Source organism: Pinus tabuliformis, chromosome 5_1 (genome assembly GCF_031772625.1).
Source record: "Pinus tabuliformis cultivar Carrire ecotype Pingquan chromosome 5_1, CPIR1, whole genome shotgun sequence".
Taxonomy (NCBI): domain Eukaryota; kingdom Viridiplantae; phylum Streptophyta; class Pinopsida; order Pinales; family Pinaceae; genus Pinus; species Pinus tabuliformis.
This window is the reverse complement of record NC_142305.1, coordinates 819,752,176-819,896,354: the sequence shown is the minus strand read 5'-3', so window position 1 is coordinate 819,896,354 and position 144,179 is coordinate 819,752,176. Positions and strand designations below refer to the sequence as shown.

Genomic DNA, 144,179 nt, shown 5'->3' with positions numbered 1-144,179 from the left:
CTAGCAAAAAATTATCAAAACGTGTAGTTTTTTAATTATGTTTATGTTAAAAATGGTTGTTTTTATGTCCATTGTTAATCAATATTGTTTTTTAGAAACAATTATTTCATGTGGATTGAAAAATTAATTAAGGATGTATAAATATGTAGAATATCGAAAATTCAAAATATCGACCTTCTAATTTAAAAATGCAAAACAATAAAAACCTCACTACAAAAAAATTAAAATTAAAATAAAAAACAAGAAAATATGAAGAAAACAACCACTTCAAAAATTATTAATTTTACAAAATAATTATTTACATTTCATACATTAGAAAATTTAAACTCAAAAAATAGGTCTTTTAAAAAAAGGGTTTGATGCATAATTACCACTTTTTTAAATCAACATGAAAATCACTACCATTCTAAAATGCAATGTACATAAAAAAAATTAAAGTGCCAAAAACTATGCTCTAAAAAAACGTGTGTTCTGCATCACCCCTTCTCAAAATCAGGTCACTTTTTTGCTATCTCTACGAAACGGGTAATAGTATCAGTTTCCGTTTCAAAGTTTACATTGTTTGTTTCATCCTGTGGACTAAAGTGGGTCTGCAAAGCCTTCTTCATGTCATTCCACGAAGTTATGTCATCAGCACTGCCATTGGCAATCTGATCCATCCTTCTTCACCACAACATCTTAGCATCTTTCGTCAGGAATTGAGCAGCTACTTTTACCTTAGTCTCCTCATCAAGTAATCCCAAGCGTTTCAAGTATTGCTCCATGTCCCATAGAAAGTTACCAAGAGTCTTCGCATTCCTTGTACGATCATAAGATTCTGGTTCCTTGACTTTCACGTGAGACACTCGTCCACCTGAGTTATCTCTCATGGCCTTCTTCAATACCGCGATTTCATCTCGAGCTTCGTCAATAGTTTGCTTCAAATCCAAGATTTTTGCCACACCTTGATCTCTTGCTTTCCCAATCTCCTTGACTTCCTCTTATAGTTGTGTATACTTCCATTCTGTATACTCATATCAGTCCTTGAGTTCATCGAATTCTTCCTTCATCTTCACATTGCCTTCTTGATCCTTCATGATCTCGGCCATCTTTGAAGTCCAATCAGAATCCAATTCCTCCACTCGTTCCAATACCCTGTTCATGAAAGCTTCACCTGCATTATGGCTAGACTCACCCGCTACAATCTGAGGGTCACCTGCCATCTCTGCCATCAACCTTCTTTGTGATCTAGTATAGACCATTCACCAGCTTCAATACCAATTGTCACCTTAGTGTAGTAGGATCAGCTCCTTATCCCTGTCAAGAAGTTTTACACTTCTCTTTTGCAAACTTGAATCGCCCTTCAGATTTCCCAATCATCAGCTCCGATTCCACCTGCAGTGGGATCTGCTTCTTGTCATAATTCACTAGGTCTTCATCATGATTCCCTGAATCAGCTCTGATACCAACTGTCACACCCCTACACTGGCGATACTCTTCCAACCACACTATAGCGAGTTTCGGCACCACCGACCACTTTCTTTTCACCAATACTTGCGATCGTCGACTACGCCTACTTTCAATACTTACTTAATTTTCTTTTTTACCAAATATTATGTTTTCCTTTATACACAGTGAAAACCATTAACATTCACCATAAACAGCATTAACCATAAATGTACAACAGTTATAAAGGGAGGGGCAACTCCCTATGATGAGTCTGCCTGAATAATCAATATATATAAGCTACAATCTTGGGAAACCCCAAATTTCCACTTAGCCAAATTTTACATTCACCCAGAAAACTCGGTTGCCCAGCGCGTCGGCACACCCCGGTTGCTGCACGAATTTCCCAACTCGTCGTTTACCCCTAAACACGTTCATTCAGCTGTCGTGTCGTTTTCCCAACTCCGGCGCCGCTACCCATGTCACTGTGCCAAATCACCCGGGCACTTCCGCACGCTGGCCGCACCTTCGTTCACAAACCAACACACCTGTCACACTTCGTTTCACCTCGCCGCACTTCACCACGTCGGGCACTCCCACCCACGGGTCGTCCTGCATGAGTCCGTTCAACCAACCGATCGTTCAACGCTTCGCTCGGCGGGCACACACATCGTTTCGCCCTACCCGAGACTTCCACCATTCACGCCTTCGATTTCACCGGTCGTGCGGGTTCATCAGCTTGTCGCCCTGCTCCACCGCAGAACCGAACTATGACTTTGCACTTCGCACTTGTTTGATGCTCAAGTGTGATGCCTCCAACCTCACCGTCGTTTGGTTATATATATGCTCCGCCCATTGTGTGGGGCGTTCGTTCAACCCACCACTCATAACACTTCGGTTCATAAACTTGTCGCCCCGTCCATCATTTATAATACGTCAGCCCACCCGTAATATGAGTGGCTGCCCATCCGTCGTGACTCTTCGCTGTTTAGCTCAAGTCGGCTCGTGGGCTCGAGCTACCCGCTTGCCAATTATAAGTCCACGGCCTTGGCTCGTCGCTACACCTGCTCGTCCGCTTGCTAACCGCAACTCGCCTCGCCCCCATGTCTCGCCCTTTGCCAGCTCGCCTGTTTCCTCCGTTCAGCTCGCCCGGTGGGCACGCTCGTGCCGTCCGACGGTCACAACAACCGTAGGGTGTTACACACCTCCTCATGTTGCCTCTGTCAACATGATCTGTCAAATCTGATATCTGGGTCATACCTGCGCTAGGTCTGGTTGATGCTTGGGGCGACGTCATGTCGCTTAGTCTCGCCAAAGTCAATTACGTGGAAATTTTTTCAGCTGCGAGCTCTGCATCCTTTGATTTTCATATCTCGAAGACCTCTATCAATATGTATTCTCAATCCCCCTGGCTTGGAACTTTGGAATCATCTGATCCCTTAGCCGAGACCTTCCTCGCCGATGAAGGTATCATGGAAATCATGTCTCTCGAGGAACCACCATGGATCGATACCCATCATCGCTCCTCATTCCTACGTTGCCCGACAGTCATGTCTACCACTTTCGAATAGCCCTCTTCTCTGTTGTTTATTGATGTGTCAATTCATCCTGACATAATCAAGATCTTTCAACTAAGGGCACCTTTAACCCTTCGTGGATTCAGGACCTTTCACCCTCCCCGAGTTTTCACCGATTGTCCTCTGACTCATAACCCTCCCTTGCTCAAGGGGCATGGGGGCAAAGCCTTATATGAGTTCCACTCCATTATTTGGCCGAGTCGATGCTTACTCGTCATCACAACGGTAAAACTTCGATGTTTATCTGTGTTGATTGATTACCCGAGTCCTAGCCTGGACTCTTACCTCAAAAAGTACTATGCTTAAGTCATCTTGCACGGTTACTTATGTATGTTAGTGTGTGATTCATTTCTGTACAACGTGGTTTTGTGTGAAAGTTTTCAAACAGCCCTCCTGTTTACTATGCTTTTCTTGCTTTGCAGATGTCTGCAATTCCTCACGTTGGTTTTGCCGATGGTGCTTGCCAAAGTACTCGGAACCTATCATCCGTGGCATGGGCTATCTACAACCCTAACGGTGAGTTGATTGACCTTCAAGGTATCTGCCTAGGTCGTACAACCAACAACATTGCTGAATACAATGCGGTCATCGAACTGTTATCAGAAGCCATCGCTCTGGGCATCAGAGAATTGGTTGTCAACCTAGATTCACAGCTCATCGTCCTTCAACTTAGTGGGAAATATTCCGTCAGGAACCCTCAAATATTACGAATGTATCTCTGTATCCATCTGTTGGAAAGACATTTTGATTATATTACATATCATCATATTCCTAGACGCATGAATACATTAACAGATGCATTAGCTAATTACGTGTTGGATAGACATTTGCGAAACATGTAAAAGATAAGACAAACCATTTGTACCATAATAGACAGGAAAATATAACATATATACATATGTGAGAATGTTTATACATTTAAAACCCCAAAAAATAATATGTATGTCCATACTAACATCGGCGGCTCACAGGCCCCGTACATCCGTGGCACGCAGGCCTCAAAAAATATGTGAGTACTGGACCTAGGAACTACTCAACATGGTGGTCATGATAGCACAAGACAGATCGTACCATGCGACTCAGCAATCGGTGGATCCGATCTGAGACTCCCACTGTGTGCCTTTGGTACCGTCGAGGCATGTCTCTTATTCGAGCATACTCTGGGATACCATGAGTCAACCCCTCAAGGTTCCTCAAAATCTCCTCCTCATTATTGCTCCCTTCCTGATAAGGGGTGACAGCATCAATAAGACAGGGATAGCGCCTGGCTATCAGGGACATCCCGGCTAGCCGCTCTAGTCCAACATTTGCATACACAAGAGAAATGTTATAAGCATGCATATATTAAAAACAATTAAAAAATATCAAAATCAAAAATTCAGTTTGGTTTTAACCTTCGTCATCAAAGTCCTCCCCATCTGGAAAGGGCATATCTAGGTCTCCATGGAAATCAGTGCTGTTGTATGGCCAGTCCTCCACGACGATTTTCTGTCATCGTAGCCACGAAAAGAATGTTGGTCGGTAGGACATCTACTGACCCCCAGTGATCCTGGGCATCAAACGACTCCAGCAGGCCATCCGTGGATCGCGTGGCACAGGAGGATCAACCTCAATCAACTGATACTGGAACAATGGCACTCGTTCTAGGAAAAAGGTCACAAGTACTGATCCGAAGCCAAATTGCTTCAAATTTCCCGCCTTGGCCTTGGAAAACCGACGCTTGATATTCATCTTCATGGCCTTTGCCCAGTTGAAGATCCTACGAGTTATGCAGTTAATAGCGTAAAGGAACTTCGACTTATTAGTCTCATGTTCCGCCTGGGACCCCGCCACTCTAATGATGGTCAACAGAAGCACCCTCAATGTCAAATCCCACACATTGGAAATCTTGATCTTTCCACTTTTGGATTTCAAGGCCTCAGGACAATGCACGGAAAGTAGGGAAGATATGCTTGCCCCGACCAGATGTGACCCATACAAATTCACTGGCTCACCTCTGCGAGACAGCCCAGTGAGGAAGTAGATGTTTGAAGTTGTCAACTCCAGCTCTTGGTCCCCAATGATAAAAATCTCACGATTGATGGTTCCCAATGACAAAAATCTCACGATTAATGTCCCAAAGGCTTATCAAATACCAAAGCAATTTGGGTTGGGCCCGCATCCCTGGTGTAAGGAAAAATTTGAGGAGCCCGCAAGCCCTCAAAGCCTCCAGGAAATTTGGATCATTCATTGCCTGGGTGTCCACATCTTCATGTTCTCTTTCCTTCCAATCCACCATTTTCAGCAATTTCTCTCCTGCAAAAGCCATTTATTTGAGTCAATCATCAATTTTGACACATAAAAATCAAATTTTAACAGTCAATTCTTGAGAAAATTTGTTTTTGCCCTATCCACGGCATCGGCGCGCCTATTTTAGAAACAATCACACTGGTCGGCGTGGATGGTTGTGCAAATAACCCTCGGTCGGCGTGATCCCGTGCCTGGAAATCGTGTCGACCGAGGGCGAAAAAATTTCTCAAAAACCTCCCTAAAAATCCAAAAAAATGGTTAAAAGCATAAATAAATAGCATGAAAATGGAGCTCAGGGCTTCGACTGTTACCTGGAACTAATGGCTCGTCGATTGACCTCTCGGATCTCCTGCAATCTGCTCCAAAAAAACTAGGGCAAAAGTGGGTAAAAAGTCTTCACTGCAAAGATAAAGTGGTAAATGGTAAAAATATATTTACTTTTCCCCTTTTTATTCATTTTTTCATGAAAATATCAAGTTTTGTAAATATTTTTAACCTATTTTGCCTCAAGGACTCGGTAATACACTTTGCCTTACTTGTGCAGTGATAGGTGATGGATGTTCAACGATGGCGATGAGTCATGTTTCAGCTCTTTTCTGACTCGTTAAACCCATGTGAAAATATCGTCAATTACTTTTCCCTTGTTGACTCGTTAAAGAGAATAAAAATTGGGGGGTCTGCTTTCAGCTCTTTTCCAATCCTTTAAAAACAAAAATATGGCCGAGCCCTTGTCATTTTGAACTCGTTAATGGATGTGAAACGTCATGCGCCCAGTATAAGTTTACCCCTTTTTTGGGCTGGGAGGCACTATTTACGAAAAAGGTACTCCTTGACTGAAATGGTCAAGCGGTTCTCTCAAGTATTGTTTTCTACCTTTTCAAGCTCGAGAGACACAAACGTACGAAAAGGGACCATGTGGAGTTTTCTTTTACGTGTCTTTTTCAAACTCTCTAAACATGAAAAAGATACTGAGTTACACCTTTGTCGGACTCGTTAAACTATTAAACGACATCGGATTCGTCACCATGACGAACACGAGCTTCTCCTTCCTAGGGCTCATTAAACTTACTAGGTCGGATTCATCCAAAGGATGAACTTACAGTGCAAGAATATGCTATCCCTTTCAAGCTTGTGATTAAAAAATAATTGGGGTACTCACCAGAAATGGTCGGGGAAAAATTTGGAAATCTATCGAGTCGTGTCGGCAACTCACTCTTGAACATGACACTCTTTGCTTCGTGTCGGGTTGGGACATCCTCCTTTACATTGTTGACCTTCCTGGGTTTGGTCCATTCATTTTTGCCTTCCATCTGATCTCTACTATGTCATCATGACCACCAATCCTATGGATCCAAAAGCTGCCAAACTTCCAGTTGTGTCGCCGATATGTTCAAGAGTTGTCCTTCTGTAGTTACACTTACCTCTGATTCTCTGTATCATCCAAAATCATTTTGCATCCTCTCGTCTCGCGTCGATGATGTGGGATTCATTATGGCCCTCCTTCGACACGGTCACTTTCCGTCAACATCAACTCATTATCCGGGAAGTTGATCGAGAGACTCCCTTCCAGTACCTTAGATCTTGCATGCCTTAATGGAAAGTTATTAGCACTCGATGACAAGTTCACATCATTGGATTTCAATTGAGTGATTTCGCGGGTGTTTGACTTCAGTTCCTGTATTCACATTCCGTGAATTGTGCTGATAGTACCTTGAGGTCCATTGTCATTATTGGTGGTTTCTCTCGCGCTTGTTAACAGTTTACATCATTGACTAGTAATCAAGTGACTTTCTAGCATGTTCAATGTCAACAAATCTATTCGCATGTTAGAATCTGTACTTTGATCGGGTCGTGTTGGAGTGCAAGACCTTGGACTCAGATCATGAAATTCTAGGTTGCGAAGTGGTGTGACATAGATTATGATGATGTGCATGTCTCTTTCAGATGGCTGGCTGCGACCAGACCATGAGTTATCATATGTGATCCTTCTCATTATTGGGTGGTTGTGACCATACCTTGGTTTCACTATGATCCTCTTTGACGGATGGTTGCGCCCATGCCTGGATCCATTTACATGATCATTCTCTGGACGGTTGCATCCATGCCACAATTCATGTATCATTTGACAGAGATCTCAGTTTATGTATATGTATATGTACTTGCTTGCAGGTTTTCCGATGGCAGACCGATTCCCCGCATTGATTTATAAAGCATTTCATCCCTCACTCCAGTTCGGCCTTCACACTTTAGGGGGCATCTGTTACACAACATTTTGTCACTATCCCTGTACTCCCTGTTCCTTGATCCTGGAGGACCTCTATAGTGAACCCTGCATGCTTTGCCTTCATGGAGAAACTCCCATTATGTCCCTCTTCATGAGAAGATCATTTCCCTTTTGCACCATTTCCCCTGAAACTTTTGTTTTTCCCAATTTATAGGACCAGTGCTAATGACCTTTGTCTCCCCCACGCCGGTGTATAGAGATTAGCACTATTCCCTGTGCCGATCAATATGACTGAGTTGTGTTCTAGTCACGCCGGTCCTGTTATGGAAAGTTTTTTAAATTAGAGCTGAATCTTCCATCTCTAGAAGCTTCGTAACGGAAGTCTGGTAAATGCTTTGGCCGGATGGGGTTGAGGATGACAGTTTGGGATCCTTTCCCCTATAATGATGGAACTGCGTTAAGGAATAAGTCCTTCTCCCATGATAAGAGGATCCATCTCCCATCCATATTTCCTATATAAACCTCCCTTCTTCCCAAGCACAAACTAGTGACTAGTGTGAAAATCAGAGTTAGAGTTTTGGCTAAGTGTAAATATACTAGACAAGCAAGCTATTACTAGTTGTAGCCATCTAGTTGTGTGAGGGAGAAGTGTGTTGGTTTGGAGTGAAGCCTAAATGGAAGAGTCTTTAAACTATAGTTGTTTGAAGCCATCATGAAGTGCTAGCAGAAGTGTGTGGGAACTTGGTCTTGTCAAAGGAAGACTGCAACGTCAAGACAAATGGTTGTAATATCTCTTTGATATTAATATATGCAACTATCAATTGATTTCCTACATGTTTTGTAATATTACATATTCGTGTCTTAATGCTTCTTGACTCATTAAGTAGGTTGAATTGCAATTTGTCTATTATTATGTTTGTGTGTTGTTGTTGTTTACTTGTTTTAGGAGCTTGAAGAAGGAAGTGAAATATTGCTCGAGCGAGCAAGCAAGGACATCATCAAGCAGGATAAGAGACCAAGAAATAGGCCCTCTTGATTGGTTCTAATCTAAGGAAATCTTCCATAGAATGTATCTGTTGTGGCTAGAACCATTATCAGGCTAGAGGAATTCGTTCGTGTCCACACTTATAATTTTACTTCACCACACTGCCTTTGCACATAATCCCATAAATGGTGATACTGGATATATATATATATGCTTGGATTGATTGTGAAATACAGGCTTCTTAGAGATCTTGATGAAACTTCAATTATGACAACATATCACAATGGGATCCATCATCTGACCAAACAGTCCAACAAGTATCTTTCTCATCTAGATTTCCTCACATGTTGCTTGACTTGCGGCCATGTATTCTACTTCTATTGAGCTTAGCGCCACAAATATTTTCTTAATGTTCTACCAAGAAACAATTGTAGACCCAACACTGAAAATTCCACCTGATGTACTCTTTTGGTCTGATGGACTCCCCGCCCAATCTGCATCTCTGAAGCCACACAACTTCACTCTCTCTATCTGTCTATAACATAGTCCAAACTGGATAATGCCTCTGAGGTATTGTAAAACATGCTTAGATGCCTTCCAAAATAACTTGGTTGGCCTAACCATGGCTTGTCTTAGTTGGTTCACTGCATAGCACATATCTAGTCGTGTGTTCACAAGATACATTAGTGAACACACTAGCTTCCGATAAATTGTAGCATCCACTTCCTTACCTGAAGTGGCATCCTCATTCCTCCAGTTGGTCTCTAAAGTGTCTCCATGGGTTTTCAACTCTCCATGTGGAATCTCTGTAGTATCTCATTTTCATACCTGCCTTGAGACACAAATAGTTCCCCATCACCTTTTCATACTTCCAACCCGAGGAAATAGTGCATGAGACCCATGTCCTTCATTTAAATTTCCTTTGCAAGGTCCTCCTTGCAAGATTTGATCAGCTACTCATCACTAGTTAAAATAAAATCATCAACATATAAGACAATAATGATTAATTTACCTTATACCAAGATATGATACAAGTTTGCATCTGCTTCACTTTTGGTGACGCCAAAACTAGTGAGATAGTTACCGGTCCTAGTGTACCAAGCACGGGGTTATTGTTTAAGATTGTACAATGCTCGCTTGATTCTGCACACATGAGACTCTCGATCAAATGTATCAAAACCTTTTGGTTGCTCAATGTACAGCTCCTCAATAACTCCATTGAGGAAATTTTTTTTACATCCAGCTAGTGCATCTTCCACCCCATCTGTGCAGCCAGTGCAAGAATTGATCTAATGGATGAGTACCTTGATACAGGAGCAAAGGTCTCCTCATATTCAATTCCCTCAACTTGAGAGTACCCCTTGGCCACAAATTTGGCCTTATACTTTTCTATGTTTTCATCTACTGCCTGCTTCACCTTGAAGATCCATCTCGAACCCACTACTGATTTATCTGTTGGTCTTGGGACCACTTCCCAAACACTGTTTTTTACAATGGATTCATATTCTTCCACCATTGCATCAACCCATACAGGTTTCTCTACTGATTCCTCGAAATAGGATCGATAAATCTCTACAAGATTAGTCATTAGAGCCATGTAGCCAGTGTACCGATCATGTGACCTTCTATTACTGTACAAATTTCAAGGAGCTCCCACATTCTCCCCCACATCCTTCAGAAGTTTATCAACTTCCCTGGTCCTTTTCCTACCTTCTCTGGATGGTTCTTCTTGAGTGGATGTCTCTACTCTCTGCTCCTCAATTTATTTTTTCTCCACAACTTCCTGACACTCCTCCTTTGAAGCTAAAATCTCCTCTTCTGGTGGGATCTCAAGCTCCCTCTCAAGAGAGCACCGCATCACTTTCTCCTCATCAAACTTTACATCCCTTCACACAATTGTCATTCTAAGGGATGGAAAGTACACACGATAGTTGTGTGGAGTTTCCTTGTAACCCACAAATACCCCCAAATCTATTTTTGGCTCAATCTTCTTCCTTAATTATTTGGAGACATGGAAGTAAATAGAGGCTCCAAAAATCTTGAAGTGCAAAGCATCCGACTTTCTCCCCAAGAAATCCTCCTCTGGCATAATCATACCCAAAATATGATGAGAACTTCGGTTCTACAAATAGACTGTTGCGTTGCATGTCTCAACCCACAAATGTAGAGGTAGGCCTTGGTAATGCACCATCACCCTTATTGCTCCCACAATTCTATGGTTCTTTCTCTCAGCCACCCCATTTTGTTGTGGGTTGTGGGGTGTTGTTAACTCTCATCAAATGTTTTCTTCTACACATTAAATTTTAAATTCATTCAACATGTACTCACTTCTATTATCGCTCCTTAGAGCATTCACCTTCTTGTCGGTTTCTTTCTAAACCAGTGCCTTGAATTCTATGGACTTGGATAATGTCTCATCTTTCTTCCGCATGAAGAAGATCTAGCACTTCCATGAAAAATCATCAATAAAAATGACAAAATATTTGTGTCTAGAAGTGGAGGTTGTCGAGAAAGGTCCACATACATCATAGTGGATCCTTTCTAAGACTGCATGTGCTTTGTTGTCCCGATGATGGAATGTGGATTTTTTGTACTTTCCCAGGTACATCCTGTGCATATATCTTGTTTCTCAAATGCTCCTTTGGCGAGGCCACTGGTTATTTGATACATAATCTTCAAGGCTCCATGATGCAAATGGCCAAGTCTTATGTGCTAAATTTCACCGACATCACGACCGTGCACTTTCTCTGCCTTACTGCTTAATGCAGCACAGTCTTCCACATCTTGCTTATACAGGTTCTTCACACGAACCCCAATTTGCTTCACTTGTCCCATGTCTATATGTCTTAGGAATGATTTTATTTTGTTGAAGATCACATGATAACCATGGTCTTCCAAAACTGCAATAAAGATGATATTTTTCTTGAGGCCCAGAACAAACATGACATCCCTGAGCCTGAGAGGGGAGCTTGACTCCCTCTTGAAGGTGACTATACCAATCTCAGTCGATTTGTACCTTCCATCATCCCCTAGCTCGATTTTCATTTACAAATATTTCTCCTCCAAGTCAGTAAAAAGGTCTCAACACCATGTCATGTGGAACGAGGCACCTAAGTCCAAGTACCACACGCTCTCCATCATTGTGTTGGTCATGCATGTGATAAGGGTAAATTCAAGCTCAAACTGTGAGGAAAATGATTCACCTGTTGCTCCTTCTGAGATCTTCTTTCTTTCCTTTTTGTGTGGACACTTCGTGGCATAATGCCCAAATTCATGACAATGGAAGCATTTAATTTTGGAAAAATATTTCTTCTTTCCCCCTTGGCCAGATTCTGGTTTGGTTTGAGATTTCTTCAATTTTGCTTTCTTTCCCTTTCCAACCAACGCAAATTTTTCTTCATCCTCTCCCTTGGAAGAAGTCACATCTCCGGTTTTCCGCCTTATTTCCTCCTGTACCAAATTGTACCTTAAGCGTTCCTAATTCGGTAGTTTCTCCCTCCTGTTCACTGAATCTTGATACCTATGCTAGTTCTTGGGAAGGCCCAAAACGGCTAGTCTTACCAAGTCATCCTCTAAAACACTAACACCAACTCCTGCAAACTCATCATGAATTTGTGTGAACATGCTCAGATACTGCAGGATAGTGTCATTTTTCAACATCTTGATATTTCCAAGTTTATCCTTGAGCTCCAGCTTCCTATGGTCATTGCTATTCTGGAACAGATCTGTTAATGCTTGCCACATTGCATAAGGATTTACTTTCCCATGGATATTGGTGACAATGTGGTCTCGTACTCCCTCCAATATTATTCTCCTCGCTTTGGCTACATTTTTCTTCCACTGAGCAAGATTTTGGGCTTCAAATTCCACTCGTTTTGCAACATCTCTCTTGATGTATTCTAGCGACCCATTTTCATTGAATATCACCTCCATGTGATGAAATTAGAGTTTCCTTCCTAGGCATACTCTAGCCTCAACCCGTTGAAGGTCATCTTCTCGACACCGAAGAGATCCTGCTACACTTAACTACAAATTCGAACCTCCTGAGAAACAACTTCGAAATTCATTCTCTAATGTGAATCTTTCTCTGATACCATGTAGAAATTATGGTGTAGATTTGCAACTGCTCATGAAGTTTAATCAAAATCACAAGACACAAACCTACTCTACTGCTCTAGGGAAGTTAATTTACAATTTAGAACAAAAATTTTAGACATGCAATAAGAAATAACACACATGCAGACAACATTTTTTACGGGGAAAGCAATCTGCTAAAAACACCTATGCTTGCTTGCATTAATATGATGAACATATATGTATTACAATTTCTTTGCTCAACTTGCAAGTGAATAACCTATTTCTCTGCTCACTGAGAATCTCTAACCTAGAATTAGTCAATTTCTTCTTTTGCTTGAGCCCCTATTTCCTTGCACAATTCCTCAAGATATTAGGCCCTTATTATTTAGGAATTTATACAAAATGGATTGTGCAATACCCAAGGTTGATCATCTGGCTACATGCAACACCTGTAAACTCAAGACTAGTCTACAACTGATGTTACATTGCATTGGAATCTCCACCATATCTGGGGAACTCAAATTATTTTCATACACTAGCTATTTTGGGTTGATTGATGAGTTAATTGGACGATCACTGAGTTTTAGTGAAGTTCCACTGCACAACTAACCTTCCACTTGTTCCTCCAACAGTTTGAACTAGTTTAACTGAAAACAACTTGAGATAACTAACCTTGATTGCTACAAATTAGTAATCACACATGCTTAACTAAACTCTAACTCCTCTAACTCGAATTTATTAAGTCAACTAGGTGACACAAGCTATGTCACACAAGTTAAATGCATCCAAGTTGTCTACTTATGTGGAAATTTGAATTTTCTCAATTTAATAAAGGCAAAATCAAATTGAGAATTTCTTGCTGCATTTTTCAACAAGATGATAGAATTTCTTATCATGGTAATTACTTGTGACTAATATGTATTATTTTCTTGTGTTTATTATTATTATTATTATTATTATTATTATTATTATTATTATTATTTTAGTTATGTCAAGCAATTGTGCATTAGAAAGACACCAGAAATTAGGTTCCAAGCCAATGAAAAACCACACAAGGGGGAACCCAACAACAATCCTTCTCTTATATAATTAGATCAAAATGACATATACAAGACCAGAACTATCACCAAAATCCAATTCCAACCCTCCTCCAAGTCACCTCATGTTGAGAAATCTATGGCAATAGGAATTAGATGGTTTCTCTTATAATGATAAATGCTTGAGGACTTTTTACTTTTCTTAATTAGGTTCTTCTTGTACTTGATTATTATTATGTGTTCTTCTTCATCAAACAACTATAAAACCATAAAGAAAAATGAGACAAAGGACACAAGATGTAGGCAATCAGCGAGGGCCAAAAGCTCTCCAAGCTTGAGATGAAAACCCAACAAATTCTTCTTCTTATAGAATCTTCAATTGATGAATTCCAAGACCTGGAACCTTGTCCAAGAACCCTTCTAAGACCAAGCCAATGCTCCTTCTTTGAGTATCTCCTATTCTAGCATTGTAATGTTCCTAAATAGGAAACGCAAGTGATAATAGAAATTATCCTATGTAGCAAAATACAAAAACGAAATATTCATTAAGCAACCACAGAAAAACTACAAATGAAGAACTTCTGAGCCATTTTATTATAATTTTGCAAGCCAAATACAATATATAGTGGAATGGTGCACCTGGGCTTATCTTAATGGATAATTAGGACCAAACCCAGGTAGGAAAATGGATGAGTTGAAGGTTGCCCAGCTGCTGCACAAATCTGCATTGTGCTGCCCAGAAAACAGTTGCACTACTAAAATTCGACTGGTTAGAAAGTGCACTAAAACCGCCCAGAAAATTGTGTGCTTTTAACCCGGACTCCTTGTCCAAAACCCAGAAAAACCCAAAAGGGAATTTGGTTGGTTTTGAATTTTTATTTTCGACCCCCTCAGAGCATCCCAAATATGGCTACCAAATCTGACCTGTTGTAAACTTCCTGCAAACTCCTCCAAAATGTTGGATTTACCCTTGCTATCCAACTCCCAACTACCCGGTTGACACTTAGCCAAGATCAGCTGCTCTCCAAACACCACGAATTTCTGTTGGTTCGCCTCTGCGTTGTCCCTCTGCTCATAAATGTGAATTGCTGGTAGTTAGCTCAGCTAGCTGCAAACTCTAGTGAAAATGCCTTGTCTATGCTTCCTACTCATCTCCCGGATCTCCCGACAAGAAATGAGTCCCCTGGTGATCTTTAATTCCCTTTGCACGTTTTCTGGTTGCCTAGAAATACACACTTCCCTCTCTCTGTGCTGGTGACTAATGTGTGTTGCTGCCCCTAACTCCTTGAATTCTCCTGTAGAATAGCCTCCCTAGGGCGGGCAAGAATGGTCCCCGAAAGTAGAGGTTGAATCTCCCACGTGAGAGATTCGTCGCTAAACAGCCAGTAGACTTGCTAAACAGCAAAGCATACAAGTGAGTGTTTGTTTGCAAATGTAGAAGATAATCCACAAAATGAGTCCATCCTCCTTTTATAATTTCTCCTCATTCCTATAGAATTTTTTTTAATATTATTTTATTGGTGGGGGGAATTTTCTACTAAGTCACTTTTGCCACCATTTAATAAAATAATAATTTGTCGTTATTCTCCGATAAAGTAGTGCTAGCCACCTTTCTCCAATAATATTTTCCCCTTTTTAATTAATATTACTAAAATTGGGTAAAATTCCTTAGTGACTCCCATGCTCACAAAATTGGGGATATTACAGTCCTCCCCGCCAAAAATTGCTTGTCCTCAAGCAATGCTCGAACAAGCACTCTCTCTCTGCTGACCAAACTGTCACTGCAAATAATACCGAGGTCCCAAATGTGCCACTGAGTCACCTTGAATCCCTACACCATCCTATCATAAATGAATCCCTCGATACCAGGGTCCCATGATAATCTCAAAAAGATGCCACCATGTCGACGCTGCGCCACTCTGATTACAACTAACTGCCCATCATGCACATATTGTATCCTCCTCTCCTGAAACCCAATAGTGAAATACTGACAAATGTCAAATACATCATGCCCATGCATCTCCATGATGCCAAAGCCTACCCATCCAAAGGTAACCCCAAACCTGTGCAGCAATAGGGAAAACCTACCTCTCCATACGATGAAGGCCTCCACAAACCCCCATGTGTCAACCGAAGAGTGAACTAGATCACTCTTTTCCATGACTTTGCTCATCATGAGATAGAGTGATATATCAACCAACTGAATCCCCGGATCCCATAGCCAGACCTATTGCGACATAGCTCTAAAAACTGTTGGAATCCATCCATGCCTCATCTCTAGTCCCTGCATGAAATCAATATATATGCTCCATATATCATGAACTAATTTAATGCATGCTAAACTGCCATGTTCTTGCCACTTCATATTACTGATGACCTCTGAAAACTGCAAGTGTCAAATAGCTACCCCCTGAATGCAACCAATAGATGGGTTTTTGATACTCACAATCGAATCAATGTATGTGGATCCATCCTGCTCCTGCCAACCATCACCACTAAGTCTGCCACCCACCCTCTCGATAATGTGCCAATACAATGTCTGGAGCCCGGACACCCACTGGAAAATTTCCTCAATCATACATGGTATCCTCTGCTCATGCAGGATCCCGACATGCCCTGTGGAAAGAGTGGCACATGTCTCCCCCATGACCAGCTCCCCAGGTGTAAGCTCAGTGATGAACGATATGCCACCCTTTCAGAATATCACCTCATCTCCCAACCTATGGTTGTCAACTCGCGCGCCAACCTTGCTCCTCCACTATAGAATATCTATCATTCCCTTGAGGTACTGAATCTTATAGCGTTGTCTCAAGAAAATCTCGCAAGTCTTGCTATCCACAATATGGGCCTGGATCGAACACAACAAGGCTCCCCTCAACTACACATGGTTCCAATGAGTGGAAGATGTGTGGGTTCCAATGAGTATGATCAAGAACCCATGTGGATGCTCCCGACCCATCCTGTGACTGATTTTCTCTCCCAACCTAGGTATGTCCACCCCAATGACATGCCTAACATCCTCGTCAAGGAATCTCCCTACTAGTAGCACTCCCTCTGTCTGCAGTGCAACCTCACACACTACTGCATATAACCATGTATCCTCGTGTCTCCTGGCATACAACTGCACCCAATCACACATCTCTATGCACCACCGGACCCTGCTACATGCTGCTACATCATCTTGGATCAACTGGTATCCCTCTTGTATTGATGTGTCTGTCACTCTATGAGGGAATGCATTAATATGTGAACCACTCCTCCTACACCATGATGCAACCCTACACACCACTGCACACCTTCGTGCTCCTCCGCATATTGTTGTGCACCGTTGCATACCCCTATACACCCCTGGATATCAAGGTCTAAGACTGAGTCCATAGGCATCCTCCTGCATCCTGTCAGGGTCACCATCTCTACTACCACTCTGTTGGTAAGACCTCCACGATGTGAGCTATATTTCATCATATGCCCAGATAGACCTAAGTGGCCTAAATCTTTACATGCTAACGTGAATAACACTACTGAGCCTATCCTCAGTAGCTTTGGTGTCCAATATACCGATGAGAGAGCACCATCTCCATACAATACCATGTCTGGTGGCCTGTTGATGCCACCTCCTCCTACCACCTCCTGCCAAAGTAGGCTAATCATCCTATAATGCCATGTATGCCCAACATGTCATGACAACTCATGAAATCTGCCTGCTCCTCTGCCAATCCATCATGTCACTAGTGTTATCAAGAACTCTAAAGGGGATATGAAAAGGTGTGTACACCCAACCACCGAGTCCATCACGTCGCTGCTACCATGACCTACTGACTCCACGATGTGATGGAGAATCCCACCTAGATCCCAACAACAGTCTGGCCCTCGAGCCCCTTTGGTAATCCATAACCTTCACGGAGTTGTGGCCATGGATGCATCTAACCTCCTGGCCAACTCTACCAGACACCAACTCAATATCTCTCGCCATCCAACCCTAAGGGAAGGATCGAGAGCATAAACTCCCGTACATGTAACTAACCCTCCATCCTGCCAAGGATGCACCTTGCACAACTCATGTCACCTCATCTCACCATCCTGGTCAACACATAATATATGACAAGGTGACTTTGCCTCTCCCTCTACAATGTGTAGTGGTAACCTACTAGTGCTACCAGCCTGTAATGTCTGAGTAGGGTTTCCCCATCATTCCAATGGGCACTCCAACTAAACCATTAGGGAACCCAATTGTTCCCCAACACGAGTCAGTTTGGCCACTAACTTAGCACAAACTGCTCTCATGCCCTCCAACTCCTCGTTCTGTTGTAGAATGGCCTCTCACACTATCGTGGCCTTCTTTCTCAACGCTAGAAGGCTAGCCCAGAACTAATGACACTGTGGAGGGTGGTTATCCTCTGTAAACTCGGTCACCGCTCTAGACCCCTCTGCCTCTTCTGGTACCTCCTCAATGACAAGTATGCCTCCAGGCACCTCATCAACCTGTTATGAGTGACCATCGTCTAGAAACTGGGTCATAGCACTGGGTACCTCATCAATTTTTTCCATCTCATCAATAGATGTCCTTCCAAGTCTATGCTTTACTCCCTCAACCGAGGTGTCAGCTGGAGCTACCAAAGAGGCCTCCAACAATGGTGACTCTTGCACCACATCGGGTATATCGATGTGCCCCTCACCATCATGTGTGGCCTCTTGCTCAACCCCCTCCTTGAACTTCTAACATCTAAATCCCGACCTCCACCAATAGAAATGCGTCCTGGTCTCATTCTCTAGCTTTCCTCGTCCTATCCACTCCCTTTGAGGGGGTCTAGTGTCCTTTTGGTCAAATATCTCCACGAGCCTCTGTGTGAACTCTTTGTAGGATGTGATGTGTACATGACCCAAAGGGATCAGCCTCAATACCACCATTCCATAGCATCTCCATCCAAGTGCAAAGTGGCATGTATAATAGCTTTTGCCCCCCTCATGGGGTTTATCCGGAAATATGTGTCCAATTCTTGTACCCATTTTCTGACAGAAACCCTAGTTAAACCATCAAAGTGGGTGAGGATCATTTTTCCCTCACTGATACTCACTCCCCCTTGTGTACTCTTCCCTTTCGGTGTCATCGGAGTGCCCATACATTCACCACTCACTATGAATGCATGGCCAAATCCTCCATGAACTTGTTGGATCCCCCACAGCTGGCCAAGATCATAATCTGATACCACTGTAATGTTCCTAAATAGGAAATACAAGTGATAATAGAAATTATCCTATGGATCAAAATACAAAAACGAAATATTCATTAAGCACCCATAGAAAAACTGCAAATGAAGAACTTTTGAGCCATTTTATTATAATTTTGCAAGCCAAATACAATATATAGTGGAATGGTGCACCTGGGCTTGTCTCAATGGACAAGCAAGACCAAACCCAGGTAGGAAAATGGCTGAGCTGAAGGCTGCCCAGTTGTTGCACCAATCTGCACTGTGCTTCCCAGAAAACCGTTGCATTATTGAACTTGAACTCGCTAGAAAATGCACTAAAACCACCCAGAAAATTGTGTACTTTTAACCCCGGACTCCTTGGCCAAAACCTAGAAAAACCCAGAAGGGAATTTGGCTGGTTTTGACTTTTGATTTTCGACCCCCTTGAAGCCTCACCCCCAGATATGGCTGCTAAATTTGACCTGCTGCAAACTGCCTGTAAATCCCTCTGCAAACTCCTCCAAAACATTGGATTTACCCCTACTATCCAACTCCTCACTACCCCGATGACTCTTAGCCAAGATCAATTTCTCCCTAAACACCACGAATTTCTATTGGGTGGCCTTTGTGTTGTCCCTCTGCTCGGAAATGCAAATTGTTGGTAGCTGGCTCATCTAGCTGCAAACTCCAGCGAAAATGCCTTCTCTATGTTGGCTCCTCAGCTCTCGGATCTCCCGACAAGCAATGATTTCCCTACTGATCTTCAGTTCCCTTTGTGTGTTTTTTGGTTGCCCAGAAATATGCACTTCCCTCTCTCTGCATTGGTGACTGATGTGTGTTGCTGCCCCTGACTCCCTGAAATCTCCTGTAGAACAGCCTCCCTAGGGCGGGCACAAATGGTCCCCCAAAGTAGAGGTTGAATCTCCCGCGTGAGAGATTCGTGGCTAAACAGCCGGTAGACTTGCTAAACAGCAAAGCATACAAGTGAGCGTTTGTTTGCAAATGTAGAAGATAATCCACAAAATGAGTCCATCCTGCTTTTATAATTTCTCCTCTTTCCTCTAGAATTTTTTTTTTGAATATTATTTTATTGGTGGGGGGTCATTTTCTACTAAGTCACTTTTGCCACCATTTAATAAAATAATAATTTTCCGCTATTCTCCGATAAAGTAATACTAGCCACCTTTCTCAAATAATATTTGCCCATTTTTAATTAATATTACTAAAATTGGGTAGAATTCCTTAGTGACTCCCATGCTCACAAAATTGGGGATGTTACAAGCATCTTCGGCCTATCTTGCAATTGCACCTTCAACTTGCCCAGAAATTGCAACTTCGACTTGCCCGGAAACTGCAACTGCAACTTCTCTTCTTCGCTTAGGTACATTCTCTCTCCTAGAGCATTCAGCTTCCATAACAATTATTCTTGGTGACGTAACTTCACTTTTGTAACTCAACTTCACTACAATAAAATGTGCCCTAATTCCTTCGCGCGTGTGGAGAGAAGTATCCCAAAACAAGACCCAAAACTTCAACTTCTTCTCCTTCCTTTGATCTCCTCTTCTTCGCACTTTTTTTTATCTCTATGATTGAACTTGTGTGAGTGAGAGTGTGTCTTCCAAATGAGGCTGAGGTATTCTTTATATAGGCTTCACATAGGGTCAAATTGCTTCCTTTAGGCCAACTATAAGTTTCCTTAGGCTGACTTGAACTTTGTGCCATGACAAGGTCTTGGAGGGTCTTTTGACTTGATTATGACTCAATAAATTTTCCTTTACAATATGTAACATGCCCAAATGGGTCATTCATACATGACAATGACTCAATGACTTTATAACAAACCTAGAAGCACTCAATGGGTGCTTGACCTATAAAATAAATTCTCTTGAGCATGAAACCCATGCCTCAAGACTTACAGTAATAAATTTATTTTCTTTTCATTAAGTACATAAAATCATAATTACACATGTCATTATGAAGAATGAACCTAGTTACATTTCTAACACCTTCAAAGTCAAAGTCAACATAGGTTAAACTAGTCATCTTCCTGAAATCTCACAACTGAAAATTTTGGCCTTCTTAAAATCTCGCTCATGAAATTTCAAGCCTATAATAAGCTCTGAAATTCGGCCCTTTCCTCACAAAAAATCTTCCACATGTGCGAGTTCTTCCTTCCCTTCTTCTTCATCCTTTCGCTTCATTAGTTTAGATATAGAATATGTGTATGATGATAACTCTTAAGTGTCCTTCAAAGTGATCAAATTGTCCTCTCTCTCTCTCTCTCTCTCTCTCTCTCTCTCTATATATATATATATATATATATATATATATTTGTCGAGGAGATCGAATGGGTGGCTCTTGGAGATCCAAGCCGACTTGTTCCAAGGAGGGCTGACTTGAAAATTTGGAGTACTTTGACTTAATATAAAATTATTTTTGTTTTATTTACAAAAGACCAAATGGGACTTGACTCAAATAAATTTTTCTTTTTTACTCATGATAAATTATTTTTTACTTTTTGACTCTATAATCATGAAGAACATGCTTCGTCCAAAAATAAAATAATAATAATAATGAATATAATAAATATTTCTGATGAAGAAATTACATTACATTATAAAGGTTGACACTAGTTACATTAGTGAAAATTTCTAAAATGGAAATCCTATTGCAGTGATTAATATGACGTCTTCTACTTATTAATTCAGAGTTAAGTTATCTATTGTATTCTTACAGCGAATATCGAAACATATTCTATTGCAGCCCTCATAATTAAAACATTGCAGAAATTAAATGTAAGTAAAATGTTGGCACATATACAAACACAATCACACATTTATTTTTGGACAATTGTCCTTGGAAAAACCCGATGCAGGAAAACCGATGCAACAAATGAGAGTTTTATTATTCTTCAACAAAAAATCAACATCTAGAAAATTTCACCCAGTTGTACAAAACTGAGAAATATTTAGAGACATTCTTGAAGAAGTGTCTAACCTGAGAGAGAGGTTCCTTGTGCCTCTGCATCTCTCTAGCTTGCCCAGCATCAATTTCTCTGGCCTTTGGGCTGGCTTGCACAATGCTTGCGTTGCTTAGGTCAGCACTGGCTCTCCCAACGTCAATCTGCCCAATGTTGTTCCTTTTGTTGCTTTGTGTCTTCATCCATGTTTCCCTAACTGATGTTGAACCCTCTCTATCTCTCCTCCACCTGCAACTCTCCCTCTAAATCGATTTTCTCTTGCCGAACTTCGACCAATGAGAAAATTGATTTCTCTTGGGAAACTGAATATCTACCTGGTGTATTTTCCAAATGACCCTCAAGTCCCTTCTTATATCTTCTTGTTGGGCAATCAATGGCCTAGATTAAAACATAATCAGAGGCTCTGATCGTTTTGACTTGATCCATGGCTTTTTCTAGAAGTTTCACCCCTGATTAGATTAATACCAATTAATATTTTAATTTTCCTAAGTTTAGACTTAGGAACCCCATTAAAAATATTAATTATTTTAATAAAATCACTTCTGAGTGGAATCTCCCAAAACGCTTTATGGGTTCTTTGGAATACCTGTGCCCAAGCCTCCCTACAAAATTTCAAGCTTAGATCACATCTGGTGCTACCCCAAATCAACACTCCCTCTTAGCGAGGAATGTGCTCTAGCAATACACTACCTCTCTGCCTACTTCTCTGACTCTGAAGCATCGTCTCTGCGCTGATGATGCCTGACATGTTGTCCATTAACTACTGCACTACTATTGCTACTGTACTATTTCCTTGGACACTGCCACTATCAATGCTACATCTGTACTGCATATCCCTTTGCATCTGTGTTGTTGCTAGTCCTGCCACCCAACACTGCATCTGCACTACATCCTGTTCCTACTACTGAAACAGATTTTCAACCATAACCAACTGCTCTCTCAACTGAGTAAACTTAGCTCTTCCAAGAGCCTTTGTGATTATATCGTCCACCTGCTCTCCTATGGGAACATACTGTAGTTGTATTATCCCACGCTAAACACAGCCTCTGATAAAATGACAACGGATATCTATATGTTTCAACCAATCATGAAATACTAGATTATTAGAGAGTTTGATGCAACTTTCATTATCACGGTAAACCTTGGTCGCCTCCATCCTTTTCCTGAATAGGCTCAGAAGCAATTTTCTGAGCCATATGGTTTCGCACGTAGCTATGTTGGTTGCTATATGTTCTGCTTTTATTGAACTTAGTGCTACCAATTTCTACTTCCTGCTGCACCAGGATATCATCCCTAATCCAACACTGGAACAGTACCAGAGGAACTTTTTCGGTCTACTGAATTACCTACCCAATATGCATCGGTGAACCCATTCAAGCTGATATCCTCTCCTCTAGAGTACTTTAACACATATCTGATTGTTCCTCGTACATACCTAAGTATGTGTCTAGTTGTTTCCCAATGCACCCTTTTTGGTTCCACCATGAACTAACTAAGAGTGTTGACCGCAAAACAAATGCCTAGCCTAGTGTTGACCAGATGCATAAGCGACCCAATGAGATGTTTGTACAAGGTGGGATCTACTTCTTTATCCTCTTATGCATCTATTTTCTTCCAGTTGGTGATCATGGGAGTAGCCATGGGTCGTCAATCCTGCATTCTGAATCTCTTCAAAATCTTTGTAGCATATCTTCCTTGACCATGGAAGATCTTCCCATTCCTCTGCCAAACTTCCAACCCCAGAAAATAATGCATCAATCCCAAGTCCTTCATGTCGAATTCGACTTCAAGATTCTTCTTACAGTCCTGGATGAGCGTAGATGATCTAGTTAAAAACAGGTCATCTACATATAGTACCAAAACAAGTGGCTCATTCTCTACCAATAAATAGTAGAGATTGGAATCAACATCACTCTTGACAAATCTCAATTGTTGCAAGTAACTATCAATTCGACCATACCATGCTCTAGGTGCCTGCTTGAGCCCATATAGGGCTTTCTTTAACCTGCAAACATGAGACTTCTTCTCATGAGTTTCGAAGCCTTCGGGCTGTTCTATATACACGTCTTCTTCTATCACCCCGTTCAATAATGTTGTCTTGACTTCCATCTGGTGAATCTCCCATCCCATTTGAGCTGCTAGGGATATAACAAATCTAATAGAGGTGTAACAAGCAACTGGGGCGAAGGTCTCTTCATAGTCTATCCCTTCTTTCTAAGCATACCCATTTGCCACGAACCTTGCCTTGTACTTCTCTATGTTGTCATTTACAGCATACTTGATCTTGTAGATCCATCATGAACCTATAACTGATCTATTTTTTGGTCTAGGTACTACTTCCCAAACATCATTCATCATGATGGATCTGTACTCTTCCACCATGGCATACACCCATACTTGGTGTTGAACAACTTCCTGAAAGCTAGAGAGTTCTCCAACTTGTGCTATCAATGCTTGGTATATATTTGGTTGTTTGCGTAGCCTCTTCTCGGCTCTAGGAGCTCCAACAAACTCATATGCATCCCTTAGTGTTTGCCACACTCCTCTGCTCATTCTACCACTGGTGGTGGGAGGCTCAACCAATTCTTCCTCATGAATTTGTTGTTTTGTTTGTTGAGAAGAATCTGCATTTCCTCCCTCTAAGGAAACACTGGTACTGGTCATTGTACTTGTCCCAAGTGTATGTTCTCCTTCCTGTACTTCTTTCCGCCCCTGCTGCTCTTGGACTAACAGAACGTCTCCTGACTAATCTTCTGCAATCATTTCACGAGATTTTCTGAAGGCTCTATCTTCCATAAACTTTGCATCTCGTCTTACTACAATCTTCTTGCTGCCTGGAATGTAGATTTTATATGCCTTTGAGGTTTCATTGTATAACATGAGATACCCCTTCTCTACAGTTTGATCTATTTTGTTGCGCTTCTCATCTGGAATGTGGCAATAAGCCACGCTTCCAAATATCCTGAGATGATTGACTTATAGCTTCTTCCCTGTGAATACTCCTTCGGGCATTCTCTTCCCCAATGCTTTATGAGGAGTTAAATTCTGAATATATATTGTCGTGTTGCAAGCTTCTACCCATAGATACTTAGGTAGATCCTGATCATACAACATGGCCTTGGCTTCCCCAACAATAGTTCAGTTCATCCGTTTTACCACTCCATTCTGCTCTGGATTATAAGGAGTTGTCCACTCTATTTTGATGCCCTCCTTTGCGCAGAAATCTGTGAAATCCTTGTTTGTATATTCTCCATCATTATTTGAACGCAATACCTTTATCTTTTTCCTTGTCACATTTTCAACAAGAGTCTTAAACTCTCGGAAATGATCAAAGACCTCATCCTTGGTCTTTAAGAAATAGATCCAGGTTTTTCTAGAGTGATCATCGATAAAAGTGATGAAGTATTTGCCACCACTAAGAGCCCTTGTGGACATAGGACTGCAAATGTTTGAGTGTATTAATCCTAATACATCCTTTGCTCTATTATTACTTCTGGGAAAAGATTCTTTAGTGTACTTTCCTAGTACACAACCTCTGCATAAGTCATCATGTTCACTTTTTAGGACTGGTACCCCTATAACAGTCTCTCTGAGCATCCTCAATGCTCCATGGTGTAAGTGCCCCATTAAACTGTGCCATAATTAATTTCTCTCCTTCTCACCATTATAGTTTATGCATATCAGTGCCATTGGAAATTCGAGCTGCAACCTATACCATTTGTTGCTTCGAACCCCAATTTTCTTTTTCCTCTTCTAGCCTGCATGTTTAACGTATACTTTCTTTCCAATGAAGTATACATCATATCCCTTGTTCGATAACTAAGACATTGAAATTAGATTCATCACTAATCCTGGCACATGCAGAACATTGGTGGCTCGGATGTTGGTCCCTGCTTCTGTCTGAAAAGCTATGGTGCCTCTCCCTACGGGAAAACACATCGTTTTGTTTCCCATAGTTATTTGGAAGTCCATCTGTTCTTCTTGATAGCTCAAGAAATGTTCTCGTACTCCAGCCATATGAGTTGAAGCCCCGCTATCAATGTACCAAACATGCGCTGATGCTGAATTAACTAAGCATGTGAATTATTCATCTAATATGGTAGATAAATCTTGCATATTTTGAGTATCCATATTGTGTCAATTTCTAACGCTAACCTATCCTAGCAACTGTTGTAGGAAAAAATGTGTCCCACCTGAATTAATCCTCCTTGTTGAGTCTTCTATTGTCATGTTCCTTCTACCACTGGTGAATTTTGACTGGAAAAGGCTTACCTCTCTGTAGACTCACTTAGAGAGAGTTTTCCCACGAAATCCAATCTCTTTAGTTTGAACTGCTAAATCCTCTGGGAAATTTGAATTTCTACCCTTGCAGGGATTTCGAATTCCCTTCTTTTCTCGGCATTGGATCTTCCGACTTTTCTCTTCTGCTTCCCTGTTAGCTCTGACACCATGTGAAAAATTATAAAATTGAAATACTACTGCAGTCATTAATATGACTTCTTCTACTTATTATTTTAGAGATAAGTTATCTATTGTATTCTTATAGCAAATATCGAAACATATTCTACTGTAGCCTTCACAATTAAAACATTACAGAAATTAAATGTAATTAAAATGTTGGCACATATACAAACACAATGACATAGTTGTTTTTGGACAATTGTCCCTGGAAAAACCCAATGCGGGAAAATCAGTGCAGCAAATGAGGGTTTTAATATTCTTCAGAAAAAAAAACAACATGTACAAAATTTCACCCAGCAATATAGAACTGAGAAATATTTATAGACTTTCCTGAACAAGTGTCTGACCCGAGAGAGAGGTTCTTTGTGCCTCTACATCTCTCTGGTTTTCCTAGCATCAATTTCTCTAGCCTCTGGGTTGGCCTGCGTCATTCAAGTCAGTGTTGCCTCTCCCAGCGTCAATCTGCCCAATGATGTTCCTTTTGTTGCTCTGTATCTTCATCCCTGACTGACTGATTTGGACCCTCTCTGTCTCTCCACCTACAACACTCCCTCTGAATCAATTTTCTCTTGTCGAACTTCGACCAGTGAGAAAATCGATTTCTCTTGGGCAACTGAGTATCTACCTGGTGTATTTTCCAAATGATCCTCAAGTCCCTTCTTATATATTCTTGTTGGGCAATCAACGGCCTAGATTAAAACATAATCAGAGACTCGGATTGTTTTGACTTGATCCATGGCGTTTTCTAGAAGTTTCACCCTTGGTTAGATTAATACCCATTAATATTTTAATTTTCCTAAGTTTAGATTTAGGAAATTATTTTAATAAAATCACTTGTGGGTGGAATTTCCCAAAACACTTTTTGGGTTCTTTGGAATACCTATTCCCAAGCCTCCCTGCAAAATTTGAGGCTTAGAACACATCCAGTTCTACCCCAAATCAACAACATTTTCAACAAGTTCCACGCCAAAAAAATGGCTTAGATGAATTTTCCTGGACTATCATTAGAGTTCTAATCGAGGTCAGTTCTCTTAGCCATAGGCAACATGATTGGGAAGTTAATTTTCTTGGATGACCACAGTCTCCATAGAATGGATAAGTGAATGGCATGGATTTTAGTGGATGTTGGTTTCATGGGTCGCCTGTCAAGGCACTTGACTTGGTGTGGGGTGACTATTCCTTCAAGCTGCGGATAGATTGTTGGAAAATATCATTTAGATGCTTGGGTTCTCACCTTACCAGACATCTAATTTCCCAATGTTCGCGTCATTTTGGGGTGAATCATCGGTTTCCGCAACAAGCTTGGGTTTGTGACTGGATGGGCTTCATGGGGATTTTTAGTCTGATGGGGTGCATTTAGATGGTATTCACGAGACACTAGAGCATTCAAGTACTTGTAATAACCTACCTATAGTTATTTATCATTTTCGGTGTATTATGTCTACACTTGATCATGATACAAATTATGCACATGATTCCGGGGGAAGGGACATATAGTATCATATACTTGTTTGAATCACTTAATTAGAGAAAGTAATTGTGAGGTATCTATTATATTCACCACAAATTCCCTATTGGAGTACATCCCTTCATCCTTTATGCCTCCTACTCATGAATTTCCCTTGGTAAATGAGGATTGTGTGCCTAGGCCACCACTTGACCCTTCTCATGGTTCTTGTACTCATCCTATCCATACTGGTAATTTTTGGGGGCATCATCTCCAACTAATTCCATCGGTAGTAATTGGAAGTTATTAATGCACAATCAAACATTGGCAATGGTATCTCTTACCATCCATAAGTTTACGCCATCAAGGGATGCTTTAGCCATTAGTCCTCGATCTAGGAAAAATGTGGTCATCTGGAAAAAAAAATGGGTGGTAAAAATAAAAAGGTTGTGTCTGGAATTTATAATTCCACTACACTTGCACTAAATTTTATAGATGGCGAGAACTCTCTATTAATTTTGGATAAAATGGATTTTCCTTCCCCGGCCCTTAGAGATTGTTTACCCAAAAAAAACCTCCCCCCATGAAGATAATGTCTTTGAACATTCGGGGAATAGGGGGTGGCGCTAAAATATTGGCCCTATGTCACTTAATTATGGTCCACAAACCATCTATCCTTCTGTTTCAGGAAACTATGGTAATGGGGGAAAAGGCATGGACATATTTCTTGAAATTTTGTATGCGTTGGAGGGTATGTGCTATTGATTTTGATGGTCTGTCTGGTGGATTAGCTGCTATGTGGAACCCTTAAAAATTCAATTTCTTGGCATACGAAACATGTGTAGGGATTCCACTATTAAGATTTTCCAGAGGGTCATCTCATCGACTTCATATCATTAATATATATGCTCCATATGGGTCTTGGATGTCTTTATGGAATCAGCTAGAAGGTAGTGGATTATTAAACATCGACTCACTTATCACTTGTGGTGATTTAAATCTAATTGTGGTGACAAATGAAATTTGGGGCAACAAGAGTAAGATGAACCCATTGGAGGGTACTTTAAGGAACTCTTTGGGCGTAATCATATCATGGACATTCTACTAGACCCTATTATTCCAACTTGGTGGAATGGCCATATTGGGTCTGAGGGGATCGCAAAGCGCCTGAATCGATTTTTGGCATACGAGAACCTGGTGGAACAACTCAATGTGATGCGCTCATGGGTTATACTAGCGGGTTTATAAAACCATGACCCTATCTTCCTACAATCAAATGGGGACTTGGCTTGGAGGGGATTACCATATAAATTCAACTATTGTGGGCTTGTGGACAAATATTTTGATTCATTGGTGTGGAATACATGGAAAAAGCTAGTTGAATTTATGGAGCAATCATAGATGGAGGTGGTGCGATAGAAACTCGATACACTGAAAAAGGTGTTGAGGATATGGGAAAGGAAGAAAAAGAGGTTGCATATAAAGGAACTTGTTGATATTGATACTAAGCTCATGGAATTATCTAATCCTAATACAATGGATTACTTCTCGGTTGCACAAAAGGAGTTGGCTTTGGCACTTGAAGAACAGAAAAGGAAGATCTTGTCACTTCACGAGGAAGAATGGTGACTAAAGCAGTGTGCCATTTGGATCACAAAAGGGGACAACAATACAAAGTTCTTTCATCAATATGCCACTAATAGGAGACAAAACACTATATAGGGATTGAATGATTCTGCGGGTTGACAATTGACCTCACAAAATGAACTTCATCAAGTAGTAAATTATTTTGGAAGGATGCATCAAGTCAGGACCGAAGTGGACTTTGAAATCAGCTCGAAAACATCCAAACATATTCAAATATGTTTAATGAAGAGGCTAATAGTATATGATTGGGAGGTTAATCCAACTTGAGATGATGACAGTATTAAAGTCATTTAAGAAGGACAAATGTTTGGGCCCGGATGGGTGGAAATGGAATTGTTTCTACATTTCATGGACATTATGGGGTTGGATTTGTTGAAGATGGTTGAAGAGTCTTGGATCCAATGCAAAATTTATGGTGCTATAAATTCAACTTTCATCACATTGATCCCGAGAAGCATCACAAGCAAATAATTTCATGGATTACAGGCTCATTTCATTGTACACGATAGTATACAATCTTAATTTCCAAGATAATTTCTATGCACATTAAATCTCCCCTCTCTAGATATATATCACTGGAACAATTTGGTTTCTTGGAACATCGACAGATATAGGACGTTTTTGCTATCACGCAAGAATGCCTACATTCCATTCCATGAAGGTAATATATATATATATATATATATATGAAATTAGACTTGATAAAGGCATATGACTACGTGGATTGGGTATTCTTGTGTATGTTCTACACAAGACTAGCCTCTTTGTGGGGAATTTCCATTGGAAAATGGCATGCATAACTTTTGTCAATTATGTGGTCCTCATAAATGATGTCCCTTTGCATTTCTTTACTATGTCACGCGAACTTCGACAGGGATGTTCTCTTTCCCCTCTCTTATTCTTATTGGTCATTGATGATTTAAGTAGGAAAATTAAGAGGCACATAATTGTAGTTTATTTTTGGGTTATAAGATCACTTGTAATGTTATTGTTACCCATTTGATCTTCGTGGATGATGTTCTTATTGTGGGGGTGATCTCGGTTGTCAAATTGAAATACATGCATCAGATCATATACTCCTTTGGGGATACATTGAGGCTCTATTTAAATTAAAAAAGACTATGTTGATTGTAGCATCCCTAGGGGAGAATTTTCTATGAAAATTGATAGTCTTTTGAGATAGAATCAGCACCATTGTATGGTGGTTTCAAATATTTGGGTTTCATTTTGAAGCCCAATTGTTATGGTGTTTAGGACTAGTGTTGGTTGTTGGAGAAATTTGAGAGGAAATTATCCTTATGGCCACATAGATTGCTCACCATTTGGGGTAGGTTGATACTCGTTCAGTAGGTTCTACAAAGTATTGTTGTCTACTAGATGCATCTCTATATGCTTCCGAAATATATCATGAAGAGGATAAATACTTTCATTCAAAATTTCATATAGGTGGGATCACGAGGTCCACACAAGATACACCTAGTTCAATTGGATGTAACTTCGAGGCAAGAAGATGGGGGTTAGGGTCTGCTGAATGTTGAACAGTTCGGTTGGGCGTTGTTGATGAGGATTTTGTGGCACGCACTTAATGGTCATCGCATATGGAAGTTTATTATCAAAGAGAAGTATTTGAAATCCCAATCCATGAGGACGTGGATAAAGGAGGGTGTCGAGGCTCCATACTCGATATCTTACATATGGAATAGCTTGTTAAAAAGTTAAGAATTGGCTGATTGGGAATTTGGATTGGGAGATCAGGCAATAAGGTGGAAATTGGATTGGATCCGATTAGGGATTTTGTGGGGGTTCACACATTGTCGACAAATCTCATTAGGTATTTACACAGTCTGGGAATCTATTATTTAAACCAAATACATATGGACCCAGTTCCAACCACTTTGTGCTCGCCCTAATGTAGATATGAGGATCTTGGATTATGCAATGAAATCGCCGCTTATTGGGATGGATATGTTCATAATTTAATTATCACAGGTATCTCATTATATGATATGGAGGATGCATTTTCATGGGATGGTAAAACTTGTAATGGACATATCACAGTCAAGGAGGCATATTGCTATATCTCGACTACTCGACATGACAATGAAGCCCTAGGGTGGTTTCTTCATATATGTCAATGGAATTGTCCATTAAAACTAAAAGTGTTTCTCTGGTTGAATAGTAGCAATAGGATATTCACATGGGATAACCTTTGCAAGCAAGGCTTCGATGGTCTAGGTAGATGCACCATGTGTGTATCAGCCTATGAGGACATGTATCATTTATTTTTAAAATGCCCTTTCGTTATTTCCATATGGAAGGGTGTACTAGATATATTTAATTTGTTTTCCAATTAGAATTTTACATCAATGGATGAATGCCTTCAAGACTGGTTCATGGAATATAAGGGATGGTGCACCCTTCCTTTCTATATCTTTTGGGGAATATGGTGAAGTAGGGACGCTTGTATCTTTGAGGCAGGCCTAATGGACATCTACAAGACATGCTTTTGGATTGTTGCATATTATAGTGAGATTGGTTCAGTGGTGGACAAGAGGACTGATAGATAGATTCAGTTTAAATATTTGGGTAAAATTCCCAATAAATTTTTTTGATGGGGCGGCATGCAATGAGAATTGTGGAAGTGGAGTATATATTGTCTTATAGTCGAGCACCTTCTATCATTTTTCCTGGAACAGTGGGGTGGGCACAAATACTCGTGTCGAGGTGCTTGCACTATGGGGGTTCCTCTATTGTGCAAAGTGGCTCCATATCGAATCATTGGTGGTGTTTAGAGACTCCAAATTCATATTGGACTGGGTACAGAAGCAACCTTATTTTACGCCTCATAAGCTCCTAAACTGGATGAAGAGAATCAGGGTGATCATGGATTGTTTCAGTGACATAACTTTTGGGCATATCTACAAGGAACAAAACAATGTTGCAAATGCATTATCTAAAGAAGGCCTCAATAGACCACCTAAGGAGATTTATTTCACATCTTTCTGCAACGATTCAGTACTCAGCTTGGGGCATTTTCCAATACCTTGGTATATCTTGGCTCCCATGGGATATGCAAATTTTTTTATATAGTATATTTTATGTTGTTTTTGTGATGTTTGGTTCATATAAGGTATATCAAGTTAAGAGACATATCGGGACAAACGCAGTATCTGTTATTTCTATGTATTTATGGACAATTTCTAGATATTATAGATAGTTGTATTGTTTCGGACAATAGCTAGTTTTTGTTTGATAGTTGGATGTGTTGTCTATAATAGGAGTAGCTCAAATGAAATAATATGGGGAATATATATTCACCTACATATATGCACAATGTAAACATCTTTCTTTTAAATAGAATAATGTTGGTTTTTTCTTCCATGAAGAAAAAGGATTTATAAGGTTCTCCCATGTTGATGATAAAAACCTTTGTGTGCCCTCTATTTAGATTTTTAAACCCATTCTTCCCTGCCTCTTCAGAGTGTGTGCTACATAAGATGCCTCTTTCCCTCGCGAGAAGTTAGGTGATGGAAATCAATGGGTTTGAGTCTATTCAGAGCATTGAAATCAATGCAGAGTACGATGGTCGGTGTTGGGATTTTATATGGAGTTGGTGCCAACCACCGAATACACACGTAGTAACCTTTAGAATTTATTATAGAGTATATTTTCAACATAATTTAAATACGATATATTTAAAATGTTTTTTTAATAAAATATTTTAAATTATACTTTTAAACATAATTTTGCATTTACTTTAATTATTGTATTAATTAATAATAGTCAAAATAAGAGGGGATTGACTTTTCCCGACTACAAAGGGTTCAATATCTAACTCAATGAATAATGGTGTGACTTTTCAGGGCAACAAGAAAAACTTGGCAATTTCCTCCTCAGACCAAGGATCCATAAGGTGGTCCAACCTTCAGTTCCGTTAATTAATTAATATTAATCATTAATTTAGGTTTTGAACAATTGTAGCTATCTCCGCCCTGGTATGGTCGTCATTGTTATATTTATAATAGCAAGTTAAACATGGGGGTGTCACATCCTAAGGTATTTTCATACATTGGAATACAACACATACCCAAAAAGGTTGTCAAGTAGATTACACACCCTCTATTTCTAGCAACCTAGTTTTAGATTTGCTCCAAGATTTTGATTGTGGCCTGTGTATTAATTTTCTTGTTGAGTGCCCTCTATTTTGTGTTATCAAAGATTGCAGATCTTATGATGGGATTTTCTCTAGGTCAACTGGTAGAGGAGAAAAGGTTTCCACAAAGTAAAATGACATTTTTGTTACACTTAGAAGGATTGCCAACATTTGGGGATGATTGAATCTTACACTAAAGATCCATCCCTTTGAACCGAGTGAATTATGTGCAATAGAGGACCAAGAAAATTGTAAAGTTATTCATTGCAATCACATCTAGAAAGGGGTGATGCTTGGGAAAGCACACTAGAAAGGATTGAAATTCCAAACCCTTGTGCTAACCCCAACCAATGTCCAAATCAAAGAGGTCTTTATTTCCCAAAGTATTTGGAAACCTTGGGAGGCTATCACACTTCTCTTAACCTAGAAAGGGTTCGCTTTGTGCATGGGACTTTCTTTTAATGGCCATTGTACCTTGTGGTCCCCCAATCCAATTTTGAGGGAAAATCCTTGGGCAAGCTCATATGGTTCTTGGCCAAATGACTTTTCAAGAAAGGAATTATCAAGGAAGTTTATTTGGCTGATGGTTCTTTGCATACCTATTAGGTTTATGCAGATATGAATATTCAATTTCAATTGGCTCAATGAAACAAAACCAACATAGAGCATTTGCGGGAATTGGTCACTAATCACCTTTTCCTCAAGTTGCAAATCAAGACTGTTGGATTGTGGTGAAGAGATTGTGATGGAATTTCCCAAAGGGTTTTAAGACATATAAGGCCACAAAGGGTAATCAATGGCTTAGCCATCAACAAGTGCTTAAGGTTAAACTTAACAAGCTGTGATGGTGTCTAAGTTGTGTACATAGTTGTTGCAAGTTAACTTTTTTTGGCAAAAGTTCACTAAGCTTAAGAACACTATTTACTTGGTCTTTAATGCTTAGTGGCATGCCTATGGGCCACCTAAAATACCTAAGGGTCTCCAATCCCAAGTGTCTTTGATGTCAAAAAAATGAAACAATTAAGCACCTCATCTACCCCATTTTCCAAGTCGCTCTAAGTTTGGATGTCCAACCTTTGTGGCTAGCACCTTCCTAGCTCTATCTTGCGGAAAGTCATTGTCCCTTGCGCCATAAAATTACATGTAACATGGCAACTTGTTAGAATAAAAAGTCTAATTTTTATTTGGAAAAGAGGAATGCCAATATTTTCTAAATGACTATAAGTGATGGTTTCACTTGGTTTGATGGAGTTGTGATATGTGCCAACTTGCATTTGCAAATCTACATGCACACTAAGAAAGCGAAGTTACAGTTGATGCACCTCCACACAGAAGAAGTTCTAGGGCATGACCCCCTACATAATGAGTTGAGTACCCCCTAAAGTTTATTCATCCCCTGCCTCAATCAATTTCCACAATTTTGTCAGCATACCTCATCATTGGACTCGTCAATAGGGCCAAGAGAGAAATATCTATCATAATGTGAGGAAAGAACCTCTCCCCCCCGCCCCCCCAAATTGGCCAGCTCCTCGACGCCCTAAAAATGACAAGTAACTCACTTGGATTTAGCTATATATATATATATATATAGATAGAGAGAGAGAGAGAGAGAGAGAGAGAGAATTCAAAGTGGCAACTTATTATATCAATTTTCCTTAATATTTTCTTGTAAACTTAGTTAATCTTCTTATGTTCTTTAGTTAGATCTTTTCATCAAACAAATATCAAGAACGTAACAGTAGCAATAGAAGACACAAAAATTAGGCTCTCAGCCAAAGGCAAAACCCCTCCAAGGGGAAAACCCGATAAACTCTTCTCTTCTTGTAGAATTTGCTTCCAATGAGACAACAAAGACTCAATCATATACCAAGTCCTTCTTCAAGTACCAAGTCAACCCTTCCAACAAGTCTTTCCTTGATCTAGCATCAATCAACTTCAAACTACAACTTCGACCTCCCAACTTCAATACTATTTCTTTGACCTACAACTTTGGCCCTTGACACTGCGTCAAAAACCCTAACCCAACCTCCTCTGAAAACCTTCCTTGAGCAAGGCAGCGACAACCAATGGCAACGAGGTAACTATAAGGCAATTCTTCCTTCCAGCAACAAGAGACTGCACTTCATCCTACTGCAACTTGGATGTGCAATTTCGACCTCTTTTGTAGCTACAAAAACCCTAGACTTTCGCACGTGGGAGGGAGATAACCCAAAAACAAGTTTTTCGTCCTTTCTTCTTCTAGACTTCCACTCTTCTTGTCTTCTTGTCTTCCAGCTATAGATCGAACTTTTCCTTGAAATTGAACTTCTTGATTATGTGTGCTAAATGAGGTCGAACTATTCTTTATATAACTTTTCCAAGGGGTTGAATTCTCTCCTTTATGCTGACTTGTACTTTTGGAGTTTCCAAGACTTTCTAGACTCAAAATAAATTATTTTTCCAATATAAACATGATGTTGACTCCTTTGGCTCATGACAATCAATTTTAAAACTTAACAAACCCTAGAATCATGAAGAACATACTTTTACCTAGAATACCATCAATAATGAGCATAGAAACCCATGTTTTAATATAATATCTTTTTCTTTCTTCTTTTGTTTGTTACATAGGATACATATTGAATTGAGTACAACAATTATGAAGAACAAAACTAGTTATGTTTTCAACAAGAAGCACTCAAAATAGCGTGCAAAGGATGGTTAGGACATTGACCACAAATTAATGATCCTCTTGTTATTAGGTGGGGCCCCAATTTTCAAGATTGTGACCCTCCACTTGGCACGAGATTTGCTTAGGATCGTTGTTTATCTTCTATATAGCCCTCAAATCACATATCTAGCTTAGTTCTAGCATTTGGCCATATGATTTTGGTTCTGTATAATCTATGGGGCTTGAACTATTCAAATTTTGATCAACCCATGGGAATACACCATGGTAGTTTTTTATTTGTGGAGGTTACTTTGTGGCTGGCCCTTCTAATATGACATGTTGCACATATATATCTTTTATTAATAAAGTTATAAATGTTTTAACCCAATAATAATAATAATAATAATTAAAAAAATTAGCCAAAATCAAAATGTGTGACACTATAATCCAAGGTTTAAATTGTCTTTGGAATGAATTTATAGAGTTGTATCCCAACAAAAGTTCAATAGTGTCTATGTCAATTCTTCAATGTGTTAAAAAAACATTAGAAATAATATTTTGATTAATTTCTTCCATATTCTTTTCATTCAAAACATGCACCTATCATTTTAGAATTCAAAGAAAAACAAAATCAACATACCGAAAACCTAGACATTTATGAAAATTATTTTAACAATAAGAGAAATGATACCATAAGTTGCAATTGTGAGGCAAGATAGATGATACATGTAACCATTAACATTTAATTGATTGTGTTGTATAGTACTCTATAACATTTGGAAATTGTGAAAAGTTAATCAAAATTATAATTACAATACTTTCAATTATGATTGTCTATATATATTTGAATATAATGAAAAAAAATACAACTAATTATCATAACAAATTTATTATCTTAAACAACTTTACCACCAAAAAATAAGACTTTCATTGATTATTATCAATATATACTTTGAATATAATGAAAAATATACAATTGATTATGAAGAATCTTATCATCTTAAACAACTTTCAAAAATGCTTAATGAATTTGAAAAAGTTGAAAAAATTACTACCCAAAATTTTCAGCATGATCCATTCCTTAACTAAAATGAAATAGCATTTACCATATTAGAGAAATAGTTATTACACCATTCCAAGAACCAAAATAAAATGGTGTTTATTACAATTAGAGAAACAGTAATTGCACAAGGCTAACTTGTATCATGAAATGTTTTATTTATATGGTTCATATGGTTTTCATTTTATCGAAGTTAAATAAATTGAGAACATACATAACATAGATGTTTTTATAGCTGCAGTTATTTTTAATAAGATTCGGTAACATGTCTTTATTGTAACCTTTTATTTATATATAATACTAAACATTTTATGTTTACTCGAATCAAAATCAAAAAATCTGTTAAAGAATAAAAAGGATCTTGGCCTATACAAGAAGCTAATGAGATCATTGTTGACTATTGCATTGAATCTACTGAACTTTGGCTGAAATTATATAACACTCAATTTGAAATCGGTGAATTTTGACTAAAACGCTACTAACACATTCGTTTTCATCTTCCCGACTTTCCCCATTCCCAACTCTATCACAGGTGGGCATTTTGATTTTGATGTACATTGTTTGTATCTATCTACGTTGAAGGGTACTTCGCAAGCAGTAAATCCAAGTGGCAGGATACCTCTACCTCGCTTACAACGGGAACTGTAAAAACATTTGTAGCCTAAATACTTTCAAATTATCCTAATTTCAGTAAAACCCCCATCATCCTTCAACCAATGCTTTAGTTTGGCCAAAATAAATAAACAACTTCACTCTGGTTTAACGCCATAAAAGTTGAATCCTACATTGGTATTTTAAAACTTCGTTGTGTTCTTCGACCCCTGTGCGAATAATGGATTCAATGATGATTTCTCTGATTTTAAAGGTTGCTGATACTTCACCTATTTATTGTCAATATTTGCTAACGTAATTTTTCTTTCACCATGTCATATAGATTAGTCTCCACCATAAGTTTCCTTCCTATTCCAACACTGAGTTCCCGTTGTTTACCCTTTCCTGTCATTTTCTCAGTCTTATTATTTCTTTGACTTCTATATTTTTCAGGACAACCTTAGTTTGAAATCTATTCAATGACTTCTATATTTTTCAGGACAACCTTAGTTTGAAATCTATTCAAGGTAATAATTAAATTGAAAATTATTTGTCAATTGGGTTTATCTGGGGTGGGGTGATTGGACAGAATGATTGTTATCCTCCCAACCAGGTTCATTCCCACAAGTAACATGATGAGCTTTGATATAATGGCTTCAAGCCTTGCTTTATTGTTGATTCTGAGCAGTCTCTTGAAAACCGAAAACATGTATATTCCATGTCTTCTCTCATTTTCATCAAAGTGGACCCTAATGTTGGATAGAAGAATGATCTGCCAGCTATGGAATGCTGTCACCAAAATTGTGCAAGGCTCAGTCGAGCCTCATCTCATAGGATAGTTTTTATCCCCAGGTGGCTCCCACCATCAACACTTGCCCGTGAGATTTGAGACCTAATAGAAACTAAACCCCACACAAACCAATTGACCTAGGCCGGATAGACCAAACTTCCATTGTTTTTTTAACATCATCAAGAACAAATATTAGATACAATTGTCACCATACCATTTACTTATTTTTTCCATAGAACTGTTTCAATACGGCGTAAATCAAAGCATAGTGATTCCATGTTAAGGTATTATTCAAAGACACGGCTACATACAATGACAGTGGAATACAAATTACAAACCTGGGACACAAAATCCAAATGTTAGGCAGCCTGTGAATTAACTACTTCACTTAAGTACAGTTTTCAAACAAGAACCAGACACGTTAATAACTTTGACTATAAGTGGACAGGCATGAACATTCAGATGCATTACTAGAAATTTGACCATTTGCCAATAAAACACAAACGCATGTTTGAATATACCATACACTTTGCGCAGAGATTCTATATGAAAAATACAAAATACAGGCAGAGATTCTGTATGAAAATCCATTAATTCTAGAAAAAGGGAATGCCAGTAACACACGAAATGCTCTGCTTTGTTCAAGAAACCGTTGTAAACAAACGCTGGAAATTAAGAATACCGTATCATAATTACAGCATAAGAATATAGTGTAGGAACAGTGGCAAATGGAAGGCGTGAAAAAACAGCGAAAACAGCAATATACGAAATGCAAAACGTATCAAATTTCCAGCATCCGGAAGCATGAGGTTTCAATTAGTTTAGTTCTCTACAGTCCTTTATACACACTTCTTGAACAAAAGCAAGTTTATCACTGCAAGATTCAATCATAAAGGAATATAGCCCAGGAAATTACCGTTTTATCCCTATAATTCGCAACAATGGAGAAGATCCTTGAGGGAAGGGAACCCCTCCCCTGCATATCTTGCATCCCCAGGGCACGGGGACTGAGGAAAATGTTCCCTGGACATGGCCGACGGCCGGGTAGCATGCCTGAGATCCCCCTGTCCAGTGTCCAATGGGAACATCCCCTGCTGTCCCCTGTGCTATCCCCTGAAATCTGGAGGTCCACCCAGCCATCCCCGAAACTTGTCCCCTTATCTCCCCAATCTCAAAACTCACAAAATATAGACTATAAGAAACAAAATAAAACAATCCTGAAAACCTAAACTCAACTGACAAAACATAGACTGTAAGAAACTAAATAAAACAAGCCTGAAAACCTAAACTTCAATCTCAGATGCTTTAACATGTAAATACTATATTATCTAATTTATTGCTTCATAGAGATTGTAGAATTGATGCGGCATGCATGTTGTCAATGTTATAACTCTGATGCAAAGCTTTTTCCCAAACTGAAAACTATTACCCTTGACAAAGAATAAATTAATCTTCGCAAGAACCAAAGTACATAAAGTGAGCCCAAAAGCTCAATAATAGTTCTGTAAGGTAACACGTAATGTTCACTATATAGCTCTGTAGTGAACCCAAAAACTCAATAATCGAGTTCCGAAAGGTAATACATTCTTAATTTGTTGAATATATAGCCCTGTAGTGAGCCCAAAAACTCAATAATTGAACTCTGAAAGGTAATACATTCTTAAATTGTCAAATTTACTGCAGCTCAGCAATAAGTTTTTACCAAGCCAAAAATAGTAAATGACACAACGCTTCAAAATCAAGCAATGATTACATCAATATAGAGATCGAGGAGAACATTAGTCATCTTCAAGTCTACTTCATTACAACCCAAACCTAGCAAGGACGAGTACTTTTGGGAAAATAAACATCTGTTTGTAATATGTATATATACAAACTGCCAAAGTACAGAAAATACCAAGAGGTGGATAAACAAATTATTGTAATTGTATCTAATGTGGTACTTTCCCCAGTATTCTACTTACACTTTGTTCTTCTCTTCCCCAGTGTCTTCTGCTTTCCAAACAACATCTTTTAGCCCTGCCGAAAGGTTCTTGTAAAACTGCAAGAAGAGACATCATGACAATAGTATTCAAAGAAAATTTCCTTGGAACGATATTTTTTGGTATAACAAAAGCCCCAAGGGACCAAATTGAAAGTAGATAATAACTAAAAACACTGAATATTTGTGATAGATATAGCCATTGAAATAAAACCGCTCTTCACCTTGTGAAATTCCAAGGTATCACCTCCAGCCTTGCGGACTTCAACCATAAAAAGAGAAGGAGCTACTTCAAATACCTGAAGAAAATGAAAACAGATTAGAGATAATTCCAATCAATGTTCCAATCCATATGCAAACTATCTGGAAAACAAACATATAGCTCCAAATTCCAAAAAAAATTGTAGTGTGAGTATTAGCATACTATGCTTCTCAACTTTCAAGAGAAACTCCATCAGGACTATTCTCTATCTCGTAGAGCTTTTAGTACCATATTTTAAATAACTTACCTCTGTAGCTACATTCAAATGACCCTTTCTTCCAGTCTTTGAACCTTGCATCTTCATCTGAATGAATAAGGGAAAAACTCCATCAAAAGGAGAAAACATATTGTTGATCCACTTTCCTAGTAAGACTAGTTCTGTTTAAGGGTCAATCATTTACGGCTAAAAATACTTGCAAATTTACATGGGTTCCAATAAGCAAGAAAAAGTAAAATTGGAAAGTCATTCTCTTTTGAGCTGCAATGGAGGAAACGATTAGTCTACCTTGTAATTTCTCTTTTGCACATTGAATCCAAGAGGCTTTGCAGCTTCCTCAATTTTTGATACTATCTCGTTTGCAGGGCGTTTAGATGCAAACCTCGTTTCTCGCTTAACCATACCCTATTTAACAAAATATCAGTACATTTTAGTAAATATATCTCAAAAGAGAGACCTGCTAATGAATTACTCGTGTCAGTGGTTTTATGTCAATAATTTGCCCAAGCAGGTACATGTGTGTAATTGAGCAATGAAAAGCATACATCAAGCAAAATAAGGATCATAGTTAACATCATGGTTAGATTTGTCATTTTAAAACATAATAGTATTTCAGTTAAAAATGGCAAGGAAACAGAGAGAAATATTGATTAGATGGAAACAAAGAAGACCCTGGGAGAAACCAAACAGAAAAAGATGAAAGAAGCAGAATGCAAAGAATGCTTGGTTAAACAAATCCATATAGAATTCAGTGATTTCAAAGAGATGACAACAATACTATTTCAAAGAATTTTACATTGGTATAAATACAGAACACTAAGATTCTGGAGAGAAAAATCACATAGCCTAAAGGACATATACTGCGACACAAAATCACGAGATAAGAGACTACTTTAGGAAGAGATGGACGCAACGATTGCAATTTAGTACAAAAAGATATCAACTGAAGAAGCCAGCATTGGTAATCTGCATTATATTTGAACAAGAAGTTAAAAATTATCATGAAATTTGAAGTGATCCATGAAAGAAGTTAAAAACTATCAGGTACTTTTGAAGTGATCCATGTGCCATGTATTTCCAAACAAACAGATGCTTTGGAAACAAGAAAGTGTCAAAATCATGACAACAATTAATTAAAAAATATTTTGTAAAAACCAAAAATTACTTCACATAAATTTTTTTTTGGTGTAACAGTACAGTGGCAGTTCATGCAATGTTTGTGATATTGTTACCCACCAAAAGCGGGTAACCCATAGGAGAAATTTGTTCTCCTCATTTGACATCCAGCCAACCAGCAGCCCCATAATGGTCAGCACATAACACTATGCCAGAAATCTCCACCCATTGCTCCAGTCAGATCTCTCTCCCCTCTAACATTTCTTCTTGAAGGAAGATGGGTTATCTCTCGCCAAGTACTCTAACCATTCTTGCAATCATGTGCTTTCATTTAATGTAATTGGTATATTGATATGGAACACAAGGAAAATTGGATGATTGACCAATCTCGATTGTATCCGTGTTCCCTCGCTTCACTTGGGAGGTTAGTCTTTGACTCTAGTTCAGTGGGACATCCTCTAAGGCCTTTAGGTTTAGGCAAGGCAATTATTGATGTAATGTGTCCAAGATAATCTATACTTGAAACTTTCCACATCTCCCAGTTATCCGTCTCTATTCTTCAAGTTTGTAGTCATTTGTCATTGGGATTGGCACCCTATATCCACATCCTTGAGTCAAGGCCCAAAAACTTGGCCCGAAAACCTGATGTGGCTAAAAGAAAGTTAAAAACATGTAAAGCCACAATGAAAGAAAATGTAAAATGGAAAAGATGGCTTGGACAATATTTAGCACATGCGCAAGAGCCTAGCATGAGCTCTACCCCCTCATTAACCATCACCCAATTCCTCAAAGCATTCAATGCTTCTTCTCAAATAAAGTAACTCTTGAATGTCCCAACTCTGATGAGCGAAGAACTGCTACATCTTAGGAGGGTATTGGAAAATCATAAAGCAAGCTTGGGATCCTAAGTTATGCACCAAATAAAGACAGGTCATTAAAGTAAAAGACGCACCAGAGGGGTCGAAAAAACAAGCCGAGGAAAGAGGCAACTCATGCCACCATGATTTCCCCATCCTTACATCATTACACTCAGGAGGCTGGACCCCCACTAGTTGATGTCATGACTATAACCCATGCCTTGAAGTCTTTCCCACTCCATGACCATTATTCTCACACACACCTATGGATTGATGGGCTGACCTGGGACATGTCACTCCCCTTTAGGGCTAGAAGCACCTAATAGGGTTGTTGACCTAATCATCCCTAACATAAATGAGGTAACTTGTTTACATATCCTGATCTAGTTTGAGTTTTGTGTGAAGTATTCTGGTGCCCTTGACATTAGATATGGTTCACTATAATGCTTCACTAGTTTTATGTCTCTAATGGAGTTGATCTCACTTGATCTTGAGAGGTTTTCTTCAAGTGGTGTCACTTATGCAACAAACATCCAATGAGGGAAGGTTTGATTATTCTTCAACACCTTCTAGTGGGTCCCTAACATAAGTGAGGTAACTTGTTTACAGATCCTAAGCTACTTAGACAATTGAAGGTGAGTTTTTTGTGAACTTGTGAAGTATTCTGGTGCCCTTGACATTAGATGTGGTTCACTATGATGCTTTACTGAGTTTATGTCTCTAATGGAGTTGATCTCACTTGATATTGAGAGGTTTTCTTCAAGTGGTGTCACTTATGCAACAAACATCCCATGAGGGATGGTTTCATTCTTCTTCAGCTCCTTCTAGTGGGTTCGTTGCCCCTTTCAGAAAGCAAACATGACTTTGTGGCCCCAACATTGGCTCTCTAGAGATAAGCATTAAGCCTTGTGTTGATTCCACGTGATGCTACATCCCTTGATGAACCTCCAGATGCAGAAAAATTACTCCTAATAACTTGGGCGTTAGACTATTTGACAGTGTGCCCAAATGGACCCAGGACGCCCCTAGACTGGCCTTGACCCTGTTTGATGGAAGATACCTTGTTCCGGAGACCAAATGAGGATGGTTATCACTGAGATGGTTTCGGAGGGCTAGCACATCCCTCTTTGATGCTAATGCTTGCCCTTGAAGGTGCCACGTCACTCCCACATGCTTGAAAAGGGTGATGTAGGGCCCTCTTGGATGACATCATGGTGGAGGAGACACCATTTGGAGATGTACAAATGCACTTTTGGACTTTCTGGAGTGAGGATCACTCTTGGACCCTTGCCTCATGTTCCTCGATGTCTTATTGTCTATTTTGAAGGATGATGTCATGGTGGAGACTCCTTTCCTCCCACTTGTGTGGTTATTCTTGGCATTTTGTTATGTTTTAGAGCTATTTCAAGCTCGTCTTGTGACCGTTGACATAGTTGAACACTCAAGTAAACTTTTTGGGGGTTTTGCTTGTAAAATTAATGAAATGAAACTTGGTTACCCTCATATAAATAGAGAGGATCCTTATTCATTTTTCATTATCATTCATCATCACACTTCTCTCTCTTTGGAAGTGCACATTAACTTTTGCCTCTTTTCTACTTGGACAAAATGTAGTTCTATGGTGCGAATTGCTCTTGGAGGTGGACTTTTGCTTGAAATTGGTTCTCGAGATTGATTGAAGAGATTCTTGCGGAAATTTTGTAACTTTATTGCTCATCTTCTATATTTTGCATGCTATATTGTGTAAATTAGGGTTTCTAAATGTGCCATGGTTTAAAATCGATAAATTTATCTATAAATCTTGGTCCTCTATGTCGAGCAAAATTGTTTTCGTCAAATCCTTTAAGAGAACTCTGAGTTGTGCATCTCTTAAGTTTAAAATCTCTATTAGGTAAGTAGCTAAGGTTTGTAAGAAAAGGCTTTAGCCCTCTCACCCTCTTCAACAAGGACATCCTCAATGAATTTGCCCTAGGTAACTCCATTGCCCAGTTAGATCAAGGCATCAATCTAGGTGGTGTTGATCAAACTTTCTACTCTTACTAATTTTCACTCTTCTCTCTCAAATTCTAGATATCTAGGGTTAGGGTTTCTTTGAAATATTGCTAAAAAGGTAATTTCTTTTCATGTGTTATTTCCCTCTGAATAGGAATTGCATTAAATAATCATTAAAAAACAAATTCTAAAATTTATTGCATGTTAAAACCCTATTTCAAGGGCTGGCATCATCATATTATTGTTGTTTTATGCATGTTTCAGCCATAAAAACTCAATTGCAAACCCTAAACCTTGCATATATAATTGATAGTCTTGTTCCTTTGTTGACTAATCATTGTAAGACTATTTCTTCTAGCTATTATATGACAGTACATGTCCTATCATTGACAATCTATCAAACCTTAACTTCTAACCTCCCTTGTGGTATAAATACCACTAAATAGCTAAAAGGTTGTTGAGGTGACAGTGGTAGTCAATCTCTTGTTGCCCCGAGGTTTGAATCAACCTAGTGAGCCTTTGGGCTAAGCCTGATATATTTTGCAGCAACAGGTACCAAGTTCGCAAGAAGAAAAAGAGCCATAAGCCCAATTGTAATCTTGTTTCTTGATCAATATAATACCAATATCTTGCCCCATGGATGTTTCCTTGACACACTGTCAGGGTTTTACCACATAAATGTTCCTCTTGTCTAAGTGCTTCATTGTCATTTGCATCATTATTTTTCTGCAACTTACAATTTATTGAGGCTCATAAATACAACAAGTGGTATCAAATCCAAGGTGAAGGGGGGGGCCAAGTTATGTCCATCTCATGCAAAAGAAGGGTCAGTCTTTGTTTGCAAACCTGCAAAGAAAAAGAAAATTTGTGGAAGAGGGAGGCCACAAAGGTTTTAAGTCTCGATCTAGTGATTTGAAGTCCTTGTCCAGTGATTTGAGAAGGCCACAAAACCCTAGTTGTCAGCACTGGAAGGAAGAGACCGAACTAGTGGGTCAATTGCATCCATTGAGTACCAAGATGAGGATTTATTACAAACCAACACAAAGGAGCAGTAGTAGAGGAGGAGAAGCCTATCAAGGCTACAGATTTGTAACCCTCGCAGTCATTAACCCTAGCTATCGTCACTGTAATTACAGAGGAGCGTCAAGTTTGCGCTTTATTAAATCTGCCTTAAGGTCCATTCGTGCCCAATTAGTGAAGGGGTTGATTATATACAAAGATTATTCGTGTGCATAACAACCGTTGTGTAGTAGAGTTCAAGCAATGGTCAATTTTGTGGAAGAGAGGTTAATCATGTTGGTGTATGAGTTAACGAAAACTGGGCGCATAGAGGATGCGTGAAGGAGTCCGGCCAATAGGCTTACTGCAATAATCCTGCTAGGGCATGACCCAAGTAGTACAAATGTATATTGTTTCAAATCCATGGAGTGATTTTCGATATATATATATATATATATATATATATATCCATGTCTAGTGGAGGCCACAAAAAGTTTGGTTTTGCGGTGAAGGCTATTAAGGCTACATATTTGTAACCCTCATCGTCATTAACCCTGGCTATCGTCACCACAGTTACAGAGGAGCGTCAAGTTTACGCTTTGTTAAATCTGCCTTGAGGTCCATTTGTGCCCAATTAGAAGGGGTTGATTGTATACAAAGATTATTTGTGTGCATAACAACCGTCATGTAGTAGAGTTCAAGCAATGGTCAATTTTATGGAAGAGAGGTTAATCATGTTGGTGTATAAGTTAACAAAACCTAGGCACATAGAGGACGCGTGAAGGAGTCCGACCAATAGGCTCACTGCAATAATCGTACTAGGGCATGACCCAAGTAGTACAAACGTATATTTTTTTTAAATCCATGGAGTGATTTTCAGTGTATATATATATATATATATATATATATATATATATATATATATATATATATATATATATTCCATGTCTAGTGGAGGCCACAAAAAGTCTGGTTTTGCGGTGAAGGAATATACACAATTTTTCAAAATTTCTCCAAATTGACATTTATACAACAACAACAAAAAAGTTTCAGAGGGAGCCCGTGTGTAGAGAATCAATGGCAAAGATAATGAATGCAATGGAAAGAATAACTTCAAATTATGGAAGCTCAAGATGCGAGATTGATTGTTACAACAAGTACAACATAAGGCATTCAATGGAATGAGGAAGAAACTTGCAAGTATGATTGATGAGGAATGAGAATATTTGAATGCAAGAGCCCTTAGCAACATTAGGCTATGTCTAGCAGATAATGTTCTTTTTTATATTATTGGAGAGGAAACAACAATAGTCTTATGAAGCATAATGAAGAGCCTTTATATAACGAAATCTTTTATAAATTGAATCTACTTGAAGAGGTAACTATCTAGTTTATGAATGAAAGAAGGTACCAAAATTGTTAATCATTTAAATATATTTTTATTTTCTTATATGCCGGTTAACTAGTATAGATGTAAAAATCGATAAGGAAGATACGGCAATTACATTATTGTGTTCATTGCCTAAATCTTGGGACCACTTAGCCACTTCTATTAGCTTTAGTACAATTGATACTCTTAACTATGATTCTGTTGTGGAAGCAATTTGTTTGAGGAGGTGTGGAGGAAATCCAGTATACAAACCTCCACACCAGAAGCAATGATGGCCAAGGGTAAATCCAAAGAAAAAGGGGAGAAGATGAGAGGTACATCAAGATCAAAATCAAAAGGAAAGAAGGGTAAAGTCAAATGTGGGTACTATAATAAATCTGGGCACCTCAAAAATGATGGTTGGAAGAGGTAGGAATCCAAGGAAGACACCAAAAAGGAAGCAAATCTAGTTGAATCAATTGCAAGTAAGATTGATGAAGTTTTAACTATTTGTAATGTCCTACAATACTATGAAGAATGGTTATTGGATTTTGGTGCTTCACATCCACATGTGTCCACATAGACTTCGGTTTTTTCTTACTAAGTTGTTGATGGTGGTATCATTATTATGGGAAATAATGTTTCTGGTAAGACTATTGGGTTTGGAAGTATTAAGATTAAAAATGTTTGATGGTATTTAATGTTCTCATTTAACTAAATTGCCCAAGGGAGGACGAATTAGTCTATCCAACCCTGTAGGCTATAGTCATTTGTAAAGGGGGAACCCACTATTTAATGTTATTGACGTAACATTCAATAATTTGGGGTAATTGTAGGAAAACTTGTGATAAAAACCATATATGGGGTAAAATGGAGGGAAACTTGTTACCCTCTCAAATTAAAATTAGGAGGGAAGACCTCAAAGGGAATCTATAAGAAGGATAGGAAAATTGTTTTACTCATCATGGATTGTTCATCTTTATGATTTGTGAGTTGAGGCTCTTTTGTTGAAGAATCTAAGGCAAAGTAGTGTAGTGTGTTTCTTCGTTACTTAATAACAATTTGAGGAGTACTTTTACTTTTCCTTATTAGTTTGTTCTTCTTCTTCTACTACTTATTAGTGCATATGTGTGTACTTCATCAAACTGCTATGAAAACATAAAAACAAGAACACAAGATGTTGGCTCTCTGCCAAGGCCAAAACCTCTCTTCTCTTGAGAGGAAAACCCTTTAGTGAATTTCTCTTATTGAAGCTTCTATTGATCAATGCCAAACCCTAGACCCCTGACAAGAAGATCCTCCAAGCACAAGTCAAGTCCTTTCAAGATCACTTCCTCTTGCAGCGCTTTGTCCTCCTCCCTTCGGCACTTCTTCTGGCAACTATTTCAGACTTAGGGCAGCAGCAATGCAGCCCTAATTCTTCGCACGTGTGAGTGATTCTCCTCACAAAACTATGTTAGACTTGTCTTCCCTTCTTCGCTTGCATACCCTTCTTCCACTCTTGAGAGATAAGCCTTTGTAGGCCTAGCTTGAACTCTAAACAGTGAGATAGATGTAGTTGTGATAGTGTTGTTGTGATGACCACAGGTTGTCCTTTTCTCGCACGTGTGGCTGTTATAAGCTTCAGATCAGCCCTATTTACTTCGCTCTCCTTCCTTTCTTTCTCGCTTGAGTGGGAGGCTCTTTAGGCCTATGATCTACTCCCAAACAATGGATTTTGTATGTCTGTGATAGAAAGTTGTTATGGCAGCAGAAAGGCCCTCTCCTTCTTCGCACGTGTGACTGTCTTTTAGCCCTAGAACAGTCCTTAAATCTTAGGTGTTTCTTCCTTCTTTTTCACTATGCTTGGAGGCCTCTTCCCTTGTCTTTCCGTACCCTTTTCTTATCCTCTTCCTCGCAGATTTCAGAGATCATCTTCTACACTTTTGAGGAGGTCAAATGGCTCCTTATATAGGATTTTGTCTCCTTTTAGGCCGACATGAAGACTTGAGGTCGACTTGCTTGACATGATTCGGATTACTTCTTTTGATGGTGCCATTGCTTGGAGAAGACTTGTGACTTTGCTTGGAGGACTTCTTATGACCCTAATACATATTCATACAACGTGTAACAAGCTCTCAAGGTCTTCAACCTATTCTTTTGACTATTTGACTCACCTATAGCACTTTAAATAGTGTTAGACCTATTTCAATGAGCAAGAAACTCAGTGACATATATTATAAAAATAATATTTATTTTCTTGAATAAATACAAATATCAAAAGTACATTTATGAAGACCGAACCTAGTTACATTTCCTTCAACATCTTTGAGGGTTTTAAGACCCCTTATCTCTAATTGGTTTCGGTAGTGAAAGATTTCACCCTAGCCAATTCTTTCTCGTATTTTTGTTTAGCATAATTTTTTAGGTATCATTCATCGATTTGTGGCAATCAAAGGGTTCCTGAAGGGCTAATTTATGTGGAAGCAAGGGTATTTGGCATCTGTTTGGATAGTGAATTATCATCCAGACGTTTTCTAAGGCAACAAAGCTAGGCAGAGGTTCTGTGAGAGGCAGCGAGGGTTTTTGTGCCCATATTTGAGTAGCAGCCCATCTAGAGGGCATATTCTCGTGGCGGCATAGTTGTTGTACGGTCAAATAGTTTCTTGAGGTTCAGTCTGAAGATTATTCATCCCTCTGTGACAACCATAAGATGGATAAATCCTATTGTGGCAACAGCCACCTCAGAAGGATTATTTGATGGTAGATGCTCACTTAGGATCAAATCGGGGTACTGTTGAGAGCAGCAAGTGAGATTATTATAGTTGCTAAACCCTCCTAAGGTTTGGTCCGGGCAAAGAGGGTTTGTTTGGGCAACATAGGCTGATTCAAGAGCAATGGCAGCATCTTTGTAGCCTTCTCCAACGAGTTTTGTGACAACGTATGGAGACTGGGGTTTGATCTGGGCATCAAATTACCTCTATGCAAGCCTGTGGCAGCGGGGCAATTCTTAGGTGTGTTTGTAGCATCAAAACACCTCTGTGGCATGAATTGCGGCAAACAAAGACTGGTTGGTTGGACAAAGGCAGCAAAGAGGCAACTGTCACTGAGGTTGATTGTAAGGTCAAAAAATTAGAAATAGGACAGTAGTGTTAATCTATTGCAACAACCATTGTTGTGAGTCTAAATCGTGGTATGATATTAGAAGAACTGTGGATTTGTAGTCCTATTATGTATTGTTGGATTGGCTAAATTTGCATGAATTGATAATGAAAACAACTTGTTATTTGGTTTGCGCATTCAATATTATCTCTAATTGCAAAATAGAAGGAATATTGAGACGGGTACAATATTGTCATGTGTTTTGGTAACCCTAAGGGTAAATTCTCCTAATGGACACTACATGGTAATATAAGGACATTAACAGAAGTTAGACATGTGCCTAAACTAAAGAAGGATTTAATTTCCTAGGGAGTTTTGGATTCTAGAGGTTACCAATGGCCAAATCAAGTTGAAGCACTGATGGTGTCCAAGGGCACTTTGGTGGTTATGAAGACTACAAAGACTAAAAACATTTACAAGTTGGAAGGGAGTACTCAAATAAATAAAGCAATGGTGGTATCAGAGGAGGCAAATGAATCTACTCATTTATGGCATCAACGAGTAGATCATATGAGATAAACTGTAATTTACTTTCAAAATTAAAATCTTTGAATTTGAATTTCTGCAAACATTGTAATTTTGAAAAGTGGTGTTGGCAGAACTTCAGAAGTTTAAAGTAGGAAGTCATACTAGTAAAGGTGTTCTAGATTATATCCATTCAAATCTTTGGGGGCCATCCCCTACAGTTTCTTTTGGAGGACTGCATATTTTGTAACATTTATAGATAACTTCTCTACAAAGGTGTGGGTCTATGCCTTAAAAAGAAAACCTAATGTGTTTAATATATTTAAACAATTTAGAATCATGGTAGAATAGAGAATTGGCTACACAAACAAATGTTTAAGAATAAATAATGGAGGCGAGTTCACATATTTAGAATTTGGAAAATATAGCAAAGAAGCTAGGATCAAAAGGCAAAAAACCATTGTATACACTCCCCAATAAAATGGCATGGCATAATGCTTGCGTGGGGCTTCTTTTAGAGAGAGCAAGGAGCATGCTCAACAATGTCAATTTGCAACAACAATTGTGGGAAAAAGTTTTCACTGCTTCTTGCTATCTAGTAAATTGATCACCATAAGTTGCAATGGATTGTAAAATTCCTGAAGAGGTATGGACAAGTCATCCTTGTGATTACTCAAATTTAAAAAAATTTGCTTGTGAAGTTTATGCTCTTACTTCTAGAAACCAATGTACTAAGTTCGACCCAAGATCAAAGAAGTATGTCTTTGTTGGTTATGATAATGTAGTTAATGGATAATAGATTGTGGGATCTTACTGCCCACAAAATCATCATTTGCAGAGATGTAGTATTTGATGAATCCCCCCCTCATGAAATCAAACACTTTAAAAGTTGATTTAAAATAGGAACAAGCACCACTAAATCAACAAATGTAGTCGGGGTCTCAACAATCTATAGAAACTAGGAAAAGGGAAGAAGCTTTCGATGATAAAGAATCAATGGATGTTGAAGATATTCAAGAAAAATGTGGAAATTCCACAACCACCACCGAGAAGATCTACACGGGACAAAAATCCTCCTATGAGGTATACCAATTTTGTTTCATCTATTCCTTTGATTACTAACAATGGGGAACCTTCAAGTTATTAGGAAGCAAAAGATGATATCGATAACGATAAATGGTACATGGCAATGAAAGAAAAAATGGACACCTTCAAGAAAAACAAAACCTAGGACCTGGTAGAACTTCCAAAAGATAGAGAAGTTATTGGGTGTAAGTGGGCCTACAAACTGAAGAAGTGTGTTGACGATACAGTTGAAAGATATAAATCTAGATTGGTAGCAAACAAATATTCTCATATGCAAGGTATTGATTTCCATGAGATCTTTTCACCAATTGTTAAGCTTGTTTCTATTTGTATTGTATTAGCACTAATTGCTTTATTTGATCTAGAGTCAAAGTAGTTAGAAATGTTAATTCAACATTTTTACATCTAGATTTGGATGAGAAAATATACATGGAATAGCCAGAAGGATTGTTCGACATCAGAAAAGAAGATTTATTTGCAAGATGAAGAAGTGATTGTATGGCTTGAAGCAGTCTTCCAAGCAATGGTACAAGAAGTTTGATTATTTCACGGTGAGCCAAAATTATACAAGAAGTGAGTATGGTCATTATGTTTACTTCAAAAGTTTGAATGGTATATTCACTATCTTGGTGTTATACATTGACAATATGTTTGTTGCAAGAAAAAACATGGATGAGATCAACAAGTTAAAGGCTCAATTGGCTAGGACTTTTGACATGAAGCATCAAGGAGCAGCAAAACCAATTTGGGCATAAATATACACAAAGATTGAGAAAAAAATGGTATTTTCAGGTTATCACAATAGAAGGATGTGGAGAAAATACTAGTGAAATTCAATATGAATAGTGTGAAACTTGTAAATATCCCTTTAGCTTCCCATTTTAAGTTTTCTTCAAGTTTATGTCCTAAGACTGAAGAAGAAAAGGATTGTCTCATGTACCATATGCTAATGCAGTGGAAAGTGTAATGTATGTGATGGTATATACTAGGCCAGATATTTCACATGCAGTTGGTGTTATCAGTAGATACATGGAAAATCCAGAAAATTGGAAAGCAGTGAAATGGGTGATCCGATATCCTAGAGGCGCAAATGATTATTGCATCACCTTTAACGATTGTAGTGATCTTGTCTGTGGTTATGTTAATTCAAATCTTGCAAGTGATTTGGACAAGAGGATATCTACTTCAAGTTACATCTCTACTCTAGCAAGAGGATCTATTAATTAGATGTCAAAGCTTCAAGAAACAATTGCTTTATCCACTACTAAGGCTGAATATATCAATGTCTCACATACATGCAAGGACGCAATTTGGTTGAAGGGTCTTTTAGGTGAGTTTGCAAGAATACACGACTATGTGACTAAATTATGTGATAGTCAAAGTGTTATCCATTTAGCTACCAATCTAGCTTACCATAGTAAGACTAAGCATATTGCTTTTAAGTGTCATTTTGTAAGACAGGTTATTGATAGAGGTGGAGTAGATCTTAAGAAAGTCCATAATGAAGAAAATTATGCAAACATGTTTACAAAACCAATACTATTATAGAAGCTACAGTGATGTTTAGCTTCTCTTGGTTTAGAGAAGAGATGTTGAATGGGCTTGGACAAGATATCAAATAAATTGTTGTGAAGGTGGAGATTATCGGAATCGTGACTATAGTGGTAGTTTGTATAATTATATTGTCAGAGATAACTCCAACTTGAACGAAATTCTATTAATGTGAAACCATATTTAATACAATGTGGTGACCCTTGGTTTCATCTTCCAAGAGGTTAGTTGATCTTTTGTGCTCTCCTATTTCTCCTACTATTTGCAATTTACTAACAATGACAAAAATCCCATAGTATTATATGTAAACACTCCCCATAAGGTTAGAGGATCTTAGATCGAGTGGTTTGGTGAACATTTCATTTCCTCAATTGCATGGGTTTAAGTCTCCGAAGACATGTTGTAATTGGCCCATTTGTGGCATTTATGAAATAGTTGTATCTGGTGTAGTAGTGGTTGTCGATCTTTCAAAGTTACCGATTCTCCAAAAATTCTCGTTTCCGGTTTTTAAAAAAAAACATTTCCTATCTTAGGTCGAAGAGTTGTTTGTGATTTTTGTGAGTCCAAGCATCATTTTGAACTTTTCAAAATTTTCTTTTCTGAGCACTTTGGTGAGATGTCCACAATTTGTTCATTTGAGGAAGAACGTCTCAAATGAATAGTTTTGGCCTCAACATGATATCAAATTACATGATACTTTGTGTTTATATGCTTGCTTCGATCATGGAATCTAGGATTCTTGACCAATTTGGTTGCAGAGTATTGTCAATGAGAAGAGGAGTAGAACTCAATCATTTTTCCTATTTTACTAAGCCACACAATTTATTTTGTCGCTTCTGCAACCACCACGTATTCTCCCTATGTTGTGGAATCCACTAGAACTTACTATTTTTCTGACCTCCAGGTGGCAACTATTGATCCAAGATGCATGAGAAAGTTTGAAGTCGACATTCCAATTTCACTATCCCTGTTAGGTTCCTATACTGCTAGTGTACCCCCTTATTGTTATTAGTGCAACCCCCTTATTGTATTGATGTGCCCATGTAGTCCCCATGTTGTTATTATTGTGCCCCATAGAAGCCCATTATTTTTAATGTTGTGCCCCTACAATATTATTGTTATTTAGACTCTGATTATATTGGGACCCCTTACACTCCTATATATAGAAAGGAGGTCTTGTCATTTGCATCATCCAAGAATTGTTCATTTGTGTAATGTAAAGGAGGTTGCCCCCTCAAAAAGGCTTATTTTAAAGTAGTTGATCTATCTATTTTTCTATTTTGTGAGTTGGTTGCATAACATTTGGTATCAAAGCGTTGGATTCTAGGGTTCTATTGCTTCAAACAGGTCATCGTGGCATTTTAGCTATAACTTTTTTTCTACAAAGTTTCAAAAGATGAAATTAAAACCCATTTGAGCCGAAAGCTTTCTGAACCTCGTGTCTGAATTTCAAATCTTGGATCGCTATAATTTCAAAGATATGAGCTTAGCAAGTTAGGGTTTTTGCAGGCTTTAGAATTCCATCTCAAACGGGTCTTCATGGAACTTTCGCTATAACTTTTTTTTTACGAAGCTTCGGAAGTTGAAATTAAATCGTGTTGCACCTCATGTACGAATTTCATAACTTTGTTCGCTATATTTTCGTAGATATGATCCAAGGAGGTTAGGGTTTTTGCAGGCTCCCAAATTCCATCTCAAACAGGGGACCTTGGGAAAATCATCATAACTTTCTCTCTGAGCATCATATTCAAATTTCATAAGTAACAGAAAGAGGACGGACTATAGTTTGTTGGGTATCGTTTTTAGGGCCGAAGGTCGAAACAATGACACATGGCACTTCGTCCAATTTCACTCTATTGAACCAAACTATAATCAGGTCATCGTAGGAAATTGGGCATAGATCAGACTTGTGGGGTTGGAAAAAGGACTCAGAGGGCTACCACGGTACGCAATTTCAAAACTTGGAGATCCGAAATTAGTTTCAAGATTGAGCTCCTAAAAGCAAGAAAAAGAGATATGAGGAAGTTTGATGGCAAGGATTCTGTAACTTGGATATTGGAGCAATATTTTGATCTACATGATGTACAACTGTTACAAAAGGTATGTATTGCATCTTTATATTTACAACCGAATCATTTTGTATGGTATAGAGGGCTTTGTTCTCGTAAACCACTCGTCACCTGGTCAATTTTCACAAAGGAAATGATAGCACATTATGAGGATACAAAGAGCAACACCTTCTTTAGCCAATTGATAAATATCAAACAAAAGGGTTGAATGGCAAAGCATATTGAGGAATTCCAAAAATTGAATATAAGGGTAAATGATATTCCATAGAAGCAGAGAATTGATGTCTTCATAGGGACTTTAAAGGATAACATCCAACATGACGTTCACCTTTGGAACCTAATTCATTGGAGAAGGCATACAAGTTAGCAAGAAAAATTGAAAGCAAAATTATGGCAACAAGGAAGCCTACCATTGATAACTATAAAGATAGAAGTGTTGTTGCTCCTAGCCTTCCACAACCTACAAGGTTGACACCACAACAATTGGAAGAAAAAAGGGCAAAAGGGCTTTGTTACAATTGTTATAAAAAATACACTAAAGGTCATAAGTGTGCTGAGAAGAAATTAATTTACATAGATGGGGAAGAGGAGGAAGAAAAGGAACAAGAAACGTCAAAAGAAGAGGATATCCACCAGGAATCAACCTCAGAGAAAGAAGAAATGAATCTGACCATATCTTGTAATGCATTGACAAGAATTACCACTCCTCAAACTCTCAAGATAGAAGGACATATCAAGAAGAAAAAAGTAGTGTTGATTGATTCGAGTAGTACCCATAATTTTATTCATTGTAAGATAGCCAAAGAATTGAATTGCTTCCTATATCCAGCACCAGAGTGTCAAGTAATGGTTGCAAATGGAGGAACCATAAATTGCTCTAGAAAGTGCCATAATATCAAGCTATCCATGGGAGAATATGTCTTGAATATTCCAATGCTTTCCATTCCAATGGGTGGTGCTGATGTTGTACTAGGAGTCCAATGGTTACAATCTTTAGGGACGATAGATTTCAATTTTCAAGAACTTTTCTTGAAATTTTTTGGTAAGGAAAGGAAGTTGAATTAAGGGGTATCGCAGGGAAACCAGGAAAGATAATCAGCTCTAATGGCATGACAAGGCTTCTAAAGAAAGAACAACGGGGGCGTAATATGTTCACTACAAATTCAAACAGTGAAATCATTTATTTCTCTAGATCTCAACAAAGTCTTGTACAATCATTCTAAGGTTCAAGAAGTGGAAGATCACATCGACCATCAGCAACAAGTTCTCCAACTCTTAAAGGATAATCTCACTTTGGCATAGAATCGAATGAAACAACAGGCGGCAAGTCAACATCACAGCGAAAGAAATTTTGATGTAGTCGACTGGGTATTTTTATGGCTACAACCATACAAACAAATGTCCCTCAAGCAAGCTAAGAAGGATAATAAATTATCACCAAAATACTATGGTCCTTACAAGGTGTTGCAAAATATTGATGTTATGGCATGCAACTTGGAGCTTCCTACATCTTCCCAAATGCACCCGGTTCTCCATGTTTCATGCTTAAAGAAGGTTATAGGTGACAAGCTCCCAGTTCAAACAATATTATCGGAACTTGACGAGGAAGGAAAAATCATATTGGAACTTGAAGCAGTCACAGAATCAAGAACCCGATAGCTATGAAATCGATCAATTTCAGAGTATCTCATCAAGTGGAAGAACTTACCCGCTGAAGACTCCACATGGGAGGATGATAATTTTATACAGAAGCATCCAGAACTACTCAAGCATTAAGGACAACACCTTTTTGGAGGAGAGGGGCATGTTAGGTCCCTATACTGCTAGTGTACCCCCTTATTGTTATTAGTGCAACCCCCTTATTGTATTGTTGTGCCCATGTAGTCCCCATGTTGTTATTATTGTGCCCCATAGAAGTCATGGAATCAAGAACCCGACAACGGCGAAATCGATCAATTTCAGAATATCTCATCAAGTGGAAGAACTTACCCACTGAAAACTCCACATGGGAGGATGATAATTTTATACAGAAGTATCCAGAACTACTCAAGCATTGAGGACAACACTTTTATGGAGGAGAGGGGCATGTTAGGTTCCTATACTGCTAGTGTATCCCCTTATTATTATTAGTGCAACCCCCTTATTGTATTGTTGTGCCCATGTAGTCCCCATGTTGTTATTATTGTGCCCCATAGAAGCCCACTATTGTTATTGTTGTGCCCCTACAATATTATTGTTATGTAGGCTCTAATTATACTAGGACCCCTTAGACTCCTATATATAGAAAGGAGGTCTTGTCATTTGTATCATCCAAGAATTGTTCATTTGTGTAATGTAAAAGAGGTTGTCCACTCGAAGAGGTTTATTTTGAAGTTGTTGATCTATCTCTTCTTCTATTTTGTGAGTTTGTTGCAAAACAATCCCCATCAAAGTCTGAATCAAAATATCCAATCAAGGCATCCATCTTAGAATGCTTGAGTCCAAAATCTTGAATTCCATTCAAGTATTTCAAAATGTTTTTTGCATCAAACCAATGTCCTTCACAAGGCTTTTGCATAAGCCTAGAAAGAATCCCAACAACAAATGAAATATCCAATGTAGTAGTTGTGAGGTAGATAAAACTTCCCACATGTTTGGTTGCATCTTCATATTCATTTCCTTCTTTTGATGTGAGCTTCAAATTTTGTTCCATTGGAGTAGAAAAAGAATTACATACAGGCATGCCAAGTCTATTCAGCAATTCTCCAATGTACTACTTTTGGGAGATGAATATGTATTTGGATGTTCAGTCACTTCAATGCCCTAGTAGTGAAGATGTCCCAAATCTATCATCTCAAAGCCCTTCTTCAACTTTTTCTTCGATGCAATATAGTTGTCATTGTTCCCTATCATCTACAAACACTACAACGATATACAACAGTTTTGCCAACTTTCTTGACAAGCGGGATTGCATTGTCAAGATTAAAATGTTTGAAATTCAATTTTAGAAGATGCTCTGTTAGTTTTTCATACCAAGCTTGTTGTCCCTGCTTCAGACCATATAGTGATTTGATGAGTTTACATAATTTCTATTCTTGTCTCTTCACAATAAAACCTTCTAGTTGAGATATGAAGACATTCTCTTTCAGGACTCCATTCAAGAAAGCAAACTTCACATCCATTTTATGGACTTTCCATCCATTCTGTGTTATCAAGGCAAAGAGAGTTCAAGTGGTGGCCCATTTTGTTGTGCGAGAAAAAATGTCCTTGTAATCAAACTTCGCATCCATTTTATGGAATTTCCATCCATTATGTGTTATCACGGCAAAGAGAGTTCAAGTGGTGGCCCATTTTGTTGTGAGAGAAAAAATGTCCTCGTAATCAAAACATTCATGTGCAAATCCGTTTTCCACAAGCATTGCTTTGTGCTCGTCCAGTAAGCTATCTGATTTGTACTTGGTTCTTGGAGACCACTTGCAGCCAATTAGTTGGTTCCAAATGGAGGGTCCACCAACTTCCATGTCCCAATCTTGATGAGAGAATCATATTCCTTCTTCATTGATTCTTTGCATTCATCATGAGTAGCTACTTCTTAAAAGGAAGTTGGATAAAAATTAGTAGATAAATTCAATTCATAATCATATGTGTTAGGCCAAGGAATGACTCTCAATGTGTTTTTGCATTAATGTAAACCAGTGTTATTAGAACCAGTGGAACCTGCCAATATGACCACTTTGGGGACCAAACAGGTTCAGTTCGAGGTTCAGAGATGGAAATGGCTGGTTCAATGCCGAACTGGCCTTTTTTCATCGAACTAGCATGTTTCGTATAAGTTGATCAAAGATGTTTGAAACACAATTTACATAAAATTTACACCAAACCAATTTCGTAGAGAACCAAACCCTCTATGTACCTTGATGTTAGTGGCATTGGTTGTCTAACTCCTCTATCACGACCATGCTAAAAATGTACCCGTCACTCAAACAAAATCTTGACTCAACATGCTACGTTTTTCTATCTTATTTTAATGCTTAGAGGGTGATATTGATGACAAAAATCCAAATATAGGGAATAATTTTGATGATAGGTAGGCATTTGTTGTAGCATGATTTATTTGGGATGCTACAGGACATCTAGAACCTATTTGTTGATGTATTTTCAGTTCAGAGACAGATTGCACTCGATGTTATTTTGGTCATGTGCACCCTTACATGCTATATAAATGAGAACTTTTGCTTATTTGTTCATAAATGATTTGGATGCACATGAATATATATATGTTTTTCTTTAAAATTTAAATATTTTGTGTTTTTTTGTTTGATTGGTTTTTTGGTCCAGTCTTTTTACTGGTTCCAATATGGTTCCGACCGATTCCCAATTCAAAGGGCTTTTTGGTTTGTTGGTTCCGATAAAATTGATGTAAACATGATTATATAACATGAGGAGGTGTGACCTTTGGGATTCATATTCCAAGGTATCTTTCTATTTTAACTCTTCAATTTTCCTTAATTTACATATTTACAAATTTCTCACGCAATCCTTGAGGATTAGGTGTCTAACATCCCCCCCCCCCCAATCTAAAGGGGTGTTTGTGAGTCCAAGCATCATTTTGAATCTTTCAAACTTTTCTCTTCCAAGTGCTTTGATGAAGATGTCTACAATTTGCTCATTTGTGGAACAATGTCTTAGATGAATAGTCTTGGCCTCTACATGATGTTGAATCAAATGATACTTTGTGTTGATATGCTTAGTTCGATCATGGAATTTGGGATTCTTGGCCAACTTAATTGCAGAAGTATTGTCGATCAAAAGGGGAGTAGAGTTCATTTGTTTCTCTTGCAAGTCTTCAAGAATTTTCCTGAGCCACACAATCTTCTTGGTTGCTTCTACAGTTGCCATGTACTCTGCATTCGTAGTGGAATCTACTAGAATTGACTATTTGTGTGACCTCCAAGAGAGAACTCCTGATCCAAGACTCATAACATAGCCTGAAGTAGACACTACATTCTCCTTACCTCCATTAAAGTCTGAATCAGAATATCCAATCAAGCTGAAGTCATCCACCTATGAATATTTGAGTCCAAATGAATCAGAATATCCAATCAAGCTGAAGTCGTCCACCTATGAATATTTGAGTCCAAATTCTTGAGTTCCTTTCAGGTCTTTTAGAACTCTTTTTGCAACAAAGCAATGTCCTTCACAATGCTTTTGCATAAACTTGGAAAGGATTCCAACAACAAACGAAATGCCTGGTCAAGTAGTGGTGAGGTAGACAAGACTTCTCACAAGTTATTTATACGTTGCATCCTCAAATTCATTTCCTTCTTTAGATGTGAGCTTCAAATTTTGTTCCATTGGAGTAGACAAACGATTGCATTCAGCTATGCCAAACTTGTTCAACAATTCTCCATTGTACTTCTTTTGATAGAGGAATATATAACTTGGATGTTGGGTCACTTTATGCCCAAGTAGTAGTAGTGAAGGCGTCCCAAATATGTCATATCAAATCCTTTCTTCAACTCTTTCTTTATGGATGCAATATAGTTTTCATTGTTCCCTATTATCAACAAATCATCTACATATACTACAAGATAGACAACAATTTTTCCAACTTTCTTGACAAATAAAGTTGCATCATCAAGATTAAAGTGTTTGAAATTTAATTTTAAAAGCTGCTTAATCAACTTTTCATGCCAGGCTTGCAATGCTTGTTTTAGGCCATATAAGGATTTGATAAGTTTGCATACATTTTGTTCTTGTCCCTTCACAACAAATCCTTCTAGTTGAGACATGAAGACATTTTATTTCAAATCTCCATTCAAGAAAGCAATATTCACATCCATCTGATGGACTTTCCATCCATTCTAAGTTGCTAAGGCAAAGAGAGTCTGGATGGTGGCCCATTTTCTTTTGGGGGCAAAGGCCTCTTCATAATCGACACCTTATTTCTATGCAAATCCTTTTGCCACGAGCCTTGGTTTGTGCTTTTCAAGTGAGCTAGCTAATGTATACTTATTCTTGTAGACCCACTTGCAGCCAATTGGATTGGTTCCAAATGGAGAGTCCACCAACTTCCATGTTCCATTCTTTATGAGAGCCTCATACTCCCCCTGCATTGCTTCTTTCCATTCATTATGAGAAGAAACTCCTTTAAAGGAAGTTGGTTCAAAATTAGTAGACAAATTCAAATCACAATCATATGAAACATCGATATCATCAACAAAGTCAAAATCATCTACATCCCCTCCATTTTCTCTGGTGGAACTTCTAGTTCCTGTCTTTCCGACCTCATCAAGGTGAACACTTTCAACTGTTTTGGTTAGCCATTTTGGTGAACGCTTCTGAGATGGTTCAAGTTGTTATACAGATTGCGATGGGTCTACATTAAAATTTAGCCTTCGAAACCTCCTAATCACATCACTTAAAGAGTCTTCCTAATTTGAAGGAGTAGTCGGATCTTCATGAGGGGGAGATAGTGCTTCAGGAGGAGATTCCATAGATTGATCCAAGATAGGGATCCCCACTTCAAGATGTGGAATCTCATTATCAAATTTATGATAAGTTTTTGCATGACTGAATCTATCCAAACAATCAAGTTGTCGCTCAACAATATTGTCAGTCTTGGAAGATTCAAGAAAAATCACATCTCTAAACAATATAAACTTGTTATTTACCTCATTGTAGAGACAATATGCTTTGGTGGTATTTGAATACCTCAAGACGATGCACTTTCGACTCCTTGCACCAAGTTTGCAATCAAGGCATAGCAAGTGTAACCAAAAGTCCTGAGATGCCTTACCAAAGGAATGTGACCATACCACATTTCATAAGGAGTCTTGTTTTTTAGAACATGAGATGGACATATGTTTTGATATATATTGCACATAAAATTGCATCAGCCCAAAACATTAGCTTTATAGTTTTTAAGAATATAATTGAGTGAACTGTATTTAAGATAGTCATGTTCATTCTTTCAACTACGCCATTTTGTTGAGGATTGTAAGGAACGGTAGTTTTATGTTGAATCCCATGTTGGCGAATATAATTTTCAAATTCATTATTAGTATATTATTTTCCATTATTAGTACGAAGAGAGCCAATATGTGATTTTGCATCATTTTCAATCCATGAATGAAAAATTATAAAGGTTTGAAAAGTTTTTTATTTACTTTTCAACAAGTATACCCAACACATCCTAGCATAATCATCAATAAAAGTCATCATATATTTATTTCAATTTGCAAAAGGAACGGGCACAGAGACAAATCAGAATGAATCAGTGCAAACTTTCTACGTGCTCTAGAAGCATAATAATGAAATGGTTGTTTGCTATGTTTTCCTAAGATACAAGCATCACATTGCTTCAGTTTCCTTGGAATAGTTGGCAAACCAGAAACACCAATTCTTTTCAACAAATGAAGACTGTCATAATTAGGATGTCCATATCTTGCAAGCCATAGAACCCCTAATGGCAATGTACCTTCATTGTACTAAGAACTGTATGCAGAGTTCTATGCACAAGCAAACGTTCCTTTCAGCTTCAACAATCTTTCCTCTATTCCAGTGATGACAATCGTATCGACTGATGCTTTTCTTATCTCAACTTTGCCATTGAACATATGAATGGAGTATCCTTGTTGGCGAATGTGAACGAGGGACAACAAGTTTCTCTACAATTCTAGAAGATTGAGTACATCATGCAGAAGATAGTTAGGCAATCCAAGTAGTTTAAGCCTGATGGTGCCAAGTCCAAATGGCTTGAGACTTGACTTGTTTGCAAAGTAAATTGCTCCATCTACATTGTCACTGAGGTCTTCAAAGAAGTCTTTCCACAAGGTCATATGGCAAGTTGCACCTGTATCAAGCAGCCATGCATCTTTCCAAGAAGTGAATGAAGTATGAAACAAATCTTCAATTATTCCAATATTGTAATGGGCAACAATGTAATGCGCAGATTTAGGTGCTTTGACTTTCGTTGGATCTGGTGTTTTACCTTTGTCTTTGCGTTCTTCCCAAGGGATTTTGCATGTAATGATCAAACCTTTCTCCTTGATGGTGTTTACCCCCTACCTCTTTGATTCTTTCTTCCACATCCTCTTCTACCCCCTCTTCCTTTAAGAGATTCTCGTGGTTGATTCTTCTCTTTTGTGCAAGGCATACTACTTATCCAGGGGACTAGGAAGTTGTCTTCCTCTTCCCAAAAGCCTTCTCTTGTCCTGTAAACTTCTCCACGAAAGTGTCAAAAGTAATCTCCTTGAGATGGGCACTAACTTGTAAGGATTCAAGATAGTGAGATTATGTAGGATAGAGGGCCTTGACAAAGCATGTGAGAGGAATGTCCATTTTAACTCCAGTGACTTCTACATCATGCATGATGGCTCTAATCTCCAAGGCTAGGGCCAAGGGATCATCGTCCTTTAACTCCAAGTTGAAAACTGTATTCATCAACTGAACTACTTCCAATTATGAGTGTGAGTCATATAAATCTTTTTACTTCTTCAACACATCATAAGCATTTGTAATTGGAATAATATGACAACTCACCCTTCATTTACAGAAGCAACAATTAAGGCATAGGCCTTGTTGTCCTTGTTCTCCCAAATGGCCAACTCCTTATCTGATGTGGGCTTGACAAGTGCATTGTCACCTTCTCTTTCACAAATGCCTTTCCATAAGTCATTAAAGATGAGGGTGTGCCTAATCTTTCTGGACCATTCTTAGTAGTTCTCTTTGCCAGTCAATACTACACCAACAATGGAGATGAGAAAATGCATTTTCAACAAAGTTTTGAACTGAGGTCAATCCAAATATATTGAACACAAACCCTTTCCATAATACTCAGATGTTGTTAAAAACATATATGTTGTTTGTCAACCAGCAGTCCATGAGTATTAGTTGACTCCACATTCAGGGACATAAATCAAACACTTAGAAAATTGAACAAAAGATCTTCCAACACCAATACCCAAAAAAATCACAACAAGACTTCCTATTATTCAAGTGCGGGCTTGGGACAAGCCTTTGTAACCATAAATTAATTAATTTGGATACAAATAAATCCTTTTGTGTATGGATCCAAGACAAGCGTCGAACTGCTCAACAACCTTGTTGTTGTGATGAATAACGAAACCAATGCTTCGACAACTGGGATCTAGTTTGCATGACCTTACATAGTGGAGAGGGTGTACCTAATACTTCTGGATGATTCTTGGTAGTTCTCTTTGCCAGTCAATACTACACCAACAATGGAGATGAGAGAATGCATTTTCAACAAAATTTTGAGCTGAGTTCAATCCAAATATATTGAACACAAACCCTTTTCCTAATACTCGGATGTTGTTAAAAACATATAAGTTGTTTGTCAACCAGCAGTCCATGAGTATTAGTTGATTCCACATTCAAGGACATAAAACCAAACACTTGAAAAATTGAACAGAAGGTCTTCCAACACTAACACCCAAAAAAATCACAACGAGACGTCCTATTATTCAAGTGTGGGCTTGGGGCAGGCTTTTGTGACCATAAATTAATCAATTTGTATACAAATCAATCCTTTTATGTATGGATCCAAGACAAGCGTCAAACTGCTCAACAACCTTGTTTTTTTGATGGATAACGAAACCAATGCTTGGACAACTGGGATTCCGTTTGCATGACCCTACATAGTGGAGAGTCGCCTTTGCCTATGCTATGCAGGTTATTATCATGGCAAAATGCAACTACCATGAATGCTAGAGCACACAAGCACTTTCACAATGCCAAACCACACAGCATTTGCTTAAGCGAAAATTGTTCTATTAGCAGCTACAATAAATATACTACTACTCACTTACATAACAATCTTATAATTTGATGATTTTGGGCCTTGGCATTCGTTGATAACAATCTACGATAAAAAAGCACATAAAAGAATTGGAGAGGAAATGTAACACTACAATGCCAAAACCCCTCTCTCATTCTTTAGGCATTTGTATCCTTGCAGTCATCCAAACCAACGCGAAGCACAAAGAGTCACTGGAGTGAACCAACGCGAAGCACGAAGAGTCACTGGAGTGAAGCAACGCGGAGCATAAAGAGTCGTCGGAGTGAACCAGCGCAGAGCATGAAGAGTCACTGGAGTAAGGTGATGGAAATTGTTTACAATGAAGTAGGACTGATGTAGAAGAGGGAAAATTTGACAAGAGAGGGTAAGGTGGTTCAAATCCAACTCCAATACAAATTCGACAAGATTGAAAGTTCGACAAGGGAGACAGAAGGGGAACATCATTGTAGCAATGGCAGGCTTGCAGAGGGATGCCTTTCTGCAAGGGCAAAGATCGCAGTGAAGAGAGAGAGAAGCAGCAAAGTGACAAACAATGGGCAGAAAATGCTTCAAATGGCTCCCTGGGCTCTTATACCATGTCAAACCAAGGAATGACTCCCAATGTGTTTTTGCATTAATGTAAACATAACTATATAACATGAGGAGGTGTGACCTTTGGGATTCATATTCCAAGGTTTGTTCCTATTCTAACTCTTCAATTTTCCTTAATCTACATATTGACAAATTTCTCACCCAATCCTTGAGGATTAGGTATCTAACAATATGAAATATTCAAATCATCTACACCACCTTAATTGGAATTAACTACATCACCTCCCTCTTGTTTGTTGGAAACTCTGGCTCTTGTTTTTCCAACCTCATCAGGATGAACATTTTCAAGTGTTCTGATGACCCACTTTGGTGGACCTTTTTGAGATGGTCCAGTTCGCTCCATTAATTGAGATGGTGTTGAATAAAGATTCAATGTTCCAATCCTCTCGATCACTTCCTTCAAAGGATCTTCTTGATCTAATGAAGTGGTCAGAACTTCATGAGGGGGAGATGATGCTTCAAAAGGAGATTCCATAGATTGAACCAAGAAAGCGATCCCCATTTCAAGATGTGGAATCTCATTATAAAATTCATGATATGTCTTTACATAAGTGAATCTATCCAAACAATCAAGTTGTTGCTCAACAATATTGTCAATCTTGAAAGATTCAAGAAAAATTACATCTCTGGAAAGAATAAACTCCTTTTCTACCTCATCGTAAAGACAATATGCCTTGGTTGTATTTGAATACCCCAAGAAGATGCACTTCTGACTCCTTGATTCAATATTATTTCTTTTCTCCTTAGGAATCAAAGCATAGTAGGTGGAACCAAAGACCCTGAGATGCCTTGCCAAATGAATGCAGCCATACCACATTTCGTAGGTAGTTATCTTAAGAGCATGAGATGGAAACTTGTTTTTCACATATACTACACATACAACTACATCAACCCGGAACATCAACTTTACATTTTTGAAAAACATCATGGAGCAGACCATATTCAAGATAGTCTCGTACATTCTTTCAACTACACCATTTTGCTAAGGATTGTATGTAGAGATGGTTTCATGTTGAATCCCATGTTGGCAGATATAGTTTTCAAAATCATTAGATGTATATTTTCTTCTATTATCAGTACGAAGAGAGCCAATACGTGATTGTGCTTCATTTTGAATCCACACATGAAATTTCAAAAGTTTCATGAGATTTATTTTTCAACAAGTACACCCAACACATCCTGGAGTAATCATCAATAAAAGTCATCATATATTTATTGTAATAGCAGATGGAAAGGCATAAGGCCACACAAATCAAAACGTATTAGTTCAAGTTTTCTACATGCTCTTAAAGTGGAATCATGAAAGGGTTGTTTGTTGTGCTTTCCAAGAATATAAGCATCGCATTGCTTCAATTTCCTAGGAATGGTAGGCAAATCAGAAACATCATTCCCTTTCATAAACGAAGGTTGTCATAGTTAATATGTCCAAATCTAGCATGCCATAGAGTACTCGATGGCAATGTACCTTCATTGCAATGAGAGAGGTATGCAAAATTTTGTCCCTGAGCAGATGTCATTTTCAACTCCAATAGTCTTTCCTCCTCCACTCCAGTCATGGCAACCATGTTGTCGAAAACCTTCCTTATTTCTACTTTGCCATCAAAGATGTGAATGGTGTAGACTTGCTGACGAATGTGCACAAAGGACAAGAAATTTCTTCATAGTTCTAGAATATAGAGTACATCATGCAAAAGAAAATTAGGGAATCCAAGAAGTTTAAGCTTGAGGGCGCCAAGTCCTAGGAGTTTGAGACTTGCTTTATCTGCAAAATACACCATGCCATCTGCATTGTCATTGAAATCCTCAAAGAAGCCACTCTGAAGGTTCATGTGACATATTGCACCTATGTCAAGCAACCTAGCACCTCTTCAAGAAGCGAATAAAGAATGAAACAAAACTTTAGTTACTCCAATATTATAATGGGTGACTTTGTAACAAGCAAATTTAGGTGCTTTTCATTGTATCTGATATTTTACCTCTGTCATTTTTTCTACTCTTGTTTGTATTTGATTTTCTCCCAGGGGATTCTACATGTTCATGCATCATATCCATTTATGCCACATCAGACACAGTGAAGATCGGGTCTCTCACCATGGTTATGTCTACCAACCTTGCATCTGAAGTTCATTCTTCTATGTCCTCTTTTATTGATTTCTTTTACTGCTTTGTCCTCTAGAAGAATCATTTAACTAATTCTTCCCTTTTTGAACATGGTATATGGTTTCCTCAAGGAGTTGAGTTGTTGTCTACCTCTTCCCAAAGGCTCTCATGTTTTGCAACCTTCTCCATCAAAGAGTCAAATGTAATAAACTTCAACTGGTCACTAGCTTGCAGGGATTCAAGATAATGAGAGTGTAGGATAGAGGGTCTTAATGAAGGTTGGAAGAGGAAGGTCTATATTTACTCCAGTAGCATCTACATCATGCATGATAGCTTCGATCTCAGAAGCCAAGGCCATAGAGTCATCATCCTCCGAATCTAGATTGAAGAGTTTTACCAGTAGTTGCAGAAGCTCTAGCTCTGAGTGTGAATCATACAAATATTTCAACTTCTTTAGAGCACCATAAGAATTTGTAATGGAAACAATATAACAGATCACCTTTTCACTTAATGATGCAATAATCAAGGCGCGAGATTTATTGTCTTTATTTTTCCATATGGCTAGCTCCTTGTCTAATCTAGGCTTCTTAGGTCCATTGTTGTCACGAACTCATAGGATTGGCACGAATACAAGCGCTCCATTGACCTCTAGGATGTGTGGCACCAACAATTTTCTAACCAATGGCATGACCAACACATTCGTACTTAGATTGGACTATGCCTACACTTCTTTTGTTCATTTAGTTAAGTCTTGTTACATCAATTTACACTTAACCAATGTTCAATCCAATCTCATACAAATTGCGCAACACGTATATGAACACAAGTGGTATTTTGTAAGTGGGTGGCTCAAATTAGCCTAACCCCCATAAACAATTACGAGATATTACAAAGACGGTGCAATAACTGTTACAAGAGAATCACCCATTACAACCATCCCCTTGGCACAATTGTACCATACGTAAAATTACACAAAGTCCCTTGCGCAACACACACCCAGTTCACCCAACTCAGGCAGTGCACACCATACAACAACCGTAAGATAATCCACCCGATCCACCAAACCATGCACTCTCTCCCTTGTCTCACCACGCAACCAAGTCATGCATCCCAACACCCCTTCAGTTCACTCAACTCATGTGACTTCTTGAGTGCTCTTGTTTGATTGTGCACTTGCCTCTTGGTCTTGTGCTTGTGCACCCTTCTTTCTTCCATTCAATTCATATGGTGTATATATAGGCACACTCCCCTTTCCACTCAATGGTCGCATCCTTCCACCTAAACTCAGTCTGGCATGTCTACATTGTGTGCTTAGGTAGGAAACCCCAAATTTCATGTGGGGTAACCAAGTTGACGTCTTGCCGAAATGCACATGCATGTTCCAAGTGTTGAGCCGACTATCCATCGTGCATTCTTGCCCACCAAGCCAACCCACATCATTTTGTGTGTCACCAGTGTTGTGCGCGCCCGCTCGTCTAGTCGACCCGTGATCTTTTAGTGATGATGTCATGCGATGATTTGTACCTAACCAACATGCTAGGCCCATGTCATGGAACCTGCGACTCATGTCCAACCATCATGTGATGGATGTGTCGCAGTGGTTGTGCACGCCATCTCCAAAATCCTCTCATCTCATTTAACTGACTGTGTGCCCATCCAAACACCCATGCCACAACCAAACTCATCATTCAACCAATGAAGTGCGCTTGATCCTCCTTGTGCCCCATCCGTTGGTCCACACTTGGGCAAGTCCCTTGGCACACCCAAGACAACATGACATGCCCAATATAAGTGTGGAGCACCCCAAGCTGTTTAGTTTTCTCCTTAGTGGGTGTTGCAGCAATCCCAAGTTCCCAACTTCGTAGATGCCATCCCACAAATCGTTGAAAATGAATGTGTTTGATCTTTCTAGACCATTCTTTGTAGTTGTCCGTGCCAATCAGCACTGCATTGATAATGGAAATGACGGAATGCATCTTCACAAGCAAAATTACTGCAAAATACTCCTAGATTTAATTCACCTAAGCAGCTAATAAGAATCTGCAAAACACATACCTCTAGGACTTCAGAAACAATTCTCAATATTCCTAGAAACACTCTGCCACATCAAACCCGGGGTGCTTCTGTTCTATAAATTATAAGACATTATTAAACCTACTGCCAGTGGCACTTCCATTCCATGATACAAAGTCTACATGAATGCACTGAAAATGAACCCATATTTATAGGAAATGCCTACTTTCTTTTAAATATCACTATTCATAATCGTTAAAATTCTATATATAATTCAGAGCTACATGCCACCCTTTAACCAATAACCTCTAGTCAGTGCCCTTCTATCTTTGTAATCACCCTTTCAATCGAGGTAGATTTGTGCCACTGTACACTAATGCTTTAATTGCAAAGAATGAGAACAAGCTGACAACAATGTCGGCTGAATGAAGATAGGAATTACTTAAACACTGCGGCACAGAACAGATGTGAGCTTCATTCATTCAAATGAAGTTACCTAAAGTTCATGAACTCCAGGGAGCAGCTTGCAATTTCAACACTCTCTGGCAAGTTCTGCAGGTTTCTCCTGAAGGAAAAGGTATTGTATTTATGGATGGCTGTAAAGCAAGCCTTGAATCAGCTTCAGGTTTCTCCTGAAGGAAGAGACATTGTATTTATGGATGGCTGTAAAGCAAGCAAGCGTTGAATCAGTTGGTGTACTCAAGCAGGCTATCTCAGGGGCTGCTTCCTCTAATCGTATTCTTGCTTCATCATAACACTCAGAGTAGCCATGGATGGAGCAAAAGAAACAGAGTAGAAGGAGCAATAAGTGTATAAGAAACAGAGCTGAAGGAGCAATCTTTTGGCACACCAGAAGCTAAGTCACAACGCCGACGGGCCAGAAGCAAGGTCAAGCTCAAGGCCAGAAGAAATGACCTAGATAGGCTGCAGGGGCAGCATTTTCCTCTAGGGAAGAAATGCAGACTGCTGAACCCTAGGGCTCAGGGAGAGTGAACAAGAAATGAGCATGACTGTCAACCTCTGCAAGGAATCTTGGGCATGCAGAGAAACAAACGTGACTGTTAACATTGCTAGTCATCTACATCCAAGCAGAAAATTCCTGAAGGAGGGTAGAGAATGATGAAGCAGATGGTTATTACCTTGCTCTGATACCGTCTCAGAGATAACTCCAAAACTGGATGAAATTCTATTAATGTGAAACCATATTTAATATAATGCAGTGACTCTTGGTTTCATCTTCCAAGAGGTCCGATGATCTTTCGCATTCTCATTTTTTTCCTTATAATTACAATTTATTTACAAAGACAAAAATCCCAAGGATTATGTGTCCAACAGGTAACATGGCAATTCATGTAACATTTGTAACAGTACCAAGTTAAATATAGATCTATAGTCCCGAGAAGAAAAATCGTTGTAAGCCTGACTGTAATCTCATTTCTTGATCAATATAATACCAGTATTTTGCCCCATGGATGTTTCCTTGACACATTGTCAAGGTTTTACCACGTAAATGTTTATCTTGTCTGAGTGCTTCATTGTTATATTTGTGGCATTAGTCCTCTGCAATTTACAGTTTATTCAGGCTCGTAGATACAACAAGAAGTGCTCTGACAAAATCATTATGTACACAACAGCCACAGTAAAAGGCATCCAAAGCCCTTTCTGCTTCTCTCCCTCTTATCTCATGAGAGAGGGAACATCATGGATATCATATGAAAATTTTACTGGTATAATAATCTTGGTTGCAACTGGGGTAAGAAATGACTGCACCAGATTTTACCTATTTCAAAAAATTGGTAAATGGAAAATCCTGCTAACTTTACAGCTTTGGGAATTATATTATATTATATTATGTTATGTGCTATAATAGCAAGATGAAAAATCATCAGCCATCAGATTATCAGAGATGAACTTGAGAACAAAATTTCCTTCAGATTCCCCTTGGTCACATGGCCTTCGATTCTTCTCGCTGAGCTGAAAGTGAACTCCTGCCAGTTGTGAGTTGACACAGATCCCCTGAATCCATAAGACAGGATTTGCATGGAGCACTTCACTTTCTGATACTCCATCTATTACTAGATCCAGGAAGATTTCACCATTTAGACAGAGACTTTAGTAGGTCCCTTGCTACCTTCTTCTGTTACCCACACCATATATGCCTAGCCCTGTATATTGGGAGACAGCTACTTTTATACAGAGAGAATCACATGGAATTCAAGATCTACTAGGTTGATTACCTCTTTTCAGGCCCTCTCAACCACCTGATGCATTAAGCATCTGGCTGATATTGGTGTCAAAGACACGGTTAATCGATGCCTCCCAACACAAGAGATCATGGGGCCATCTCTTCTTACCATCCCCACACCCAGTGTAGAGAAACTGCTACCCTTCCTCGTTCTCAGCGTGGCTCATGGCAACAGATGCTCATCACCAGTTTTCTCCCCCTCCCTAGCAGATTCATTAAACTTGGATGTTATAAGAGGAACAAAAAGGTTCCTAACTTCTCCCCCATCGGGTAGCATAGCCCAATCCTTTTAGGCTACCCTCCAGAGGATATTGTCAGCCTCAGCATTGGCATGTTTGTGATGGTCGGCAGGGATGATGAGTCCTCTTCTGATCCTAGGGTGCTACTCCTCAGCATCCCTAGTCCTAGCTACTTTCTGAAGCAGTGTTGAAAATATCGGTATCGGCAAAATATCGGCGAGGGTCCAGAAAACATCTTATCGGCAATATCGGCGAAAATATCAGAAAAAATATCGGCAAATATCAGCAAGCATAAAAGATCAATTTTTTCAAATTTTTAAACATAGCTGATATTTTCAAAATATCGCGATATTTTCTCGGCGATATATCGTTTTGCTGAAAATATCGCGATATTTTTGAATATTGCCAATATTATCAACATTGTTCTGAAGGACCCTTACTGGTGCAGCATCACTGTGGGGGTGTTGTTGAGAATAGCAACAAGAAATGCTAAAAATAGCATTCAGAATCTTCCAATTTTGATTTGTACTTGAATTAGAATTGTGAATTAAAATTCGAATTTAGTCTCACCAACTGCTTGAAAAATAATTAATTAATTCATCTTGAGTTAATTAGTTGGAGAAATTCAAGCTAGAAGTCTTTGTGAAGTCATGCAACAGTGATCCCTTAAATTAAGGAGATTATCCCTTAATTAAGGAGATAAGGATGAGTTGTATTTGAGTTGTAATTAGTTAGCTCAGTTAACTGAGTTAAGTCCAGTTAAATTAGTTCCAAACAGTTTGAGGAACTAATTGTGAGTTCAGTCAGTTAATGCATGCATGCATGCAACTAATGTACTCCAGATACCTGAGAATTCTCTTATAAATAACTCATGCATGTCAGTTCAGACAAAGACCCAGTTGAGACTAAAGACAGGGACATTGTACTATCAGTTGGAGGAATTTTCCTATAAAAGAAACTCATCCATGCAGAAGGAACAAGGTTCCTTGAGGATTGCGCAGTTTTACAAGGTGTGAGATCAGTGTGAGTGATCAGTGTTACACTTGGTAACAGTGGGATCACCAAGAGGAAACAGTGCAAGGAAATAGGAGGCTTGGAGGGCAGAGGAAAAGGTTTGTGAGAAGCCTTGCCTGTGAGCATCCAGGAGGATTGTACTGAGAGTTGGTTAGCTGTAGGAGCTAAAGCTTTGTGTAATCTTGATGTATTACCACCTTGTATGATAATACAGATAGCGGGGTTTTTAGCTAAGACTTTCCTCAGAATATTCTTCTGTGTTTCATGTGTATTGATTCTTCTTCTCTGTTATATGTGTTCTGCTTGATCTTGCTCAAATTGATTCAGCTTCCGCAAGTTTGATTGTAAAAGTAGATTAAGTATTTTGCTTTAGTTATATTGCATAATCAAGTTAATCTACAGTGAAAATTTCTACAGGTGCTTCCTTTCATCATACTATCTACTTCACTATTTAGAGTTTGCCAGCCCTCCCTTTTCAGGTTAATTATTTTGGCTGCCTCCTTTTTCAGGTTCACCCCCTTTTCATCTTATTGTATACTGTTTCCTTTTTTACCCTTTAGGCTTTAACCTGGGTTTTAGACTGTTTTGAAGATGCTTTAGGCACTCTTTACTGTTGTTGTCAAACATTTTTCTTCCTAATCCCATGGACAGATTTTGGCCACTAATGGACATTAATATAAATTCTTCAATTCTTTCTCCTTCTTCAGACATGTCTCCGAAGATTTTGCATTAAAACTCATGTTGCCAGCACCATATTTGAATCAGCATTTAACTCTTGATAGGTGGTGATATGATAACTAAAGAAGAATTCCAAGCTAAAAGGGAATTATATTGAAATATATATGCTTCAATATGCAGGTAAACTTCAGTAAAAGGGTAAGGTTAGAAAGAGAGATTGAGAAATGTCTATAAGCAATATAGTATTTTGCATTAAAACTTATGTTGCCAACACCATATTTCTATCTGTATTTTACTCTTGATAAATGGTGATGTGATAACTAAAGAAGAATTCCAAGCTAGAAGGGAATTATATTGAAATATATTTTCTTCAATATGCAGGTAAACTTTGGTAAAAGGGTAAGGTTAGAAACAGAGATTGAGAAATATCTATCCGCAATAGAATATTTTCCTAGCTGTTAAACTCTAATGCGTCCAACCTTTAGCACAAGTATCAAAGCCATCAATCCCTGTTAGTGCTTAGATAAAATATGGGTTTCAAACTTCACGTGTCTATGTTTTGTCCTCTGTTAAACCTTTATTCGGCACTTACCATGTCCATTTCAAAGAGATTGCCAAGATTGAGACCCTGGGACATGGAGATAAGTTCAAATGCATTCATCACCTCTGGTTTTGTTTCCTTTTTTTCTGTAACAAGATGTTCCTGGCATAAACACACCATAATTTGCTGATAAGAATCTCCCTTAAGGAAAAGAAAATTCCACATAATAACTCACTGCAGAAGAATACACAACAATAAAATCATGTAATTTCTCTTTAAATCGGTCAAATTTGCTTACTTCTGAATCATTGAAAACAGCATCAACATCATCCAGATTTACATCTTCTTCTTCATTAAACTTGGGTGGCTTATAACCTTTCTTGAACCATTCATTGTCTAAAATCTCAGGTATTGTAATTCGCTGCCATTGATACATAATAACAAGTATTAGAAGTGCCATTGAACTTTACTGTAAAAAATGTCTGCAACACTGATCCAAATGCTCCATAACAGCAGCCAGTACATGCTACTGAGCAGTACCTGATCATAAAACAAACCTTATGAAACAATTTACCATATCATTATATTATGCTGGAAAATGCAACAGATCATGCAGAAAATTCAACAAAATGCTAACAGTTTCACAAGCAGTCGTGCATGCTGCTTGTAAAACATATAGAGATTTTCACCTACAGTCTTAGGGTTTGGGTCCAAAATCCTTGTAATTAATTTCTTTGCACTAGAAGAAAACCATGAAGGGCACGTAAAATCTGCTTTATATATCTGCAAGTCACTAGAAAAAAAGTTTAGTCACTAGTGTTAAACAGTACACGATTGCAAACAAATATATGCACAGAAAGTTCGAATTGGTGGAAACCACTCACCTTTTTATACAATGTCATAAGGTTTGGATCATCAAAAGGCAAGTAACCTGCCATTAAAACAAATAGGATGACACCACATGACCACAAGTCTGCAGTTGCCCCGTCGTAACCTTTATCATTGATGACCTGAAAAGCATAGCAGATGGAATCCCAAATGAATAACTTTGTAGTCCAACACGAAGAAAACATGCCTTTTACAAAATTGTGGTCAACTGCAACATTCAGTTAGTGATAAATGATAACAAAAAGAATGGTTATTGTACCTCAGGAGCAACATAATTGGGTGTTCCACAAGTAGTGTGAAGCAAACCGTCATCCTACAGCACACAAAACAATCTCAATGGTCTTTGTTTGGTTGCATGGAAGACAGAAGAATTGGCCATGAATCAAGGGAGGGCATCACAGTCGGTTTTAAAAGTGAATAATATGCAGAGAGTGGGGGCATTTCTATGGATATGGTTGTTCACTAGAACATACAATAATTATACAATCCAGCTACTAGTGCTGTTCTGAACATTGTCCAATAGTCCATAAAAAATTTCATGACAAAAAAGCCAAAAATTTATTCTACTGAATAATTTTATAGGAATCCATTCTACTGAATAATTTTATAGGAATCCATTCTACAGAATAAATTCTGTAGGATTCCATAATCCCCTTCTAATGAATTCAGTAGGAAATTCTTCCCAGCATGCTTACCCTGACTTGTTGAGACAGTGCACTTAGGCCAAAATCTGATACTTTAAGATTTCCATATGTATCCAGAAGCAAATTTTCTGGCTGTAAAAGAGAAACATTAATACGCATTGCTTACAATATTTGAAAAGGTAACTCATCACCACAACTTCATAAAAAGGAAACAAAAAAATGCATCAACATGATCCCAACAAGCAGTTACTCATGACTAGATAGCCCAAGATTTCCTTGTACCTTCAAGTCCCTATGGTAGACACCCCTACTATGGCAGTAATCAACAGCATTAATAAGCTGCTGGAAGTATCTCCTTGCTTCATCTTCCTTCAACCTTCCATGGTTAACCTGAAAGTTTAAAATGAACGTAGAAGAACCATTTGCATAAATAAGAAATACTAAACTTGGAAAATATGTAATATAAAAATACGAAATATTTCATAGAAAACAAAAAACTGAAACGAGCAATTGCATGGTGCCAGGTCTGTATAAATCATTTACAATCAAATCATATCTGAAACACTGCTTACTATTTTGTCAAAGAGCTCGCCTCCAGATATAAACTCAAGTACAATGTAAATTTTTGTCTTACTGGCCATGACCTGCAACCACAATATGAATCAGGTAAACGAATTAATAGTCAAGATAATAGTTACTATCCTGGTTTATAATTATAATTATTTGGGGATAAGAATATGAATTAAAGTAGATAACCACAATAATATGGAGCACAGTATCATACTCAAATGAAAAGAGAACTTTTACTTAATATGATAAGAAATAATTTAATAAAAAGGACTTGGTTGCCCTTTATGAGGTGGAAGAGAGAAAGCTCTCTCTGGATTATCATTTAGCCGGAATTCCCTTTTGTGGTCTCCAATATTACTACATGATTGCAAGTCACTAGCTGCAACTCAATAGTTCTCAGGCAAATCAAAACAGGATCATTATACTCTTACAGTTTATTAAAAAGAATATTTTACTACGGCTTCAAAAAAGAATTGGTGTTACACAGGTACCCATGTCCACAACTCAGGTAGACACTCTAGATGGGGACAGTGCTTTGGGGACATGGGGTACATCCTGGGTACTTCCCAGCCATAGCTGAAATGGGCAGGCACACAACAGACACGGGGTTGGGACACAGGGGGTACATACCCACCCCCTTAATCTCACGTCTCAGAAACCCACACATACCTCTTAGGGAAAGGACTTCCATGTGTACCCTGTGCATACCCTGTGTGTGGGACCAACAAACAAGCCAAAAACACAAAAGGGATATTTAAAAAAAAATAGTATGATTCATGGGGTGTTAGGAACCCATCAATCCAATGTGGCTCAAAGCTTGTAGTCAAGACCATGAAAAGAAAGTTTGAAACTAAACATGCAAACATTGAGGCATTGGCAAAAGAAGCTAAACAAACGATGCAGCTGTTTCATGTGTACAGTTCCACCATATTTTCTGCAATAAATAAAGTGTAACTGATGCCAATACCTTTGGAACCAATGCAATTGGTCATTAATTGATTGGTTTATTTGTTGTCAAGAAATATTGTACAAGTATCTCTAGTATCCATAAGCAGAGCAAATCTGACAGCAAGCTGGCTAGTAAATATGGTTTAAGTACAGACTTTTCACTGGGTTAATACTGGATAGTTTGTCTTAAAGCCCAAATTTTGACGCATATACATGGAGTAGATTCAAGTAATCAAATCTCCTGGTGTTTGTTTAAAAACTGTTGTGGAGAATATCAATGAATTTTCTAGAATCTAAATGAAAAGTAGGAAATGGGATTATGCCAAATTCCTACCACCCAACACAATTCAACAATTCAATTAGGAAATGGGATTCTAATTATTGTTGAATCACATAAATCTGTTCTGACATAACAAACAGAAATGCCATCTACAATGTGAGCAGTATTAGTGAATCCTACGTAAAACTACCTCCTGACTTTAGGCAACATTCCAGATGGTCCATGGCATAAACCTCATCTTATGTTGCTTTGACAAAGACTCATATACAATGCTTATCCAAAATGGTTCAGACATTAACCCTATGGCTTTCTGAAAAGTTCACAATGCTGCTTAAGTATAATTATAAGAGGTGGCCTCCACAAGGATAACTTGTCTACTCTCATCAGAATAGGGTCCTCCAAAGTCCTTTTGTAATTCTAATCAGTAAATCTTGTTAACGCTTATAGGCTTATGTAAGGAGATCCCCAAACAACGAAGCATGGCATGGGAATGATATAAAGGCACATATCATCATTTTGATTTATGTAATCTTCAAATTGTCTACTTTCATCAAATAGGGTGCAAAAAGTAGTTTTGATTCAAGAATAGTTAGTTCCTATGGATATTCCAATGGGAATTTTGTGATTAAGTACAGAAGAGTAGATTAGTGATAAAGTTTAGTGTGTACATCAAAGCATGTAAAGGACACTATCATGGTTTAGAAACTCAAACTCCACTTCCCACAGCAGACTGTTGATGTTAATAGCTCAGGCAGGTGCTTCCACACAGGCCTTAAGTGTTGAGGAATATGGAAGTTGCCTAGTTGACCCTTAACCTTAGCCTTAGCAATTACTTTAATAATAGGTAACTGGCTTTTAAAAGAAAAAAGTGAGTTGATCCAATGAAATGGAAAGGTTATTTGCATTAGGGAATTAGATGAGTCTCAACCGTTGACCTCAAGGGATGTTGAGATCTAACCCTGACAGTCAATCACTCTGAAGATTAGAGTTATGGATTTTATCAATAACTCAAACTTATAAAAGGAAGGCTAGGCTAAGGGAGAAAAAACATCTTGAGCACAAGACAGTGAGAGTGAGATATCAGTGATTGGGTGGAAAAGGACTTCCATTTAAGTGGTCAGGGTTTAAGGAAGAGTGCAAGGGGCAGCAAGGAAGGATCCAGATCAGCAAGCAAGATTTGTCAAGGGTTCGATCAGCTGGATTATTTCTAGATTCTTGTTGTATGTATTTTCCTTAGAAGGCCATTACCCCAAGAAGGGAGGCCTTGTAAGAAGGGAGGCCTTGTAAGTTCTGAAGTTATTTGAATGAAAAATTGATTTGAAAGGAAGAAATCTGTGTGTGCATATGTGAGATTGGTGTGTGATTTAATTTGCTTCGGCTGATTATTTTGTTTACATGTTAAGATCCCAATTGTGACTTTTACTCAATAGATTTGCATAATAATTTAATATTACTACAAGGATTTTGCTAGGTAGTAATTGGCCAGGTTGTTGGGGTTAGGAAATTAACATGGTATCAGACCACTAAAGATCAATATTTGAAATTGCACATAGCTGGGATCCATGTTAGTTTTTGTAGCATCAGAGGTGTTTTAGTATCGAAACTTTGTGGAGAGGCTAAAACACAGGAGTTTTCAATAACCAAGAAATCGTTTCTAGAAATTCCACCTAGAAGTGTCTCAATTAGATTATTAGCCTATTTTTAAATATTTCTTAAGTCTAAACTTAGAAAAAGGGGTTAATTAATCATAATTAATTGAAATAAGGTGCGAATCATCTAGAAACTCACACGGATCAACCCAGATATGATCTTAGTCCTTGATTAAGTTTTAATCTTGGCCATTGGAGTCCCAACAGAAGATTATAAGAAGAAGTTGATGGGTAGATGGAGAACAAACACCTGAGCTCGATTTCCTTGGAGAGTTCGATTCTCCAAAGAGCAGCAGCAATTGCCAGAAGAGTTTGAGCCATAGAAGGGAAGTAGAGACAGATAGGGGCAGGGGCAGTGAAGCCAAAGGAAGATTTTCCAGATCCGGTGAGTACTTTGCAAAGAGGCTGTGATTTTCTGCAGGAGGTTGCGCAGAGGCAGTGCAGAAGCCTCAAAAGGGAAGTTCGATTTTGTTGGAGGAGAAGACGTTTTCAATTCCAAGAGTCAGAGTATCGAAAGGGCAGGAGAAGTGTTTTCCTAATAGCAACAGGCAGGACAGCTATATTGGCAGTCGATTCAGGCAACACGTGTGACAGGCAGTACCAGAGTGATGCAGAGCCTGCGTAGGCCCAGTTGGACGGCTAGATTTTCAGTGGCAGTCAAGTGCCAAGTTTGCTCGGAAGTGAGGGTAATTTCCCTCAGATAATTTTTGCCAGTATTTCCTCTACAAGGTTGCCAGTTTTCGGCATCCAGATTGTACTCAGATTATTTCACTGCTGTTGAATAATTAAAACCCCCAGCTGTTGCAAGGGTTTTTCCAGGGACTTATGTCCAAAAATAAGTGTGTCAATTTTCATGTATGTGTGCTAGCATATTTCTCATTTTCCAGTGCTATTATTTTCCGCAATATTTTTGTGAAGACTGCAGTGTGTTTATTCCATTGTAGCAATAAACTGCCAATTTAATTAACAATCAAAAGAAATAATTCCAATTGTTGCAATAGGGTTTCAGTAGTTAAAATTTTCACATGGTTGAAGAATCGTCAAATGTAGTGCAAAGTGGCAGAGCGTCGTGGGTGCAGTGGGTGCCCAAGGGTAAGTGTGATGTGCTACTACTACTCGGAGACCCAAGGCTCTCAATGCTTCACCTGTGGGTGCCAATATACTTCTTTATGGCATGGGTACCTATGGGTAAGATGCCCAGGTCATGCACTGTTGAAACACCTGACAATCACAACATAAAGTCTAGTGAAAGCCACCAATCATCAGGGACAAAAATCATTTTTTCATCTACGTGAACCAAGATTGAATGTAAAAGGCTATTCAATACTTCAAAAAATGCTTCCCTTCCAAAAATCAGGACCTTGAACTTGCAATGGTGTTTCCTCCCTAGGTAGGAGTGGCTAAAGGACAACCCTATTAGGTGTTTCCAACCCCTAAGGGGAAATAACATTTCCTCAATCCACCCTTCAATTGATTGGTGTTAGTGAATAATGATGGTACAAAGGGGAGAATACTTCATGGCCAAGTGCCATGGTCAAAGGGACCAGCAGGATGGGGATCCACATCCTAGGTGTATAGATGTGAAGAGGGAGAAATCGTAGCTCAAAGGGTTAGGGCTTGATTTGAATGATGTAATAGTAGTTGTATTACTCCTTAATGATGAGGCATCTTATTGCCCATCGGAGTTGGGACATGCAAGGGTTCCTTTTTATGATGTATAGGAGCAACATGTGCTTAGGAACTAGGTGATGGCCATAATGATTGAGGTAGAGCTCACGCTAGGTTTTTGCCCACGTGCTAATATGTATGTCCCAGCCATCTTTTGCATTTTGATATTCTTTTATTCTATTTTGTGGCCACAATATGCTTGTTCCTTTTCTTTTAGCTACATCAAACTCTCAGGACAAAGTTTCGGGCCCTACCTAGGTATGTTAATGTATGGGTGTCAAATCCCAGAGAACCAATGGTTAGTTGAACTCGAAGAATGGAGGTGGAATATAAGCATGTAAAGTAAGATGGAAAGAGGTGAGCATTAAATAGGATAGATGGAACACGCTATCTCAATCAAGGCTTCCCAAGTAGTGCCCCTCCTATACCCATTGGGTCATCAGCGGAGGTCCCACTAAACTAGGATCAAAGGTTAACACCCCATTTAAGGTGAGGGAACAAGATCACAATCAAAACACTTCCTTCTTCCAAGTCACCCCATAATCCATATCAAATGCCCAGATACAAACAAGCATAAGCACGCGTTTGCAAAATAAATAAGTACCTTTTGATCGGAAGGCCACCTTCGTGCCGGATGGGTAAGAATATATATGACTGATGCAAGTGTCAAAGATAAAATGGCACGTCATCAACTAGTAGTGGTTGTCAGGTGTTGCATGGTTGGTTGGCTGGATGTGAAGAAAAGGAGATAAGTTCTCCTATAGGGTCACCGACTTTGGTAGGGTAACAGGGCCATGAGTGGCCGACAGGAATGTTAGCTGCCAGCAAAAGGAAATTGCATTCGTTGTTAGCAAGCAACGTGGGGAGACTTTGCAACTGAGTGGAGACAATTGTGGGTTGCAGCGTAGGGAGACTTTGTCGTTGGGTCGAGCCATGCAAGGTAACAAACAGTCACTACCGAATGTGAATGCCATAGGGCCAACCATAGAAAACAGGGATTTTGCAAGCGAAAAAGAAAAGAGTTGCCGCCAGGATTCCACAGGCCCGCACAAGATAGATCGGTTGAGCTACCAATTAGAGTCGCGAACATTGAACAGTCACCATGTCCATATGGGTTACAGTCACAATGTTGCAAACATTGGCATCAAGATAAAATTGGGAAAACCTAAGATATTTTTCATGAAGACCAAGGCTCAGGTGGAGAACTAGACAGGGGAAAAGATCAAGGTCTTGAGATCAGATAATGGGGGAGTATACATGTCCAATGACTATAAGAATTTCTGTAAGGAGGCAAGGGTCAAGAGGGAGATGACAGTCTCATACAACCCTCAGTAGAATGGGGTTGCACACAACAAGAACTAGTCCATCATCAATTCTACCAAGGCAATGATACATGACCAGAATTTGCCTATGCTTCTTTCGACAAAGGTGTGTAACACTACAATATGTGAGCAAAATAGGAGTTCTCACAAAATATTGGGAGACAAAAATCGTAAGGAGGCATTCACAAGGGTGAAACCAGAGACTGGACACTTGAGGATCTTTGGTTGTCCAATTCAGATCCATATTCCTATGGACAAGAGGATGAAGTTGGAGCCTTTAGGACAAAAATGCATATTTGTTTGGTACAACGAGACTTCAAAAGCTTACGAAATCTTCATACCAACGTAAAGAAAGATAGTTGCGAGCAAGGATTTTAAGTTCAAGGAGAACTTGGCCTCTAGGAAGTCCCATGAGTTGCCACAAGCAATGACAGACGACAAAGAGCAAAAGGCTCTAAAGATAGAGTAGCATGCAAAGGATTCCAGTTCAGGGAGTCAATCTTCAGGTGAAGAGGAGTCAGTAGATCCTTCCAGTTTTGTCAAGAGGCCGAGGTGGTTTGAGAGTTTGAGCAGACATTGAAGGATGGTCAGGGGCCTGTGGACGTTCCTAGGAGCGCATTCAAGGAGAGCAAGCCTCTAAAGAAGTTTTTTTAACTACTTGGCACTAATGAGTAGCATCATCAAAGAGGCAGTGGATGATGAGATTTGGAGGAAAGCCATGGATGATGTATGGGACATTGTGCCAAGACCGAAGGGGCAGCAAATTCCAGGTGGCTCTTCAAGTACCTTACTCACTAAGAGGGAGCATTAATGTTAGTAGCTCAAGAAAGTACATCCACATAGGTTTAAGTGTCGACGCATGTGGAAATCGCCTAATTGACCTACTACCCCTTCTTCTAGCAGGGTACCTAGAGCGAATATTTTTATTTGCATTTGGTGAATAGGGTTGGATATGAACAAGTAGCAAAGATCAGGACAATTCTTTTTTGGAGAAATGCGTCCTCGTTGATTCACTACACTTGAATAGAAGTATGTTACAACATCCTGAGTTTGATATTCATCTTATGGAAATTAAGACCAGTAGATTAGAAAAGGAATACCAAGGGCAAGTATTCCTAAGGCTTGATGTCTATCCTAGGAAAGAGTGCCCTAATGTGACACCCTTAACTTTATGGGAAATAAATTTAAAGTGAGTTTATAAGTCATAAAGTGATTTTAAGAGAAAGAAAGTGATAAAGTGACTTTATATAAACATAAAGTGACTTTAAGAAAAATAAAGTCAAAAGTGACTTTATAAACATGAAGTCATAAAGCACCTTTTGAGCAGTGAAACAGGCGATTAATCGCGATTCCCACTCTGCTCGACCACGAAACGATCCGAACCGAATCTTCCCGAGTCAAATCGCGTTGACCGAGTTTGACTCGCGAGTATGGCGATTATTTCGACTCTACGTTTTCTTTCCGAGTCCCGCCAAAATTTTTAGGTTTAGGTTTATCGGGTTTTGGGTTTCGGATTGTCGCGTTTATCACTTTATCGAGTTGTTTCATAATTCATCGTCCCGCGTCCAGCCTCCAGACACCGCACAGTTGACACCGCCGCAGAGCCTCGGAGCTGCATTCGACACCGCATTGTTGAGATATCATATACCTGCGTGAGCCTTGAGGTAACCCCTCTCTATATATAATATATATATAATGATGAATCGTGATACTGTGCAGTGTGATCATGTGATGCGAATCGCGATACAGCAGAGAAGAACAGATGCTAATGCGGCAATGCCATATATATAACAGTTATGCGGCATGCCTGCCATATATGTATCTGCCTGATATATAACGCAGAGTTAATCGGAATCCATACAAGTTTACAACTATGACCAACTATAACGCAGAGAGATGACAGACATAACCATATCGCAGAGATGCCATGCCATATCGTAGAGATGCCATGCCTGCCATATATGTATCTGACAGTAGTACTAAGGTGCAACATCCTACAGGGATCAAGCTGTTTTCCAACTCTGATATTTATTTATCCTTATTTATTTAGTTTGAGAAACAAATTGCATTGTTTTCCAACTATGATATGAAGCATATCAAATCTATTTCAAATCCACATCTAATGAGGTAGCTTACTGATACTCCCTAAGCTACGTTCTTGGGATAAGCACATGGAGGACCAACATATGTAATAAAAAGTTAAAAACAGGCCCACAACAAATATTACTCCTCTCTGGACTAAGATCAGAATTATTCTCATCCCCATCTGAAGTATGCTCCATTTGTTCCCAAAGATTCTTGAGGACTGAGTTTTCCTCTTCTAATATGCCAATAAAGTTCAGGCAATCCTCATTGATCCTGAGATCAGATATCAAATCACCATGGACTTGAGCTTTCCTTTCTATCGTTGGACATCTGGCCAAGATAGGAACTGAGGGTTTATCAATTTCATTTGCTATGTGTGCAAAAGGGCATTGAAGCCTTTCTTTAATGTTATTCTCTACTAAACCTATCTCTCTGTACTCCACATTATCTGTTAAAATAGGCTTGCAGTGAATACTAGTCTTCTCTGGGCTAAGACTGAGATTATTTCCATCTCTATACTATATAGAAAGCCTGATCCATTTCCATCCAGAAACTTTTAAGAACTGAGTTATCCTCTTCTATAGTGCCACTAAAATTCAAGCCATCGCCATTGATCCTCAAGTCAGATACCATATCATCATGGATCTCAACTTTCTTCTCTACCATTGAAGTTATGTATTATCATTATGGAGGTTGCTCACACCTCAGGCTAAGTCAAATTCACCTGTGAAGACTTTCTGTTATTTTAATTTTTGCATGATCAATAAACAAGCTTGAAAATTACTTATTCCAATTTCCAAGCACCTTTTTCGAGATTTAATGAGAGATAAGTCAACCTTAGAGGAGGGTGCTACTGTTACTGTTCGTGTGATGGAGAGCACAGTTTTTGGATCTCTTTCGCATAAGATAGGGCGTTGACTGTTGAGTATGTTTGCTTGGTAAGGACTCAAGGAGACGCACTTCTTAAGGAATTTTCAAGCAGTTAATGTGCCATTTTTTGGTCTGCTTCGCATGTCATCTGCGCCGCTGTTATGACTGTTCTCAACCAGCGAAACTTAAAAGGCAGTATTGCACTTTGGCCTTTCAGCATGACATGGCACTTTCTTGGTGTGTTTTTCTGCCAATTTTTAGAGCTATGTTGTGCTCCATTAAATAAAACCAGGGTTCTGCATGTTTTCTGGTTTTATTGAAAGGCAACATTTCTATATGTTTACTGACATCTGTCTTCATTTAAGTTTTTAGATTTCTAGCATATTTTAAATTTTTGGATCATTTTTAAATTTGATTTTTTGTTGTCTTTCACAGGAGCCACAAATTCAATAGAAGCCACAACTCCAAATCTTAACAGAAGCCACAAATTAAACACAAGTTCAAAGCAACAACAATGCCGAGAGAGATGGACTTTGCTTGGGCTTATTATGACAAGATTCCCGGAAAATCCAAGCTCCTTTGTAAATTTTGCAAAAAGGAATGTAGTGGAGGCATTTATAGATTCAAGTTCCACCTTGCACAAATACTTGGCCATGATATAGGTCTTTGCGGCAAGGTTGACGATAATGTCAAATACCAAGCAGCCTTGGCCCTTGAGATGTTAGATCAGCATTGTTGACACCTAATCCTCTGCGATTGGGTGAATTCATGTAAATAATTAAAATAGGAATGTGGACAGTGATCATAAGATGAACTGAACAGTCACATCCTTTTGTATATAACAATAACATGCTTGATGGAATAACACGAATTAGTTTTTTGCCAAAATGGAGTTACTCCTGGCCTGACATGGTATCAGAGCCAGCTCCCTGTTTAGCCTTTATCTCTTTTTAACTCCTGAGCTGCTCCTCTGCTCTCCATATAATTCTGTCTGCCATACCTGCGTTCTGTCTGCCACACCTGCGCTGCCCTGACATATTCTATTTATGATTCCTGCGCCCTGTTTATTTGAATACACTCAGACTCCATAAACGTTTCATATTCTCTGAACGTTGTCTATCAGTTACATTCAAATCCTGTCTGTCATATGCGTTTTTATGCCTGAACGCTGCCTGTTCACCTGAACGCTGGTATGCTAGCTTGCTCCACGTAGCCTGAACGCTGCCTGTTCACCTGAACGCTGGTATTCAATACATTTTTGAATGCGTTGATTGCTCTCTGGTGTCAAAGCGCTGCATATTGCGCTGCCCCTTTTGTGAAAATCTGCAATTGAACATTGCGTTGCCCCTCGATTTGCATTTGCCCTTGTTGTCGCTATTCAATCTACAACAAATCCTTTTTATAGCTTGCCGCTGTTCATTCGTTCTGCAAACTAGATGGTGGAAATATGGATTGAAGTCCTGCTCCGGTGGCCCGTTGATAAATCTGTGCGTTGTTAAGTGGAATGCTTTGGAACAAGTTTTTGTCTAAGAAATTCAGCCAGAAATCGACGACGCAGGTAACCTGTTTAAAGATTTGTGGCGCAGAATTGACTTAGATGCATGGAGGGCGCTGCTGGACCGCATGTTATTTGAAGTATTTTTTCTATCAGCAGAAGTTTTTTTTTACAGAATGCATTCAATCATATCCATGGTGGGAATAGTTCTCACTGGCAAGGAGAACTATCCTGAATGGTCCCGGATGATAAAACACACCCTCATCTTCAATGAGTTGTGGAAAGGAGTGTGTGTCGAAGGAGATAATGACCCAGTACAGCCTACCTCAGACAAAGAGCTCATCATTTGGGAAAACAAGAACAGCAAGGCTTATGCATTAATCGCAGCATCTGTAAATGAAGAGGTGAGTCGCCATATTTCGTCATATTCAACTGCCTTTGAAGCCCTACAAAAGCTGAAAGAACTCTATGACTCACATTCTGCACTTGAAGTTGTCCAACTCATGATTAAACTCTTCACTCTTGAACTGCAAAATAATGATCCTCTTGCTCTTGCATCTGAAGTAAAGTCTATAATGCATGATATCAAATCCACTAAGGTTGCGCTGGATATCCCTCTTATTGCTTTTCTCAAGGCACTTTATCCTACTTACTCCAATTATCTTGGGTCATTGCAAGCAAATGGAAATCTTAAAGATATAACCTTTGACTCTCTTGTGAAAAAGTTTGTTGAAAGAGAGAAAGCTTTCGGAAAGAAGACAGCCCCTGAATCTTCTGAAGAGACTGTGTGCCTTGCTCATAAAGAAAAGCATCCTGCTCAAGATTCTACAAGAGGAAGAGGAAGAGGAAGATATTTCAGAGGCAGGGGGGGCAGACATTCTCAAGGAGAAAAGGCAGATCTGCATTGCATTCGCTGCAAAAGAAATGGATCACATGATGCCTCTACATGCAAGCTACCATGGGACAAAATTGAGCAGAAAAGAAACCAACAGAAAGGTAAAACTGATGATACAGACAAAGGTAAAGCACCTGAATCCGCTCACTATATTGAGGCACAATGTAACATTGGAGTAAATGAAGATTTGTTTAATGCTTCACTTGCCTCTTGGAAAAATGATTGGTTGCTTGATTCAGGAGCAACCTGTCACATGACTCATAGAAAATATTTTTTTGAAGATTTCACTGACAATGTTGATGGAGCAGTATACTTTGCAGATCAGTCAAAAATCAAGCCATCAGGGCTTGGCACAATCAGGCTTAAACTGCCTGGTCTTCCAGACTTTCTTCTGGATCATGTTCTATATCTACCACAGCTCAAAAGAAACTTCTTGTCCTTGGTCCACATCCGCCAGCAAGGTCACTCCATTCATATGTTTGATGGCAAGCTTGAGGTAAGAAAAGCATCTGACCACTCACTTGTCATGAGGAGAATAGAAGAAGAAAGGCTTCTCAAACTGCAAGGAACCTCTACTCATGCACAAAATTTCTCATATATTTCTCATCATGAAGAAGGTACACTTCCATCAAGTTTATTATGGCATGCTAGATTTGGACATTTAAACTATGACAGTCTCCGCTTATTGAAGAAAAATGGTGTTGTTGGTTTGCCTACAATTCCTAGAAAACTTAAGCAATGTGATGCTTGCATTCTAGGAAAGCATAGAAAACAGTCTTTTCATGATTCACATTCAAGAGCACATAGGAAGCTTGAACTTATTCATTCAGATTTATGTGGTCCAATGCTTGTTCCTTCTGCAAATGGAAATAAATATATCATGACATTTATTGATGACTACACCAGAATGTGTTGGGTTTATTTATTGAAGAACAAATCTGATGCTTTCCAAACATTCAAGAATTTTCATAAATGGATTGAAAATGATGCACAATCTCATATTGGGTTTATTCGCACTTATAATGGAAAAGAATATACATCAAATGAATTTGAAAACTATCTTCGCCAACATGGGATCAAACATCAAACAACTGTGCCTTACAATCCCCAACAGAATGGTGTAGCTGAAAGAATGAATAGAAGTTAGAACAATCTTGAATATGATATGATCCATGCTTTTCTTCAAAAATGTAAAGATAATGTTTTGGGCTGATGTTGTTCTATGTGCTGCATATATAAAGAATAGATGTCCATCTAATGCTATAAGAAACAAGACTCCTTATGAATTGTGGTATGGACATGTTCCTTTGGTAAAACATCTCAGGGTCTTTGGTTCCCCCTGTTATGCTTTGATACCAAAGGTACATAGAAACAAACTTGGTGCTAGAAGTCGTAAGTGTATCTTCCTGGGGTATTCAAACACCTCCAAAGCATACCGCCTCTATAATGAAGTAAATAAAAAGTTTGTTGTATCTAGAGATGTAATTTTTCTTGAATCATCCAAATCTGACAATGTTGTTGAGCGGCAACTTGATCGCTTGGATAGATTCGCAAAAACAAAATCATTTCAAGAATTTGATAATCAGATTCCACATCTTGAAGGGGGGATTCCTATACTAGATCAACATGTGGAATCTTCTTCTGAAGAACACTCTCCCCCGCATGAAATTCCAACAACGGATGATGCTTTAAGTGATGTAATCGATAGAATTGGGAGACTCAATCTTGATTCAATCCCAACTCAATCAACAGAGCAGCCTGGACCATCTCAGAAAGGTCCCCCAAAGTGGCTGACGAAGACACTTGAAAGTGTTCATCCTGATGAAATTGGAAAAACAGGAACCAGAAATTCAAACCGACAAAATGGAGGTGATGTAGATGACTCTAATTCACCTGTTGATATGGATGTTTCTTATGATTGTGAATTGAACTTGTCTACAGATTTTGAACCAACTTCCTTTAAAGAAGCTGCTTCTCATGATGAATGGAAAGAAGCGATGCAAAAGGAGTATGATGCCCTCATAAAGAACTGCACTTGGAAGCTGGTTGATCCTCCATTTGGAACCAAACCAATTGGCTGCAAGTGGGTCTACAAGAACAAGTACAAAGCTGATGGCTCACTTGACAAGCACAAAGCTAGGCTTGTGGCAAAAGGTTTTGCACAGAAAGAAAGGGTCGATTATGAGGAGACTTTTGCCCCCACAGCGAAATGGGCCACCATCCAGACACTCTTTGCACTAGCAGCCCAGAACGGTTGGAAAGTCCATCAAATGGATGTAAAAACTGCTTTCCTGAATGGAGATCTAAAAGAGAATGTTTTTATGTCCCAGCCTGAAGGATTTGCTGTGAAAGGACATGAACATAAAGTATGCAAACTTGTGAAGTCCTTGTATGGCCTCAAACAAGCACCGCGAGCCTGGTATGAAAAACTAACTAAGCATCTTCTGAAACTCAACTTCAATCATTTTGATCTTGATGATGCAACTTTATTTGTCAAGAAAGTTGGCAAAACAGTTGTATATCTTGTGGTATATGTAGATGATCTTTTAATGACAGGAAACAATGAAAGCTACATTGCATCCATAAAGAAGGAATTGGGGAAAAGTTTTGAAATGACTAATTTGGGCTATGTTCATTACTATCTTGGCATTGAAGTAACCCAACATCCAAAATCCATATTTCTTTCTCAAAAGAAATATATTGGAGATTTGTTAAACAGATTTGGCATGACAGAGTGCAATCCTCTTACTACTCCAATGGAGCAAAACTTAAAGCTCACATCTATTGAAGGAAAGGAATTTGAGGATGCAACAAAGTATAGACAGCTTGTAGGAAGTCTCAACTACCTTACTACTACCAGACCAGACATTTCATTTGCTGTTGGAATCCCCTCCAGGTTTATGCAAAAGCCTTGTGAGGGACATTGGTCTGCTGCAAAAAGAGTTCTAAAGTACTTGAAGGGAACTCAAGACTTTGGAATCAAGTATACACAGGTGGACGACTTCAGCTTGATTGGATACTCTGATTCAGACTTCGATGGAGACAAAGAAACTGGGGTATCTACTTCAGGATATGCTATGAGTCTTGGATCAGGAGCTGTCTCCTGGAGATCACGCAAACAATCAGTGCCAGCAGATTCCACAACAGAAGCAGAATATGTGGCAGCAGCTGAAGCAACAAAAGAAATTGTGTGGCTCAGGAAAATTCTTGAAGATTTGCAGGTAAAACAAGTACAATCAACTCCACTCATAATTGACAACACCTCTGCAATAAAGTTGGCCAAGAACCCAAAGTTCCATGATCGAACAAAGCACATCAATACTAAATATCATCTGATCCGACCTCATGTTGAGGCCAAAACAATCCATCTCCGTCATTGTTCCACAAATGAGCAAATTACAGACATCTTCACCAAAGCGCTTGGAAGAGAAAAGCTTGAAAGATTCAGAACGATGCTTGGACTCACCAACATCCCTTCAGATTAAGGAGGGGAATGTTGACACCTAATCCTCTGCGATTGGGTGAATTCATGTAAATAATTAAAATAGGAATGTGGACAGTCATCAGAAGATGAACTGAACAGTCACATCCTTTTGTATATAACAATAACATGCCTGATGGAATAACATGAATTAGTTTTCTACCAAAATGGAGTTACTCCTGGCCTGACAAGCATAATGCTAAGAAAGCAAAGCAAAATACTGAAATAGGAACTCTTGGAGTTGATAGTTTTTCTACCACTAGCCCCATGTCACCTCACTCTATTGAATCCTCAATGTCGTTCCCACGTTTTCCACACATGCCTCCAAGGCCAAGTCAAACTCAAAGCCATACGAGTCCTTCGACTCCTTCCTTCAACACTGGAGGTGGAAACATAAACACCTTTTTTGCTCCCCGCACAAAACCCGGTTCCCAACCTACCTTGGATGCCACTGGTTGTAAAAAAATATCCATAGTCAGGCAAGGAAGGCCATTTGCTAACTTTTGGCACTATTCTGACATACCTTTCCACTGTGCCAGAAGTCCTTATTGGCAAGCTATGATTGATGCAATTGTTATTGCAGGTCCAGGGTTCAAAGCCCCTACATCAGAGAGCCTTAGGACAGACATGTTGTTAGAGAGTGTTGAAGATGTCATGCTTGTGCTAGCTGAGTTTCGTTCATCATGGGTAGAAACAAGGTGCACCATCATGAGTGATGGATGGACAGATCAGAGGAATAGAACTTTAATAAATTTCCTTGTATCTTGTCCCGCAGGCACAATGTTTCTCAAATCAGTGGATGCTTCAGACAAGGTTAAGACTACCCAACTTATCTGTGAAATGATGGAGGAAGTCGTTCAAGAAGTGGGAGAAGAACATGTTGTACAAATTGTCACCGATAATGTAGCTAATTATATGGCTGCTGGTAGACTTTTTGAGATGAGGCACCCCACTATTTTTTGGACCTCTTGTGCTGCCATTGCATAGATTTAATGCTTGAGGAAATTGGTAAGCTTCATTGGATACATGAGGTTGTGGAGAAGGCAAAATCCATAACCAAATACCTATACAACCACACTATTGTCCTAAACACTATGAGAATATACACTAAAGGTAAAAAAATTGTTCGACTTGCAGTAACTAGATTTGCAACAAATTTCATATCTTTGCAATCTATGGTTGAACAAAAGATAAATCTGAAGAGGATGTTCTTGGGACTTGAGTGGATGGGATCTAAACATTCCAAGACCCATGAAGGCATCGAAATTGCTGCACTTGTGTTTAATGATGGCTTCTGGAAAGATGCCGAAGAGATTATTGCTGTGACGAAGTCCCTTGTTAGAGTTCTCAGGTACTTCAAGTCTTCTAACTTTTTCATTTTTTAAATTTCATTTCAAGCTTCTTTTTATTTACAATGTTTCATATTTCTTTAAATTTAAATGCTTGAACTTTCAGGATGGTTGATGGTGACAAACCCGCTATGGGTTACATTTATGAGGCAATGGATCTCGCAAAAGGAGGCCATCAAAAGAAGATATGGGGATGATGAGACAAAGTATATGCCTCTTTGGGACATTATAGATGCACATTGGGATAGGCAATTACATTCCCCCTTACATGCTGCCGGGTACTTCTTAAACCCACAATATTTTTATGATAAGAGCAAATTTAATGAGGATGGGGAGGATGGCAGAGGACTTATGACATGCGTGGAAAGGTGCTTCCCTGATCCAGAACAACAAAGTCGTGTATTTTCCTAAATACAAGATTATAGAGCACCATCTAAATTGTTTGCCTATACCAGTGCTATAAGACAAAGGTCTAAGATGTTGCCAAGTACCCAGCTTGAAGGCTTCATCAATTCATTAAATTTGTTTAAACTTTATTTTGTATGTTAAATGTTTTATTAAATTTTCTGTTCTTTTTAAGTTTTTACTATTTACTAATTTAATACTTCTAGTCTTCTACTCACAAACCCTTACCACTTGCTAGGTCTTTGGTGGCAAAACTTTGGTAGTGATACGCCAGATTTGAAGAGATTTGCCATTCGAATCTTAAACCAAGCATGCAGTGCTTCAAGTTGTGAACGCAACTGGAGCATGTTTGAGAAAATACATTCTAAGAAGCGCAACCGATTGACACAAAAACGATTGAATGACCTTGTATTTGTCCATTACAATCTACGACTTCGCAACAAACAAATACAAGGTGAGATTCGAGAGCTTGAATTTGAAGGTTTCATAATCTAGTTCGTACTTTAAAGTTCAAAGTTCAAACTTCAAACTTCAAAGTGAAACTTTAATTCACATTTCAATGTCTCATGATAATGACAGGTATGGATCATTCACCAATCGACCTTGAAGAGATAGATTTGCAAGCTACAAATGCGGCAGACTAGTTTCAATTAGATGAGCCTCCTCTTTTAAGCCTTCATGACTTGGAGAACTTTGAAAGTCAAGCAAGCGAAGGAGTGGAAGGAATCGCTTCTAGTTCTCACTCTTAAGAGTCTTAGACTCTTAATTGCTGATTTTTTTCTGATTAGTATGCAGTTTTTTGTAAACTTTTAGAAGCATATGCTTCTAAGGACTCAAGACTCAGTGCTTTGGATCATGTTTGGACCCATAACATATATGAGATACTTATTTATTCATGATATTTTGGACATCTATTGATATTATGCATTGTTTGGACATGCCTTTACACAATATTAATGAAAAATGGTTTTTTTAATTCAATATATGTGTATATTTTTATTTAACGAATTCAACGATTTTTTACTGATTTTTTGCCGATTTTTTCCCGATCCGATTAAAACTCTTCGCTCTTTTGCCTCGCCGATTTATTGTCGATTCCGAGTCTGGTAACATTGCTTTTGAGAAATTAATGAAAAGGGGACTAAGGGGAAAAGGGGTCTCATGGGTCAATGAGGGATTAGATCCATTGTTTTAAAAAACGGTCGGCTGGGAACCGACTCAGCCGAGTTGGTCCGAGCCAGGCCTGAGATTTGCAACTCGGCCAACGAACCGATTCGGTCGGTCGGGTTAATACCGAGCTGTGGGGGACTCCAAAGGGGTTTAGTAATTGGTTTGTTGGTCTTTGGGGTCCATTCCCCTCTCCCAAACCCTATTTAACCCACTCAACCCCTCTCATTCTCTCACAGCCATCTCATGCATTTGAGTGAGAGTTTGTGAGGAGTTGTTGAGTTTGTTTTTGGAGCAGCAGTGAAGAGTCTTGGGCAAGCATTGTAGCTGGAGTGAGGAGCTTCTTGGGCAACCATTTGGAGCAGCATTGAGGAGTTGGTTTCTTGGAGCAAGCTTGAGAAGGCCGCTTGTGCCTGGAGGTATTTTTTTCACTTGTACAAATTTGTTTTTGCTTATTAAATTTTATGTGCAAATCTAGAAATCCTAAAGAGTGTTTTTTGTGAAAGAAATGAACATTGAATCAATGTTTTTTTTTTTCATTTTCAGATTGTTTGCTTTCATTTCCAAGTCAAAAAATGGCACCTAGAGTGAAAGATGCTGCTTGGGCATATGTTGAAATGGTTGAAAGTCAAATGCATTGCAAATTTTGCCATAGGAAAATTAAGGAAGGTCCTAGGGGCATTAATAGGTTGAAACAACACTTGGTGGGGATTAGAGGCCAAATCACTCCATGTACCTCACCAGAAATTGGGGAGATTAGGAAGGAATTGTTAGCCAGCTTTGAGAAGTTTAAAGAAGATAAGGCTAGGCAAAAAGAGTTAGAGGCTGAAATTGGGAGGAAGAGGAATATACAAAAAATGATGGCTATCAACCCCCATTTTGATTTTGAGGGTTCTTCCTCTATCCCTTGTATTGATGCATCCAACCCCTTCCGATATGTTCCTCCCTCTTTTGAGTCTATTCAAGAAAAAGGAAAGGGTAGAATGAAAAAGGGTGATATGAATATCAAAAGTTATTTCACTCCCTCCTCTCCATCAGATGCACATGGTCTTCAAGCTAGTAGAAGTCAAATGCAGCCCACTTTAGATGACCATTGGAAGAAAGAATTGAGGGAGACTGCTTGTGATTACATAGCTCGATGGTGGTATGATGTTGATATCCCCTTCAATGCTTCCCGTTCACCATATTATGAGCCTATGTTTGATGCCATACAAGCTGCTAGAAAAGGCTTCAAAGGCCCTACTATGCATGAGCTAAGGGGGTATCGTTTGCAAAAAGAAATTTCATCCATTAATGAGTATTTGAAAGATTTCAAGGACTCATGGGCAAGAACAGGATGTACCATCATGTCAGATGGATGGACTGATCAAAGAAACCGTACCATCATAAACTTTCTTATCTTCTGCCCACGGAGAACCATGTTTTTAAAATCAGTTGATGCATCTGATAAGGTAAAAGATGGGCAATTGTTGTTTCAACTATTGGATGAGGTCGTTGAGGAGGTGGGGGTGGCTAATGTTGTTCAAGTCATCACAAATAATGCCTCTAACTATGTTCTTGCTGGTAAACTATTAGAGGAAAAACACAAGACCATCTTTTGGACCCCATGTGCTGCACATTGCATAGACCTCATGCTTGAGGATATTGGAAAATTAGATTGGGTCAAAACCACTGTAGATCATGCCAAAAGCATAACAAAATTTATCTACAATCATTCATGGATTTTGAGCCTAATGAGGAAACACACTAGGGGCAGGGATATTATTAGGCCTACCATCACTAGATTTGCTACTCATTTTTTGACATTGCAATCTATGCTTTCACAACATAGAAACTTGCAAAAGATTTTTTCCAGTGAAGAATGGAGTCAAAGCCAGTGGTCTCACAAACTGGAGGCAAAGAATTGAAAAAGAAAGTTAATGAAGAAATATTTTGGAGAAAGGCATCAGAGATTGTGAAGCTTGTTGAGCCACTGGTTAAGGTGTTACGTTTGGTGGATGGGGAAAGATTCGCTATGGGCTTCATTTATGAGGCTATGGATCAAGCAAAGGAGCAAATAAAGAGGGCATACAAGCATAAAGTGGCTAAGTATGGGCCCATTGGGCAATCATTGATGAAAGATGGAACAATCAACTCCATCGCCCTATACATGCAGTTGGATTTTTTTGAACCCATGGTATCATTATAAAGCTAAGGAGACAGGAGCTTTGAGGGGGGAGGTTAGAGATGGACTGATTGACTACATTGATCGCATGATCCCATCGGAGTTTGATCAGCTGGAGATACACCGACAGGTCACGACCTTCACCAATGCCTCGGGTACCTTTGGGAAGAACCTAGCAAAGATTGCAAGAGAAGCACATGAGCCGGGTAAACAAAAATTTCAATTTTCAAATTCTTAATAGTTTTTTTTTAATTTTGTTAAATCATTTATAATTTGAAATTTGGATATAATTTGTATTTTTGTTGAGCTAACTCATTACACTCCTATGTTTTTTGCAGCACAATGGTGGGAGGCTTTTGGTAGCCATTGTCTTGAATTACAGAAGTTTGCAATTCGTATTTTGAGTCAAACTTGCAATGCTACTGGGTGTGAGCGCAATTGGTCTGTCATTGAGAGGATTCACACAAAGAAGAGAAACCGTTTGGATCAAAAACAGTTAAATGATCTAGTCTATGTCCAATACAACCTCCGGCTCAGACGCAACCAATCGCTGAACAAAAGACCTGATTCAAATCCCATTGTGTTGGAAGACATTGATCCAACATCAGATTGGGTAGGGGAGAGTCATCCAGCAGAGTTTGATTCTAATGAGGATCTTGATTTGGATTTACATAGGGAGGCATCACTCGAACATGATGTTTAGTTGAATGCAGACCCTGATCCACTTGTACCAACCTCAGCCTCACAGCCAGCAAGTCCTCCAGCTGCAGGCGCTTCCTCTGCTCAACCACGACAGAAGCGCAGCCGCATATCTCGTCTATCTCAGCTTGCATCTGCTGCACAGCCTGCTAGTGCTACCACTTCTACAGTTGCAATTGGAGATGATGATGAGAAGGAGCCATGGGGCCCCCCGTCTGACTCTGATGATGATCCAAAGATTGATCCACATGATCTTGGCTCCTCTGGCAGTAGCTACTAGCCAGTGGTACTGGTCACAGTTTACTTTTGTTGTCGAGGCCATTTCTAGCCTCCTTGGTTATGTGTTTTTGTTTGATCATGTATGTATTGAACAATGCACTAGGTGCCATTTTGATATAATGGATATATTCATTAGCCTACTTTGATCATATGTTGTCTTCCATCTATATTCTAATGCTGTGTGTTTGGAAACATGAATGAAAATCTTTAAAATTATGTTTTTTTTTTTTTTTTTTTTTTTTTTTAAATATATATATATAATGTATTTTTTACAACGACCGAGTCATTGAAATCGAGCCGGCCGACTCGATCCCGAGTCGGAGTCAGAGTCAGAGTCAACCCTCGGCTGAGTCGGTATTGGAGTCGGAGTTTTAAAACATTTAGATCTCAGCCATTAGATCTTCGGGTTAGGTTTCTCTTCTTAATGAGAGAACAAATAGGAGAGAGCAAAGGGGAAAAGGCACCATTCGCGCATTTCTTCAGAAGAGTTGAAGAAGAGAAGAAAAGGAAGTTAAGCGACCAAAGTTAGAGGAGAACGGACTGTACAGCAGAGAAAGGACAGAGTACACAATACAGCAACAAGGAAATCAGCATAAAATTTAAGGACAGGAGTCTTGAAACCCGAGAGATCTTCCTGGTTATTTGCCTGAGCATTGGCACAATTTCCAAGGCAATCTAGGCTTCATTTATTGCAGAGAACAAGCACAAAAATCTAGGGACTGACAGGCATTTATCGCTGTGAGGACTAGCTCAAAATTCAAGGGTCTAGGCCACATTTATTGAAGTCTGACAGGCACAGAATTTAAGGGTCAGTGCTGCGCAAATTTCAAGACAGCCAGCATAATATTCTGTGTGAGCTGGGCATGATTTTCGGGGCTGAGATTTCAGAGGGAGTTGTGCACAGATTTTGAGGGACTGGCAGAGAGTTAATTGGCATGAATTTGAGTGAGAAGAGCACAGAAATCAAGGCAATCAGTCAAGAAATTAAAAAAGCAGCTATGGCACATTCTCCAAGGAAATTCAGTGCACAAATTTCAAGGGAGATAAGTAGAAATTATTGTTGTCATTTAATGTTGTAAATTTCTCTGATAAAAAATAAAAATATCTGTCTCTCACTGGTTTTCCCTTTGGGGTTTTTCCAGGGTCTTTGGACCAAAATTGTTAGTGAAAGTGAAAGAGTAGAGTAGGCCTATGTGTTTCATGTTTTAGCAAATATTCATGTTTAAAAACAGCAGCATAAATCTATGTTGGGTTGGGCATTAAACTAATGTCATTTCTAAAGCTCAAACTGGGTTGGGCCTGCAATTTTCTATACAGTACAGCTACCATACATCCAGGCTCAGCATGACTACCTAATTCATAATTATCCTGTCGGAAGGGATGATGGGATACAACTATCAGCACTACAAATTATGGCTGAAGTTGATCGTGTTGAGAGTCTTGAATTATCTCCACGTTTGCCTACGTTAGTTGATCGACAGACATCTTTAGTAACCAGAGAACCCACAGTAAAAACCATTTTGCTGTCAATGTTTCAAATCCCAACAGTATTGAGTGTTGATAGAAGAAGAACTTGATAGTGAGATATAAATAGTTATGAGGTAAGCTGTATTGGTTTAAGGAAAAAAAAGGTTGAAGGTCGGCTGTATAATAATTAATATTATCAAAATATTTAATTTTTATTAAATTAGGTTTTATTTTTATTTTAATCATATAATATTGATTTTTGATGATAAATAATATTAATAATAAAAGGTGAAATTACTTAGTAAAATATTTTCTCACTTAATAATTAATAATTTTTCTTAATAAATAATAATTTTGTATACAATAACTTAATTTAATTTATTTTTGTATATAATAATTTATAATAATAATTTCTTGTAGTTAAATTTATTAATCATCTAAAAATAATTGATAATAATAATTTATGATAATTAATAAAAATAATAAATAGTAGTTTCTATTTTTAGTTAAGAATGCAAACAAGAGACAGTAGTAATCTTTTTGAATGTATAGTTTACATAGCATGGACAAGAAGAATTAGGATTTTTTGTTTCTGGATGGCTGTAAAAAACTTAAGGTGGCCAACAGACCCGGTTTCCCATCGGGGCGGGTTGAGGCCACCATGAAAATGTAACGGTTTCAACTCGAAGTAATGGAAATGAATGGTACCTCCTTAGTTTACAAAAAAAAAAAAAAAAAAAAATTAATAGTAAGTATTAAAATTGTTATAAATAATCATTGTTAATAGTTATTTATAAATAAATAATAAATAATAGTAATAATTAGTAAGTGTTATGTTATACTAAATAATAATAATAATGAGTTAATTTATTAAAATTAATGAGATTATTAATTAATTTGAATATTAATTAGATTATTTTAGGGTTAATTGGACTTATTCTTAATTTTATGAATTAATGATAATACTAATAGTTTATAATCTATAATAATAATCAGAGATAATTAATAATAATTTTTCATAAGTAGTAATTTATAATGAATAGTCATAATTAATAATAGTACAAATTATGAATTATCTACTACTTAATTATTAATATTAATAATTTAGTAGATTAATAATTATTATATTTGAATATTAATTATTAATGCCTTGAGTTTGATTAATTAAAAAAAAAAAAAAGGAAATTACCTATTGAGGGCAAACCTAGGAAGCATTGGAGGTCATAATTTCTCTGATTAAGGGAAACCAGCTACTACTGATCTCGATGCCATTGTCCCTATTGAGATTATGCGGATCCTTCATAATCTCAAGAGCCTCTCTAATTTTTCGCCTATGATGATGTTCTTCTCTTGCGACAATTGAGGGCATTGTCAAGGGCAAAAACAGAATGAGAGGCAGATGTTTTGGGGCACTACTATATTATGGTGCATCTATCTAAACTTAAAGATAAGGCAACAGAGTGGGAGTGGTCTTTTATGGACAGTAATCTCCAGGTGGCCATAATAGAACAAAGATCAGATAAGGACAACTCCACAAGTGAATGCTAAATTAGTTGCATGCCAAGCTTTGAACTTGGATGGACTTCTTATCATTGGAGGTGTCATATCTTACACTGATGCAACCCAATCAGCTTAGACATTTGCTTAATCAGGATCTCAAACAAAGGAAATTAGACTTCCTATAACATTAAATGAAGACCTCAAGAACATGTTTGTGGAAACGGATGTTGGTTTTGACACAATATGAAAGGTGAATGCACAACATATTAGCAGTATTTGCATCAATGTATTATCTGCAGATAAGTGTTATTACTTTATTCGACTGATGGGCAGAAAGGCCTCCCATCTTGCTCTGGAGTGTGCCTTACAGTCACATCCTCACATGGTAATACTTGGCAAGGAAGTGGCCACATCAGAAATGAACCTTTTTTATTTGACAACACAGATTTGTGATGCAGTTCAGGACAGGGCAGAGCAAGATTAGTGTCACAGGGTGATCCTTCTACCTGAGGGGCTTATAGAAAATATTCCTGAAGTTGTACGCCCTATTACATGAAATCCATGGTTTGCATGCTGAAAGTGTTTCCGTTCAAGACATTTCATCACGACTATCCCCACGGGCATCTGCTTTATTTGAGTTTCAGCCTCCATTCATCAAGAAAAAGCTTCTCCTTCACTTGTGAAGAGATGGCTACGGGATAACGTGCTTTTTAGAGAGAAAAGGCAACGGCAATTTCTGGAACTCGCAGCTCAAGGGCGGAAGCAATTACCCTAGCTACGGGAGATGAACGACAGTTTACCATTTTATTTTCGGCTGGCTGGACAACGAGGGTTTCAAAACGGTAAATCTCTGTTGTGAAATGGCATATAATTTCTAGCCTCTCAAATTGGATCCACTACAGGGGAATTTCGTTGCATATCAACCATAGGGGAATTTTGTTGAAGTATGCAAGCCCAAAGGCCAAAGATTGTGCTGTTACGACACTACACATTACTCAGGGTCAACTCACGCATAGGTGGGTGTTTCCTATTGATTACAGAGTTGTGGGCCGTATATCCCGAAAGTTAAGTCGTGGCTTCTCCATGCAACGCACGGGATTTTTCGAAAAAAGCTTTAAAGCGGAATGCGGCCATTAATAATGGGTCTGCTTCTTTCTGGGACATTGGGCATTATCTCCAAGCAATTAAATAATTATTGGCCATATCGAGCCAGATGTTGCAAAGCATGTTCATTTCGTCAAAGGGACCATTTCAAAGAGAGCTGGGTGTGAGTTAAAACATTATTTTCTTAAGGTTGTGGGCCTAATATTATTTATCTTCATTGTAAATGTGGTTTTGTCCACTTAGCTTGTTTTATTACTTTTAAAGTGACTTAGTCTTTTAAGGCTACGTCCTTCATGAAAACAATATTATTTTATTTTAAAGGAGTTAGAGTCTATTAAAAAAGGGGTTTTTCTCATTTTGTAATCATGGTTGGAGAGCGGGAATATCCCTCTCCCTAGGGACTAATAAAAATCTTCTTGGTTTATCAATGTTGTTTCGAATTGATCTTTCTATGCTGCTTTTTTTAGTTCTTGCTTATTTTTTGAAGGGATAAATCAGTGATCAAAAAATTGTTTTACCGATCCATTGAGTGACACGATCACTGAGAAGGGGAGGTCTAGGCTTCTAGGGGCTTCATCTCACCCTTAACTCTCACCAAGAATACACATTTTCAAGGTTGGATAATCCTTTTTAGGGGGAATCTTTACACAAACTTGTGGGATATTGGTGACAACAGTTTGTATAGTGGTTGGGACACCTCGAATGAGTAGGTCCTCCTAGTGAAGTCGAATTCTCTGCAGGTTAGCCTAGATTGGCCTGAGTGGAATAGTTTCACCCCCAACTAGTGTTTTTAAAACTGGAACCGATGACCGGAACGGTCCACCTAATGAACCGGTTTACCGACCAGAACCGGTCTAACCGGAACTGGTTTGGTCTGAACGAACCAGTTTTAGAAAAATACATTAAATAATTAATTTTTAATGAAAAAACTATTTTTAAGATTTAAAACCATGATTCCAAGCCAATAGAGACAAAAAATTGCTCATTTATATACCATGTAAAGGTGAATATATCAAAATGGCACCGAGTGCAATACATATCATCGACGAAATACATAAGCAATGAGGCTCTAAATGGCCTCTAGAGTACAAAAACAAAGCCTACAAACTATGGGGCCAGTGGCCTACTACAAGACTCAAGTCTACATATATGATAATACTATAATAGTGATCAACATTATCACTTGAAACTTTTCATGAGTCATCATGATCAAACTCAGTTGGTTGAGTCTCGACTCCCAAACTTTGAAGTCACAAACTTCTCTATTGGTTCAGTGAGTTGAGTCTCAAACTTCTGACGGTATTCTGCCCTAATATGCCCTATTATTTCATTTGGTGCTCCACATGGCTTTACATGGCCTCCTATCCCACCCAATTGTTGCTTGAACATGTTAATACCCCCTCCTTGAATGGATTTTTGGCAATATTTGCAAATCATTTTGCCATCAATCACATCACAATGAGCCCATACAGTGTCTCTGGCTTTTGGAGGCATGATGCCTACTACTTAGCTTAAACTCTGTTGTTCCACTACTCCAGCGAAAACTCAACACTCTCCAAGCTCCCAAGCAAACTCACAAACACTCCAAATGAGATGTGTGAGACAAATGAGAGGGAGAGGGGCCTCTTAAAGGCTTGGAGAGAGTATTTTTGGAGGGAAAGCACCCTTAGTTTCCCTCCAAAACCCTAAAACACAGTGAAAAAGTCGCTTTTTGGGCTCACGGTGGGCGTGCCTCCTAACCAGCCGGTTTAGGACGGAACCAGCTAGTTTGATACAAACCAGCCAGTTCCGTCCTAAACCAGCCGGTTAGCTGCAAAATTTGGTGAAGTCACCCCTCTGACAAGGTTTTTTGGCCGGTTTCAACTGGTGGGCCTACTAACCGGCCGGTTAGACCAGTAACCGTTAGCTAGGCCGGTTTTGAATACTATGCCCCCAACTTGTCACCCATCCAATCCTAAAGGAAGCGCTGACAAAGAGGGGGTTGTGATTGCAACCATGCTTATTGCCCTAGAATATTAGCATTGGTCTCTACATCCTTCCATCGCCCTTATTCCCTTTCCTACTTCATAAAACCATTCCAATCCCTAGGGTTATTTGTGATATCGCCTTGCTTCATATTATCTAAACCCTTATGATCTATAGGGGAGCCCCCCTCAAAGCCGAAGGAGAGTCGGCCTAGAGAGGCAAAATAGGTTGTTGAGGTGACAGTGGGTGACCTGCGCAATTTCCACTCGAATTTTGTCACGTGGTTTGGAACTTCGCCATTTTAACACACAACTTGCAAAGGTAACATGATCCTTAACCTTAGCCTTAGCAATTACCTTAATAATTAAAGTAACTGACTTTTATAAGAAAAAGTGAGTTAATATATTGAAATTCAAAGGTTATTTGCATTAGTTAATTAGATGAATCTCAACCATTGATCTCAAGTGAAGTTGAAATCTAATCTCGATTGTCAATCTCTTTGGAAATTAGGATTGCAAATTCAGTGAATAACTCAAACTTATAAAAGGTTAGGCTAAGGCAGAAAAAACATCTTAAGCACAAGACACAATGAGAGTGAGATCTCAGAGATTGGGTGGGGAAGGACTTCCATTCAAGCGTGCAGGGTTGAAGGAAGAGTGTGAAGGGTAACAAAGGAAGGATCCAGATCATCTGCAGAGGGTTTGATCAACTAGATTATTTCCAGATTCTTGTTGTATGTGAGCCATTATCCCAAGAAGGGATCCCTTGTAAATTCTAAAGTTATTTGAATGAAAAATTGATTTGAAGGGAAAAAATATTTGTGTGTGTGATATTGACGTGTGATTTAATTTTCTTCCACTAATTATTTTGTTTATGTGTTAAGATCCCAATTGCGTCTTTTATTCAATAGATTTGCATAATAATTGAATATTTACTGCAAGGAATCTGCTAGGTAGTGATTGGCTAGGTTGTTGGGGTTAGGAAATTAACACAGAAAAGCATGCTCCCATCCCTCATTGTACCAAGTGAAGCAAAGTGCATTCTGCAACTTGCGGACAGGAGATCTCGGTGTGTGTGATAATTGTAGCTCTAATAAACTAACATGAAAAAAAAACATTCAATGTCAATAGAAAGAACCAATCTTTTAATTCTTTTAATTAATTGACATAAAATAAACAAACCCTAACATAGTGTATCTCATTGTTGATTCGGGGTAGCAACGGATGTGCTCTAGCCACGAAATTTGGTGGAGATGTTGGGGCACATGAGATCTCTAATACCCAGAAAGAGTTTGGGCAGATTCTAAACAGTTCAAAGGATATTAAAATAATTAATATTTTTAATGGTGTTCCTAAGTCTAAACTTAGGGAAACTAAAATATTAATATGTATTAATATGAAACTGTGTTAGAATGGTCCAAAAAACATGGATCAAGCCAGATCTAATCTTAGTCGTTGATTAAGGACTTAATCTCAGTCGTTGATATGTCAACATGAAAAGTATAAGAAGAGGCTTGAAGGTCACTTGGAGAAGACACCAGAGTGATTAGTCATTCTATTCTCTAGAGCGGAGTTTGCTAAGAGAGATAGAATCAGTGATCGAGAGTTGCAGTTGAAGGGCATTGAGCACTGAGAGACAGAGAGGCAGAGATAGTGTCGAGAGAGCAGCGTAGTAGCCGGGGAGAGTGACGCAAAGCCAACCAGGGCCACGCAGAGGCAGTCGAGAGCTGCGCAGAGCCTCAGAGAGGCTAGCGTTGCTGACGCAGAGGGCCAGAGCGCTGATGCAGGACCTCCTAAGGCTGACACAGACCCATCCGGGGTGACGTAGGGCCAACGCTAGGCAGAGAGGGGCTGATGGAGTCCAGAGAGAGGTTGACGCTAGGGTTTCTGGGGCAGATTGGTGCTGAGTAACCACCGGAAGGATTATTCGGGGTTTCAGCCAGGAGATTTGTCAAAAACTGAGAGGTATCACTGCCAAGGAAATTCTTTGTTGGGTAGGCCAGTTTCGGCACCAAAATTGTACTCTGATATTGCTTAATAAGAAAACCCTCAGATAGCTACACGGGTTTTCCCACATTAGGTTTTTCTGGGGACATTGGTCCAAAAATAATGGTGTCATATGGTGTGATTGTTTATGCTTCCTTTAGTTGTTGATCTGTAATATGTTGAGCATGCACTAGTGTTTATTTTCAATATTTACATTGTAAATAACTTGTTAAGTAAAATAACAAGTAGGTAGGAATAAATCAGATAAAGTGATCTACAATCTGTATCAGAGCGTGATTGCAGATCACAGGAGGACTAAAGACATCAGCCGAGCGGAGCAATAGCAGCAGAAAACAGCGGTCTCGAGGTGACATAAGTTGTTTCTAGCAGAGCAGCAACAACGGAAGGGTGACATAGTCACTGCATCATCAAGGGTGAGCCGAGAAGAGGCAGCGGAAAGGCTAAGTAAGGCAAAGGGAGCCTCACGCGGAGCCACGCAATCGCTGGGAGAGTTGATGCAGTTGGCTGAGGAGGCCAGGTTGCTGGTGCCAGGATTACGCAGAGCCTAGGAGCTCTCACCTTCAAGGTGTTGGGGTTTAGAACGCTGTGGTAATATTGCAGAGTGGAGCCGGTGAGGTACTGTAGTCAGAACAGTACTTGACAAAGCAAGGCCAAGAGGAGCTGCGACTGAGGGCTTCTAGCCGAGGAACCCGGATCAGTGGTGCGGTTGCACAAGACGATCAGGGTAGGGGGCATCTCGACAGCGGTAGAAGGATTTCCGGGAGCGAAATCAGGGCTCAGAGGGAGTCCAAAAGAGAACTTCCAGACGGGAAGTAGAGACTCAAGGGAGTCGAACAGAGAACTTCCAGGAGGGAAGTAAAGGAGCATTATGGCACTACATGAAGTAAGAGAACAGGATAGACTGGACGGAGTGTTGAACTTCGCAGTCTGGAAGGCCAAAATCTTATCCGTACTTGACAGAAATCGTGTCAAGAACTTTGCCTTGAAGGTAATAGCTATCCCAGTCGACCCCAATGATAACGACAAGTACGAGGAGGCAATGGCAAGGACCAAGAACATCATCCTTGACGGAGTCAAGGATCATGTAGTACCACACATAACCGAGAAGGAAACAGCATTTGAGATGTGGAAGGCTCTCAAGAACTTGTACCAGCATACTTCTGTGCAGAGAAGAATGCTACTTGAGAATCAGTTGAGGTCATATCAGATGAAGAAGGGAGAGACAATTGACACCTTCCTCGGAGGACTAAATAAGATCCGAGATCAGTTGACTACTATAGAAGCGACACCTGATCAGGAGTTGATGGTGAGGACAACCCTAAATGTTGTCTCAGAAAACTGGGAGGTATTTGTCCAGAGTATACTAGGCAGAGGGACTCTCCAACCTTGGGACGAGATGTGGGCAGCTCTTCGCTAGGAAGAGATCAGACGGTTGTCGAAGACGGGTAGCAGCAGCAAGGGGATCAAAGTCAAGCAGGAGGAGGAAGATGTTGCCCTAGCATCTGAGGGAAAGCAGGAAAAGAGGAAGAAGAAATATCTCTCCAAGATCAAGTGTTTCCACTGTGGAAGCTGGGTCATTATGCGACCCAGTGTTCAAGGAAGAAGAGTAAGGGAGAGTCTTCCGAGACTAAGGCAGCGCCAGCACGGGCAGAGAAGGAAGTTTTGATAGACAATGACTATGCCATGAGTGCACACACACCACTTGAGAAGAAGTGGGGAGACATCGAGCTATAGTCAGGCGGACTACAGGCGATGAGGGGTAAGATCCTCGAGGTACACAGCCTCTTGGATTAGACCTTGCTACAAGTGACCCGAAAAGGAGTAGCAGAACTGGCTGAGTCGGGTAGAGATGGATGCAGATGGAGCAGCAGACAGAGCTACAGTGCAAGAGTCCCGAGGCAGCGCGAGGCTAGCAGGCTGCAGCAATGCGAAAGGCACAGGAGTGTAGGGGTGTTGCACCAATGCAGGATGGCACAGAGAGGTGTGCAACGATGCGAGATGTAGGGAGTTATTGCAGCAGGGCAGAGGTCAGAGAAGGAGCACTTGTCAGCGACAAAGGGAGCTTCAGCATCAGCGGATGTCTCTAACCCAACAAGGAGATCAGATTGGATGATCGGTTACTTACTTATCAATAACTGAGTTGCAGTGCAACAATGGGCAGCACGATGCAGCATGATGAGAGGAGGTGTAGTGCTAATGCAGCGCTAGGAGAAAGGACCAGCAGCAACACGGATGCAGGGGGAGTTGTCGTACAAATGCAGCAGTGGCAGTGACAGAACCATGTGCAACAGTACAGGATGCAGCAGTGCAGAGGATGGTGGGCAGCAAGCCTAGCATCAGCACAGAGACCGATGCCGGATGATCAGAGTAATACTCAGTAAGGAGTATTGCTAGAGCACAATCATCACTAAGAGGGAGTGTTGATTTGGGGTAGCATCGGATGTGCTCTAGCCACGAAGTTTGGTGGAGAGGTTGGGGCACATGAGATCTCCAATACCCAGAAAGGGTTTGGGCAAATTCTAAACAATTCAGGAGATATTAAAATAATTAATATTTTTAATGGAGTCCCTAAGTCTAAACTCGAGGAAAATAAAATATTAATGTGTATTAATATGAAATTGTGTTAGAAAGGTCCAAAAGACATGGATCAAGCCAGATCTAATCTTAGTTGTTGATTAGGGACTTAATCTCGATCGTTGATATGTCAACAGGAAAAGTATAAGAGGAGGCTTGAGGGTCACTTGGAGAAGACACCAGAGTGATCAGTCATTCTATTCTCTAGAGTGGGGTTTGCTAGGAAAGATAGAATCAGTGATCGAGAGTTGCAGCTGAGGGGCATTGAGTACTGAGAGACAGAGAGGCAGAGATAATGCGGGGAGAGCAGCGTAGTAGCCGGGGAGAGTGATGCAAAGCCAACCAGGGCTTACGCAGGGCCATGCAGAGGCAACGGGAACTGCACAAGGCCTCAGAGAGGCCAGCCTTGCTGACGCAGAGGGCCAGAGGGCTGACACAGGGCCTCCTAAGGTTGACGCGGACCCATCCGGGGTGATGCAGGGCCAGCGCTAGGCAGAGAGGGGCTGACGCAATCCAAAGAGAGGCTGACGCTAGGGTTTCTGGGGCAGATTGGTGCTGAGTAGCTGCCGGAAGGATTATCCGAGGTTTTAGCCAGGAGATTTGTCAGAAACTGAGAGGTATTACTGCCAAGGAAATTCTTTGTTGGGTAGGCCAGTTTCGCCACCCAGATTGTACTCTGATATTGCTTAATAAGAAAACCCTCAGATAGCTGCACCAATTTTCCCACATTGGGTTTTTCCGAGGACATTGGTCCAAAAATAATAGTGTCATATGGTGTGATTGTTTCTATTTCCTTTAGTTGTTGATCTGTAATATGTTGAGCATGCACTAGTGTTTATTTTCAGTATTTACATTGTAAATAACTTGTTAAGTAAAATAACAAGTAGGTAGGAATAAATCAGATAAAGTGCATGGCGGGTTTCTAACTAAATAAACTTAGAAACTTCAACACTCATCCCTAGATCTTTTAAGTGGAGAGAACCTAGAGATTGGCACTTGATTTTTTGTATGCCTCTGCATGATTAATAGATATGGGGTTAAGATGGATCTATGATAGTCACTAATGCAATCTCCCAAAAAGGGGAAAACAAAGGGAAGAAGATGAATTGGGGAACCAAGCTGACAGGTACAATTGAAATAATGAAGAGGCTACTAGCCATAACATTTGTGGGAGTTAGTTTATGGCATCCTTGTGTTCTCCTTGCTTTCAGATATCATTAGTTGTTGATCTGTAATATGTTGAGCATGCACTAGTGTTTATTTTCAGTATTTACATTGTAAATAACTTGTTAAGTAAAATAACAAGTAGGTAGGAATAAATCAGATAAAGTGCATGGAGGTTTCTAACTAAATAAACTTAGAAACTTCAACACTCATCCCTAGATCTTTTAAGTGGAGAGAACCTAGAGATTGGCACTTGATTTTTTGTATGCCTCTGCATGATTAATAGATATGGGGTTAAGATGGATCTATGATAGTCACTAATGCAATCTCCCAAAAAGGGGAAAACAAAGGGAAGAAGATGAATTGGGGAACCAAGCTGACAGGTACAATCGAAATAATGAAGAGGCTACTAGCCATAACATTTGTGGGAGTTAGTTTATGGCATCCTTGTGTTCTCCTTGCTTTCAGATATCATATGTGAGATTTAGATGTCTGCCAGAGTCCAAATAATGAAGAGACCACTAGGCATGACATTTGGGGAGTTACTTTATGGCATACTTGTGTTTTCCTTGTTTTCAGATATCGTATGTGACATTTAGATGTCTAAGAGGTACAATGCAAACAATGAAGAGGCTACTAGGCTTGATATTTGTGGGAGCTAGTTTATGGCATCCTTGTGTTTTCCTTGTTTTCAGACATTGTATGTGATATTTAGATGTCTGCCAGAGTCCTTTTCCAAAGATGTAGCAGGGCTTGAGATGTGCAACCATAACACCTTTCTTGTTATTAAGTTCCACTTCATGTGATTTATTTGATAATTAAAAAGAATAAGTTTTCTGTGAAATGCATTAACAACTTTTCTCCTCAGATACAAAATCACTTGTAACTAATTAGATCATGAAAAAAAAATTCGGCAAATGTAATGCCAATGCTCTGGACAAGATATGCATTTATAAATCATCAACTTCATATGCCTTTATAAATCATCTATTCAACTCTTTATATAGCTTCAACAGCATTTGGTTCAGAAATTTAAAAGCAAGCCCATACTTTAATTGTGCATGGTAATGTTTATAAGGAAAATAACTGAAGAATTACCTCATACAGCTGGACTACATTTGGATGCTTAATCAACTTCATGGTTGATATTTCCCGTTTTATCTGCATGTGTGATAGTACCAAATCAGTCACAGGTGAAGCTCCTCACAACATGCATATTTGATCTCAGGAAATAAATCTCAAGGCATCTTAAATAAAAAAGATGTTCTCGTTTCTCCAGTGAAATTCTAAATGTAAGATAAACAAACATGAGCACAAAGTCACTCTAAAAGTACTTAAAATTTCCTTGTCAAGATGTACTGGTAACACAGAAAAGGTGCCTAATATTTCCACTAACTAAAAGATATAGAACCAGACCTTTCATCATAAGCATTGCTTCGATGAAGGAGATTATAAAATTAGTTCTGCAGATCCCTTGTAAATCAGAACTAATTAGATGTAGAAAAGCAAAACAACTTGAGTTCTAAAAATCAAATGATTTGGAAGTTAATAGAGAACAGTTATACAATTCATGAGTTAAAATTATAATTTCACGCAACCAATAGAACACATCTAGTATTTCTACTAGTATTACTAGATTTATTTCTTTTGTGCAAATGGATGTATATTATATTAAAAATCAATATGCATGTGCATCAACTGAGACATATCCAGGCACCACAGAAAAATCACACCAGATCCTCTGCCTAAATAAACAAGGAGAGCTGGCATAGCTACCTTGGCCACAACTGCAATAGTTTCTATATCTTCCAAAAAAATGGCCTTCCAGTGGATACCTGGACAGCCAAATGTCATCTGAGTGTAGAAGCTTCCGCTAGGTTGAACAGCACTTTAGCCTCGCAAAAAGTTGCATGGAAGTGGTGTTTCCACAAAAAGGAGATGCCGGATAGTCTCATGATTGAGCACATCCCAGACACTCCTGCTAGATGCCAAATCATCCACTCATCCACAGGTAAAGACAGTGTGATGAAGCCAATGCTTGACACTGACTTATAAAGGACCAATCACCCAAGGACTCGAGTCTTAAAAGAATTATGACTAATTTTCATTCTTTATCATCGGTTTATGTTTACTAAACCCAAACTAAAGAATAAATTAAATCAACTAACTATTTACAAAACCCAACCAAGTTTTACACTAAACTAAAGAAATTATAGGTGCAGAAGACCACTAATGATAAATTGAACTCATGAAAACAACAATGCTGAACAGTGAAAACAAATTTCGAAAGGCAATAAGCAGTGAATGTGCCATTCTCTCTATTGCTGTAGGGGATGCAAAGCACCTGACTGAGATGCAGCTTGTGCAAGTGCACTATAACTGGGACAAGGTATGAAGTATCAGGTGTCAATTTTTCCATTAATAGCAATCAATGAACCAAGGCATGCTGGAAAGAATAATTTAAATTTTAGACATCCATCATAATGCAATATAAACTCAAACTTTAATGTCTAATGTGTTTCCATCCATCTAGTGCTATGTCCCTAGATCATAACCTGGGAGGTTTATGATAAAGTGTGTGCTCTAAGCAGTGGGCTTCCCTTGCTGGCTTGACTTGTCTTGCCATCACCCTCTACCCTTCAGCCAAGAATGCCTTGCCATCACATAAACATAAAACAATCTGTGGAACCAAATGGTTTCCATCGGATTTTCCTGAAGAATGGATGACAAGCCATATCTTTAAACATGGAGATAAATAAGACAAAATCATTTTATTAATGTCCAACAAATGACCATAAATAGGTCAATGGGACAGAAGGATACAACCAATACGAGTACAATGTGGGAGTGCAAATGCAACTCCTAGAAAATGCCACAGCTAAATCTAGGATAAAATAAAGTAAAGAAGGATACAATAATAGGACTGCCTCATAAACATGTATATTAACCGGATCATGTAAAAGGCTAAGTGAATAAGTCCAGGGCTGGAGGTTGACGATCCAGGGAAACAACTAGACCATCATGATTATTCCAATTCTCACTAAGGTGATAAGAGGGATCCTGGATAGAAAATTAGAATGTGGGCAGAAGAGGAGAAGAAACTGGCCATAGGGCAAGCCAGGTTTAGGCCCAAGCATTCCATAGTTGATCATTGCCCCACTTTATGGCATATGATAGAGAAGATATGGAATGCCAAAGAGGAGTTACGGTGTTGCTTCGTTTACTTCAACAAAGCCTTTGAAAGTTTGACAAGGTGCCTAGAGAGAAATGGGAATCGCTCATAGAGTTGGGGCTCGGGATTTTGGACAAATGGAGGGTTGCAATACATAGGTTACACAAACAGGTTTTAGCTCAGATCAAAAGCCAGAGGATTTATCTGAAAGGTTCAGAAGTGATATTGGTTTAAAGCATAGTACCAAGATCCAGACATATGGGCGTTTGCTGCATGGAAATTCAGCAATAGTACAAAATTCGCTGCATTTTTTGTACAGTACAGGCATAAAACGGTCAAATTACGTTTGATTGTCCTGCTACACATCACATGTTTAATTCATGGACTCACAAACCCAAAGAACAAACAGCCCAAAAATCTCGAAAATATTAAAAAAAATCTTGAATACATCTACAAATACAAACTAATGGCAAAACTTTCGAGAAGTGAATTATTTTTTTCTCATTTATTGAGCATTCTTGAAGCTGAAATTCTTCTAAAATTTGGAACAAAATGCATATTTCCATATATATGAGATGTACACTTCAATATTGAAGCCATTCTGGATTTTTTTCCATAGCAAATAGTATTCAAATTCAAATTATTATACAATGTCGCTACTACAGTTAAAACAAGGCTGCTCCCTCTTGCTAACACTCTCGAGCTATATCTTAACAAACTGGAGAAATGAATCAATAAAAGAGCAGAGGAGTAAACGTAGTACTATTATAATGAAAGTTCTCCTCTGTGCATAATGTCATTCTAGCCACAACAATATTACACAGCTTACAAAACATCTCCAAATACTAGAGAAGTTTTACAGCGAATTGGGAATGGAAGTGAACATAGGTAAAACCAAGGTAGTGTTGTTCTCTCTCAAAAAGAAAAGAAGCCAGCCCCAAATCAGCTTCAGGCAGGAACCCATAGAAATCATTCCAAACTCCAAACATCTCAGTGTACCAACCACTGCAAAGGCAGGCCTGCCAGTCTATGAGAGAGCAAATCTGACCATCACTGCATCTGATTAAAAGAAATAATAAAGACCTAAATCGTAGATGTGTACATCCTCCAAATAAATATGATTTTTTTCATTTTGAGCTGGCAAAGCTCAGCGATCAAAATTTAAATCTAACCCTATTCTTATTCGGCACCCTATTCTCACCGTGGCATGGTAGATTCACACCAAAAATGTATAGATTTTTTCATCATCGTGGTCTGGCAGCATCCGCAGCAGTTTCAGCTTTGCTCATAGCAGTCCTGGAATCCATTTCTATAAGATGCATAACTAATCTCCCATACAAGGGGAAAAACTGGCGGATGTGTTGTGTGGGTACGTGTGTCGGAAATAACAGTCAGAGATGCCCATCTTGTAGCATCTGAGAATTGCTTGTACAACTACAAAATATCATTTTCTCTCTCATAAAATGCATGCCAGAAAATCTAAATTAAAAATGAGCTGAAGTGCAAAGGTTAATGCTTATGCCTATCTTGTGCGATCTGGGAATTGCTTGTATAACTATAAAATCTCATCTCATCTCTTATAGCATGCATGCAAGAAAAAGTTGAATTAAAGACGAGCTGAAGTGCAAAGGCTAATGCTCATACCTATCTTGTGGGATCTGGAAATTGCCTTTACAACTATAAAATCTCATCTCATCTCTCATAACATGCATGCAAGAAAAAGCTAAATTATAAATGAGCTGAATTGCAAAGGCTAATGCTTCAGTCTGATTTTTGTAGGAGGATATTTGTCTTGCAGAGTTGCTTCAAGAAACACGCCCCGAGGTCCTAGGCTGCACCAATAACACGAACTCCTTTGGCTTAGGCTTAAGGTGCAAGGTCCGAGAGGTAGCTATTATGCCAAAAATTGTCCGAGATTCGCATCCAGACTCATCCCCTTTTGATTTGCCATTCTAGTGGGTAGATCTCAGCAAGAATGGAACCTGGTGAATATACTCCATTGACCTTGCCAGTGAATCGGGGCCCAGTTGGAAATTTTTGAGAGGATACAAGGTTTTAACTCTCTCTCAGACTAATCAATAATCATATTGAATGGCATATTGGGCTAATCCAGATTTTGCCCAAGAAATACTCTGGGATAGGTTAATTGATGACAGTTGCAAATTCAACTGGGTCAAGTCCTTTTATCCCAACTCTAACCATATTCACCAAAATTCTCTGCAAACCAATGACAAAGGCACCTGCCCCAAATTTCACATGAAAAATTATTAAAAAAAAAAAGAAATGACGCACTTATCACATGCATTTCTTTTACCATCACAACCATACCTGTTCTATCATCTTGTGCTTGAGCACCTTCTCTTTATCCAGCACCTTGATGGCCACACTCTCACCGGTCTCTGAATTCCTGCCAAACTTGACCTTAGCAAAAGTGCCCTCCCCCAGAGTACGCCCCACCTCATATTTGCCAACTCGGGCTTTCACACTCTGCATGCTCATAACTCTGATTCCCCACTTGAGATCAATCTTGCCCAGTACACCACACAACTCTTCGTCAGGCCTGGGGCCTTGAGGCCTCTGTTAAAGAACCTTATTCATGATATCTACAAATCCAATCGACTCCTCACCAAAATGAATAACGAAGTCTGAAATATAAAATCAGAAATCAACAACTCGGCAGTCTCGGAATTACTCACGGCACAGCGCGAACAGCAGTCTCGGGATTAACACAGGCCTTCAACTGGCTGATGGGAAATTACAGTCGTGAACCGACACACAAGTTATCCTAACATGCATTGATAGAACAAGGCCGGACCCACAGCCGTGAAGGCTACTCCAAGACAACCCAAGTGGTTAGATTCGAGTGTGTTTCCGTGTATCTTTGTTTGGTTCTTATGCAACCCCCGTGTGGTTGGTGATTGGTTTAATAGCAAATTCCTAATTCCTAATTGGTTTAATAGCAAATTCCTAATTCCCGCGAGAAGCTCGGTGGCTATTGTACAACTGATAAGAGAAAATCCCTTTGTAAAAAATTCTTAACTGAAAAAGGTGGAGAAATTTCGGAACGGATATTCGATGTGAAATGTTCATGGGGATTTTGCATGATTCCCGAGGATATGTTCAGGTCATGGTCTTAATATATGCTAGCCTCCGAGGAAACCCGAGACAGAAATTATTACAAATAGATTGAACTTTTTCTGTTTACTTTCCCATAGATCCAACTTGGTAGCAATTATGAGATAGTGGTTATTGAATTATTGGAATTGCAGAATTATGGTTTTTTTGTTATTTAAAATATATTTTTAATGTATAAATAAATTTAGTATTTAAAAAAAAAAATTATAAAAAAATTATGTTATTTAAAATATATTTTTAATGTATAAATAAATTTAGTATTTAAAAAAAAAATTAGAGTATTTGAATTATGTATTTGTGATTTCAACCATTTATTATTAAATTTGGATTAAAATTCACGAAAAATATGGTCTAAAAGAAATTAAAATATAAAAAATTAAAATTATCACACTTTAATTTTCAAAATTGAATCAAAGTATGATAAGAGAGATTAATCTAAAACTATGAATTAATTTATTGATGAAAATGTTGATTAATTAGGTCCCAAGGTATTGGATCTAATGGTTTCACCATTGGGAAAGGTTCAATCCCTATGTAGGCTTTCCTAGAGCCATTGGACACCTTGAGGTAGTGGTCGAACATGTGGTTGCTACCAAAGAAAGAAATCATATTAAATGGTTTCTTGGTGCACACATAAGTGATCAAAGCTCACCCCCATGTCCTTCTTTGAAAAGGTAGTCAAAGGATCTTAGCTCGAGTGTGTATTAAATGGTTTGGTAATAAAACAAGGTAGTCAAAAGAGTGGTCGGCACAATGGAAATCATATTAAATGGTTTCTTGATACACGCATAGGTGGATCAAAGCCCACCCCATAACCTCCTTTAAAAAGGTAGTCAAAGGATCTTAGTTCTAGTGTGTAGTAAATGGTGTAGTTTACAGAGATAGAGGAATTGTCCGGACCGTCAAAAGTGGTCGGAATCCAGGCAAAAAAAATCAAAAAATCTTGCAGTAATAGTGTTTGAATGATGTTTTTCACGGTGGAAATGGATTCAGCACCATCAAAAACCTTTGGGCCACCAAAAATCTTGAAGTTTGATAGTTGTAACCTAGATTTACAAAAATACCTGCGGAATTTTATCAAAATCTTGTCGGAATTTGTATGATTTTCGCAAAAAGCAGTCTGGTTAGACTATGGCATATTAAATGGTTTGGTGACTCTTGTACATATAACTGGATCAAATAAAAATATAAAAAAAAAGTAGTCAAATGCGTGGTTGACATAATAGGATGTTATCCCCTCCACAGAGTTACTCCAATCATCACTAATTCATTGTGATAAATAAAAGAAAAAAACAATAATCAAAAATCCTAACTTCACTTCAGGTCCCCATCTCCATAAATTATTTTTTATTCCAAATTAAATATATATATATATATATAATAAAATGATAATGATGAAAAAAATTATTCATAATATTATTTATTAGTGAAAATACAAATGAAATGTTATTAAAGTCAAATTAAATTATGATAAAAGTAAAAATGAATAAACACTGTTTATTAATCTTATCAAACCGTTGATTAAAATATATGATGCTGGATAATAAACCAAAATATTAATTAAGAACTTCCGATTATGATGATGGACAAAAATAAATCTTTAATGAACTACATTAAATTAAACAACCTCAAGATAAAGTTCCTATTTTTTGTAGTGGGGATTAATCAAAATGTTGACGGGAAGGCATTCAAAAAAGCATTCAGACAAAAGTGGTGGGCTTGAGAGTGCAACTAGAATCCAAAAAAAACTAAAATAAATATAAAGAATATTAGGGAAGGTTGTATGTTCTCTATTGGCTAGATGGTAGTGATCATATACGATTGTCACTCTTTATATCCACGTGGAATCCTACAGGGAAAAAATAATATTATAGGCATTAGAAATTAAAACGTTCCACTAACAAAAAGATGTTTCGAGAAATTTGTATGGAAAAACCTAAACATTAAAATAATTGGATGGCTATATAAAGTAGATGCTTTTCACTTGGCACATGTGGTATGTCTATTTAGGGATATATAAGTTTTTACGGGTTGAATGAATGATATTTTAATGTTTACAAGATTAAAAGTTTTTTGTATTTTACAATTCAATTTTTTTTTTACTCAAATTAATGATGAGGTGACCCAACTTTCTAACAATCTTCTCAGTGAAAAAACAATGCTAAGAAACTGATGCTAACATATTGTCATAATTGTCTCTAATGTCTTTGAAAGCATCGCATTCCAAAATGAAAAAACATTTTGATTCCACTACCCCAAAAGTGCAAAAAGTACACACTTGTTCTTCCCAAACTTCTTTAGGTCTTTTCCACTGGCCCATTTTGCACCGAAATTGATGTGAGTTAGTCCTTAATTGGGCAATAAGAATCTTTGTTCTCCACAAAATGCTAGCTCCAATGTACTCTTTTTGTTGGAGATCACAAGTGGGGTTGAATTCCTAAACATAATACTTCTTCTTTCAACTCAATTATTTTCCCCATATATGCTTACGAAACTTCTCCATAGCAAAATTCTTTAACTCATTTTTATTTGTGGGACAAGCAATGAGGTAAATATTCCATTTTTGCATCCATTTGTTGTTTTGTCTCATCCATGATTTCTTTCTTTCACTCATGCCTTCATTGAAGATAACTTTAGGCCACCTACCTACTCCCATTTGCTCAATTCTTTTTAGGTACCTTATGAGACGCACCATAGCAATTGCTTCGATGAGAGTTGCTCCTGTTTCACTCAACATTATCTCATAAGGAACCGAGCTTTTTATTTTGAACTTGTTCATGATCAAGCCTTTTTGGATTTTCTCAATTTGCTTCCATTTTGAGATAGGGATGTTGATAGCCCATAGTTCACACCCATATAATATCATTAGACAAATGAGGAGCCCAAGAAGCACTTTAATCGTTTTCCAATCCCATAACTTTGCCTCGGATATTTTCTTGATTAATATTGTAAGTAGGTGGTGACTGAACTCGATTGATTTTATTTGTTTTTTAAATTTTTATGATATAGAGGAATGTATAAATTGTTGAAATTATTTGCATGAGTTTGAGGTTTAGAGTCAATTCAATTTTATTGGTTTCTTAATTTTTATTATATAAGTCAAGTTGTTCAATTGAGATGTCATCATTGAGTTTTTGTGATCATTATAAATTTGTATTAACATGGGTACATGCTAGTGTATTGGATTGAAGTAGCAAGTGGTTGAGCTATTGTGGTAGTTGGTGATTGAGTTATCTTGGTTTTGGATCATCATAAGCTTCTTAATTCATGGCATATGAGTCAAGTCATTAAACCGAGGTTGCAAATAGTTGAGTTATGGTGGTAACTAGCAATTTAGTTAATTGATAGTTCTAGATCACCATAAGATTCTTTGGGCTCTAGTGTTTCCAATATCTATTGATTCATAGTTTCAGAGAGTTGTAAAGGTGGTGTTGCTCTATCCTTGTTGTGACTAATTAAAGACAAGGCATCACTGTGGGCATTAGAAATCTCCAAAGCAAAAGGTGTTTTGTCACCCCTTGTGATTTGTTCTCGATGATAAGGACATGGTGGATAGTCTCTTACTGATAAGTGGTCAATCACTGTCAAGTTTATTTTTCTATGTGTTTATGTGAAAGCATGGACATCTAATAGGGGTGAAAGTGTCGTGGTTGACGTCATGGTAGGAAGTCTCTTACTCCAATGGTAAATGGTGCATCATTGTCAAGTTTGCTTCTCTATGTGTTTAATTGGAAGCATGGACATCTAATGGGGGTGAAAGTGTTGTGGTTAAATGCATTTGTATGTGTTTGTCATCAAAGGTTTTTGGCCCCAAAAATGTTATGTTTGAATGCATGTGTATGCCTTTGAACTTTGGGCATTTTGGTGTTAGCCCTTGAGCTATCTAGATGGCTTCACAAATCCATGAGTTGTTGTATTATTATGTTATTAAAATAATATCGTACTTAACGTTATACTCTGAGTTAGTTTTGTTTGCGTTAAAATCCAATCTCATTAGTTGATGTCCATGTGAAGGGTGGTGTTATGAAACCAGCTCACAAAAAGATAGAAAAGATAGATGAACGCCTTAGAAATAAGCCTCTTCAAGGGGACAACCTCCTTTACATTACACAAATGAATAATTCTTAGATGATACAAATGACAGGACCTCCTTTCTATATATAGGAGTCTAAGGGGTCATAATATAATCAGAGCTGACATAACAATAATAATGTAAGGGCACAATAATAACAATAGTGGGTTTCTATGGGGCACAATAATAACAATATGGGGACTACATGGTCACAACAATATAATAAGGGGGTTGCACTAATAACAATAAGGGGTTACACTAGTAGTATAGGGACCTAACATGCCCCTCTCCTTCAAAAAGTGTTGTCCTCGACGCTTGAGTAGTTCTTAATGCTTTTGTATAAAATTCTTGTCCTCCCGTGTGGAATCTTCAGCGGGTAAGTTCTTCCACTTGATGAGATACTCTGAAATTGATCAATTTCATAGCTATCGGGTTCTTGTTTCTGCGACTGCTCCAGGTTCCAAAATGATTTTTCCTTCCTCGTCAAGTTCTGGCAATATTGTTTGAATTGGGATCTTCTGCAATTTTTGAATGAGTGGCCACACTTCTTCGTCCTTCTTCCATTCATCCCTTGCTTTGTTACCAAATGTTATGAAACTAGCTCACAAAAAGATAGAAAAGATAGATGAACGCCTTAGAAATAAGCCTCTTCGAGGGGGCAACCTCCTTTACATTACGCAAATGAATAATTCTTAGATGATACAAATGACACGACCTCCTTTCTATATATAAGAGTCTAAGGGGTCATAATATAATCAGAGTCGACATAACAATAATAATGTAAGGGCACAATAATAACAATAGTGGGTTTCTATGGGGCACAATAATAACAATATGGGGACTACATGGGCACAACAATATAATAAGGGGGTTGTACTAATAACAATAATGGGTTACACTAGTAGTATAGGGACCTAACATGTGGTGGGTGTTGTTACCTTGAAATCTCTTACTACTATGTCATTAAATACTAGTATACTTGAATATGTTCTTGCAGCTAACATCATTTGAGCTAAATATTGAATGCTTGATTCATGACATGGAGTTTCCCCCCATCTTGTAGCGGCTCTCTTAGTAAGCTCTTAACTAGGTTTACTTTTGGTCCATGTAAGTTTCTATTACTTTTTATTGCTTCCCACAGGGCATTGTCGAATGATAGAATTATGTGTTTGGGGAGATTGTGTTCATCTTCCAATGGCTACTTGCATATTGCCATTATAATGAAAAAATTGAAGAGATTTTTTGTTGTTTGATGTATTAAATCATTTTAGATAGTTATACAGTGTATTCTACTTTGATGGTAAATTTTCATGTATAGTTTTGGGTTTTCTTATCTTCAAAATTGTGTCAAATAGTTCCTAGCCTATGTGGTTATCTAGGCTTCATCATTCCTATCAAGTGTGCATGGATAGATGTCATAATTATCCTATGAGTGAAGTTGCATGGGGAGTCGATGAAAATCCTATATTTGTTTCCTTCATGGGGTTCGTTTCATTCCCAATCTTCACGGTTGTCTCCAATTTGAAAGTAAATAACATATGATGACATTGTGGATTTCATGATGCTATGGTTTGAATCATTTGGAAGTCTTGCTTCTTCTTCTTTTTATTAAATAATTTTAAAGCACAAATTTTGAAATGTTGTCAGCCTATAAATATTTTGCATTTGCATGCTTCTTTCCCACCTTATCTTTAATGTTGTGCAATTTTAGAGTATAGGGTTAACCAAATGCATGGTTTGTATTATGAGTGGATGGATATATATCATTAGTTTCATGTGGGTTAAGTTGCATGAGGAATAGGTAAACTTACTAGGATTTTTTTCCTTCTTGAGGTTGTTTCATTTCCATTTTTTATATTAAGCTCTAACTTGAAAGGTAACAACATATAACAATGTCATGCTTTTGACTTGCCATAATTTGCATTTCTCCCTTTCAAATATTTTTGTCTTATTGGTGAGTTGGATCCGAAGGTCAAAAATGCTCCATACTTGCTTGCATCTCTCTTGGTGTGAAATTCACAATAGACTTTAGGTGCTTGCTCTAAATGGCAAAATTTTTTAGGTTTTTTTTAAAGAAATTTGAAAAATATTCCCTTACATTCTTATTTTAAAACTTGTTCCTAGCACATTCCACTATCTTCAATACTCTTATGAACTAAAAATTCAACCAAAACCATATTGAACCAAAGTTATGTTGATGGTTTTTTTAAATATAGCACTTCCTATATTGCTTACCAAAATTGAACTACAATTATGGTCATCCTTGTTGTTCATACCCTTCCCAAGCCCGTGTTCAATCTATCTTCATAGTTGTTCTATGCTTGTTTCTTTCCCCATATGTCTTTGGTGCCACAAAGAATATTTGTATTTTAAAATCGAGCTTTTGGTGCTTCTTGTTACCATAGTTATTATATCTCTAGTTGAGGGGTAAATATGAGTGATCTTGTAACTTTATTTAACAAGTAATGTTTTCGTTGATGCTAAATATCAACTTCAAGAATGTTCTTAAATGGTTTTCGAAGGGTGTTTCTAGAATGTTCTCACTCTAAGAAAAAAAGTGCGTTTCATAACTAAAGTTATGATGGAGGTTATGTTTTATTTTTTGCATTTTGTGTTGCTTGGCATACTTTCAACAAAAGGTTCACCATTTTTTTTAATGAATAAATACTATTAATTATTATATTTAATAATAAATCATTTTAATTTTTATGAAAGTTATCTATTATTTTTTTTAAAATTATTTATTTAGTTTGTCTGAAGCTAATTTTTTAATTTAATTATTTATAGTTAATTTTTTTAAATTTAACTTTGTCATATTTTCAATTATTTAAAATTTTATGGATGACATTAAATAATAAGTTATTTAATAGATTAAAGTAAGGGTTATTTGTGACATTTAAAAAATATATTTATTTATAATTTAATTTTTAAATTTAACAATTATATTAAAATAAGATATTATACTATTAACAAAGTAATTAAATTTATTTAAATTTGTCCCCTTTCCTCCCTGGGTCAAATATAGTCGTTTTCTCCTAGTTGTTAGGTTGCCCTTTTTTTCCTATTTAACCTCTTCCTTGATCTGTTTCTTCATTGTGTCCTGAAGATGAACCACACTAGCTGGTTCGAGACGTGGCGACCAAAATCTTCAATGTGACTTTTCTGAAAAATATTTTATACATTATTAAAAGACTGAAGATGAATCACACTTGCTGGTTCGAAACTTGTCGACCAAAATCTTCGATGTGACTTTTTTGAGAAATATTTTATACATTATTAAAATAGTCTTTTAATTTATTTTTAAACATTGTAAAGTCTATACTTCGTTCCTTTTTAATTATGTTTAGCTCAGTATACTTTAATTTGATTGACCATTTATATTTATTATTATTAAATTAATAATATTTGTATAATAATAATAGTAATAGTAAAATCTTAACGTCAACAAGAAGTTAATGATTTGATAATTTTCTTTATTTGTAAAATAAAAAATCTAGTTCATTAACTATATATTTCACCTCTTTAAATTTAAACTTATAACCTTTTAAAAAAACCACCTATCCCTAAATAATATTATATTAATAAATTATAATACTATATAAATTATTAAAAAAAACTAGTATAATTACTACGTTGTCTACATATCACAATATAAATATACTTCCAAACTACATTTTACATAAATTTATCATTTAATGGTAATTCCATGGGGCCACAAAGTACAACCCATGCTCAAAGTTCAATTTTTGTCATATTTAATAAGATAACATGCTTTCGGTCAATACTTTACTTAATCACATAACAATACTGGTGGCATTACATCAATACAAGTCTATGCTATTCTCTAAGACGCCATGTATAGCTTTTAATACGTTGATCTTGAGAATTATATATATTAATATTTTTCTTTAATATAATCTTATTGGGTAGAAATTTATTTTTAGTTATCAAACCAAAGGCCAATTTCACACTACAATAGTCAATCTACCTAGTTCACTCATACTCAATAAATTCAATGGTATAGTGGACTATATGACAAATTCTTTGGACTATGTAGGGCTTGTTTGATATAAATATTATATTAGTGTAGTCAAATAAATTAAATGATTGGTATTTTATGATGCATCTCATATTATCAAAAATTAAGATTTTATTATTATTATTATTTATATTAAATTAGAACTTGATTTTAATTTTTAATTATTATTAATTATAAAAGTATATATCAAAATTAGTAACTTAAGATTTATTCTCATTTTATGAAGGTAATTTGTAATGTATAAATAACGTTTTTTTATAATATTATGGGGAATATTGTAGAAATTTTGAATAATATAACACTTATTCACAGAGATTATCCCGATTATACACTATTTACGGAATGCATGCATAATACATAACCTCCTCTACGTTGATCATCAATTTGCGAAATAAAAAACAATGAAACATCAATCGCATGCGCACATTAACACAGTATGTAACCGGGGAAAGCATACAGCTGAAAACCCCCAACTATCTGTATATTATAATGATAGAGAACATGTAACAATACATAGTACAATACTCCTCACAAGTACTCAGTACTATCTCCACCTGTTACACACAAACTAGCTCAGATCTGAATCAAGTCACAGGTTCAAATCTCCTCCGTTGTCTGCCTGCCTCTACTGCGCAATCCAAAGTAAGAATAGGAATGATCCAAGCTCGTTTTCCTTGGCTTGTACTGTGCAATCCTCATTGGCAATCTCAATCATTGATTGTGCAAATCTCATGCACAGCTATAGTCACAACTGATAGTAGTCTCCACCTCTAACACCTGTCTCCACTGAACTATCCATGCACTGAGTTAACTGATGTATTCTTTTAGTTGCTTTATGAGTTAATAATTAATTCACATCACTCATCACTAGTGTATTCTGCCGTTAGACTAAATACAACTAGTTCAACCAAGTCAAACTGAACACAACTCCATCAACTCCTCAATCAACTCCACCAAACTCAATCACTTGAGTTCTAACTGAAGTCCATCATGCAATAGCTCAACTGACCCATAAGAAAAGCGTATTTCCTTTTGGCAGTTGCATGTGCCACATCCGTAGCTCGAACTGAAGTGCTCCAAGAGGATAAGATAATGTTTATAGTCCAAATATTATTAAGAGCTAATAATATTCGATTGTTCTATTTTTAGCCTGGCAGTCTACAAATAGACTCTGCCCATATGTCTAAAAATAGAAGTCCATCTATTTTTACCAACATGATCAATCATCCACAAATAGCATCTTGCAACTCATAGACCATGATCCATATGTCTAAAAATAGACTTTGCGCCAAAAATAGCCTGCGGGCCCACTTAGTGAAGGCGACTCCTTTTCACTAAGCTCCATCATCTTGTTGCATTTTCAACACTCCCTCTCAACAAGATATGGATTATCTGCAGCCCCTATCCTGCCTCGGTGGTATTCGAATTTGCTCCTGGTGAGCGCCTTCGTCAAGATATCAGCATCCTGATCCTCCGTTGGAATGTATGAAAGTAACATGATTCTCCGCTGCACACAATCTCTGATATGATGGTACCTGATGTCGATGTGCTTGGATCTATCATGAAATACTGGATTAGCCAAGAGTTTAATGCAACCCCGGTTATCACAATAAATCACTGTAGGCTCCAAGTGTGACCCGAACAACCCGACCAGGATCTTCCTCATCCATATAGCCTCGCACGCAACCAAAATTGCTGCCATATACTCGGCCTCTGCTGAACTAAGTGCCACGGATCTCTGCTTCCTGCTGTACCAAGAAACTGTTGTCGACCCGATACTGAAGATCCCTCCAGATGTGCTCTTTCTGTTCGTTGGGCTACCTGCCCAATCTGCATCCATGAAGCCACATAGCTTCACCTCATCCTCCTGTCTGTACCACAATCCATATCTCGATGTGCCTCTGAGATAACGCAATACATGCTTGCCTACCTTCTAGAAGAGCTTGGTTGGCTTAACCATAGCTTGTGAAAGCTGGTTAACAGCATAGCATATATCGGGTCGTGTATTGACCAGATACATAAGCGATCCCACCAACTGTCGATAAACAGTGGCATCCACTACCTCTACTGAAGTAGCATCCTCCTTCCTCCAACCTCCAGGAAGAGGAGTATCAACAGGCTTGCAGCCATGCATGTTGAACTTCTCCAGTATCTCCCGACATACTTACCTTGAGAAACAAATAGTCCATCACTGCGCTGCCAAATTTCCAATCCTAGGAAATAGTGAAGGAGGCCCAATTCCTTCATCTCAAACTCTCTAGCAAGATCATCCTTGCATGAAAGTATCAACCGCTCATCTCCTGTCAAAATCAAATCACCTACATAAAGTACAATGATAAGCAACTTACCCTCCACCACAATCTGGTATAGGTTAGGATCCGCCTCACTCTTGGAGAATCCAAGTCCGGTGAAATAACTGTCTATCCGTGTGTACCAAGCACGTGGTGCTTGTTTCAACCCATATAGCGCTCTCTTGAGCCTGCACACATGCGACTCGCTGCTGAAGATCTCGAAACCTTCGGGCTGCTCTATGTACACCTCCTCCTCAATGACTCCATTAAGGAACGCAGTCTTCACATCCATCTGATGAATGTGCCACCCCATCTGCGTTGAGAGAGCAAGAATCGTCCGTATGGAAGAATACCTTACGACAGGTGCAAAGGTCTCCTCATAATCGATCCCTTTTATCTGTGAAAAACCTCGGGCAATAAATCTTGCCTTGTACTTGTCCACACTCCCGTCAGCTGCCTGCTTCACTTTGTAGATCCATCTCGAACCCACCACTGATTTCCCCTCCGGTCTTGGGACAATCTCCCATGCACTGTTTCTGACAATCGAATCATACTCTTCCACCATGGCATCTACCCATGCGGGATCCTCCACAGCTTCCTCGAAAGAGGATGGCTCAGTCACAACACATTTGCTCACAAGAGCCATGTATCCAGTGTATCGATCAGGTGACTGTCTCTGTCTGCGTTGTCCTGTAGGTGGTCCTACAACCTTCTTTGCATCTTGAGCCAGTCGCTCAGCTTCTGTAGTGCGCTTTCGCCCTCTGATGGTTGGCGCTGCATGAGTGGTCTTTTCCACTCCATGAACTTCATATTGTGGTTGATCCACGTCCTGAAGCTCATCCTTAGCAACTAATAGCTCCTCATCTGCATGCAAGTGTGGCTCCCTCTCAAGCGAATGCTTCATGTCTTTCTCCTCCTGAAATTTGATATCCCGTCGCATAACATTCTTGCGACTGTCTGGCAAATACACACGATAGTTGTGGGGCGTATCAGTGTACCCCACAAATATCCCAACCTTTGCGGTTGGCTCCAGCTTCTTCCTGGCATCCTTCGTCACATGCATGTAAACGTTAGAACCAAAAATCCTCAAATGAGAAATATCAGGCCTCTTACCAGAATAAGCCTCCTCGGGTGTACTCATGCCAAGTATCCTGTGAGGACAACGGTTCTGCACATATACTGCAGTATTGCATGCCTTCGCCCATAAGTGAAGGGGTAGGCCCTGATCATGCAACATTGCCCGTGCAGCACCCACGATCGTTCTGTTCTTCCGCTCAGCAACCCCGTTCTGCTGTGGGTTATGGGGAGCTATGAGCTCTCTTCGAATCCCTTCTGCGCTGCAGAAGTCCTTGAACTCGCCAGAGATGAATTCATCACCAGTGTCGCTCCTAAGAGCCTTCACCTTCTTCCCCGATTCCTTCTTGACCAGTGCTTTGAACTCACAGTACTTTGAGTATGTCTCGCTCTTCTTCTGCATGAAGAAGATCCAACACTTTCAAGAGAAATCATCAACAAAGATCACATAGTACCTGTGCTTTGCTGTCGAAGCTACTGAGAAAGGTCCACACACGTCTGTGTGAATTCTCTCAAGGATCGTCGTGGTGCGACTATCCTTCTCGTGAAAGGTGGCTTTCACAAATTTTCCCAAAGTACACCCCTTGCACTGATTTGACTGCGCAAGAGTGCCTTTAGGAAGCCCAGTAGAAATCTGCTGCAGTGTCTTCAAGGCTCCATGGTGAAGGTGGCCCAATCTCCTGTGCCAAAGCTCGCCATCATCCTGGCTCACCAATCCTTCTGCCTTGCATGCCATTGTTGCACAACCATCTACATGCAATTGATAAAGGTTCCTGACTCGAACCCCTATCTTCCAGGTTTCTCCAGTTGTCTTACTGCGTAGGAAAGCCTTTCCCTCGCTGAAAACAACATCATATCCCTTGTCTTCTAACATCGCCACAGAGATAAGATTCTTCTTCAATCATGGAACATGCATCACTTCCTTCAATACGAAGGGTTTACCAGACTCCCTCTCAAAGGAAATGGTATCGATACCGGTCGCACTGTATCTACCATCATCGCCCATCTCGATGTGCACTCCAAGATCTTTCTCATCCAGATCAGAAAACAAATCTCAATCTCCTGTCATGTGAAAAGACGCACCACTGTCCAAGAACCATACCGATCCCATCACACTTGATACCAAGCATGCAATCAACGAAAAATCCAGCTCAAACTACGAGGCTAAGGCCTCTCCCGCTGCAGATCCAACAACTTGCTTATTTTTCTTCTTTTGCGGACAATTTGTGGCATAATGTCCATGCTAGTGACAATGAAAGCACTTCACCTTGGACATGTCCTGCTTCTTGCCTTTCGCACCGGAATGAGAAGCTTTCTTGTTCTTCCCCTTCTTTGCTTTGGCAACCAAAGCGCAATTTTCTTCATCAGGTGCCTTTGATGAAGATTCGTCCCTGGTATTCCGCCTGATCTCCTCTTGCACAAGATCTGACCAAAGTCTCTCCCATCCTGGCAATTTCTCCCGACCATTGACAGAGTCCTGATAGGAATGCCAACTCTTCGGAAGACCAAGGAGAGCCAAGCTCACCAAGTCCTCATCATCGACAGTCACCCCCACACTTCCTAGCTCATCTCGGCATTGAGTGAACTTCGTGAGATACTTGGGCATACTGTCTCCTTTCTCACACTTAATGTTTCTGAGTTTATCCTTGAGCGCCAACTTCCTCTGGTCGCTCTTGCTTTGGAATAAATCTGTCAACGCTTTCCACATCAAGTATGGAGAAGCCTTTCCATGTAGGCTGGATACAATGTGATCCTTCACGCCCTCCAACAGAATCCTTCGACACTTTGCTGTCTTCTTTTGCCAAACCTCAACGTGAGCAGCATCAGTAGGCTTTGGGACCTCAGCCTCTATGAACTCCTTCAACCCATTGTCATCTAACACCGCCTCCATCCTGTCTTTCCATGCAATATAATTTGATCTGCCCTCAAGAGCGTACTCCAACCGCAATCCGTTGAAAGACATTTCAACTTTGACACCAAGAAAACACTGCTGCAAATCCGAATTGCACTAGCTCAAAACTCAACTACTTCTGATCTAAAATTCGTGAGAACAAAGTATTTCTCATACATAGATTGACTGTATGGGCTTTTACCGGATATCTCACCTTCCAAAATAAGGATGAATCCAGAGGCTACCTGGCCCGATTACAGACTCTTCCTGAAGAAATAAAATGTAATCACTTTCTGAATAATAGATCTGATGATCAACTCTGCTCCGATACCATGTAGAAATTTTGAATACTATAACACTTATTCACAAAGATTATCCTGATTATACACTATTTGCGGAATGCATGCATAATACATAACCTCCTCTACGTTGATCATCAATTTGCGAAATCGAAAACAATGAAACATCAATCGCATGTGCACATTAACACAGTATGTAACCGGGAAAAGCATACAGCTGAAAACCCCCAACTATCTGTATATTATAATGATAGAGAACATGTAACAATACATAGTACAATACTCCTCACAAGTACTCAGTACTATCTCCACCTGTTACACACAAACTAGCTCAGATCTGAATCAAGTCACAGGTTCAAATCTCCTCCGCTGTCTGCTTGCCTCGACTGCGCAATCCAAAGTAAGAATAGGAATGATCCAAGCTCATTTTCCTTGGCTTGTACTGCGCAATCCTCATTGGAAATCTCAATCATTGATTGTGCAAATCTCATGCACAGCTATAGTCACAATTGATAGTAGTCTCCACCTCTAACACCTGTCTCCACTGAACTGTCAATGCACTGAGTTAACTGATGTATTCTTTTAGTTGCTTTATGAGTTAATAATTAGTGAATTAATTAATAATTAATTCACATCACTCATCACTAGTGTATTCTGCAGTTAGACTAAATACAACTAGTTCAACCAAGTCAAACTGAACACAACTCCATCAATTCCTCAATCAACTCCACCAAACTCAATCACTTGAGTTCTAACTGAAGTCCATCATGCAATAACTCAACTGACCCATAAGAAAATCATATTTCCTTCTGGCAGTTGCATGTGCCACATCCGTAGCTCGAACTGAAGTGCTCCAAGAAGATAAGATAATGTTTATAGTCCAAATATTATTAAGAGCTAATAATATTCAAATGTTCTATTTTTAGCCTGGTAGTCTAAAAATAGACTCCGCCCATATGTCTAAAAATAGAGGTCCATCTATTTTTACCAACATGACCAATCATCCACAAATAGCATCCTGCAACTCATAGACCATGATCCATATGTCTAAAAATAGACATAGTCTAAAAATAGACTTTGCGCCAAAAATAGCCTGCGGACCTACTTAGTGAAGGCAACTCCTTTTCACTAAGCTCCATCATCTTGTTGCATTTTCAAAAAATAATATAACTTATCAATATTATTTTTTTCCCATGGAAAAATCGTAATTTTATTCATATTGAGTAAAATTACATGTTGTAGATGCTGAATCAGCATATGCTTTATCAAAACTTGTCTCGCTGGAAACAGGATCTAAAATAATTTACTGTCTATCTATGCTTTCCTACCTTTCTTTTTTTCCACTTTCCGCCAACCATCATTGTTGGGCGTGGCTATTACAATAGACATTTGTGCTTCGTTTATGGCAGCCGGGATTTCTTTTTCAGAATCTGAGCTTTCTGTAGAGTGTGCTCGTTTGCTGCCACCAATTTCTTGCCCTGAGATGTGTTTCTCACTTTGCTGTTGTGGATTGGTTGTCTTTAGAACTATTGCAGATTCAATCTGATTTTCATCATTCTGTGGGTTGTGTGGAATGCTTTTTTCGCTGAGTTCTGGATTATTTCCTGGATATTCTGCTTCTTGAAATATGTTGGTAGTTTTTGTGTTTTTTTCCTCTTCTATGTCATCTGTCCATGTGGCTGAAAACTGCCATCCTTTCGGCTTTGGTGGTTGTCTTCTTTTCCTGTCTTTTTTGTTTTGTGGGCACGCACTTTGTAGATGACCAGTTTGACGACATATGCGGCATCTGAAGGCAGTGTTTTCATAGTCCAGTGGCTGGGCCCATTGCTTTTCGTTGTGGAGTAAGAGGATGTGGCCTGGTAATCCTTGACTGAGATCAACCTCCACACAAATCCTGGCAAATGTATAGATATCCTTGGAAAGGCGCTCATTGTCTACTTTTAAGAATTTCCCCAAGGCGTTGCCAATGCCTTCTAATACTCTGATGTGCCAAAAGTGCAGAGGTAAGTTGTATAGCTTTACCCACATTGGCATTTTGGAAACCACCATGGTGTTTGGGTCAAATTCCGGAAACCAAGATGTCATAAAAAGGCCAGCATTACCCCAGAACCATGGTCCCTCGTTCAATGCATATTCCTTGTCATTTACTGTGTCGAATTTGACAATAAAAAACCCTTTTGAACAGAGGTGGATATCACAGTTTTCTGTCCATATGGAGTAAATCCATTGACGAAGAGCTTCCGGTTTGGGCCAAAAACCATTAAACCTGCATATCACTGCTTTAGATAAATAATCAGCATGAATTTCATTTACCTTGGGTATAGCAATTGTTAATGCAGGGTTCTGAGTTGTCTGCTCGACAATGTAGGCACCAGGGGTTGTAGCTTGTTGTTTTGTTTGTGCTTGAGATTCCTTCTTCCCTTTTACTGCATCTTTGAAGGAAACAGGTCCTTTTGAGCTAGTGCCGGAACAACCTCCGCGGAGTCTTGTGCTAAGGCAGATGGTTGAGTCGTTGCCTATGTCATATTCTTTTAGTTTTCACTCCTCCTGCAATACTTTTCCTGTGTAGATCAAGAGTTGTTTGCAGGGTGGGATTCCTATCCTGTCTTGTATCCTCTGTTTGAGTGTTTTTATCTCCTCCCATCTCCCTATCTTGATGCATATTGTGTTCCCTTCCATAGATCTGATAAAGAGGGTACTTTGTTTACCTTCGATCATTTCAGGAGCAGCTGCTTCAGGATCCAAGGTTGGGGTGTTTGCCTATTCCTGCACAATTGTCGCATCTCTCTGTTTCCGGATCTGATCTACGATCTGGGGTTGTGATCCAGGGCGTAGAGGAGACTTTCTGTGAGCAGGCCTCCAGATCTGGGTTTGGTGTGGGCTGTTCTGTTTATTGAGCGCCAGATCTATTGGATCAGTGGTAGATCTGAGGTTAATAGACCATTTCGGATCCCTTGCGGTTTCAGGAAGCTCCTGATCTGGGGTATGGTATCGGATCCCCCAGAAATTGTTCAGCTCCGGCGCCCTGAGGTCGTTCACATAACAGGCTCTGCCCTTAAGGGCTGCATCAGTCTGATCTGCGCCATCAGTTGCGCGATCCTCCTTTGATGCGTTCTGTTTGCGTACAGTTCCCGATCCAGGTCCAGGCGTATCCTCCAGCGTGGACTGGGTAGTTCGGGATCGGAACCAGCTGGATGGGGAGACTAATTCCTCTGCGGGTTTGATGGCAAGACAGGCTGCAGAATAGAGCAAGGGCTCTGTTGGCTCTTTTAGCAGATTTGGATTGGAGGTGTTCCGGCCGAGCTCTACAGCAGCTGCGTTTGTCAACATCTTTGTTCCCTCTTCAATGATCTCAGAAACACTTCTCCGCCTCCCAGATCCGATTTGCCATATGAGTACAGCGCGGCCTGATTGCCAGATCCAGTGCATGGAAGGCCAGACTGCCAGATCCAGTGCGGGGCTGCCAGATCTAGCACTATGGAAGCCAGATCCAGTATTTTGAGCGCCGAAAATCCCTTGATCTTGGGACTGATACTGTGCAAAAACGATGACTGCAATAACCCTTACCATCTCTTTCGTGTGCGCATCATTTCCTGCATGCCCATTGCTTGTCAGGCCGCTCAGGTGGCTATCACTGCATCCCTTCACCACCTCTCGAGCTGTTGTTCCGCCTTCTGCCTGCCCTAATGGATTCTTTGTGCTCAGGGATATGGAAAAATCCGTAGATCGCCAGAGGATTCGGGCCGTGGGCCGTTCTGCAAGAGGCTCGGGTGTCATGCGGCCATTGAATCCGCTTTTGCTCGATGGATCCCTTCCCTTGTGACTTGTGAGCAGGCCTGTTGACGCGCTGGTGATCCTCGGTGCTGCCATCGCAATCCCGTTTCAGAACTCCTTCCAGTGTAGAGGTCAAATACCCTTTCCACCATAACTTATCAATATTATATCTAGTAATATGAATCATTTTATAATCAAAATATTTTATATAAATTTTATTTTAATTAATTTAATTTAATAATTTTTTTATTAAATTTAATTGACTAGGAAAAAATCATAAATAATCAAAATATTTTATAGATATTTATTTTAATTTAATATTATAACATTTTTTGAAATTAAATTGAAAAAAAAATACTTAAGTAATTTCGAAATAAACATCAACACCTTCTAGAAAAGGTTTTGCAGCATTGTATGTGTGAAGTTTTGCACGTAATTAGTTAAAACATCGTGATATGAACATATTTGACAAAGTTAAAACAACCTGGTCAAATGGTTTTGAAATTTTATGTTCACGAGTCTGGCATTGGTGCCTCCATAATCTTTTGGCATGGATGAACAGTGGTATATTTTTATATCTACACACTAAGAAATTTAACTTGCATCAGATATGTTCATCATGCATTTTTTAAATTTATTTATTTATTTTTTTTCCAGAAATCACAAAACAAAAAATAAAGAACCAATTTGAAAGTATTTAAAACTTTAATAATGGAAGTTTATAGAAAACGATATTTTGAAAAAAAATAGAGGTGGTCAGACTTAAGAAGTAACGTTCAAATTCATTTTAGCGCTCAAAGCATAGAACACAGTTGAGTTTAGTATAACCTTAGAGATTTTCCCATGGGCGCGATGGCAACGAAGTCTCCGATTTTGGATAAGCGATCAAATCAATTATGATCAGTCACACAGGAAAGAGAAGTATTCTCTTTGTTGATAAGGATAAAGCCTATTGTTCTGCATCAAGAAGGTTAGAGCTTCTGGATTGGGCAAGACCCACACATGTTTAGAAAGGTTCATACATTGTAATACAAAATTGTGGATTCATGTTGTGTTTGATAATTTGAATACATATCATCCATATCATGTATGTTGTGTGTGGGAGTCCATGAAAACAACTAGGAATATGCCCAAGATGAAACCCAAATCGGTAAATACTTCCTTGAAGTGGAACTCTGATAGCTACAAAACAACATGATTGTTCTGACTGTTGGCAAAAGCAGTTTCACAGGTGTGCGACGTGGAGCCACCCTTACCGTAACAGTATTTGGTGAATTTATCGGCATAAAGCAATTGCACAGATGTTATGGGTGTAAAATATTGGAAAGATGTCATAGTGTAACATATTGGACACATGTCACAAGCATAACAAAAGGGGAGACAGAAATGGATATGAACCGATTCAAAAGAAAAGCCTATCAACCTAAATATAGTTAATTTTCTATGATTTTTTAATGGCCTTGATTAGCCATTATACGTTTTGGAGTTCTTGGTTGGAATCTGATGAAAAAATTTGTGGTCAAATCTTGATCTTTGTTGTTTAAAACGGGCTTTTTCCTACATATATCGATTCAGTGCCCTAAAAAACCTCCGAGGCACTAGGATTGTGGAGATTTCACAACTTAAACTTGTGATTCCAACAAATCCATGTCGATTTCTGAGCAAATTAGACTAGAAAATATGTCGGAAAAACCTCCAAAACATATAATAGATAGACTATGGTTTTTTTTTTTTAATTTTAGCAACGTGAGATGTGAGATGTTTCATGAAGTAAGTGTTTTGATGTTTATCATGGATTTATGCACCATTTAATTTATATGTCAGGATAGTGTATATATTACAAGAGCTTGATGGGAGTAATTTGATGTTTTAAGTAAATAAATTAATTACATAATCCTCTTACCTAAAATTATGTAAAGAAATGCATTAATTTTGGTGGAAATTCACCTCTAATAACTTTGCAATTATACTTTATTACTCTTAGCTAAGAAATGCATAAATTACAATATAATTTTTTAAATTGTCTGGGAGGAACCAATTTGTAGTAATTTCTCTATGGATCAACTAGCTTTGATACCATGTAGAAATTCTCAATGTAGATTAAACTGATTATGCAATGTACTAAAGCAAAATACTTTAATCTACTTCTACAATCAAACTTGCGGAAGCTTAATCGATTTTGGGCAAGATCAACCAGAACACATATAACAGAGAAGAAGATTCAATAACACATGAAACACAAAAGAATACTCTGGGGAAAGCCTCAGCTAAAAACCTCGCTATATGTATTATCATACAAGTGGAAATATCTCAGGATTACACAAAGCTTTAGCTATCAAGTTATCCAGCTCTTAGTACAATCCCTCGCTGTTGCTCATAGACAGAATAGACAACACCTATGCCTTCCTTCAGTCCTCCAAGCTTCCTATTTCCTTGCGCAATTTCTCCTGGGTCCTCCAGCTGCCACCTGTGTGATTCTCACCTCACACACAACACTGACCTCTGAAATAAATGTGCAACCCTGAAGGAGTTAATTCCTTCTGCATGGATGAGTTTCCTTTATAGGAAAATTCCTCCAACTGATAATACAAAGTCCCTGTCTTTAATCTCAACTAGGTCTTTCTCTGAACTGACATGCATTGGTTATTTATGAGAGAATATTCAGTTATCTGGAGAACACTAGTTGCATGCATGCATGCATTAACTAATTGAACTCACAATTAGTTCCTCTAACTGTTTGGAACTAATTTCACTGGATTTAACTCAGTTAACTGAGCTAACTAATTACAACTCATCCTTATCTCCTTAATTAAGGGATAACTTCCTCAATCAAAGGGATAACTGTTGCATGTCTTCACAAAGACTTCATGTCTGAATTTCTCCAACTAATTAACTCAAGATGAATTAATTAATTATTTTTCAAACAACTAGTGAGACTAAATTCGAATTTTAATTCTCAATTTTCGTTCAAGGACAAATCAAAATTGGAATACATCCCAAAATGATATTTATAGCAATGTTATTTTTAGCATTTCTATTTTTTGCTATTTCCAGCAGAGTTGGAGTATATCCTGAAATGCTATTTATAGCAATGCTATTTTTAGGATTTCTTGTTGCTATTTTCAACACTTCCTCTCAACAAGAAAGGCATTCAACTCGAACCTGATCCTGAACCTTTGGAGTGTTCTGCATGCAACACTTCTCTCAAGTGTTATTGCTCCAGCAACTCCATAAATAAAAAATATACAACCTTAATCAGTATGATGCATCTGTCATCAAAGTATCTGACTGTTATTGTCTCTATCGACTGAAAAATCTGCACCTCTATGCTCTTTAGTATCTAACTGCTCTAGCCTCTGTCACTTTGATCTCTGACTGCATCAATCACACTGATTCCTCCTGCTGCATCTGTGTTGCTGCTAGTCCTATCTCCCAGCATTGCATCCGCACTGCACCTCCTCTCATCATGTTGCATCGTGCTGCCCAATGCTGCACTACAACTCAGTTACTGAGAAGTAAGTAACTGATCTCCCAACTGACTTCCCTGTTGGGCTAGAAACACCCTTTGATGCTGAAGCTCCCTCTGCCGCTCCATCCGCATCTGTCTCTACCCACTTAGCCAGTCCTGCTACTCCTCGTCGAGGCTCCCGTAGCAAGGTCTAATCAAATAGGTTGGGTACCTCAAGGATCCTGCCCCTATTTCAGCCTTCTTGGGACTATCTCTTCACATCACCCCACCACACACTTGGAGGTATGGCTGCATGTGATCCCTCTGCCCACTTGGCTCGAAATTCCCCCTATTGGAGGTCTCTACATGATTGGATGCCTCCACTCGATCTCCTCTCAGCATCTCCAATTGTGGCTGCTCCACAACCTCCTGAAGTTGCTTCACCAATTGTGGATCCTCCACAATTGTCTGAGACTTCTTCTAGCACTGCATGTTGAGAGGTAATGTACTCTCCCTCTCAACCACCAAGTCTCCAACATTTTCCTTGCTCCTCAAGGATTTTCATGCATCTTGAACCTCAAGAGCATACAGGTTTTGTACTCATGAACCAATTTGTTTCACATGTTTCGTGGTGATGTGTCTAAGGAAAACCTTTCCCTTACTGAAGACAACATTGTAGCCTTTGTCCTCAAACATCGCGATCGATACCAAGTTCTTCTTCAATCCTAACACATACTTCACATCTGTGAAGGTGATAGGAGCTCCATGCTCCCTCTGAAACACAATCGTACCTTCACCTAAAACACGATACTTTCCATCATCGCCCATCTTTATGCGCATCTGGAGGTATTTCTCCTCCAAGGTACTGAACAAACTCTTATCATCGGCCATGTGGAATGAGGCTCCACTGTCAAGAAACCAACCACAACCCATCATCTATGAAACCATGCATGTGATGAGGGTAAAATCCAATTCGAACTGAGAGGCCAATGCCTCACCTTTAGATCCTTCTGAGGATCCCTTCTTGGATTTCTTCAATGGAAAATTAGTTGCATAATGGCCCACCTCATGACAATTAAAGCATCTCACTTTAGATTTGTCAATCTTCTTCCCACCATGGGAAGAACTCGATTTGGAATGAGAATCCTTCTCCTTCCCTTTCCTTGCCTTACTGGCTAAGGCTAGATTTTCTTCATCCTCCTTGGATGAAGAACCATCTCTGGTGCTCCTCCTGATCTCCTCCTGCATCAGATTCGACCACAGTCGTTCCCAATCTGGAAGTTTCTCTCTTCCATTCGCTGAGTCCTGGTAGCTATGTCGGCTCTTAGGAAGATCAAGGAGAGCAAGACTCACCATGTCATCATCGGCTATTGTGATTCCTACACTTCCAAGCTCATCTTTGTAGGTGGTGAGCCTATTCAAATATGTAGAGATCGTGTCGCCCTTTTCACACTTGATTTCTGAAGCTTTTCCTTCAATGTCTTCCACATTGAAAACGAAGTCTCCTTCCCATGGTGACTCGAGACAATATGGTCTCGAACTCCCTCCAAAAGAATCTTCCTTGCTCTCGCCATTTCTTCCATTCCACAAATTCTTGGGCATTAGTTGCTGCTGGCTTGGGGACTTCTTGATCAACAAAGTCCTTCAAACCGTTGTCCTCTAATACCGCTTCCATGCGATCCTTCTAGGCTATGTAATTCGAGCTGCCATCCAGGGCATACTCGAGTCTCAAGCCATTGAACGCCATTGGCGAACTTTGAGATGTGGTAAGAAATCAATTCTGTACCTACAACAAAGAACTTCAAACTTTGAACTTCTCCCTTCTTTGTATATTGTTCTCCACTTTGATCACCTTTGCTCCGATACCATGTAGAAATTTCTCTATGGATCAGCGAGCTCTGATACCATGTAGAAATTCTCAGTGTAGATTAAACTGATTATGCAATGCACTAAAGAAAAATACTTAATCTACTTCTACAATCAAACTTGTGGAAGCTTAATCGATTTTGAGCAAGATCAACCAAAACACATATAACAGAGAAGAAGATTCAATCACACATGAAACATAGAAGAATACTCTGCGGAAAGCCTCAACTAAAAACCCTGTTATCTGTATTATCATACAAGTGGAAATATCTCAGGATTACACAAAGCTTTAGCTCTCAAGCTATCCAGCTCTCAGTACAATCCCTCACTGTTTCTCATAGACAGAATAGACAACACCTATGCCTTCCTTCAGTCCTCCAAACCTCCTATTTCCTTACGCAGTTTCTCCTGGGTCCTCCAGCTGCCACCTGTATGATTCTTACCTCACACACAACACTGACCTATGAAATAACTGTGCAATCTGAAAGGAGTTAATTCCTTCTGCATGGATGAGTTTCCTTTATAGGAAAATTCTTCTAACTGATAGTACAATGTCACTGTCTTTAATCTCAACTGGGTCTTTCTCTTAACTGACATGCATTGGTTATTTATGAGAGAATATTCAGTTATCTGGAGAATGCATGCATGCATTCACTGATTGAACTCACAATTAGTTCCTCCAACTGTTTGGAAATAATTTAACTGGACTTAACTCTGTTAATTGAGCTAACTAATTACAACTCAAATACAACTCATCCTTATCTCCTTAATTAAGGGATAACTTCCTCAATCAAAGGGATAACTATTGAATGTCTTCACAAAGACTTCATGTTTGAATTTCTCCAACTAATTTACTCAAGATGAATTAATTAATTATTTTTCAAATAGCTAGTGAGACTAAATTCGAATTTTAATTCTCAATTTGATTCAATGACAAATCAAAATTGGAATATATCCCGAAATGCTATTTATAGCAATGCTATTTTTAGCATTTCTATTTTTTGCTATTTCCAACAGAGTTGGAGTATATCCTGAAATGCTATTTATAACAATGATATTTTTAGCATTTCTTCTTGCTATTTTCAACACAATTCTCCCAATATTCTCCTATATTTAGTTAAGGATCATAAATATTGCAAAATTGAATAACTCTTCTCCATATCCAATAATTGCAAATATGTTTTGATAGCTCACTATAATAATTCAAATCACTTAAACCTACACCTCTTATTCTAGCTTATTATTGCTCCTCTTCATCTCCCAGTAGAATTTAATGCAATGGAATCCCAACCTCTCAAAATCCCCTAAATATTATATATAGTTGAACTACCTTTTCTAGGGTTTTGCCTTGCTCTAAAGGTCCTTGTAATTGTCTTGTTTTCTTCTTCTTCTTCTTCTTTCGGCTCTCTCTTATCATTTTCCTCCAAAAGTATGAAGCATTTTTGTAACATACCCAATCCCTAATGCCTAATTAAGGAAATGGGTGCCAAATTTTTTCTTTCTTTAAAATCACTTCAAACCCCACTTCTAAGGTGTCCATTATCTTTTGCTCCTCGAAAGCTTTCCATTGATGTAAAATTTGTCTTGTTTTAAGTCTAGGACACCAAGATACGACCCTTAGATTTTTTTTTAATTAATTAATTAATTTATTTATACCAGTGTCACATCAGCGTGTTGATATCCCCGACACGCAGCAAATGACATGGTAACTAGTGCCACATGTCACCTCAAGGGTGTGCCTTGCTGGCACTAGACCCATCTAGTCATGCCATGTCATTTCCCGGTTCTCACATAAATCACCTCTATGTTTATTAACATGTGATTGTAACTTTAAATCAATTATATTTATTAGGTAAAGTTTTACTTCCACATAGGCATTACCTCTATGCATGCTTTACTTCTACAAGCTTTAGACTTAGTAAGATTCTTCAAGTAGAAAAGGCTTATCGCACACATCAAAGAAAATGTGTGCATATATATATATATATATATATATATATATATATATATATATATATATATATATATATATATATATATATATATATATATATATATATATATATATATATCCATGCACGCATTTTCCTTGATGGAATCAATAAATCTTGTTTCCATAAATAAAAAGTTTATCTCATAAGAATAAACTCCTCATAAATTCATACCAAGTAAAAACATGAAAATTACATTTGAACATACTACCTTCCTTTATACAATGAATCTACCCCACCAAAAACATAGGCGAAAAGGCAAGATTTCCACCAACTGAGGGAGAGTGTCTTTACAAAAATTAGGATTAAATTTGACATAAATATTTTTTAAATCATTCTACGTAACCAAAAAGGAATTTATGGTTAGAAAAACCATACGACCGTGATATTTATTAATTCATTAACATACACATATTATGCCTTAACTTCTCCCAATGTTTTGTCAAGACTTATACATTTCAACCCAATAATAATTTGGATTTTATCCTTGTGAAAGAGAATACAAAATAAATCATCTAGACTCTTGAAGGACATTTACACCCATATCCCATGCTTATGCTCGTGTGAAAGTAACTATCACTAGCTATCGTGGAATTAAATACGGATGATCATTCCCACATTCATGATAGTCCAAACGACTCTTAAACTTTAGACAATTCAATGGCTCTTTAATCTTCCCAGCTGGAACATGCTTGATGCTCCATGGTTATGTCAACAATCACTCACCAACATTTATTTAACTGGCTCTAAAGGTCCCAAATCACTTTCACAATAAGCTTATATACTTCCAACTTAACATTAGTTATAAAATATTGCATAACAATATAATTTCATTAACAGAAAGAGAATTTCACACTTATCTAGTTCATAGTAGCTTGTTGGAAACTAAAGAAGGGATAATCATTCTCCACCCAATCGTAGGCACGACTACATTGCAATTTCTTGTAGTTGGCCACCCCCAATCCAAATTCAATGTCTAAAAGATGCTTTACTCAGGGAAATAAAATAGGGATTTAAATTAGGGTATGGAGTATGAAATTCGTTCTCCTTCATTGGCAGGAAATGAGAACGATGCCTCTCAAGTATCGAGTCTGGACATATCACACAACAAATATATGATCATTAGGGTCTTTCACAACACAAAAGGAAATCCCTTCACTACTTCATACATTCTCTTGGTGATTCTCATTCCTTCAATGCTTCATGTGCATAAAATAACCAAACAACTAAGTTTCTCTTAGTCTACCTAACTCATAATGAGGGCTTTCTCACTCATTCCCCTAACTAAATTCAATTCAAGCATGGACTTCGTAGTTCAACTTCAAAACACAAATTTATAAGTAATTGGTTCACAATGGCTCTAGGTTCACACTAATAGTTCAGGTCCCCTCCTTTGTCTCTAATCTCCCATAGCTTAAAAAAATATCCTTTCCACTCCTCACGAGCACTACTTTACACATGAGAGGTTTGGGGTCCCCTTCTCAAGTTGCAGAGTCAATCAACACTCTTCCATATGGTATGTAGCCCATACTAGAAGCAGTCTAATACCTCCTTCCCCCATCTCTCTCATAACTACTTGGTAGTGAGGTAGATCAACTATAACATCAAGGTTTAGAAACATTAATTTCAAGAAAGATAGAAAACTTTTGAATCCCCCTCATATGCCTCCTCAAGAAATCTACCTTTTCAAACATCAAGACCCATATAGACTTGTCCTCCTCCTCATCTTTAGCATTTTATAACTTAAATCAACAAAATATTTATATCAAACATTTTTGGCCATATAGCCATGTTGGCTCTCTAGCAGCATCATCTTTTAATTACATTACAAAACTTGGGCGATTAGAAAAAGGGATATTACATTCCCACCCCCCTTAAAGGAACACCATCCTTGGTGTTTTATTGTCCATAGAACTAAATTTTATGCAGGAAACATAAGTGGGTATGTCTCTTTCATGGAATCCCCCAAGTCCCATTTGACTTATGTGGTCGAAAGTGCTTCAATTGCACCTTGATTTGTTTGATGACTTAGTTCTGGAGTGTGGTCCTCTCCTTGTCTAGTATGCATTGTGGTTCTTGCTAGAATTCTCCCTCGAGTTCCATCTATATCAAAGGCCAATCAATAATATGATCAACATCATTTATATATGTTTTAAGCAACAAGATATGAAACACAACATGTGCCTTCACTTTGGCAGGCAAGGTAAGTCTGTATGCTACTAATCTCAATCTCTCCAAGATTTGGAAGGGTTCACAGTATCTTGGTGTTAACTTGGCACATGATCCCACTCTTAAGGAACTTTTCTTTGGGTTGATTTGGAGATATACATGCTCTCCTACTCTAAATTCCTTGTGCATTTTTTCTAGTTTGCATAACTCGTTTTCCTATATTCTTCAATTTTTGCCTTATTCTAATTACCTTTTGTTCCATTTCCTTTAACATTTATGGCCCAAGTGTGACTATGCCCATTAAATTATCCCAATCAATTGGGGTATTGTACTTTCTGACATACAAAGCTTCAAAAGGACATCTTTAATGAATGTTAATAGTCATTATTATAAGCAAACTCTACCAAGAGTTCCCATTTCTAAGGTTCGTGCATGATATAAATCCCGAGCATGTCTTCTAAAATTGTGTTTACTATTTCTATTTGTCCATTAGTCTAAGTGTTATATGTTGGGTTGAAATCTAACTAGGTTCCAAATATTGTAATTTTAGCCTTCCAAAATTTTGAGGTAAACCCGACATCCCAATAACATATGATCTTCTTGGGCATGCCTTACAATTTGAATATTTCCCTCATAAAAATCTAGGCAATATCAATTTCCTTGTAGTTGGAATTTACATGTAGAATGTTGGGTCCCTATAATACTAGTGATTACCCCATTACTATTGTAGTTATACCCCTTATTTATATTGTTGTGCCCCTATTACCCCCATATTATTATTTCTGTGCCCCATAGAATCCCTTTATTGTTATTTTTGTGGCTTTATATTATTATTGTTAGGTCGGCTGGATTATATTGTGACTCCTTAGACTCCTATATATAGAAAGGAGGTTTTGTCATTTGTATCATCCAAGAATTGTTCATTTATGTAATGTAAAGGAGGTTGCCCCCTCGAAGAGGCTGAATTCTAAGGCGTTGATCTATCTTTTCTATCTTTTCTTGAGCTGGTTTCATAACATAGAAAGTGAGCTATCATGTTCAACTTTTCTATTACTACCATGATTACATAATGTTGCTTGGGATTCTTAGTAATCCAATGACGAAGTCCATTGATATGACTTCCCACTTCCATTATGGAACTGGTATTAGATGCAATAATCATGTTGGGTGCTTGTATTCCACTTTAACCTATTGGAATTCCAAGCATTTGGAAATACACTCAACAATTCCTTTCTTCATCCTTAGCCAATAATATAATTTATGGGTGGTTGTTATCATCATTTGGTATCATGAGTGACTTGTATATGGTCTTCTAAGAAACTCATCCATTATGAGCTTCTTCGAGTCAGTTACATTGGGTAGGTACAACCCACCTTTGAACAACAATACTCCATCTTTCGTTAGTTAATA

General features: G+C 38.6%; 1 protein-coding gene across 1 annotated transcript; it reads right to left on the bottom strand.

Moving 5' to 3' along the window:
- Positions 1–40,173: 40,173 nt before the first annotated feature.
- LOC149167436 (CBL-interacting protein kinase 32-like) lies at positions 40,174–115,644 on the bottom strand. Its single transcript, XM_089432980.1, has 14 exons — positions 115,049–115,644; positions 110,647–110,709; positions 77,015–77,086; positions 76,725–76,832; positions 76,494–76,574; positions 76,058–76,111; positions 75,795–75,920; positions 75,604–75,693; positions 75,209–75,331; positions 74,962–75,072; positions 41,331–41,447; positions 41,073–41,129; positions 40,788–40,862; positions 40,174–40,623 (listed from the first exon to the last, which is right to left on the bottom strand). Exons 1-14 carry the CDS (start codon positions 115,217–115,219, stop codon positions 40,543–40,545), a joined length of 1,329 nt encoding a protein of 442 aa, XP_089289106.1. The 5' UTR covers positions 115,220–115,644; the 3' UTR covers positions 40,174–40,542.
- Between the last annotated feature and the right edge of the window lie 28,535 nt (positions 115,645–144,179).

Bases quoted from the DNA above. Each gene is read 5' to 3' on its own strand.
- LOC149167436 (XM_089432980.1), bottom strand. From the start codon at position 115,219: ATGAGCATGCAGAGTGTGAAAGCCCGAGTTGGCAAATATGAGGTGGGG. The intron at 77,087-110,646 runs GTAATTCTTCAG...TTGTGGTTGCAG, and splicing joins ATGTAGTCCAGCTGTATGAG to GTCATGGCCAGTAAGACAAA. The intron at 75,694-75,794 runs GTGAGTGGTTTC...AGTGACTTGCAG, and splicing joins TTATGACATTGTATAAAAAG to ATATATAAAGCAGATTTTAC.